At 37.7% G+C, this 144179-nt stretch overlaps 8 protein-coding genes, 2 long non-coding RNA genes and 1 pseudogene across 10 annotated transcripts; 7 read left to right on the top strand and 4 right to left on the bottom strand.

Annotated features, from left to right (window-relative positions):
- LOC103434939 (exonuclease 1-like) overlaps positions 1-1901 on the bottom strand; it is a 9802-nt pseudogene extending 7901 nt beyond the window's left edge.
- Positions 1902-31841: 29940 nt separating this feature from the next.
- Positions 31842-34314, top strand: LOC103434942 (bidirectional sugar transporter SWEET2a-like). Its single transcript, XM_008373321.4, has 6 exons — positions 31842-31986; positions 32949-32985; positions 33075-33291; positions 33394-33549; positions 33641-33760; positions 33872-34314. Exons 1-6 carry the CDS (start codon positions 31926-31928, stop codon positions 33977-33979), a joined length of 699 nt encoding a protein of 232 aa, XP_008371543.1. The 5' UTR covers positions 31842-31925; the 3' UTR covers positions 33980-34314.
- A 28830-nt stretch (positions 34315-63144) lies between these two features.
- LOC103434945 (bidirectional sugar transporter SWEET2a-like) lies at positions 63145-65295 on the top strand. The gene is made up of 6 exons (XM_008373324.4): positions 63145-63411; positions 63927-63963; positions 64089-64305; positions 64392-64550; positions 64643-64762; positions 64964-65295. Exons 1-6 carry the CDS (start codon positions 63351-63353, stop codon positions 65087-65089), a joined length of 720 nt encoding a protein of 239 aa, XP_008371546.2. The 5' UTR covers positions 63145-63350; the 3' UTR covers positions 65090-65295.
- A 3672-nt stretch (positions 65296-68967) lies between these two features.
- On the top strand, positions 68968-70916 carry LOC103434946 (bidirectional sugar transporter SWEET2a-like). The gene is made up of 6 exons (XM_008373328.4): positions 68968-69151; positions 69593-69629; positions 69718-69934; positions 70027-70185; positions 70275-70394; positions 70489-70916. Exons 1-6 carry the CDS (start codon positions 69091-69093, stop codon positions 70600-70602), a joined length of 708 nt encoding a protein of 235 aa, XP_008371550.3. The 5' UTR covers positions 68968-69090; the 3' UTR covers positions 70603-70916.
- Positions 70917-79955: 9039 nt separating this feature from the next.
- Positions 79956-81360, top strand: LOC103434943 (large ribosomal subunit protein eL42-like). The gene is made up of 4 exons (XM_008373322.4): positions 79956-80110; positions 80709-80888; positions 80969-81043; positions 81142-81360. Exons 1-4 carry the CDS (start codon positions 80039-80041, stop codon positions 81199-81201), a joined length of 387 nt encoding a protein of 128 aa, XP_008371544.1. The 5' UTR covers positions 79956-80038; the 3' UTR covers positions 81202-81360.
- A 1453-nt stretch (positions 81361-82813) lies between these two features.
- Positions 82814-87098, top strand: LOC103434947 (transcription factor GTE12). Its single transcript, XM_008373329.4, has 10 exons — positions 82814-83070; positions 83597-84483; positions 84699-84906; positions 84994-85058; positions 85150-85210; positions 85305-85388; positions 85492-85613; positions 85747-85813; positions 86238-86359; positions 86455-87098. The coding sequence occupies exons 2-10, from the start codon at positions 83731-83733 to the stop codon at positions 86701-86703; spliced, it is 1731 nt and encodes a 576-aa protein (XP_008371551.2). The 5' UTR covers positions 82814-83070; positions 83597-83730; the 3' UTR covers positions 86704-87098.
- A 1926-nt stretch (positions 87099-89024) lies between these two features.
- Positions 89025-92059, top strand: LOC103434948 (eukaryotic translation initiation factor 4E-1). The gene is made up of 5 exons (XM_008373330.4): positions 89025-89632; positions 90590-90755; positions 90867-90992; positions 91567-91632; positions 91740-92059. Exons 1-5 carry the CDS (start codon positions 89337-89339, stop codon positions 91788-91790), a joined length of 705 nt encoding a protein of 234 aa, XP_008371552.1. The 5' UTR covers positions 89025-89336; the 3' UTR covers positions 91791-92059.
- Positions 92060-92098: 39 nt separating this feature from the next.
- On the top strand, positions 92099-116983 carry LOC139195802 (uncharacterized). Its single transcript, XR_011580836.1, has 2 exons — positions 92099-92233; positions 116899-116983. It is a non-coding gene; the product is annotated as an uncharacterized lncRNA (long non-coding RNA).
- Positions 101731-104716, bottom strand: LOC103435120 (protopine O-dealkylase-like). Its single transcript, XM_008373510.4, has 4 exons — positions 104432-104716; positions 103818-104062; positions 103299-103626; positions 101731-102342 (listed from the first exon to the last, which is right to left on the bottom strand). The coding sequence occupies exons 1-4, from the start codon at positions 104705-104707 to the stop codon at positions 102097-102099; spliced, it is 1095 nt and encodes a 364-aa protein (XP_008371732.2). The 5' UTR covers positions 104708-104716; the 3' UTR covers positions 101731-102096.
- A 954-nt stretch (positions 116984-117937) lies between the features above and the next one.
- On the bottom strand, positions 117938-121534 carry LOC103419753 (protopine O-dealkylase-like). Its single transcript, XM_008357847.4, has 4 exons — positions 121257-121534; positions 120652-120896; positions 120108-120435; positions 117938-118463 (listed from the first exon to the last, which is right to left on the bottom strand). Exons 1-4 carry the CDS (start codon positions 121530-121532, stop codon positions 118218-118220), a joined length of 1095 nt encoding a protein of 364 aa, XP_008356069.2. The 5' UTR covers positions 121533-121534; the 3' UTR covers positions 117938-118217.
- Positions 121535-141690: 20156 nt separating this feature from the next.
- Positions 141691-143876, bottom strand: LOC103434949 (uncharacterized). The gene is made up of 2 exons (XR_529349.4): positions 143660-143876; positions 141691-141934 (listed from the first exon to the last, which is right to left on the bottom strand). It is a non-coding gene; the product is annotated as an uncharacterized lncRNA (long non-coding RNA).
- Between the last annotated feature and the right edge of the window lie 303 nt (positions 143877-144179).

Here is a 144179-nt window from a genome sequence, read left to right as displayed (position 1 = left end):
CTTATGTAAATCGCACAGGCGATACCTAGAATTTCATTTAGGTAAATGGATCGATATCAACTTCTGCTATACCTTTAGCTATATGTTGTGGTACAGATGTATCTCAGGTTAAGCCACAATTTATGTATTGAAAAGAATAGGAGGAGCAAGGAAGTAACGAAACAATAAAAGAACGTAATGAGATGGTTAACTGAGATTAACAATATAAAGGATATGGTCCTAAGAAGTCGAAATCATCCACAACATCATCAGACATCAGATAAATACACAATATCTTGAGAAACGGAACCATGAACCCGTTGATGCTGGAACGTCAATATTGCTTTCTTGAATGATTCTTCAAATAGGGGAGGAACTGAAGCAGTACTGTACTTCGTGTGCTTAATTACCTGAAATCGGACAGTCATGAGTCGGCAGTTACTTTACAACAAAATTATTCAAATGATGTCGGTCTGTTTTCCAAAATTTATAGAATGCATAAATAATAAACTTCACCTTGTCATAACTTGTGAACTTTTTGATGAGGATGTGAGCTCTTTTTCAGTCCCATTCCAGGCAACGACTTTAAATAGTTACAACCACTCAGAAGACACATCACCAGAAGCATCTGTTTTGTGAATCCAGAAAAAGTCAAGTCCTTGTTCCGATGTAGCATGGAATATTGAAACTCAACACCTTGCCCAAATTTGTCCATTTTAAAGATAATCTGGATTACAGAAAGAATTATCATATCACACAGATAGAAGTTTCTAACAGTAAAGAAAGAAGTGGTCTGTGCTATACAGATAACTAACCCTGGGTCAGCCGAATGGTATAAGATCTGAATCCTCAGTGATAACTGCTGACCTACCTGCTTGCTGACAGCCAAGAACGTCATTTGAGAATCTGCCTCGTAAGGAGCCACCACATGACATGCATACTCTTGCTTGAATACCTTCAAGGAGCAACAATGTCAACAAGAGAGGAGACAAAATTCTTAGAACTAAGGATAAAGTTAAATCCATATGAAGATTTGATACTCTAAAGAGATAGTGATCTTTAACCCAAAAGTACCTACTTTTTCACCTGGATTAGTTCACGTGCAATTAAAGGTGAAATGTCAACATGCAGCTTTTGTGAAGCCAAGAGTAGGCATCCACTGCCACGCAAGTGCCCTCCAAGTCCTTAATGTGGATTGGCGCCGTTATCTATCTCAACAGCGGCTGAAGCCCTTGAATCCCCATCTTCTCCCTTCTCAATGTCGCAGGCTAGCTATGAGTTTTGTTCAAATGACTTCATCTACCAATTGGAGAGTGTGTTAGGAGAAAGAACACGGCGGGTACGGGTGGGTTTGAAAAATCGAAAATCGAAAAAAAAACTGGACTGAAAATCGAACCGAGGCTGAAAAAATGAAACCAAAACTGTTAAACCAAATCGAACCAAATCTGGTTGGTTCGGTTCGATTTCTAGGGTTCAGAAACCAAACCAAAGTGTTGTCAAAACGACGTCGTTTTATAATTAATTATAAATAAATGCTTTTATTACTAGAAACGGCATCGTTTGTTCTCCTTTCAGTTTGAAAGACTTGCGTTTGTATTGGTAACCCAAAACATTGATCCTTTGTAGCCTTTGGACCCTCTCATTCCCAGTTCCCAACCTCCGCCGCTTCGCACACTCTCTCTCAACTCAATCAGTCTTCATCTTCTTCCTTCCCAGCGACTTGCGATCCATCTCACTCTTAGTTAGTTAGTCTCTCACATCTTGCCGATTTGCAAGTGTCGCTGTCTCACTCTCAGTTTCTCACCCCCGTGACCCATGACCCACGACTTCTCTCGTCGAGTCTCGACCCACAATACTTCCTTTGCAAGGTTAGTCTCATGGTAATTTTTCTCATGTTCTACAGATTTTATTTTCAATTTCATGGGTTCTGCAGCTTTTCAATTTCATGAGTTTTGCGATTTTCTTTTACTTTTAGTGGTTTTTGTTGTTCCTATGATAATAATGCTTACTACTATTGTTGTCAATTAGAAGAATCTGATTGAAATGCTATCATTACCGTATCAACTTTCAATTATCAGTCTTTTGACCACAATGTGTTTGCTTACAATGTTGTCATTCCTGAAGTTTTGATCTAAGATGCATGAACGACGCTATAAGTATAATATACTGAGGAGGTGTTTGACAAATAATGTGACACGCCCCGACCCTGATATTCCCCGAATACCAGGATAGACATGTGCTGGCCGACATCCGAGGGTGACAAAAGCCATTAATTGATACAAAAGCTAAGAATAAGAAATAAATAAGAGTTAGAAATTTAAAATACAATGAATTAAAAATTTAGGAACGTGTTCAGAGCATACAACTAACTAGAGTTCTAAAAGAATTAATATAAAATTTAATGAATAACGGATGGGGCTCCTACACCGAGAGGACTCGAATATGCCAAAGCAAAGGCGTTGACGTCGGAATAGTATGCCTCGATTCTAAATCTTGAAAGGGGGCGCAAAACAAGGGTGAGTGGACCAAGTTCATATATATATATATATAATATGAAAACAGTTATGAACATACTAACCCCCAGGTTTATAAATAATGAAAACTACTAGCATAATAAATGATAGGTTTTTTTGAAACTCTAGCATGCCATAAAATATCTCGACAGGTATAACGCGGAAAAACATTATATCAATCATTGCATGTATCATCTCGTAGATCGTCTCGTAAGCGCGGTGTGCTGCTAGTAAGATCACTGAATAAATATAACTTCCGGCCCAATGCCTGCTCTGTGGTCTCTGCACCCGTAGCCAGAGATTACCAATTCCTGGCCCAATGCCTACTCCGTGTCCCTCAGCCCATAGCTAGGGATTATTTCTCCTGGCCTAAATGCCAACACCATATCCTCGCCCCAGGCGGTATAGTGTCCACTAGGTACGCACAAATAGTTACGCCTCCCATAAATAACCACTTCATAGTATAAAGTCATCCATCGTCTATACTATAAAGAGGGGTTTCTAAAACATGTCCTAGCATCCTATCGTCATCCATCAGATAGTCTACAAGTTCATGGTTTTTATAGAAAATACGATATATTAAATATAGCTCAATATAGGCCAACAATTAATTCCTCACCAAAAACACGAGACAAAAATCAACATATTTAATAAACATGCTTATCATAAATCAAATCATAAACTCATAAGGCATGCTATTCATTTATGCAATTAAACTATGAAATCATGTAAATTTTAGAAGGGATCCACTCACAGTACTTAGCCGCAAAAAACTGCGCCACTAGTGAAGACGGAAGCGTCACAATAATTGCCGCTAAGCACATAAAGAGTCCAATAAATAAAACTATATAAAAACAATTGAATTTGGAAAAACGGACATTGGAAACGAATTCAGAACGTCGAATTACCCTAAGAAGGGTCCTGGTTAAAAAAAGACCAGAAGGCCTTAAGCCTAAGGGTTTTGGGTTTCTAGATAAAAAAGTTTGGGTTAAAAAGGGTTAGGACCTATTGGGTTTTGGGTTTGGATAGGCCTAGGAATAAAAATGGTGGTTTGGGCTTAATCCCAAATCCACACACAACACACATACATGCGTGCACAACACACATGTACATATGCATAGCACACATGCACACATGCACACTTACACACACACAACATACCACACACATGCACACACACACGGTAACACGCACACACGTGCATACATATACACATACGCACATGCACAATCATACATACACACACACACAGCACCACACGGCCCGCAAACCTAGAACCCAAGGCCGGGTATTAAGCCCTTAGGACTAAGGAGGAAATTGGGCTTTAAGCCCTTAAATAAAAGGAAAGAGGCCCTAAGGCCCGGGGACCCTTAAAACCCAAAATAAAAAAAATAAAAGAAAACGGGCTGGGCTATAGGGTTTAGTACACGAGCCAAGGCCCCTTAGGTATTTGGGTTTTAAAAAGAAAAGTAACTAAAAATAAAAAGGGAACGGGTTGGGTTTCTGGTGTCTTGGGCTGATCCATGCACGGGCCTAAGGCCCGAGGTTGATGGGTGGCCTAAAAGGCCTGCGAAATACCGGAGGGGAAAACCGGAGTTGCTACAGCTCCGGCGAACGGTTTTCTAGCAAACTAGGGTTCCAAACAAACACTAAAATGAAGAGGGAAAAGAGTAGAGTATTTAGGCACCCTCGTTTCGTCGTGGAACTGCCGTGAGCGAACGGAAAGAGCCCTCGAAGTGCTCGGGTCCGCCGGAAGTTGGTGTGCTTGCCTGTGATGTCTCCAATTCCAAACCTTGGTACGAAAAGGGTTAGAACTCACCCATTTCTACCTAAGTTCAAACTAACACAACAAAAAAAGAAGGAAGAAGGGAGATCCGTGACTTACTAGTCAAGGAGCTCGCGGAAAGCTTTCGGGCTCACGAGCTGCTGCGATAGCAGAGAGAGAGAAAGAGACAGTTCAACGATGATGATGATGACGACCTCGAGCCAAGAATGTAGTTGTAGGTGATGCTTGAGTGATCACTGTGCAGGAGAGGAAGAGACAGAGAGAGACGAGGTTGCAGAGGGAGAAAACGAAGAAGAAGGATGAGGTTACGGGGAGAGCAGAGAAATAAAAGGGGTTGGGGTGTTTCATAATGATTGGTTGTTTATAGTGTCGAGATATGAGGGCTCAAGTGGTACATATTTGTTTGTTGATTTGTAGGTTGCATCTAGATGGATTAGTAGCTCATTTAATTGATATTTATCGAAGTGCGGATTTTTCTGTTCTTTTTTGTTGCTTCCCCCGTCCCTAATATCACTTTTGTATCCAAAGAATGCTTGTTACAATCAATTTTGTTCAAATAACTTTTACATATTTGGTTAAAAGTACCATTTGTAGGTTTGATTCTTAAACATAATTTTTAGGGACATTTTCTTGATCACTGACATATTCTTGGTCTTATTATTGTGTTAGTGGATGTCATATTGTTATGTACAGTTTTATGTTATGTAATTGGTGTATGGGAAAGCTTTATGAATCGTGATTTTTTTTGTTCCCTAATTGAATCTTATTATATGTTTTGTATCTTAATTAAACTCAATGAAGTGTAGAAGACTTGAAGTGTGATGTTTATTTTAAATTTGGACTTTTTGAAGACTTAAACTTTGATGTTTATTTTAAGTTTGGACTTTGGAACACTTGATTGATGATTCTAGTTGACCTTTAAATGTTTATTTTCATTGTTTTTGATTCTAATTGGAATGCTTATATTATGATTATGTTGGAGATATTAAAATTTCATATTTCAATTTTTTTTCATTTTTCAAAAAAAAAAAAAAAAAAAAAAACCAAACCCAGCCCTAATGGTGGGAAACATTTTGGAATAGGTAACAATAGATAGAGATGCCATCTATTTAATTCACATTTTTTAAATTATACGAATATGACGTAATTATTGATGTTATGATTAAATTGTTTAAATATTGATTAACATGTATATTTTTTTATTGGTGACATATACATGATTTGTAAATTTTGTCTAAAAACTTAGTCTACCTAGTAATATCTTCTCATAAATGTTGTGTTTGTCTAAAAACTTAGCCTACCTAGCATTTTTCAATATTACCGGATCACAGAGTAATATAACACATATCATTATACAAGTGTAAAGTCACTTAAAAACATGGTTCTAAAAGATGCTAGGCGCTAGTCGGATTAGGAGGATTTGCATTTTTTAAATAAATTTGTTATATAATATATAAGTGAGTGCATGTTGACACTTAAAAAACCATGCTTGTATATAAAATTTGAAAAATAAAATCAAATGCAAAACATACAAAAATAAATATTTATCATAAAATATGGACATTATATAAACTTTTAGGGTTATTGTTAAGACCATTAAATTTAAGTTATTACTTATTGTTGGGCCTTATTCTTTAAAAAAGATGTTGGGCTTGATATAATTGTCAAAAACTTTTATAATAAAAAACCCTACTAACCCTAACAAAACATTAGCCACATCCTCATTTTTCTCTCAAATCTCATCTGCACTCTCTCTTCTATCCCCTTCTCTTCAACAGATAATCCATTTCAACCTCCATCCTTCTTTGCACGATCTCTCTCCCTGTCTACACAATCTTTCTCCCTCTCTCATTCTCCCTTTCTCAATTTCTCTCTTGCTCTCTCTTTCCCTCCCTCGTCAGATTTCTCGACGAATCTGCGATTACTCGGTGCGATCGGATGTGGAAGGCAACGGGGATAACCGCCTAGACACCGCCTAGGCCGTCTAGGAGCACCCAGGCGGGTGCCTAACAACTCTCCAATTTTGTCAACCGTTTGGCACCCAATTAGGTCGACACCTCACCGCCCAGCCCCTAGGCCGATTTTTAGAACATTGCTTAAAAATAAAACTCCTCATGCTTGTATAATGATATAGAGTATACCACTCATGTTCAGACAGAATAAAAAAGAGTAAATTATAGCTATAGTCCCTTAACTTTAACTCAATTGGAAAAATGGTCCCTCAACTAAAAATCCCCATTGGTTCCTCAACTTTAATTCAACTAGAGAAATGGTCCCTTAACTTTAGTCCAATTGTAGCAATGGTCCATCCAACATAGCTCGTTTTGACAAAATATTTGATGTAGTTGAGAAAAAGGACCATAATTACACACTTTGATGAGTTGAGGGGGTCCTAATTATATAAATGGTTATTCCAACATAACTTGTTTTGACAAAATTTTGACGAAATTGATGAAAATGACTATAGCTACACATTTTGATAAGTTGAGGGACCAATAGTAATGAATTTTTAGTTGAGAAACCATTGCTCCAATTTGATTAAAATTGAGGGACCATTACTACAATTTATTCGAATAAAAAATTGGGTTGTTTAGATATAGGCCCTTGTAACTAATATTGTCTAGACAAAAACCCACCTCATATTAAACATCCAAATAAAATCCAAAATTCAAATAGTCTGCCATGTTGGCAAATAAATGACATATCCTTATAAAATATTTACAACATATGCCACAATGACCTACATATGTCAATAAATATTATTATTACTCACCTTCAATTATACTAGCAATGAGCAATTGAGCTCCTGTTTTAAAACCACGTATTACAAACTATTTACCTATATTTAAAAAATCACTAATTTACCTACATTCTTTTGATACAAACTAATTGACCTACATTCTTTTGATACAAACTATTTACCTATATTTAAAAAAAATCACTAATTTACATACATTCTTTTGTTACAAGCTAATTTATCTGCATTTTTTTAGTACATACTAATTTACCAATCTACTTATTAATTTCCCTATACAAATAATACTGTCATATTATTACTTATAATATCCAAAGTAATCATATACATTTTTTCTTTACAATATCACACCTATGGGGTAGGTAAATTATTTTTACAGAATTTCTATTCTAAGTGGGTACTAACATATAGATAGGTAAATTAGTTTCTATGGAAAGAAAAAAATACAACCATTATTTTGTATAATTTTTTTGACAGCAATTATTTTTGTCCATGTCTCAACGTAAAACACCATAATATTTTTTATATATTATATATTGCATGCTAATAAGGTAAGCTAGTTTCATGATAAAACAATTTTTGGTAAAAAAATTTGAGAAAAAAAAGCCTAAACAAATAATAGGTTAATTGACATTTAATTGCATTGAAAATAATAAAATGAAAAATTTATTATTAATTATAAGTCAAACCTAACCCATGTTACACTCTATGAGGGTATTTTAGGAACACGAGAATTATAAAAACTGACATACCAAGCTTGTTAAGGAAATTTACTTAGTTGGACTCTAGTAAATGGAGTTTATGTCTGAAAAAATAAAAAGGATGTGTTTTAAGTGAGAGAAAATAAGTTTTAAGGAGGAAACTCTCATTTTCAGTAAAAATTTTCTCGTTTGGTACAAGTAAACTGTGGTTTGTTTGGCGGGCAGGAGTTTTGTGTTGGGACATGGGAGGTTTCATTAATTAAAAAAAACATTGGTTTGAAAAAAAAAATTATTATTTCAGTGGTAAGGGTCAGCGTGGTTGACCAAAACAAAAAGGTATGGTCCATCTCTCAGATTTTTGAAAAATTGAATAGCAGCCCAATATTGTAGTCCAGGAAATTAGCCCAATAGTAGCTCAAATCGATACCAGCAGCCAGCTTAGTGCATTATTGAATAAAAAAAATCATTACACTAGTACATAGTGTATCCAACATTTGTACCACTTCTCTAACTTAGGTTCTCATTCTTTTTTTTTCCTATTAATTGAGACCTTATTTCTTTTCATTTTTTTTATCAAGGTCCCTTCACTTTTCTCCATACCATTATTTAAATATTAAATTATTTACAAATCATCATATGTCGATTTATAATTTTAAAAATGAAAAATTTATTAATCATTTCCAAATATATTTTTTTAGTATTTTTTTCATATATTTCAATTTATAATTTGTACCCCATTTTTTAATTTGTATTAATATTCTTTTAAGTTTTAATTTGTACCCATAATTTTTGAATTTAATATGTACTAATTTGTACCCTTTTTTTTTTGTGAAAGTACCCATGCTAATTATATTTATTTATTTTATTGTTTTAAATATATCAATAGTTATTTTTTTAATATATTAATAATTATGTGGGTTACATTATTTTTTTTATATTAAAACTATGTGAAGAATCATATTACTCCAGTATTAATTTTTAAGTAATTGTTATATTGTAAAATATTATTTGAATTAGTTTAAATTTCATAATTTGTGGGACATTGAATGCATAAATGCAGGAGTTAAATTTCTTACATAATGCTAGAGACCTTGATCAAATTATTTAAACAAATAAGGTTTCATTCTAATAATTTAGTTAACTAGGGACTAGAACCAAAATGACCTTATAAAATTGTAAACACGAAATATTCCTGAAACGAAAGAGACAAGAACGTGCACAAAATAATATTTGTATTTGATGATTTTGGGTTACAATCTCTCTCAAATTTGATCATCTGATTCGATCTCCGTAAGGTGTTGATTTGTGGATGTGCGATTGATCCAAGGGCCGTTGGGGCTTGATCTTGGATGAATGGTTGAAAGTTTCTTCAAGGGCCGTTGATGCTTGATCTTGAATAACGGTGATGAACAGATCTTCAAGGGCTTTTGGGCTTGATCTTGAAGAACAGTGATGAACGGATCTTCGAGGGCTTTTGGGCTTGATCTTGAAGAACGGTGATGAATGTATCTTCAAGGGCTTTTGGGCTTGATCTTGAAGAACAGTGATGAATGGATCTTCAAGGGCTTTTGGGCTTGATCTTGAAGAACGGTTGGATGTGTGGATTTGTTGATCCAAATGGCCGTTGGGGCTTGATCTTAAGATGAACGGATGATGAACGATGAACACTTTCTTCAAGGGCCGTCGGGGCTTGATCTTGAATTGGTGGAAGTTCTTCAAAAGGGTCGTCGGGGCTTGATCTTGAAGGTGGATGATTGTTGATCCAAGGGTCGTCGGGGCTTGATCTTGGAAGAACGATGAACGAAGAACGAAGAAGGCTTTCTTGATTCTTCGGGATGAACGGATGATAAACAATGAACACTTTCTTCAAGGGCCGTCGGGGCTTGATTTTGAATTGGTGGAAGTTCTTCAAAGGGGTCGTCGGGGCTTGATCTTGAAGGTGGATGATTGTTGATCCAAGGGCCGTCGGGGCTTGATCTTGGAAGAATGATGAACGAAGAACGAAGAGGGCTTTCTTGATTCTTCGGGATGAACGGATGATAAACGATGAACACTTTCTTCAAGGGCCGTCGGGGCTTGATCTTGAATTGGTGGAAGTTCTTCAAGGGCCTTTGGGGCTTGATCTTGAATTGGTGGAAGTTCTTCAAAGAGGCCGTCGGGGCTTGATCTTGAAGGTGGATGATTGTTGATCCAAGGGCCGTCGGGGCTTGATCTTGGAAGAACGATGAACGAAGAACGAAGAATACTTTCTTGATTCTTCGGGAACCTGGATGCTTGAGAGCTTCGAAGTTTCAGAGCTTCAGAGCTTCAAGGTGTAATATGAATTGGTCCCCTGAAATGAATGAAATTGGCTTCTATTTATAGAATTTTCCAAGGCCTAATTTTGAATATAATATTCCAGATGAAATAAGTCGTTTCTGCCAGGTGTTGACATGTGTCCTGTTTGATGACTTTTCCAATGATTCTCAATTTTTTGTTTAGACACACGCTACGTGTAAAATTTATGTAATACATGAGCGTTGAAACTTTGATTTATCGGTCAATATTTATTTACCGAAATTTCAATGTCTACAAATGCCCCCACTTCAAGGCGCGTCGTATACATGTGCTTGTCATGTGTAGGAAATGTGTTTTGAAGTCCCTTATTGTAGATGTCGATCCAAGGGCCATCGAGGCTTGATCTTGAATTGGGCTGAAGATTTCTTCAAGGGTCGTTGAAGCTTGATCTTGAATTGGGCTTGAGATTTCTTCAAGGGCCGTTGATGCTTGATCTTGAATTGGGTTGAAAATGTCTTCAAGGGCCGTCGAGGCTTGATCTTGAAGGTTAAAATCGGACCACAAGGAGCTTTATGTGGTAGATGATCTTTGGCTTTGGTAGTAGATGAATCGACACGTATTTTGTTGCGCTTATTGACTTTCCACAGCTTTGATCTTGAACTGGGTTGGAGGATTTTCTGGATTCCTCCAATTGTTGACTTTCCACAGGCTTATTCTTGAACTAGGTTGGAGGATTTTCTGGTTTCCTCCAATTGTTGACTTTCCACAGCTTATGCTTGAACTGGATTTGATTCAAGGGTGGTAGACACTTGATCTTGAATCAGACTTGTGATTTCCTCAAGGGCCGTCGAGGCTTGATTTTGAATTTGGCTGGAAGCTTCTTCAAGGGCCGTTGAGGCTTGATTCTTGAAGGTTGACTCGAATACATGGCAAGCAGGCACAAGGTAAAGATGACGACTTGTTGCTTTGTTCAATCTCTCTAATTCACACCTGAGCAGTTTGGTCAACAGTATGATTTTCAAGATTGATGGGCTCTTCTTCCAGTTGGTGACTTGATCTTTAAGGATTTGATTTAAGGATGGTGAATCGGCACATGCAGCCCACAATGCCTAGTAAGTCGACCCAAGAATTTGAGGGTCAAAACGAGTCCACTACCCAGAGTGATTGCAACCCTGATGATATGAGATACTTTTGATTTTGAAGAAGTAGCAGATGAATCGGCACGTGCTTTGTTGTGCTTGTCTCCACATGCTTTAATATATCATTTTCCCTTGCCTTATCTGTTCTTCGGGCAGATGTGGTATCTTCTCTGGAAGCATAAGATGTTGAGATAATGGGTACTTTGAGAGTAGTGCTAGGTAAGCAATCAGGGAAGGGTTCCAAGCAGTCGGTTCTTGATTGGGAGTTTGACACCAAGTGCTGGCTAATTGCTTTTTTCCTCCTTGTCCCGCAGGTAAGAATAAGGACAAAGAAAAGGACAGGGAGAAAGCATGATATGAAATACTCTTGCTTTCGAAGAAGTGGTGGCGATTTGACAGCGTTGCATATCGAGGCTTTGCTCTTCGGTGATGGTGCCGTCGATATGTTGTTGAAGCTTCTCGAGCTATTGGATTCAACTCAGACCCATTATTCTCTCTAATTCTTCAACTCGGACTCCTTCTGCTGAGTTGATTGTGCATGTCGCATTTCCTTATTTGTTCTCCAGGCAGATGTGGCAGCTTCTTGAGTTCCTCAGCTCAGACTCCTTCTGCTGAGTTGACTGTGCAGGCTGCATTCTTCTCTGCTTGTTCCTTCTGCACGTTGTCTCCACATGCTGCAATGTATCATTTTCACTTGCCTTGTCTGTTCTCCAGGCAAATGTGGCATATTCTTTGGAAGTACATCAGCAGCTGAAGACGAGTACTCAAGAGCAATGCCAGGTAAGCAACCAGGCAAAGGTTCCAGGTAGTCGATTCCTTACCCGAGTTTGAGTGGAGGTTCCGGCATATTGCTTTTTTTATCCTTGTCTTTGCAGGTAAGAACAAAGACAAAGGAAAGGACAGGGAGAACGCATGATATGAGATATTATTGCTTTCTACCCTGGTGATATGAGGTACTTTTGCTTTGGTGTCATTTGTTTGCAGAGGTACCCCAAGAAATAAGGAACACTGAGTGACTCGAGAAGCTTCGTTGGGAAGGCATTCTCGAAGATAAAGAAATGTTCTGTATGTCTGCCTTGCTATGGAGGGTGAATGTGGACAGTTATAGGAAGTTCTTTAATACTTGTAGAGGTACTATTCTTTCACTCGTGTCGGCGACCATTGCATGATTGATCAGTATGGCTTCACGTGCTTTCTTCTTTATCAGAAATCTTAAACAAATTGTCCGTAATTTCCGCCAAGCTGAGTGTGCATGTGACAGGTGTTGACGAGGCTGAAAAAGACTGGCGCCTCTTCGATATCTGGGATCGGCGCTTCGACAAATTGCCCGTGATTTCCGCAAAGTTGAGTTTGCGTGTGACGGGTGCTGACGCATCTGGAAAAGCAAGTGCCTCTCCGATTTCTGAGCTTGCCTCTTCGATTTCTGAGCTCCGTCAAGTGCAGAGGTTGCATATGACAAGTGCAGACAAGTCTGGAAAGGAATATTAGCTCGTGGTTTCTGAGCAAGCCCAACTTTTGAGAAAGCTACCACCTCTTCGATTTTTTGAATTAGCCTCTTCGAATTCTGAGCTCGCTTATTCGATCTTTGAGCTCGCTTCTTCGATATCTGAAATCCCGTTGAGTGCTGATTTTTATAGAGGCACGCAGTTCGTTTCAAAGCACATTTGAATTTTCGCTTGTAGAAACTCCTTTCTTGAACTTCTAAAATCTTGATTTGTCCGGCCTCTTCTTTTTTCAACACCTTTGAAAATGTCTGGACCCTCCGACCGTCGTTTTGACTTGAACTTTGGTGAAGAGGCAGTCTCGCCTTCTCCAGACAACATATGGCGCCCATCCTTCATATCCCCTACTGGTCCTCTTACCGTTGGGGATTCGGTGATGAAGAATGACATGACCGCTGCAGTGGTGGCTAGGAACCTTGTCACTCCCAAAGATAACAGACTACTTTCCAAACGGTCTGATGAGTTGGCTGTTAAGGATTCTTTGGCTCTCAGTGTACAGTGTGTAGGTTCTGTGTCTAATATGGCCTAACGTCTATTTGCTCAAACCCGTCAAGTTGAATCATTGGCGGCTGAAGTGATGAGTCTCAAACAAGAGATTAGAGAGCTCAAGCATGAGAATAAACAGTTGCACAGACTCGCACATAACTATGCTACAAATATGAAGAGGAAAATTGACCAGATGCAGGAATCTGATGGTCAGATTTTACTTGATCATCAGAGGTTTGTGGGTTTGTTCCAACAGCATTTGCCTTCGTCTTCTGGGATTGTACCGCGTAATGAAGCTCCAAATGATCAACCTTCGGTGCCTCATCCTCCTAGGGTTCTGCCTAGTACTGAGGCTCTAAATAATCAACCTCCGGCGTCTCTTTTTCTTGGAGCTTCGCCGAGTGATGAGGCGCTACCTGATCATCCTTGAAGATCCCTTCCTGTAAATTTGATTTGACCTTTTTTTTATAGGTATGTATAATGCAAATTTATGTAAAATTTCCAGAAAAAATAAATAAAATGGCCTTTATTTCTCTCAATGTATTTGTTTTTTTTTTTTGCTGTATACATACATATATTATGCGCGTGCGCACACACACACACACACACATATATATATATATATATATTTTTTTTTTTTTAATTATTTTTTTCATGTGGACTGATCCACCATTCCAAAACCCTTTCCCTTTTTTTTGTATGGTGCTAGCCACCAAGGATCCACTTTCTTTTTCTTTTTTTTTTATATTTTTTTTCTTTTCCGTCTGCTTTCGATGCCAGATGCACCATCCATTATATATATATATATATATATATATATTATTATTATTTTTTTGGGTGGTGGTTGACACCATCATTTTTTTTATATTTTTTTAATTTTCGCTTTTGGTGCCGGGTGCACCATGTCTCCTCTTTTCCCTTTTTTTATATTATATTTTTTTTCATGCACACATACATACATACGTACATACATATACATATACATATACATATATATATATATATATAGGGTGCGGGATAGGAGCTTGGAGGAGGAAGAAGGAGGAGCACGGATGAGGTAGGTGTGGAGGACTGCAAGAGCTTCCATTGAGGGTAAGGACAACGATGGAGGTCCTGAAGCTGGAAGAAGTTACTGTTGTCGCTGTTTGTGAATAGAGATATTGGAGAGGAAACATACGTGACCAGGGAAGAAGATGACTTGCTTGCTGCCTGCAGCAGATCCCAGATGGACATCGACGACTGAGTGTTTGGGTTTCCGTGGCTCGAGCTCTGTCCACTGCAACCACTACGTAGAGTGTTGACTGGGGAGAACCAGAAGTGACCCAACCCTTTGGCTTCTCAAAGGCGAGCTGGGAGAGGTACATCGACTATGGTGGAGGAAGCTTGAGTACTGCGGCTGACGGTGCTACCACGGGAGGTGCGAGAGCAGCTGGTCCTGAAGTGAGCGACACCATTGTTATTCATCTAAGAGAGACGGAGAGAGAAGGTGGAAAACAATGGAGAGGTTGCTGTTGTTAATGGAAGCTTGGTAGCAAAGAAGTGTACTGCAGTTGGGTATGGAAGAGTGCCAAAGCAGCTGGAAAAAATGAAGGGGAACTGGAGACGTTGTGGGCAATCTCTACCCCAACCAGATGCGACTCCCCAAGTAGCACAAACATCACCGCCACCGCCACAAAGCTCCGATGACTCGCCCAACCTATCGAGTCAGGACACTCGCGCCATATGGACCCGTGAAGAGGTACATTTCATCAGGGACGTGCCATCCATATCTCCGGTATCGTACTCAGTGAAAGTTGCTCTATTACCATAAGATTGGGTTGTGGAGGAGAACGGACACAACCCATTCTTCAGCTTTGAAATTTCCTTGATAGTTTTAAGCACCAAAGTTGCATGCCGCTCCTGCCACTCAAGCTCACCACCGTCACCAAATCAATCGGAGCACGACGCCGTCTTGGGCTATTTGGCTTGAGGTACTTTGTTTTTCAGAACCACTGCGTTTGTCTCGTAGCTCTTGCCGACTGCCACAACTGCTAATTCTGGCAACAGACTGACATCCATATTCTCACATTCCGGTCAGCCGAAGGGAAACGCGATTGAAGCCTAGAACTCGCATTGATAAAAACCCCTGAAATTTCAACAGCATATATATATATATATATTTTTCGTCGTCGTTCTCTTCTGATATTGGGTTGCGCCGGTGCTGAAGAAAATGGAGGAAGCAGAGTGGTGTTGTCTTGTTTAGTGGGCTCTTCGAGGAAGCTGGGATCCTCGTCCTCACCGTCGATCGGGTGTGCTGAGAAGAATGAGAGAGGGTTAAGAACAAGTGGATGAGGTGGGGGGCATAACAGACCCGAGGGAGGTGACGGACTGGGCTTGGAGGGAGAGGGACGACAAGCTGGAGCTTGGGCCTGGATTTGTGGCTAGGCTCGCTAGCTTTGGAGAGACGAGCCTGGACGGAACGAGAACTTGCAGGAAGTGGGAGGGAATTTGGGCTTGGAGGCTGTCACTTGGGCCTGGATGGCCTCCTTTTGAAAAGCTTGCTACTGATGCATATATATACATATATATATATATATGTATATATATACCATTTATTATATTCTTTTCTTTTAATTAATTATTTATTATTTATTATATATATATTTTTTTTTTTACGTGTTCTCCCTGCATTCATGGATTTCCTTACTGTTTTGACGGATTACCCATGTTCACAATTGGTGGCAGCTTCTTGTGAATTTGTAATTAGCGATGGAGTGGGCAGGATGTGGGTGTAATTGTCCAAAAGACTGCAGCGGAGCTTCGTTGTGTAGTGCCTCTTGATCATAGTTTTCCCTCGGTGGTGCGTTGCCGTGTGGTGCTGTGCAAGAAACTGCAGTGAGGATTTGCTGTGTAGTGCCCTTGATCATAGTTTTCCCTCGGTGGTGCCTCTGCCGTGTGGTGCTGTGCAAGAGACTGCAATGGGGATTTGCTGTGTAGTGCCTTTGATCACAGTTTTCCCTCGGTGGTGCCTTTGCCGTGTGGTGTTGTGCAAGATACTGCAGTGGGGATTTGCTGTGTAGTGCCTTTGATCATAGTTTTCCCCTCGGTGGTGACGTTGTCGTGCATATTGACCTTGCCGCTTGCCGTCGCTGCTTGCTGTTGCTGTTTGAAGCTGATGGGCAGAAGAGGAGAGCTGCTGAGATGGCGGAGTCACTGGAGATTGAGGCAGAATGTAAGGCGTCGAGCTTCATGATCGGCTTGTCGTTTGACGGAGGTTATTAAAGTTCTTCGTCGATTTTGATCATGGTGGCTAGAATGCACTGCTATTGCTGCTTGGAGCTCGTTCCAGTACGTCACTTTTTACCGTGTGGGGTTATGCAAAAGACTGCAGCGAGTTTATGTTGTGTAGTGCCTTTTGTTACAACTTTCCTCGGAGGTGACGTTGCCGTGCACACCGACCATGCCGCTTGCCAACTCATTCCTTTAAAGAAATAAAGTATTCGTATTTTGAATTTGCTCTTTATTCTTTAAAGCGTTCATGTTTTTTTTTTTGTTGATGATGTGACTGTACTTGAAGTTTTGAAGTTTCAAGTTGTCTACGTACCCTCGGTTGATGAGGGATCAAGTCAAGTCATAACGTAGTTCAAATATATATTTTTTTTTGTGCCGTACGCAACTTCAACTCGTGCAGGCAAGGAGTTTTTGGTGCCGTTTACAGTTTCAACTCGTGTAGGCAATGAGCGTTTGTTGCCATGTACAGTTTAGGCTCATGTAGGCGAGGAGCTTTTGTTGTCCCCTTTTATGCTCGTGCGGACAATGAGCTTTGGTTCGTGCAGTTTAGGCTCGTGCAAACAAGGAGCAGGAGTTGTTGCCTTTTTAGGGGTAGTAGCGCTTCAAGAATCTGCCATTGATAGGGCCGATCTTCAAGCCGTCTTCCGCCATGATTAAGTAGGCACCATTGGTGTAGACTTATTGTATTACGTATGGTCCATCCCACTTTGATGTGAACTTGCTCTTTGTCTTGTGAGTTGTGATGATAGGCCTACGTAATGAAATGACGAGATCTCCTATTTGAAAAGAACCAGGGAGAACTTTCTTGTTGAAGGCCTTGGAGAGTCGTGCTTGATAACACTCCAAGTGTTGCTGGGCTTCGAGTCTTTTCTCATCCAACGCTTCCAGCTCTTGAAGGCGCAACTTTACATTCTCTTCATCAGTCAAGCCTTCTTGTATAGTCATCCTTAGCGAGGGGATTTGACTTTCGAGCGGTAGAACAGCTTCCACGCCATATACAAGAGAATAAGGTGTAGCTTGGGTAGGCGTTCAATATGTCGTCCTGTATGCCCAAAGTGCTTTGCCTATTCTTTCATGCCAGTCTTTCTTTGTTCTGCCGATTACCTTCTTCAGGAGGTTGCACAATGTCTTGTTGAATGCTTCTGCGAGACCATTAGCCGGAGCATGATACATGGAAGATTTGTGCTGCTTGAACTTGTATTTCTTACAAAGCTCGTCCACGAGTCGGTTGGAGAATTGTTTTCCGTTGTCAATGACAATGTAGCGAGGCACACTATATCGGTGGATGATATATTCCTTGATGAAACGGATGACAGTTTCATTCTTGACTTCCTTCAGGGGTATGGCTTCAGCCCACTTGGAGAAGTAATATGTTGTAGCCAGGATGTAAGCTTCTCCTGCAGATGACTTTGGTGCAATTGGTCCTACGACGTCCAATCCCCATGTATCGAATGGCCATGAAGTAGTTGTAGGGTGTAATGGTTCAGGCGATTGATGTATGAAGTTGGCGTGAAATTGGCAGGCTTAGCACCTTTTGGCGTGTTCTAGGCAGTCATTTACCATGCTTGGCCAGTAGTAACCCATTCTTTTGAGCTGGAAATGAAGCTTCGGTCCGAACTGATGTGCCCCGCATATTCCTGAGTGTGCTTCTTCCATGGCTTGATTGGCTTCTTCCTCACCTAGGCTTCTTCCTCACATAGAGGAAGCGATGTGCTCGTCGACGTACTTCAGAGCGGTGTTTTGGATCATCTGGAAACATTCCATGCTCCAAGTAGTTGATTAGAGGCTGTCTCCATTCTTTAACGTTGACCGGAAGTATTGAAATAACGTTTGTATCACTTAGTACCATTTCAGTGACAAGCGGGATTACCCATCTTTGGCAGACTGGCACGTTTGCAGCTTCGTCTTCTCCTAATGTCATGCTCGAGGCTAGGCTGGCGAGAGCGTCTGCCATTTGATTCTCTTTTCTTGGCACGTGTTCTAGTGTTACGGCCTCAAACCTTTGTAGCAATTGTGTTGCCAGCCGGAAGTATGGGTGATCGGATCATATTTATATATATTTTTACTTTAAATTCACTCGTCTTTTCTTGGTTAGTTCCTTATATTTTTGAGCTATTTACGTTATTTTTGTGTTTATAGGATTTGTTATGCAAAGAAAATAAAAATAGAACAAGTGAAATTTTATTCGTGAAAAGCAAATTTAAATTACAATATTGCTAACCCATTGTGACGCTAAATGATAAACCAATATTTAAACTATATATTTCATCATTTTATATTTCTTTTCTTGTCTAATTTATTTGGAAGCTTTAAGTATTTATGATACTTTTGATATATTGTGTTTGTAGGAGTAACATGATCGAAAGAACTTATTTTTCTGCTATGTGGGGCTGCTAGAAACTAAATGAAAATAAAAGGAGAGCATCAGGAGGAGAATATAGAGGAAAGCAAGCTGCCTTTGCAGCTGGAGGAAAGCAGGTCAGCGAGGGACAAACAAAAGGGGGAATAATAGCATAGACGAGGAAAAAAGACAAAGGGATCCAAGGAAGTCAGAAGACTTAGGGGACAGCAACTGGCAAAGCAGAGTAATTGAGGAGTCCACGCGGAGGGAATAAAAGAGACCAGCAGAAAAGGAGAGGAGGATAATTGGGGAAGGACGTGAGAAGAAAGGGAAGGCAGCGAGGCTGCCAGAAAAGAAAGAAAAAAAAATATAAAAAAATAAAGGAAGGGCAGCGTGAGAGACGGACAGAAGCACAGAGGCGTGAGAGACGGACAGAAGCACAGAGGCGTGAGAGAGAGGAGCAGAAGGCTGAGGCGCGCAAGTGGGGAGAGGGAGAAAAAGACAAAGCAGAAACCGAGGGGGGAGACAGACGGTGTGAGGAAGGCAGCAAGGCTGCCAGAAGAAAAAAAAGGAAATAAAAAGGACGGGAGGAAAGAGAGGTCAGAGGCTGCGCAGAGCAGAAGCACAGAGGCAGAGAGCAAGCTTCTCCTCTTTCGGTTAAAACTTTCCAACTTATATTTTACTTTTGGTTAAATGTTTTAATAATGTGTAACTAATTTTATTTTGGCTAGAGGTTAATTCAAAGCCATGAATATATTTGTAATATGAATTGATTACCTTCAGTTGTGATTTCTGAGTTGTGATTTAATTTGCTTAACTGCTTGATTGATAACTTATTTTTGTATGTCGATTAAGGATGCATACTTAATTTACATGCATGAATTTGATGCTAGAATATAAGTGAATTTCACCTAATCGTTATGAACTTATATTCACAAGTAGTGAAGGTTGTTATCCACAATCGTGTTAAGTGAATTCTTGGCAAGAGTATCATGCTTTTCATAGTTACGAAAGCCTCGTCAATGCTTATAGTTTTCATAAAGTCTAATGATCTTTGATTGTATCTCTATTGTGCTTTTCACGTAGGGGACTTTTGAAGAATGTTTTGAATTGTTGTATGCGTTTTCCCGTCCAATTCAATAACTTAAGGAAAACTTGAAGATTAAAAAAGTGCTGTTCACGGTTAATCTGAAGTGTTGAGATTCACAACTTATTGAAAGAACAACTGAAAATCAATTTAGGTTGCATATGTGTCATGTGTGGAGAAAAACCCTCTAGCTAGTCCGTCATTTATCCTTTCACCTTAATTTCATGTTTTTGTCAATTCTGTAATTTATTTAAGTTTAATTTACTTCTAGTCAAAACCAAACACCCTTCCATTATTAAATTATATTATTTAGTTAGTTTTCATTGTTGTTAGTCTTTTAATTCAATTTCCGTCCATTTCAGTTCCTAGTATCCAATTTGATTGTTTTTATTATTTTGAGTCATTCTTAGTGTGTTTCGAGTTATTAGAGTTTTTAGCCTAGTTTTGTGTCATTGAGTCTTGTTTAATATTTTTAAATTAATTTAGAATAGATTAGCAATCCCTCCTAATCCCCGGCCTAGAACGATACCATACTTACATCTATACTACAATTGTCACAAAGAGGGTTTAATTTGTGTGCTTATATATTTCGCATCAATGGGACGAGATCATCTTTCCTCAACTCATATTCAGTCAGGAGTTGATTGATTATGAGCTTGGAGTCACCATATATCTCAAGGGCTGTGATTTCCATATTGATTGCCATTTGGAGCTCGATGATCAGTGCTTGGTACTCAGCGACATTGTTGGAGCATAATTCGCTTAGTTGGAATGAATAAGGTAGTATTTGCCTTTGTGACGACATGAATACTACTCCTGCCCCCGCTCCGTCTGCTTGTGCAGATCCGTCGAAGAATATCATCCATGTCGGGAATATGTCGATGTAGAACACCTCCTCGTCAGGCAAGTCGTCTGAGATTTTCCAATCAGCTGGGATTGGATGGTCGGCAAGGAAGTCTGCTAGCGCTTGTCCCTTGACGGCTTTAGTTGGGACGTAGATGATCTCGTATTGATTGAGAAGCAATGCTCATTTAGCTAGTCGCCCTGTCAAAACTGGCTTGGACATGACGTATTTGACTAGGTCAACTTTAGCAACCAAGTGGATGGTGTAAGCATGCATGCAATGTCTGAGCTTCTGGATGGCAAACATCAAGGCAAGGCACATTTTTTCTATTGGGAAGTAGTTCAACTCAGCGCTAGTGAGCGTTCGACTAAGGTAGTAGAGCGCTCATTCTTTCTGGGATTCGTTTTCCTATGCCAAGAGTGCTCTAACTAAACTTTCCTGAGTAGCAATGTACACTATGAGCAGTTTCCTTGGTACAGGTGCCCCCAGGACAAGTGGACTTGATAAATACTTTTTTATGCTTTCAAAAGCGTTGTTGCATGCTTTGTCCCATACGAACGGAACATCTTTCTTCATGAGTCGAATGAACGGTTGACAACGCCCTGCAAGGTTGGAGATGAAACGTCTGATGAAGGCTAGCCGTCCTTGTAGACTTTTCAACTCGTACAGGTTTCTTGGCTCGGGCATGCTTTGAATGGCCTTAATCTTTGATTGATCCACTTCAATGCCATGATGCTTGACAATGAAGCCAATGAACTTTCCAGATGTGACGCCAAATGCACATTTTAACGGGTTCATCTTGAGGTTGTATTTTCGTAACCTTTCGAACACTACTCGCAAATGCTTCAAGTGATTTGATCTTTTCTTTGTCTTGACCACCACATCATCTATATAACATTCTACGTTCTTGTGTAGCATGTCATTGAAGATCTTCTGCATTACGCGTTGATATGTAGCTCCAGCATTCTTCAGACCAAAGGGCATCACCTTGTAGCAGTAGATACCTTTTGGAGTGCGGAAGGTTGTTAGTTCCTCATCTTCAAGAGCCATACGAATTTGATTGTATCCAGAAGAGCCGTCCATGAATGATAGTGCCTCATGGCCAGTTGTCGCGTCCACCATGATTTCAATGATTGGCAAGGGGAAGTCATCATTTGGGCAAGCATCATTGAGGTCTCGGAAGTCTACGCAAACACGTATTTGTCCAAATTTCTTAAGGACTATGACGATGTTGGAGATACACTTGGGGTATTGCACCTTTCGAATGAAGCCTGCTTCAATCAACTTGTCAATCTCGATCTCGATTTGTAGGATGAGCTCGGATCGATAGCGTCTTTGAGTTTGCTTTATTGGTCGCGTTCCAGGCTTGACTACAAGATGATGCACAACAATGATAGGGTCGAGGCCGGGCATTCCCCTGTAGGTCCAAGCAAAGACATCTTTGTACTCTAATAGCAGTTGGTAATACTTCTCTATCTCATCTGCACTTAGTAATGCACTCACAAAGATAGGTTTTGGTTCCTCACTTGTGCCTAAGTTGAGTTCTTTGAGATTGTCAACTGTGGCTTGCCCCTATCTTCGAGTTATGACGGTGCTGCAGTGACATCTTCCTCGAGGATTTCATCTTCTTCACCTTCTTGGATTGTGATGTGGAAGACGTCTTGGGTCTCTTCTTCGGTGTTGACCTCTCGAGCTTGTTGGCATAAAGATTGTCCAGTGTGGATGATGGTGCGCCTTTTCACTTTCAGTGATCCAATTGTGTTAACCTCCAAAATTGCTTGGCGCTTCATTCTTGAAGGAATGAAACTTCGAACGTCATCCTTTTCTGTCAGACGATCGATCTTTTCTACTTCTGGTGTGGTCTTTCTCCTTCTGAAAGGCTCTTTGGCTTCTTCAAGTCTTTCCATAACTGACTGTCGTGGAGGAAAACTAGTCGTATTGCTTTGCTTCTTAGGTTTCGACAACCTTTTGAAAACAGAGCTTCGAGATGCTGACGTGTTAAGCCTTTTGAAGACGGAAGTTCTGTTTTGACCGCCAATGAGTTTAGGTGCCGAAACTCTGGGCCTTGAACGATTTATTCTATCGAATACTGATGTCTGGGGGGTAGGTTGACGCTCATCTTTATCTTGTATAATGCTCATGATTATGTGTTGAGCGTTAGCATTTTTGGCCTTGCTGGAGATCTTCACCGGTGCATTTGGTGTGAAGCCAAGTCCAGCTTTGTTATTGTTAACCCCATAACCATGCTCCTCCAACTTCTTCTGAGTTTTAGTGAGATCACGTTCGTTGTCTTTGACGGTGTTCAAATCCTTCTTTCCCAAATTTGCAGAGGAGGTGAAGTTGTACCCAGCCTTCTACATGAGTTTGTAGGCGTTTGGATCAAAACCTTATTTGGTCCTCTTGGTTGGGAGAAAGCTTGGTTCTACCCCTTTTGGCAGGCCTTTTATGAAGCCTTGTGATGGTCTTGTAACCTTAGTGTCGCCTAGCTGTGTCAGAGGCAAAACTGCATTCGTTTTGAGTAACTTTACATTATCCATGTGCCGATGTGCATTGGCTTTGCTTGTTGCAGTTTCAAACGGGGATTGACCATTCTTTCTTCTTGACGTCGGGATGTATCAGAAAACGGGTATGTTTGGTCCATTTGAGGGCGTCCTACTCCTTATGGTTGTTGCAGGTTTTGCAAGCTCATCGTCGTTTTTGCTTGAAGATGGCATAGCTTCTTCTTCTTGCTTCTTAGGCACGGCTTGCCACTCCTGCTTTTTAGGTGCTGCTTTGCCCATGGATTTGATCTCTTTTGGAAGAGTTTCGGGCACCATGTCTTCATCCATGTAGAACTTGGCGTCTGCAAAATGTGATTCGGCTTCGGTGAATGGCTTGGTGTCGCCATAGATCACCTTCACTCATTCTCGGTAAAATTTTAAGCATCGGTGAAGGGTGGACGGTATTACTCCATTCGCATGGATCCAAGGCCTTCCTAAGAGCAAACCGTAGAAAGTTCTTGCATCAATCACGTGAAATATTGTGCTTGACTTGAGTTCACCAATGGTCATCTCCACTCGGATCATGCCCATCGTTCTTTGTCCTCATTGGTTAAAACCTTGGATTAGTAAACGGCTTAGGGATAATTCATCCACCTTGACGCCGATTGTGGTCATTGTTGACTTTGGCATGATATTTATGGCTGATCCGCTATCCATAAGCATGCGGTTGACTTTGTGCTCCTTTACGTACCCAGAGACGAAGAGAGGACAGTTGTGAGGCTTAGATCCTAGCAGCAAGTCTTCGTCGGTGAAGTAGATTGTGTCCTCAGCGACACAGCATGTGGCACACTCGTGTGGCCGAAGCCTCAAGCCTTCGTTCTTGCTTTCTTGCACTTCGTGGTCGTTTGGACTTGCTAAAACTGCTGCCAGTGCCATTCGTATCTTTTTTGGCAATTGTAGCGCTTCCTTAATGCTAAAGTGTGTTGGCAGACCTTTTTCAGGTGTAAGAGTATTTTCTCCCTCAGTGGCGACAACTTTGCCTTTTGAGGGTTCTTCCATTTCTACTTCGACCATGTGACATGCAGCGATAGTGCAATGTTGGAAGAAGTCATCCGGGAAGTACTTGTGCAAGGAGACGGGAATGCGTGGCTTTTGCTCCACAGGTTCCCCAGCATATATTGGCTTAACAGCTCTTATGTTTCTTTTAGGCTTCCTATTGCTGCGGCGGTGGTGTTTTCTCCCTTGTTCCCCCTTTGGCTTTATAGCTTCCGGTCTCGGTTTCCTCGTCCTCTTATAGGTCACCAATATCCATCCTTTGTCATCGTCAGTAGGTGCATCTTGGTTGCTTACCCCCAGTGACAGTGGTGCAGAAGGTGTAGTGTGGTTTGAGTATTGCCGAGCATGGTCAGGCATTTCTTGAAGAGGCACGGGATCAAAGGATCCGAACACGACCGTAGTGGTGTGCGTTGCAGCTGTGTCTTCTAGGTCGAGCTCAATCCGCCCTTGTTATGCCAACTTCATGATGAGTTCTTTTAGGATGAAACATTTGCCCACATGATGACCCACGATACGATGGTACTTGCAGTACTTGGGATCATTGATGCGATTCATCTCTTCAGGGCATTTGCATTCGGGTAACTCAATCACCTTTTTCTCCAGCAGGTCGTCCAGCATTGCGTCCATGTCGGAGTCTGGAAAAGGGTATACATTTTGCTCCAGTTCCCTCAAGGTGTTTTTGTACCTATCTTGGATATGGGAAGGCTCACTTCTTTTTATCTCTTTTGCTTTGTTATTGAAGAAGATTTTGACGGGTGCGGACGAGGTCTTGATAGGGGTGGTATTGGTGGTAAAAGCTTCATTGATGGGCTTTTTCCCATGATTGTCTGCTCTTGAAGTAAACACCTTATCCCTTTTGAAATCGGTGATTAGCTCATTCTTTCCATGGTGGGCAATCCTCAGCTCCATGTCGTGGGCACGGGTGGCTAATTCTTCAAAAGTTCGTGGTTTGATACCTTGAAGGATGTATTGTAAACCCCATTGCATGCCCTGGATGCACATCTCGATTGAAGAAATCTCGGAGAGCCTATCCTTACAGTTGAGGCTTAGATTACGCCATCGGTTGATGTAGTCCATGACTGGTTCTTCCTTCCTTCCATTGCTTCGTGTTCGTCAGCTCTAGCATGCTCACAGTGCGGCGGGTACTGTAGAAGCAGTTGAGGAATTCCCTTTCCAACTGTTCCCAGCTGTTGATGGACTCGGGCTCCAGGTGCGTGTACCACTCAAAGGCGTTTCCTTTTAACGAACGCACAAACTACTTGGCGAGGTAATCTCCATCCGTCCCTGCATTGTTGCATGTTTCGACGAAATGTGCGACATGTTGCTTCGGGTTTCCATTTCTGTCAAATTGCATAAACTTCGGCGGTTGATAGCCCATCGGCATCTTTAAGGCGTCGATCTTCCTGGAGTAAGGCTTCGAGTACAACGTGGAGGCATGAGAGCTCCCTGCGTACTGTGCCTTGATGGTGTTGGTGATCATCTCTTGCAGCTGCTGGATAGAAAGAGATCCCATGAGTGCTGCTGCTTGGTCTAGCTCCAGCTTCACATCGATTTTCTTCACTGGAGGCTCATCTTCTTTGCTAGCTCCTCTCTTTAGTGGATCATCCTCTGGGTCGGGTTTTTCACCGTCCTGCGCCTTCAGTCGGTTGACTAGTGCTGCAATTTGCAAGTCTTTTTCTTCCACAGTTCGGGTTAGCCTTGCGATTGCTTCATTCATTTGAGCCAGCTGCTCATCAATTGAAGTTACTCCAGTGGTCATGACTTGCATGGTTGAACTGCCGCTTGAATCGGCATCGGAGAGCATGGATTCAGAGTATTTCCTTGGGCTTTCCCCCCTTGGTGCCCTTAGTGAGGCTAAGGTGATCACAGGTTCGTGCCTTTGGTGCTCTTATTCCCTTGGCAGAGTTGATGCAGAGGTGAAAGAGGCGGCAGAAGTAGCTATTGCCTTGCTTCGAGTCGTGATGCCCAAAGTGACACCACTTGTGATGAGGACGCTCTTGTTCTTTGCGTCGATTGCGGGAACAGTTTGAGCCTTCCTTGATGCTATTAATTTTGGAAGTATGCTTTGAATTTCTTGAACGGAGAAAGAAATGAGAGGTAAAGATGTCCCACTGGGCGTGCCAAATTTGTAAACACGAAATATTCCTGAAACGAAAGAGATAAGAACAATGTGCATAAAATAATAATTGTATTTGATGATTTTGGGTTACAATCTCTCTCAAATTTGATCCTCTGATTCGATCTCCGTAAGGTGTTGATTTGTGGATGTGCGATTGATCCAAGGGCCGTCGGGGCTTGATCTTGGATGAATGGTTGAAAGTTTCTTCAAGGGCCATTGAGGCTTGATCTTGAATAACGGTGATGAATAGATCTTCAAGGGCTTTTGGGCTTGATCTTGAAGAACAGTGATTGACGGATCTTCAAGGGCTTTTGGGCTTGATCTTGAAAAACAGTGATGAACGGATCTTCGAGGGCTTTTGGGCTTGATCTTGAAGAACGGTGATGAACGGATCTTCAAGGGCTTTTGGGCTTGATCTTAAAAAACAGTGATGAATGAATTTTCAAGGGCTTTTGGGCTTGATCTTGAAGAACAGTTGGATGTGTGGATTTGTTGATGTTGTTGATCCAAAAGGTCGTTGGGGCTTGATCTTAAGATGAATGGATGATGAACGATGAACACTTTCTTCAAGGGTCGTCGGGGCTTGATCTTGAATTGGTGGCAGTTCTTCAAAGGGGTTGTTGGGGCTTGATCTTGAAGGTGGATGATTGTTGATCCAAGGGCCGTCGGGGCTTGATCTTGGAAGAACGATGTACGAAGAACGAAGAAGGCTTTCTTGATTCTTCGGGATGAACGGATGATAAACGATGAACACTTTCTTCAAGGGCCGTCGGGGCTTGATCTTGAATTGGTGGAAGTTCTTCAAAGGGGCCGTCGGGGCTTGATCTTGAAGGTGGATGATTGTTGATCCAAGGGCCGTCGAGGTTTGATCTTGGAAGAACGATGAACGAAGAATGAAAAGGGCTTTCTTGATTCTTCGGGATGAACGGATGATAAACGATGAACACTTTCTTCAAGGGCCGTCGGGGCCTGATCTTGAATTGGTGGAAGTTCTTCAAGGGCCTTTGGGGCTTGATCTTGAATTGGTGGAAGTTCTTCAAAGGGGCCATCGGGGCTTGATCTTGAAGGTGGATGATTGTCGATCCAAGGGCCGTCGGGGCTTGATCTTGGAAGAACGATGAACGAAGAACGAAGAAGGCTTTCTTGATTCTTCGGGAACCTGGATGCTTGAGAGCTTCGGAGTTTCAGAGCTTCAGAGCTTCAAGGTGTAATATGAATTGGTCCCCTGAAATGAATGAAATTGGCTTCTATTTATAGAATTTTCCAAGGCCTAATTTTGAATATAATATTCCAGATGAAATAAGTCGTTTCTGCCAGGTGTTGACACGTGTCCTGTTTGATGACTTTTCCGATGATTCTTGATTTTTTGTTTAGACACACGCTACGTGTAAAATTTATGTAATACATGAGCGTTGAAACTTTGATTTATCGGTCAATATTTATTTACCGAAATTTCGATGTCTACAAAAATATGATAGAGTTTTTTTGTTCTCGCGCTCATTTTCTCATCTGCATGTTCTGTTTATTTATCCTAGCATATGGGCACACACAAAGTGTGTGAGAAATTTTTTTATTTTTGTTTTTGAAATAGAAGGAGAGAGGAAGAGAGTGATAAAGAATGTGGGAGTGGGATTTTTTTTTTAATTAGAGATATGATAGGATTACATGTAGGTGAGGCTTTGAAAAAAAAACAAAATTTGGTTGTGTGAAATTACATTTTTGCCCCATTTTTCTTATTCATGTTATGTTTTAATTAGCGGGTTAAACTGATAATTTCATAGGATTTTGGTTGACAATGAATATTTTATTAATTAGTAGAGATATCCCGTGACTTTCATTTGTTTATCCAATTTACTGACTAATAATAAATAATAATGTGTTGTGTGAGAAAATGTGTTTGTAAAAATTCACTTTTGTGTTTGTTCAAAAAAAATAATTTGTGGGATTCATTAATATTTAATAGCACTGAAAAACATTCATCATGCACACATCTCTTTTCTTTCATCCTTTTTGGTTTGTGTAATTATCCCCTTAATTATCAATTCTGTCGTTATTTTTCTGTTAATTTCTCACGTGTAATGCACTTGACCAACTTTTAAGAGCATATGCATCAATAAAACGCTAACTTCAGAAGAAGAATTAGTAAATACTTGAAACTCGGATAATTGACTTATGAGAAATAAGTAAAAGCAGTAGTACAAACTTAACATGCAATAAGTTCACAACTCACAAGCATTGCTAAATTTTTGCTTTTATTTTTTATGGAATAAAGTACATACGACAATTGGAATGGAAATTTTTTGAAATGTTATACGAATTTATAAACTTTTATTAATTTGTCATATGAATTAAAATTTTAAGCGATTATCATACTAATTTTTTGAAATCATTACTTTGTCATCTCACCATAACTCTGTTATGTTTTCCATCCAAGATAAGTCATGTGCCTTGCACATAACTTGTGTTCAAGGTTATTTCAACATAATGAATACCATCCAACTTTACCATAGATTTGAGGGCCAATGACTCTATATTTTGGGTCATCTGCAGTCCGAAACACATTGAAGTGATAGGTCGTTCTCCTTTTTCGAACGACAAACCCTCATATCATCGTATACCAGATCAACTCCTTTTTGTATTTTGTTATAGAAATCCTAGATTAATTTTTATCGAAGGGAGAGTGAGGTGTTGAAATGACCGAAATAACCTTGGATACAAGTCATGTGCAAGACACATGAATTTTTTGGATGTAAAACTTAACGTAGTTAGGGTGAGATGACAGATTAATGTTTGGAAAGTTGATATGACAAATTGCTTAAAATTTTAATTCATATGACAAATTAAAAAATGTGTATAAACTTTATATGACATTTCAAAAAAATTTCTAATTTAAAAAGCTTTTGTATTTTAATGGTTTGAAACATGCACATGACCGACAACGTTTACACCTTTAATTGTTATTTTATTTAGCAAATCATTAATGAAAATCATATCTCTTGGCTTAAACAAAGAGTGAAATAAGAACATAGGATCGATGCCAACAAGTAAAACATGCCGAGCCTGGCCAAATGAAACCTGCATCATTGCTTTGTTGTGTCCATCTGTAAGTTCATGTCCTATGTAATGATTCACCTCGTATGCAAGATTCGTTTAATATAATGTGAAATGATAGGTTTTTACAAAAACAAGAAGACTAGCTACTGTTCAAACATTTGCCAGTTGCAAATAATGGGAAGCAATAATTGAAATTATATACATGAAATAATAGATCCTTCTAGTGTATAAAAAAATAAGAAAAAAAATCCGGAGATAGTGGATCCTATGAAATGATTTCGAATCAAGACATGGAGAGATTTTTCAGTGTACAGGAAACATGGCTCGGTACACCAAATGTAATAATACAAGTAGTTGAATACTTAAAAAAAATCAACTATATTTGTACTATGACACTTGATGTACAAGACTGTACTCCCAACACACTAAAAAATTTCTCCAAGACATGATCAAGAACCAGTACACTTGTCCTCCTTTGGACCCTTCATTGAGCTTTAGATTTAAGTGAGAAAGTTTTATGAACATTTTAAGTTCACATGAGAAATTATATGAAATAATAGATGATTTTATGTACGTCATCGGAAAAATTAAAAAAATTAAAAAAAATCCTGAATTGATGGGTACTATAACGATTTCAAATCAAGCCATGATCAATAACGAGCACACTTGTACTCATTTGGATCCTTGATCTTATTATCTTTCACAAAGAATATTTTATGAATGAGAAATGATTTTCACTCTTATCTTTTACATCACTTATTTATATTTTCTGAATCTCTTTTGATTTATTCAATTTTACAATTATAGGAAATGAACGAACAAATGTCATTTTCCAATCTATTTTGATGTATTTTTGTTATAAAAATATGGCTTATTTGTTGAAGATGAAAATGGGTATTACTGGTGAAGTGCCGCTCTTATAGGAAATGGCGACCGTTGCATCAGAGCGGAACCATTGTAGTTCTTTATGAGAGGGGTCGCACAGATAACCTGGTCGACCGCATCTTCCAGCTTTTTCTTTCACTAGCTGGCAACTTTTTCTCTCATATAAAGTATATATGTTTAGGGACCAACTTCAGGAGGAATGAGGTATGAAATATCCATTTTAAGGACTTGATGAAGTGTACATTTGAGAAGAAAATTTGAGAGCGATCACATGTAGTAGTTTGTTGTCCCACTCTATAAAGCCGGCCACAAAAGAACATTTCTGCATATTCCAATATTCTTTCGGATGTTTAATTTAATATGTCAAAGATTCAGAATTAAAATATATAGAATGCATGAGGGCACAGTCACTGCGACGCATACATGTACGTGTACGCAAGTGACAAGCAGCCAACAGGCAACGGTACTGGAAGTTTCCATTGGCTATGAAAATCAATAAAAATCTCGACCAACGATGATTTTGACCTTTCCTAGTTGTATCACTCCCATCTCAATATTATATGTCAAGATATCACTCCCATCTTAGTACTATATGTCGAGAGAATCTTGAGTGAGGTGCCACGTATGTGGTCAGGCTTGTGCTACCACTCAATACTAAGCTGTAAGGCTGCCAGTGCCAGAGGTGGAACAGATGAGTTCTGATGAACCAAAACACAGGTGTTGTGTTTGTGTGTGGCTGCAAGGTGCAAGGAACCAATCATTTTAAGTGACGAAAGTTCTACCAATAGGTGGTGAAAGAACTAATAATTAATTGCAAAGTTAGTTATAATTTGCATTATACTTGGAGAACTATTGGTTTCCAATTTTTATAGGTTCCATTTTATTTTTAGTTTTTATTATTTGATTTAGAGACATAGGAAAAATATAAAGGCGAAAATATGAAAGAATAATGATTACTGATTGAGGGAGGAGGAAGAAATGAAGGAAATTTTTAGGAAAAAAGATTTTAAATTATTTTTAGTTTTTATTTTGTGTATCCTTTCACATAAATCTTTATCACTCTCCTTCCACCATCACTTCTCCACCATTATTTATCCATTCTATCTCTCACACACTTCAATCTCTATCTCTATCTCTATCTGTATTTGTATCACAAATAATAAAACTCAAAACCTAAAAATGGAATTGAAACCAAACACATGCCCTAATTATATTTTCCATAAATTTTCAAGTTTAGCATGCATATAATTCGATATCGTTTGCTTCACAAAAGATTTATATGGAAACATATAGGAATGCAAGATAAATAGATATTTGTTATGAGTTTGATTCACAGCTGTGTTTCCAGTGTTTAGTGTGCCGTTGCTTTTTTTTGGGTGTGCGGTTGCAAAATAGCATATTTATAAACATTTTCTCATTTGTGAAACCACAAACCATATATGACATCACATAAAAATATAAAAAAAGATGGTGGTAAGTGAGACATGCTCGCGGTTCTATATGTAACAACTAACAAGTATATCTATAAATAGCTTCCCCCTTTGGACCATTAATGTACGCAGCCACAATAGAAGAGAGAGACAGAGAGAGCTTCTGCTTGGTGAATACAAGCATTTTCCTGAGCAGTTGTTTTGATAATCGATAGGTCGATATGTTGCCAATTGGATTGTCTTCTGTTTATCTATGGTGCAGTACTGCAGCCGGCATTGCTGGTATACCTTCTTCGTTTTTACAAAATATATATTTCTGTGTGCGCGCGCGTGTGTATGTATTGTGTGCATATATATATGTATATATATTGCTTTAGATACATGTTTCTGCTTCATGAAGCACAACCATGCATGAAATTTTTTGAATGACTTCATATCATCCTGTTGCGGATCAAGAACTTCACCTTGATTTAATTGTTAGTTTAAGGTGAAAATTCACAAGTAGTAAGGCCTTGCTTTATATTCTTGGAATCTATAAAAAAATATTCAAGTTGTCATAATCACATATTCTTGCACAAAAGAAACGTCTGAGATTCGACATATGTATATTATATGGTTTTTATGACGCCTACTTCATCAGACGTGGGGATCAAAATTGAGAAAACCTGGTTATGATAACGTAAGAAACAATGTGAAACTCATCAAAACAATCTGAGACATTTATTTATTAATTGTGCATGTATGTATAATGAATATGATTCAAGGCCCCATGCCTTGATACAATCATATGCCCTCAATTTTACTGTACGGACAAGCTTTCTATGATCGATTAATCTTCAGTTGTACATAGACTTGTCAATGCATTTTATTTTTATTCAAACCTGATCCCGATTTGATGATAATCCATTATGATCCGAAGTCAATAACCCATTACCTTAACAAATCAAGTATGAATTAGAGATAATAGTAATTTGATCCAAGTTAGTATGTATAATTTGTCAATTATTTGTTTTATTACGTATATAAATGTCATTTGAAGGAGGTCTTTTTCTGGTAGAATATAATCATTTTTTCAACTTCTTGTATGAAAATTAAAGTATATTATTGGTAAAAAAAAACCTTTGCCGATCGAAGGAAATATGTATAAAAAGTGTGATCGATGGGGTAGATATGCAAATTTGACTAAAAGAAAAACCGATTAGAAATGCAAGAAACATTCTAACACTCATCTCTGTCAACTGCAGGCAATATCTGTGCAATTTCGTTATATTTGTCCCCAATGTAAGTTGTTTATAAAGTTTATGAGAAAGATAGGAATTCATGAAAATTTTCGCTTCCCACTGACTTTTGAATCCTTTATGTTCTTTCAGGCCAACATTTAAGAGAATTATCACAAACAGGTCAACAGAACAATTCTCAGGATTGCCTTACATATACGGCCTTTTGAATTGCTTGATATGCACATGGTATGGCCTGCCTATAGTGAAGAGTGGTATTATAATGGTGGCTACAGTTAATTCAATCGGAGCTGTTTTCCAGTTAGTCTACTTGATCATTTTCATTATGTACGCCGAAAAATCAATTAAGGTAATCATCTCTCCCAAATTCTACCTGCTCTTCTTAAGATCAAGTCCCCTTTTCAACTCTGCATGACTGACCAATTGTTGTTCTTTAAAATGCTCATTGTAGTTGAGGATATCAGGATTGCTCGGAATAGTTTCTGTTCTTTTTGCAGCCGTCGTCCTTGTGAGCTTAAGACTTTCGGGCCATGAGAGGGAACTGTTCGTAGGATATATATGTGCTTTTTCAGTAGTTTCAGTGTATGCTTCGCCATTGTTTATCATCGTAAGTTCGCATGGAATCATAGTTATATTCTCCCTCAGGTTGCTGTGCAATTTCTTCTCATTGATGTCGTTTCACATATACCTTTTTTCAGAATTTGGTGATCAAAACAAGGAGTGTTGAGTTCATGCCATTTAATCTTTCTCTTGCAACTTTTTTGGTGAGTTTCTCTTTCTGTGCATACGGAGCGTTGCAGGGCGCCCCTTTTGTCTATGTAAGTATTCTTTTTCCTTGAGCGAATTTTAGAAGTTCTATTATCACTCTAAGCAGTAACAACATCACACTTGTATAACTTATTAACTTGTGTTTATTATTTTTCATGCAGATCCCAAACGGTCTTGGAACAATTTTAGGGTTTGTCCAGTTGGTTCTGTACTCATACTACAGCAAAATATCTGGAGATGATGACTCAAGAGAACCATTGCTTGTTTAATTTCGGATGCGTCGTGAACGAACTTACTGGACCAGTTTAAACTCAATGCAGTAAAATCAAAGCCCAAGGTCATAAAATGTTGTAGTGAAGGGTATGGAGTTTCTACGTGATGCAGTATAGAATCTCACTCGTCTATCAACAAAAAAAATCTCAAGAGGGTAATATCAGCCCTAGGTCAACTGTTGAATTATTTCCACAATTAGCACTGTTTATCTTCGCATATCTTCTCTTAATTAGTTGTTGTTATTATTTACTTAATTAGGAAAAGATTGTAACAGTCTAGGGTTGTCACCATCCATAAGCATTAGCCTTAACTCATTAATCAGTTTTCTTTCTGTGCACCGTTCGATCTTGTCAACTTTGTTCATTCTTGCATAATTCACGCTCCCCTTGCATTGGTATAAACTACTAGTAAGTAGGAATTATTGATTAATTATTGAATAACAGTATCAAGTTTGCATATGAATAAGCTCTTTCAACCTATTTTTTCATCTAATATTATAATACCATTAAATAAATTACAATACAAATTTTCAACAATCCTCCACCTGAATTCAAAATTAAGAATTTGAAATACATGTGCAGATCGATGTATAGGAACCTATAAGAGTACTAGAAGAGACTTATCAGATTTATCTCAAGTAGTGTATAAAATGATGTTGAATTATTCCCCACTAGTATAAACTAACAAGACAATACGAATTTTACATCTCTCATCCTAATATATTATATATGCAGTTGTGTTCTCTCAACTAATCCAAAATTCAAGAAAGTTTTAAAAAACTACGAGCTCGTTTGGATGTGCTTTTAAAATAATTAAAAGCGCTTTTAAAGAAAATGTTTTTGGGTTCCAAAAGCACTTTAAAGTGTTTTCTGCAAGAAGCATCAGTTATGTGCTTTTTCTAGGAAGCACTTTAAGTGCTTTTCTAGGATTTACTTGTATTTTTACTAATGATTAGTTCTAAAAAAAAAGTTTCACCAAAAACACATTTGGTCATTTTAAAAGCACATCCAAACTACTGTACGAGTACAAAGCACTTTTGCTATCCTAAAATGAGGCATGTAGTCTGTTAACTTATTGCAACTAGTTTGTCTGTTCAACCTAGAATCTCCAATCAACTTCACTCATTGAGTTGACTTTTTATCATTCCTTTCATGAGTAAACTGTCGGTTTACCCCCTGAACTTTCACCTCACTTTCGATTTCCCCCCTGAACTTTTCCATTGGAAAATTAAGGACTCAAACTAATTTTTTTAGCCAATTTGCCCCCTACCGTTAGTTTTTCATATATTCCATCCATATTTCCGTTAAGTGAGACCATGTGCACAACATGTGAGGGTAGTTAAGTTATTTCACTCTTAAAAATAATTAAAAAACTGAAAATAATAAAAAAAGCAAAACTTTCTCTCTATTTTTTCTCGCTAATTCCTATCCTCGATTTTATTTTTCCCTCTCATTCCTATGCATGAGAAAAGACATATGGTGTTATTGTCTACCATTTTTATTTTCTTTAACAAATTAATAATTTGACAAATGCTAATGGTGCTATTGTCTCCAAAGCAGTGCATTAATATAAGAAACCCTAGTCTTTTTTATGGACATGTTTCTTATATTAATGCACTGCTTTGGAGACAATAACACCATTAGCATTTGTCAAATTATTAATTTGTTAGAGAAAATTAAAATGGTAGTACATGCTTCAAAAAAAAGATTAACTTAGCTACTTATGAAGACAATAACACCGTATGTTATTTCTCATGCATAGGAATGAGAGGGAAAATTAAAATTGAGGATAGGAATTAGCAGGAAAAAATAGAGGGAAAATTATTATTATTATTTATTTTAAGTTTTTAATCATTTTTAAATTGAAATGACTTAACTATCCTCACATGTTATGCACATGGTCTCACTTAACGGAAATATGGATGGAATATATGAAAAACTAACGGTAGGGGGCAAATTGGCTAAAAAAATTAGTTTGAGTCCTTAATTTTCCAATAGAAAAGTTCAGGGGGGAAATCGAAAGTGGGGTGAAAGTTCAGGGGGTAAACCGACAGTTTACCCTTCCTTTCATATATCAACTTACGCTCTAGTTAAATATTTAATAAATAATTAGATCTACTAGTTTGACTAAGGGCAATGCCAATTTCTATTGTCACAACTCAAAGTCAATATGCTAATTAGTATTACGGTCTAGTGATATTCCTCTTCACTTATAAGCGAGAGGTCGATTCGATTTTCGCCAAAGACAAATTTGAACCACATTATTGATGGCTCATTGAGGCTAAGCACACCTCTTTCTCTTTAATGTACATAATATCGTATGTTCCCAAAAAAAAAAAAAAACCTCAAAGTCAGTATCACTGTCACAACTAAAATGTAAGTAGTTGTCATTTCTTTGACCAATCCATGCAAACACAAAATTTTTGCAAAACATAAAGATGGCTAAAAAAATGATGTGCTAGAAAGACTTCATGATGCACAAATTTTGGTCAACTATTCTAAGGTAAAAAACCCACTCGACTTTAAAGTGGAGAGATATTTTATGTACTCAGAACACGGGATAGTACATCATATATTTATTATACAAATGAAGAATTTTTTTTTTTTCAAGTGTTCCTCAGAGCACCAAGCACCAAGCACCAAGAATTCAAAGCTTTTCAGAGGATGTACATCGGGGATTTAGTTGCCTTTCTTATCCGATTAGAAGGAAAATAAAAAAAAAGACTGAGACATTGAGAGATGCCAATAGTTTAAGGGGGAAAAAACAATCGTCATTAATCGATTTTTCCTTTTTTTGTGATATATCAAAACTGCCTTTGGACCTAATGAGTCCGGCCCATTAGGTTCCACCAGCTAATGCTCAATCACGAAAAATGACCCCAAAAAAATTGAAGGTTGATGATTCGATTTGATTTCGGCCTTGATGGGCAACCATTTTCCAAGATGCTTCTTATCTTGGGGGAGGTCATTTTCATATTTTCATGGGACATGTATATATTGGGTCAACAATTTAAAATAAATTGGCTTTCTCATCATATGTCAGTATCATATTAACTAGTTATTACGCATAAAAAATAATCTCATCAACGATTTCTACACACTTGTTTTTTTTTTTTTTTTTTTTTGTCCCCATCTCTTGTTATGTCACTTGATTGTCTATTGCATTATTAAATGCAAATGCTAAGGAGTGCAAAGGTAGAAGCTCACCCCTTATAATTATTTGACAGGTGTTTAACCAAACTTGAAAAGTAGTCGAATTTCACGGTAAGTCTAGAAAAACTTCTGTGACTTAAATAAGTTATTTTATTTCACATCGAGTGCAGAGTTATTTTTCCATCAGACCCAGGATCCGAAGGGTGATAGTTGAAGGAGAAGTTCTTCAGTGTGCTGGGAACAAGGTCCGATACACCTAGTGTCATAATACAATTAGTTAAAAAAAAGTTTTTAAAATTTTTAACCAATTCTATTATTACATTTGCTGTACTTGGACGTGTTTTGGCACATTAAAAAATCTCTTGGGTTGAAGGCTCAGAATTTAGAGAGGTTCATGAACCATGGTCCTTGCCCCATGTTCATATCAAGTACATTTAAATGTGTCTTTCACCGGCGGATCTAGGAAATTTTCATCGGGTGGGCTAGCTTAAAGATTTAATCTTTATAAACAAAGAAACTTGATATTGTATTTTTCAGAGTATGCTCTAGCTTAAGAAAATTTCACAAGGTGAGCCGAGAATTTTCGTTATTAAACAAATACGTGTTAAAATTCAAACAAATCTAAACTTGTACATGTACAAGAAGCGATGAGAACAAGAATGTAACAAAAAGAGATGGTTTGTAAACTGTATTATATAATTTTATATGGTTAAACCAAGAGAATTAAGATTAGTGACTAAATATATAATGGGCTACAATCGAAAATCGATAAAAATTACACGTAAAATTTTAATTTTTTACTGAAAGCTACATGGGCTATAGCCCAGAATAGCCCTTAACATGGCTATGCCATTGTCTTTCGCAAGAAAGAGGGGTAGATTCAACGTCAAATATTGATGAGTGAAGACACATGGCAATATCTTAATGGTTGATGACATGTCAATCTATACGTTTGGGAGTGGATGTAATTGGTTGAGGTTAGTTAGAATCTGGAGGTAGTTGATAAATAGATAAGGAATGGTAGTTTAGTCATTAAGAAGTTGTTGTCATATAAAAAGCCTTGTAAACACTTTATTTCTACTTCAATACAATCAGAGCTTTCTCTTTATATTTCTCAAACATCACTCTTCTTTACTTATATTTTTTGCTTCTTCGAATCATTCTTCATAGCCATGGATTGCTGGAAATACATCTGTTAACATGGTATCAAGATTCGTCGGTCCACTGTGGGTCTGTGAATGTTCTTGGGCTCTGCAATTCTGGGTCTTTTAGGGAGTTTGTGCTGAAGGTTCATCTGGATTTTTTGGGGAGTTCGTGTTGAAGGTTCATCTATTGAAGATTTTTGTAACTGCAGATCTGAGTAATTATTCGTCTTTGTCGATCTCAGGTGATATGTTTCATTTTGAAGTCATGATTTTTACTTTTTTTTTTATGGGTTTCTTGGGGCATGAAGCTGGTATCTTGTTAAATTGTGAAGTTTTTTTGGGGCACAAAGTCATTTTCTTGTTGAATTGTTAAGGCACAGAGTCATTTTCTTGAATTGTGAAGGAAGCTATTTCCTTGATTAGTTTGTTGCGGCACGAAACCATTATCTGCTATAATCTCAGTGGCACGAAGCCATTCTTGTATGTTTTCTGCAATTCTTGGGTGTTAGTTGTAGTTACCTCTGTGTAATACTTCAATTTGTGAAAAAAAAAATGACAGTTCCTGGTGTAAAGATTAAGGGAGTATTGGGGATGTTGACAATTAAACTGAATGATCGAAATTTTTCTAAATGGGCTTTTCAATTCAAGTCAATCCTGAAAGGGTATAAGTTGTTTGATCACTTTGATGGATTTGCTATGTGTCCTCCAAAGTATGTCATTCATATAGAAAATAGGGTTACTACAGAAGTCACAACATCTTTCTTGGAATGGGAATCTTTTGATATGGCATTGTTAAGTTTACTTCTTGCTACATTATCTGATAAAGCAATTGAGCATGTTCTTGGATGCAGAACTGCACATGAAGCTTGGTTTAGCTTACAAGATAAGTATGCATCATGTCCAAGGCTGAAGTCAATACTCTAAAGACCGAGTTTCAAACTTTGTAGAAATAATGAGATTCAATGGATCAGTTCTTGTCAAAACTCAGGAATATTAAAGAACAATTACTTAATGATGGTGAAATTGTTTCAGATAATGACTTTATCTTTGATGTGTTATCTGGGTTACCTCGAGAATATTCTACCATTAGGACAATGATTCTTACCAGGGATACCCCTATCTCCTTGAGAGAATTTTGTGAGTAGTTGTTATGTGCAGAGAGAAAAGTGGAATCTATCTTGAATATTGTGTCTCATAATTTCTCAGGTCTATATATGCAGGGACTATCGCAAGGATTTACTAGTAACTCTAGAGGAGTTCCATTTACAACTGGTGGTGTTGTTTATACCATATTTAAGGCCTCGTATTTAGATCTCGTACAAATACTCAGGGGACTTAAATGTAATTATGTGATAAAGGAATGGGCAAATATGTAATAAGTGAGGAGTCCTTATTTTATAAAAGGACCCCTCACCCTCACAATTAGGGGAGGCCATTTCTGGAGCCTCCTCACATCCCCTAAGCTCTAAGCTCTCTCTCCCTCTTCAACAGAGAAATATAATACAATCAGTGTGGACGTAGCCTAAACCTTGGGGTGAACCACGATACATCTTGTGTCATTTATGTTTCTTGCAGATTCACGGTCGGATTTACGTTGTTCCAAGACCTTCGGTTTTGTGCATCAACATTTAGTGCCGTCTATGGGAATCGATACGAAAACTATGTCGGTTTCTCTCTCAATTTTTCATACCACCACCGTGGATCTGCAAAATCACAAAAAAATAAAAAAAAATTGCCTAGGCCTCATCTTCTTTGGGCCTAACAACTTTCATAACAAATATATATGAAGAAGGAGTTTTGGGCTACCACTTAGAAAGGAAATGCCTCATTCGTCAACTCCCTCGACCAGAGACTTGGGGGACTCCTACCATATGCTACTGCACCTTGATACTTGGAAGTCTCACGACCACTTAGTGACTTGGATTTTTCAAGTCTCCAAACGAGAAGTTTTCCTCACTCGGGAAATTAAGGGAGCACTACCTCAACCTACATGCTTCACTCACAAAGTTTCAACATACAAGCTTCAACAAAAGGAAAAATTCAAAGAACTTAGTGAAGAAGGCCTTGGTGTATTTAACACAATACGTTGAAATGAAGCAAATCTTGTTTATTGATATTCCCGATAAGTTACAAATATGTACATATACATGAATCAAAATAAACAAACAAGAGGGAGCCTTCACAAAGGTTGCTTAGGGGAAGTCTCAGCAGTCGGTAGAGCCCCAGAAAGAGAAAGCACCGGAGGGTGGTTATCCGGAGCCTCAGTACTGGAAAGAACCCCAGAAGGAAGATGCATTGGAGGTTGATCATTTGGAGCTTCATTATGCGGTACAGCCCCAGAAGACGAAGACAATAAATGCATTTGGAACAAACCCACAAACCGCTAATGATCAAGTAAAATCTGACCATTAGATTCCTTCATCTGGTCAAGCTTCCTCTTCATGTTTGTAGCATAGTCATGTGCGAGCCGGTGCAACTGTTTATTCTCATGCTTGAGCCCTCTAATCTCCTATTTGAGACTCATCACTTCAGCAGCTAATGATTCAACTTGGCGGGTTCTAGCAAATAGGCGTTGGGCCATATTAGACACAGAACCTGCACACTGAACACTAAGAGCCAGAGAATCCTTAACAGCCAACTCATCAGACCGTTTGGAAAGTAGTCTATTATCTTTGGGAGTGAGAAGGTTCCTGGCCACCACCGCAGCGGTCATATCATTCTTCATCACAGAATCCCCAACGATAAGAGGACCAGTAGGGGATATGAAGGATGGACGCCATATGTTGTCTGGAGAAGGCGTGGCTGTCTCTTCTCCAATGTTCAAGTCAAAACGACGGTCGGAGGGGCTAGACATTTTCAAAGGTGTTGAAGAGGGAAGAGGTCAGACAAATCAAGATCTTAAAAGTGCAAGAAGGGAGCTTCTACTGGTGGAGATTCAAGTGTGCTGTGGAACTTAATGACAACCTCTATAAAAATCTGCACTTGACGGAGCTTCAGGAATCGAATATGCGTTTGCTTTCTCGAAAGCTGAGCTGCTCAGAGACCACGATGGTCGATCTCAGAAATCGAAGAAGCACCTGCTTTTTCGTCCTCGTCAGCACCTGTCACATGCACATTCAGCTTTGCGAAAATTACGGGCAATCTGTCGAAGATTTCTGGTGAAGTAGAAAGCACATGAATCTTACTGTTCAATCACCACTCTCCACACGCACCATCAACTCCTCGGGTACCACATATAACTTTGCCAAAGATCTCTGACAAAGTTTAGGCACGAGAATTTCGAAGTTCCAGCTACCCTACTATTACCCACAGGGTAAAGGAACAGAACCACTGCTTGACAACTGGAAAGTCCCTATGTGTGTCGACCTCCATGTTCTGTGGCAAGACAGGCTGGCAAGAACGTCCAACCTTTACTCACATTCGAGAAAAGACTCCCAACATAATTACTTTCTCAAAAACCGAAGCGGCACCGCTTTCCGAATCTTGAGAGCCAGATCCCCGACAGGATTGCTTGTTCGAAAACCGAAGAGGCACAACTCTCAAAACTTCGAGAGCCAGATTTCCTTAGATAAAGCTTGTCTGTAATCTTCACACGCAACATCAGCTTTCCAGATACCACATACCACTTTTTCAAAGTACTCTGACAAAGTTAAAACACATGAAGCTGGCAGCTCCCACTACATTGCTGTGACCAAGAAGGGTAAAGGAATAGCATTACTACTTGTTATTGGGAAATCCCTATATACATCGACCTCCCTCCTCAACGGACAGGCAAACCTGCAAAAATGCTCAACCCTTTCTCGCATTCGAGAATGCACCCTCAACATAACTTCTCGAAATACTCAGCTTTATTTCCCCCCGATAATACCTCAGCAAATAAGCCACACCAAGAACAAGAGTATCTCATATCATCAGGGTCGAAAGCAAGAGTATCCCATATCATGCTTTCTCCCTGTCCTTGTCCACACCTGCAGGACAAAGAGAAAGAGAGCAGTCAGTCGGAACCTGAAATCAAACCTCCAATCTGGAACTGACTGTCTGAGACCTTTGCCTGGTTGCTTACTTAGCATTTCTCTCGAGAACTCATCCTCAACTGCTGTCAAGGTCATGAATTCCACCGGCACATACCTCATGACAGTTGATCAGATATTGGCTCTTTACACTGAAGCTGCCAAGCGTGGATGAGTCACTATGAAGGAATGTTCTGAATGATCATTTAAATGCAAAGGTTGCACACCACTTCTGCTATGCAAAAGATTGAAGCAGAAGGTTCAACGGTGAGCTGAAACAGATCACTACAGCACGACACCTTTCCATACCACATTCATTATTCCGTCAACAGCAAAAGTATCCCATATCATCAAGGTCGAACGTACTCTAGATTTGATGGACTTGTTTTGACCCTCAAATTCTTGAGTCGGCCTTATACTCTGAAGGGAACCAGAAAACCCTCCAGCACAGTTCAAGAATAAGCCTGTGGAAAGTTACTTCTTCAAAAGCAAAAGTATCTCATATCATCTCTTCTCCATTTGCTTCTCCTTATCCTGGCAGCTGAATGAGAGACAAGGAGAAGGAGAACAATCAACCGGAAGCCAAAGTCGAACCTCCGATCCTGGGTTGCTTGCTTGGAAGTTTGACTGCTTACCTTGTCTGTCACCTCTTTCGGCAGATCTCCTAGCTCGGCGACTTGGGGGACTCCTACTATAGGGTTTGTATCGCACTTGACCAAGCCCGAAACTACAAGTAAGCTTCAAGTGAAATTGATACATTACCTTGTGTATCTTCATCGGTTAAAGATACCACCCATGGATGGAGGAAAAGTACTTCCAGAGAAGATGCCACATCTACATATGAGACAGATAAGGCACGTGAAAATGATACCACACTTCAGTACTTAGAAGTTTCGTGATTACTCAATGGCTTGGATCTTGCAAGTCCCCAACCGAGGAGCTTCCCTTACTCGGGAACTTAGGGGAGTACTATTTGTACCATACTTGACCAATCCCGAAACTACTGAGCACCGGTCAACGTTATACCATCAAGGACCCAGAAGAGCTTCCCTTCAACCAGGAGGCCAATCACAATGCGACACGTGTCGACATCAGAAGCCAATCACAGCTCGACACGTGTCAACATCAGAAGCCAATCACAACACGACACGTGTCAATGTTAGAACAAAACTAGAAACTCTCCTCTATAAATAGGGATCATTCTCCCACAATAATCTCTAATGTCATTTTGTACTAAACTATTCACTAGAACTCACAAAATGAGAGCTTGAACCTATGTATTTGTGTAAACCCTTCACAATTAATGAGAACTCCTCTACTCCGTGGACGTAGCCGATCTGGGTGAACCACGTACATCTTGTGTTTGCTTCCCTGTCCTTATTCATTTACGTACTTATCTTCACTAGTGATCGAAGCAACCAAGCGAAGGTCACGAACCTGACACTTTCTGTTGTACCAAAGTCCTCGCTGATTTTGTGCATCAACATTTGGCACCGCAAAACAAGTAACACGGCTAGTGAACAGTGCATTTGTGCTCATAACTCTCGGAGGCAATGACTGGGTCAACAACTATTTCGTCCAACCTGTCTCCAAGACCATGCCAGTATTTCGTCCCTGATTTCTCCACTTACCTCACCTCACTCGGAGGCAAAATGAAAGAGAACCAAGCAATGTTACAGAAGATTGAAGTTCTCTTTCTAAATATCAACAGCAAACCAAGCAAACTGCCTTGAAGCGTGAAGGGAGTACCAGCCTTGCTTATTCCTTCTCTAGCCAGAAATTGAGTAGTGGTAGCAGCGACGAAGATGCTGGTGAGCATGAGGAGTTAGAGGAGAAATTTAATTTGCTTGATGGTTGGACAAGAAGAAGGCAACATGAGATCAATCCAGGCAGAGCTTCGTTTGATCAGAGAGATCCTATCAAAACAGTTGAAATCAACACTTCTCGACCTTACTCTTATTCGAGTACCCCGAATTCCAATTCTAGAATCAAAAGATCAGATCAATATAATTATCAGAGCCACCATCTGCAGTATAATTATCAACAGCAAAGAGCTCATCCTCAGTCATATCCAGTTGCCTCTCCTCAATCACCTGTCCCGCCAAACATCTTTCCGGTTCATCCCCCATTCGCATGAATCGCCCACACTCCCCTCATCTCTGCAACAGCAGCTCAACCTTTTAGGGTTTCCAAACTTTCAAAATTCCAATTACAACTACGGCTTCCCCCACTCCAAGTCCCTCCTCCGCGGCTCGCTCGCCGTGGCCCGGCTTGACCCCAACCCCGGTCTGATTCCCGAACCAGAAGACGCAGGAGCTGTGCTGATGGAGTTGTTCGGTAAAGCCGAGAGCTTGCTTTACATGGTGGCCGATGCGGCTATGTTGTCGACGTCGGAGAATTTGACTACTTCGAAATAGAGCAGCGATTGGCTTTCTAGGATTACGAGTTACCTCGAGAGCATTCTCAAGTTTTTGAAAGATGGGTTTTCTGCTGTGCATGTAAAAAGTGGCTTGATCAAGATCAGCTGATTGTATTTATCAAATTTTTGGTCATGCTTCCTGTTTATACCATATTGGGCGTGGCGGGTCGGTGTCCGGGGTTGCCCATGGTGGTCTGCTGCAGCTCACGTGACGTGCTCGACGCCATTAGCTCCGTCGTCGCCAATGTCCTCTATATCTCTTGGCTTCTCTGGACTACGCTTCTCCATTTGACGGAGATGGTTATGGCACGTGATAAAAAAGGAGGACATGAGGGTCCTGCAGATCCGCGGCGAGATGAGCAGGAAGCAGGTGGAGAAGGGGATGCAGCTGTCACTTTGGCTGCAATTATTACCACGAAAATATCAGTTGTCAAGCAGTGGTCACTTTAGAGAAAAGCAAAAGAAAGCAAGTGGGTGGTACATGCAGGAAATGGAAAAGAGAAAGACAAGCAAAAGAAAAAAGCAGAAAGAAAAACAATCAAGTGAGCTGCGGCACAAAAGCAAAAGGAAAAGAGAAGCAGTGGAAAACAGAAACAAAAGCAAAAGGAAAAGTAGAAAAGGAAAAGAGAAACGCAAAAGATCTTCCTATTATTATGATTCCTTATGTTTGCCAGATGAAGAGACAGAGAGAGTGCAGCAGAAAAACACTGCAAAAGCAAGGAATAAACACCCCACCAGAATGATGTAATTTATTCTCCTTATCTTTAGGAAACATCTGTATAAACCTCATCAGAGGGTAAAAAAAAAAAAAAAAAGAAAAAAGGCAAAGCCCAAAATAAATGGGCTGGCATGTTGTGGAGGGCGAAGGCCCATAAGCCTGAAATAGCACCAACCAGGTGATCAAAATTACGCTCAGTACTCCACAATTATTCGGCAACCCACCTTTATTATCACCAATAAGGTGATCAAAAGTACGCCCAGTACTCCAAAATTATTCGGCAACATGCCGCTATTACCACCAACCAGGTGATTAAAAGTACACCCAGTATTCCACAATTATTTGGCAACCTGCCGCTATTACCACCAACCAGGTGATGAAATGTACAACCCGTACTCTTCTTCATGCCATCAACCAGGTGATGAAATGTATAATCCGTACTCTAATATCATTTGGTAACTTGCCACTCATACCACCAACCAGGTGAAGAAGGAACTCATCTTCATGAGCATGAGCACTACTTATATCAATCATACATAAACATTCATGAGCATCACTCATATCAATCATACGTAAACATTCATGAGCATCACTCATGTCAACATTCATGAGCATCACTCATGACAACATCCATGAGCATCACTCATGTCAATCAACATAAACATTCATGAGCATCACTCATGTCAATCAGCTTCAAAAGCTTCATTTACAAAGCTCTAGCTTCAAAAGCTTCATTTACAAAAGCTATAGCTTCAAAAGCTTCATTTATAGAGCTCCAGCTTCAAAGCTTCACTTGCAAAGCTTCACTTACAAAGTTTCAATGCAGGGTATACAAATACCACATCCGAACAACCGCCACTTCGGCCCATACATGGATTCAATTTGAAGTCTCCAGCCAACAGACTCTATTGACCGAAGACTTGGGGGACTACATTATGTACCATATATTGGGCCTCAACTGGGCCTCATAAAAAAATACTTGGGGGACTTAATCCATTACTTATGTATTGAGGAGCGAGCCCTTATTCTATAAAAAGGACTCCCTCACCATCATTAGAGAGCAACGCCGCCAGCTGAGCAACCGTCTCGCCGCGAGCATCAACTCTAGCCCATCATTTATGTATTGAGGAACGAGCCCTTATTCTATAAAAGGGACTCCCTCACCATCATTAGAGAGCATCAACTTTAGCACATTATTCATGTATTGAGGAGCGAGCCCTTATTTTATAAAAGGGACTTCTTCACCACCATTAGAGAGTATCACCGCCTACTGAGCAACCGTCTCGCCGTGAGCATCAACTCTAGCCCATCATTTATGTATTGAGGAACGAGCCCTTATTCTATAAAAGGGACTCCCTCACCATCATTAGAGAGCATTAACTCTAGCCCATCATTCATGTATTGAGGAGCCAGCCCTTATTCTATAAAAGGGACTCCCTTACCTTCAAACGTCGCAAGCCGAGCCAATCAAGGCAACATAAGCCACGAGCCGAGCAGCCTCGCAGCGTGTGCTACTTCTAGTTGAGCGTCATTTCAAATTGAGCACTGCCTCATATCGAGCATCAGTTCAAGACAGCATCTAGTTACTTCGACCCACACATGGACTGAATTTCAAGTTTCCAGCCAAAAGACTCTATTGACTGAAGACTTGGGGGACTACTGTTTATACCATATTTAAGGCCTCGTATTTAGATCTCGTACAAATACTCAGGGGACTTAAATGTAATTATGTGATAAAGGAAGGGGCAAATATGTAATAAGTGAGGAGTCCTTGTTTTATAAAATGACCTCTTACCCTCACAATTAGGGGAGGCCATTTCTGGAGCCTCCTCACATCCCCTAAGCTCTAAGCTCTCTCTCCCTCTTCAACAGAGAAATATAATACAATCAGTGTGGACGTAGCCCAAACCTTGGGGTGAACCACGATACATCTTGTGTCATTTACGTTTCTTGCAGATTCACGGTCGGATTTACGTTGTTCCAAGACCTTCGGTTTTGTGCATCAACAAGTGTCTTAACTCAGATACCAAGTAGATCTTCATCTTTTGGAATGCAATCTGCTAGTATGTCATAGGGCACTGGTTTAAGTAGTGGTTCCTTGCCATTTCCACTTCTTTCAATGCCAGTCTCATCTAATATGCCACTGATGTATCCTCAATTTCCTGATACTCAATTTCTTGGTACTTAATTTTCTGGTAATCAATTTCATCCATCATCATCTTTGTTGGTACCATATTATATTGGGCCTCGTTACATGGGCTTCCAGACATTGAGCTCATGATTCATGTAAAATGGGAGGAGCCCTTAGTCTATAAAAGGGTCTCCTCACCCTCATAATCCTCAGGTTTCATCCTCACATACAAAGTCACAAGGCTCACAAACAAAGAAACTCTCTCAAATTCTCTCTTTCTCTAGAGGACTCCTCCTCACACTTGTAATCCATACATACAGTTACAGAGAAATACAATCAACATCAGTGTGGACGTAGCCCAAACATTGGGGTGAACCACGATACATCTTGTGTTCTTTACTTTCTTGTAGATTCACGGTCGGATTTACGTTGTTCCAAGACCTCTCCGGTTTGGTGCATCAACATTTGGTGCCGTATGTGGGAATCGACACGAAAAGCTATGTCGGTTCTCTTTCATTTTTTTCATCTCATCCACCGTGAATCGGCAGAAACCGAAGAACCAAACATCTGCAGAGTCACTGCAAAACCCATCTCTAAAAAATGCAGAAACAAAACCTCCCCAACGCAACCACCGTATCTGTCTCTTTCTTTATGTTCCGAGCACTGCCCAGCACTTTTAACTGAGCGGAGCTGCAGAGATGTTGCAGTTGCAAGGCCTGCGGGCGTTTTCAGTTGCCGAACCCACCCACGTGGCCCTCCCCTTCTACTCACGTGTCATCCGGTCGTCGCTCCGCCCCCGCCGTCAATCAGCTTCCTTCCCGACGACGCGACCACGTTTCCGATCACTCCCCAACGTCAGGAGCTGCACCGTTCACACATTCAATTTCAAAGCCACCATAAAGCACACACACTCTCTCTGCGTATTTGCACTCATTTAATGAAAAATAAACCTTGAGAGATAACCATGGCATGCTCGAACAACCCTGGCATGCTCGAATCCAATCGAGCTATCATAATGTATGAATGGATCTGAGAGAATCCAACAGCAGGAGGCGACTTTCACCGTAATCGAACCCCGCAAGTCGTAACAAACTTGTCTCCGCCGCTCGAGTCACCCCGTCGAAATCCAGGCTGATTAGTCCGATGAATTTGACCAAGATATTGGCTGCTCTTTTGGTATCTCTCCCAGTTCTCGTCACCTTCTCTCTCGTTCATCGAAACCCGTCTCCCAATCGCATCAAAGGCTTTGCTGACACCAGAATTATCGAAAGACTCATAACAAATGACACTCATCGTCGTCCAGCTCGGCAAGATCACCAAAGAAGAATTAAAGCAGTAAGAAGCCTCTGCTCATGGCTATCAAGGGTGAGATCTATGACGTGTCCCAGACCAGTGGAGTTGGTATACCAACATACAAAAGTGGCAAGCACAGAACAAGATAAGATTCCACTTCTAAAAAATGATGTTTGGAGATGAGAAAAGCTTAGAAGGAAGTGGATTTACAGTCACTGCTCACCCATGTTGTAAACCTGCAAAGCAGAAAGCAAAAGTAAAGAAGAGAATAAAATCTGAGAGATTGGGATTTGACTTAGTAAGACCGCAAGTGGTAGGGGACAAACTGTAAAGAAGAGATTAATGATTAATTGGGTGCACATGCATGACAGCAGCGCAGAGACAGAGACGGAGAGAGATGTGCGGTGGAAAGAGAAAAGGAAAAGTAGAAAAAACTCTCCAGTACGCAGTAGGCGCAGTACGCACCAACAACATGCAATTGTCAACCACTCTTACAAAGGAAATCTCACTGTTGCCAAGTCCCATCACTTTTTTTTTTTTTTGAATGATGTGATTTACTTTTCTTATCTTTTGGAGACATCTGTATAACTCCACCAGAGGATAATAAAAAAAATGTCAGCAAGCCTATAATAGTGGGCTGGAATGTTATGTGGAGAGCAAATGCCCTTATGCCCAAAAGAGCCAGACCTTATGGCTTCAAACTCTAACCTTCATCCCTCTACTTAAGGTTCACCCTCTATTATCACCAACCAGGTGATCAAAAGTACGTCCAGTACTCCAAAATTATTCGACAGTCTGCCGCTATTATCACCAACCAGGTGATCAAAAGTACGTCCAATACTCCAAAATTATTCAGCAGCCTACCGCTATTATCAGCAAATAGGTGATCAAAAGTACGTCCAGTACTCCAAAATTATACATGAGCATCACTCATGTCAATCATACATAAAAATTCATGAGCATCACTCATGTCAACATTCATGAGCATCACTCATGTCAATATCCACGAGCATCACTCATGTCAATCAACATAAACATTCATGAGCATCACTCATGTCAATCAACTTCGAAAGCTTTATTTACAAAGCTCTAGCTTTGAAAGCTTCATTTACAGAGCTCTAGCTTCAAAAGCTCCAGCTTCGAAAGCTTCATTTACAGATCTCCAGCTTCGAAAGCTTCATTTACAAAAGCTCTAGTTTCAAAAGCTTCATTTACAAAAGCTCCAGCTTCAAAGCTTCACTTTCAAAGCTTCACCTATAAAACTTCACTCTCAAAGCTTCAATGCATGGTATACAAAGACCGCCTCCGAACAACTGCCACTTCGGCCTATACATGATTGAATTTGAAGTCTCTAGCCAATAGCTCTATTGACTGAAGACTTAGGGGACTACACTATGTACCATATATTGGACTTCCGCAACTGGGCCTTATGAAAAATACTTGGGGGACTTAGCCCATCATTTATGTATTGAGGAGCGAACCCTTATTCTATAAAAGGACTCCTTCACTTTCATTAGAGAGCACCCATTATTCATGTATTGAGGAGCGAACCCTTATTTTATAAAAGGGATTCCCTCACTTTCATTAAAGAGCATCGCCGACAGCTGAGCAACCGCCTCGCCGCGAACATCATTCCTAACCCATCACTTATGTATTGAGGAGCGAGCCCTTATTCTATAAAAGGGACTCCCTCACAATCATTAGATAGCATCACCGCTTGCTGAGCAACTGCCTCGCTGCGAACATCAACTCTAGCCCATCATTTATGTATTGAAAAGCGAGCCCTTATTTTATAAAAGGGACTCCCTCACTTTCAACGCCACAAGCCGAGCCAACCAAGGCAACATAAGCCACAAGCTGAGTAGCATCGCAACATGTGCTACTTCTAGTTGAGCATCATTTCACATTGAGCACCGCCCCATATCAAGTATCAGTTCTAGACGACATCTAGTTACTTCGGCCCACACATGGACTGAATTTCAAGTCTCTAGCCAAAAGACTCTCTTGACTGAAAACTTGGGGGACTACTGTTGATACCATATTATATTGGGCCTCATTACTTGGGCTTCCAGAGATTGAGCCCATGATTCATGTAAAATGGGATGAGCCCTTAGTCTATAAAAGGGCCTCCTCACCCTCATAATCCTCAGGTTTCATCCTCACATACAAAGCCACAAGGCTCACAAACAGAGAAACTCTCTCAAACTCTCTTTTTCTCTAGGGGACTCCCCCTCACACTTGTAATCCATATATACAGTTATAGAGAAATACGATCAACATCAGTGTGGACGTCGCCCAAACATTGGGGTGAACCACGATACATCTTGTGTTCTTTACTTTCTTGTAGATTCATGGTCGGATTTACGTTGTTCCAAGACCCCTCCAGTTTTGTGCATCAATAATCTTCATTCCCAGGATACCGTGAGTTTCCAAATGCATATGGACTTGTGAGCAATGCTACTGCTCCAAGGCAGTTCTCAAATCAAAATAGTGCTTCAAGATCTTTCAAGCCTAATAACAATGGTAGTGGAAATGGGAATTTTCGATCTTCACAAAGAGGGAACAATTCAAGTAATGGTAGGGGTCAATCTTCTGGTAACAGGCAGAATAATGAGAGTTGGAATTCTTGGTTTGGTAACACTGAAACAAGGTCACACATTGTTCCAGAGTGTCAGATTTGTTTCAAATGAGGGCATACTACTCCAAATTGCTAGAAAATGACTACAAATTCAAGCTCAAATAGTTCAGTTATTGAATGTCAGATATGTGGGAAGAATGGTCATAGTGTATTGGATTGCTATCATAGGAATAATTTTGCTTATCAAGGCAATGTACCATCATAATCTCTAACTGCAATGCAAGGACAAGTTCAGCCAACTTACTTGCCAAATGACTATTGGGTTGTAGACACGAGTGCATCACATCACATGACTTCAGATGTGAACACTCTTCAGCAAGTTAATCCATATGAGGGTACTGATCGAATTATAGTTGGCAATGGAGAAGGTTTGCCAATTCATCACATTGGATTTGCAAAATTACACACATTGCCTCATTCTTTAATTTTGAGAAATGTGTTACATGTTCTTACTATTGCAGTCAGTTTGTTATCTGTCAAACAACTTTGTAAAGATAATTTATGTTGGTTCATATGTGATGAGAATGATTTCTTTGTGCAGGACAAGGTAACCAAGACTGTGATTTACCACGAAATAAGCATGGAGAGTTGTTTAAGATTCCTACCAAGTTGATCATAAATGCTGCAGTAAAGTCTAAGAACAAGCTAACTGGGTTACTCGGACAGAAAGTGAAGCATGAGATTTAGCATCAAATGTGTGGACATCCAACCAATAAAGTCTTACGTACAATGTTGAAGCAATCTCAGATAGATAGTAGTGCTGATGATACACAACATATGTGTTCGTTTTGTATTTCAGGGAAGATGACTATATTACCTTTTGTAGATGAATTTTCTAGATATGTGTGGATATTCACATTGGTTAATAAATCAGAAGTGTTTGATGTTTTTCTCAAGTTTTACAATTTTGTATGTACTCAATTTCATATTGTTATTAAGTGCATTCAAACTGATGGAGGAAGAAAATACATGAGTAAAAGATTTCAGAATTTTCTAGCACAAAAAGGTATAATTCATAAAGTCTCGTCCCTATACTCCTCAGCAAAATGGAATTGCTAAGAGAAAACATAGACATATTGTGGAAACAACTATAATATTCATGACAGTTGCTGGTTTATCTCAAAAGTTGTGGTTTCATGCATGTGCTCACTCTGTTTTTTTTTTTTTTTTATCAACAGGATGCCATGTAAGATTTTAAGTTTAAAATCTCCATATCAGATGATGTTTGGTGATGTTTCTAGACTACAAAAGTTAAAAGTGTTTGGTAGTGCAGTCTATCCATATATTAAACCATACAATGAAAACAAGTTACAACAAAGAGCTGTGTTATGTGTTTTTCTTGGATATGCACATGGATATAAGGGTGTCATATGCTATCATCCACAGTCTAGAAAATTTATCATTTCTAGACATGTCATTCACAATGAAGATGTGTTTCCTTGCAAGTTTAGTTCTGGAGTTTCAAGGGATCAATCTCAGGGTATGTCTTGTACTCAGAAAACTACAAATCACAAATCATTAGCAACATTTGTTCTTCCTGTGCATCCTCGAAATGTTAATCCAATATCAGAAATTATGAATCTGTCTTCTAGTACTGAAGTGCAACTTTCAGATTCTAACTCTACAAATCCAATGGTACAGTCACGATTTCAAGGCTCCAACACTACATTTGATAGTTCTTCATCATCTGAACAATCTGAAACAACTCTCTTAGCTCCAAATATAGCCTCTATGTTACATGTCCTTCATCTTGCACAATTGGAGGTAATTCTTCCTTTTGAAACATCTGATATTGGTAATGTCTCACAATGTGATACTCACACTCACAAGATGCAAACCAGGTTGCAAATTGGTGCTATTTCTAGAAAAGATTACTCTAGCTATATTACATATTTTCCTAAATTTTCTGCTTTGAGACTGGATGATTTAGATACTTGTCAAAATGGTTTCTCTTGTATGGCTCATATTCATGATATTGTTGAACCAACATCATTTTGAAGTGCTACAACAAACAAACACTGACATAATGCAATGCAAGAAGAGTATGATGCACTTAGGAGTCAAGGTACTTGGATTTTAGTTCCTCAACCTACTCACAGGATAGTTATTGGAAGCAAATGGGTTTACAAACTGAAGAAAAATCCCTATGGGTCAATTTAAAGATATAAGGCATGTTTGGTTGCTCAGGGATATACTCAAGAACATGGTTTGGATTATTTTGAGACCTTTAGTCCTGTTGTTCGACACACTACTGTGAGACTCATTATTTCACTTGCTGCACAACACAAATGGGAACTGAGACAACTTGATTTTAAAAATGCATTTTTGCATGGTGACTTAGAAGAAGAGGTATACATGAAACAACCACAAGGGTTTATTGATTCTCAGTATCCAAATCATGTTTGCAAGTTGGTTAAGTCTCTATATGGCCTTAAACAGGCACCTTGAGCATGGAATGCCAATTTCACTGGATATTTACCTACAATGGGGTTCATAACGTCTCAATCTGACACTAGTTTATTTGTGAAGTATGATGAAGTGGATGTTGTTGCATTATTACTATATGTTGATGATATCATTTCAACTGGATCTAATCCAGAAAAGGTTTAAGCAGTCATCACAGAGTTGGGGAATGTGTTTGATCTTAAAGGTATGGGCAAACTATCATATTTCTTGGGACTGCAGATTGAATACATATCAAATTGAGACATTTTTCTCAGTCATGCTAAATATGCCAAAGACTTGCTACATAAGGCAAGAATGGATAATTGTAAATCTGTGAATACACCATGTCAACCTTATACTCAATTTTTTAATTCAGAAGGAACTCCTTTATCTGATACTACATTATATCGGATTTTGGTAGGAGCTCTACAGTATCTTACATTCACACAACCTGATTAGGCATATACTGTTAATGTTGCATGTCAATATATGAATACTCCCACTGAGATGCACTATGATCTAGTCAAAAGGATCATACGCTATGTGCAAGGTACAATGAATATGGTCTCACTTATTCAACCTCAGTAGATACATCATTTATTGCTTTCTCATATTCGGATTGGGCAACTGATCCTAATACTGGAAGATCAGTCACTGGTTTTGTTATGTATCTCGGGCATAATCCAATCTCATGGCAGTCTAAGAATCAAGCTTCGGTCTCTAGAAGTTTAACTGAAGCTGAGTATAAATATCTAGCTCATTGTGTGCTGATATTACATGGATTCAGAATCTGTTAAGAGATTTACATCAGTTCTTACCTAAACCTCCTCTCATACACTGTGATAACCTGTCAGCACTTGCTCTATGTTCCAATCATGTCTTCCACACCAGGATTAAACATCTTGACACCGATTTTCACTTTGTTTGAGAAAAGTTCAGAAGAATGACATACTTGTTCAATATGTACCCACTGAGGAGCAAACAGCTGATATTCAAACCAAAGGATTGCATAGTCCAGTATTTTTCAAACATTGTTGCAATTTTCGGCTTGGATTCCCAACCAAGATTGAGGGGGGGTGATGAGTGAAGACACATGGCAGTATCTTAATGGTTGATGACATATCAATCTATACAGTTGGGAGTGGATGTAATTAGTTGAGGTTAGTTTGAATCTGGAGGTAGTTGTTAAATAGATAAGGATGAGTGGTTTAGTCATTAAGAAGTTGTTGTCATATAAAAAGCCTTGTAAACACTTCATTTTTTATTCAATACAATCAGATCTTTCTCTCTATATTTCTCAAACATCTCTCTTCTTTGCTTATCTTTTTTGCTTTGTCGAATCATTCTTCATTGCCATGGATTGCAAACAGCTGATATTCTAACCAAAGGATTACATAGTCCAGTATTTTTCAAACATTGTTGCAATCATCGGCTTGGATTCCCAGCCAAGATTGATGGGGGATGATGAGTGAAGACACATGGTAATATCTTAATGGTTGATGACATGTCAATCTATACGGTAGTTGTTAAATAGATAAAGAAGGGTAGTTTAGTCATTAAGAAGTTGTCGTCATATAAAAAGCCTTGTAAACACTTCATTTCTAATTCAATACAATCAAAACTGCTGAAGCATAGATTCTTGAAGAACAATCTTGATTGAAATACAATCAGAGTCTTGTAAACACTTCATTTCTCCAATGTATAGCCCTTAACATGGCTACGCCATTGTCTTTAGCAAGAAAGAGGGGTAAATTCAACGTCAAATATAACATCTTCCGATAGCAATGTTTAAAGTCAAAAACTACATTGCTGGTTTCTGCTGGTCGTGGGTCCCTATAGAAGTCGCTGGTCTTGGATCCCTATAGAAGCTAACCAAGCTACTATGAGGATGATGCGTGTGGACAATTGGATTCAATGCAATCCCCCTTAGTTTCTGGGCACGCTTTTCCTTTTTCGCTGTTTTTGCCATGAATGGCTCACGCGTCTGTAGCCTTTTATGTTTGCTTTGGATTCTTGCCTCCCTTGTTTCTCTGGACATATTTTTTAGTGCGTCGAAAGTATAGTTTGGTATATCAAATATATAATACAAGTGGTTGGAAACTTGAAAAAAAATCTCACCACTTATTATGACACTAAATTCACTAATTCAAGTTACATTCACACTACTACAAAATTAACTATAACTGGCGGTTCAAAAATCGACAAAAAATGTATATTACTGTCGGATTTTAAGCAAAATCCGACAGAAAATGAATGCAGTGACGGATATAATAAGCGACAGCATTGCCTGCGTCAGAAAATGAATTTTTCGACAGAAATACTGTCGGTTATATCCGATAGAAATACTGTCGGTTATAACCGACACGATATATATTTATTTATTAAAATTTCTGTCGGAAAAAACCGACAGAAAATAAATAAAATCCGACAAAGAATTTATTATAAAAATAAATAAAATCATTCTTGTCGGATAAAACCGACAGAAAATATATTAATAAGAAAAATATATATATTAATAAGAAAAATATATATATTAATAAGAAAAAATATATATTAATATTAATAGAAAACCGACAGAAATCCTGGTGCAGCTGCTGATGCTGCAGCAGGTTTTGAAGGTCTTGCTGTTGTTGAGGCTCCCGCTGCTTCTAATGGGAGTAATTCTAGAGCTGCTGCTGGGGGTGATTTTGCTAATGTTGGTTCGCTGAAGAATTCAATAATTGATGTAGCTGCTGCTGTTCGGGGTTACTTTGCTGCTGTTGGCTCATAGGACTATGCATCAATTACTGCAGCTGCTGCTGTTGGGCCCATGTCACATTCGGCTGCTACATTTGGCTAGCTTGGTTTTGTGGAGCTGATTTATTTGACTAGAGACCGGGTGCAGACAGCACTGGGGCTTGAAAGTTCAATAACTTGGATGGATTATCTGTACCAAGGTTATTTTGCAGGCCGGTTGGAGGGATCATGGATGGGAAAAATCCAGACTAAGAAGCTGAAAACTGATTATTTTGTTGCATGTTGATCCACTACATCAAACTCAAACCAGGGAAAACCGAGCTTGGGTTTTTCAAATCTAAAAGCGTGAGTGCATGTTTTACCTTTTTTCTTCAAGGATAGCTTATCCACCTTTTGTTGATCATCATCAATGCTTTCAACATTGGACCTAGCAACAAGGAAATGAAGAGATTATTGTGAAGCTATTTTCCAATGTTCCAGTCTTTGTGTCAGTGTTCTGAAATCTGCAATGTCAAGAAATTTTTTGAACCGTTTACCTCGATGTAGGAGAGAGAGATAGAGAGAGAGAGAGAGGGAGAGTGTTACCTTCTTCTTCGCCATATTCGCTAATGAACTTTGGTTGCAAGTGTTCAAACTGGAAGTAAATGAGGTGATGAGAGAAGAGAATGAGAATGAAATGATGAAAGGAGAAAATGGGGAATGGAGAAGCATCGGCGCAAAGAAGAGATTGAGGGGTTATAATGTGGAAATATTCATTACTGTCGGTTAAAACCGACAGAAACTTCTCATTAATGTCAGTTATAACCGACAGAAACAAATGGCGGCAAAAATCCCCCCAAAATTCCCTCTGAAAATTTTAAACTTTCCCCCAAATTTTGTTACGATTTTAAAAAATAAAATAATAATTGTTTGGTTTAATAAATAAATAAATAATATGTATTTAAATAGAATATGTTTTTAAAAATTAAATAAATAATTGTTTGGTTTAATATATAATTTTTACATTTTTGGTTTAATAGATAATAATTCATGCAAAATATGCGATAAAGAAACAAAAAGATAATTATACAATGAAAATGTCTTCACACAAACTAAATATTGTCTAATCAATACTTGAAAAACATAAATAAAAATTTATCACAAATTACTTTTCCCACTTCAAAATTTTGGCAAATTTATGCATTCTACGAAACTAGTTTTCAGGATCTAACCGTCAAACTTGTTTGTAGATACTACAAGATCGCATATGTAAAAAATCGTAAAAAACAAACATTCAGAGATTACGTAACGGAACAAAAGTTTTCGACGGTTACAAACAAAAAATCACAATTTAACGGTTATTTTAGCTCCGATTTTGATGATTTTTTACAGCTTCACTCCTCGACCCTATAAGAATGTAATGAATAAATTCAATCTTTAATTTAAAATATTTACACAAGTGGATACCACAAATCTTATTTTACACTTAATAGAAGTATAATATTAACTCTAAGTGTTTGTTTAATCTACCGTTTTGACGCAATATCCATTCTATGAAACTTTTTTCAACGATCCAACCGGCAAACTTATTTGTACACACTCCGAGATTACATACGTAAAAAATTGTAAAAAAACAAACATTCAGAGATTACATAACGGAACAAAAGTTTTCAACGGTTATAAACGATAAATCACAATTTAACGGTTATTTTAGCTCCGATTTTGATGATTTTTTATAGCTACACTCCTCAACCCTATAAGAATGTAATGAATAAATTTGATCTTTAATTTAAAATATTTACGTTAGTGGATACCACAAAATCTTATTTTATGCTTAATAGAAGTATAATATTAACTCTAAGTGTTTGTTTAATCTACCGTTTTGACGCAATATGCATTCTACAAAACTTTTTTCAACGATCTAACCGTCAAACTTATTTGTACACACTTCAAGATTGCAAACGTAAAAAATCGTAAAAAACAAACATTCAAATATTACGTAACGGAACAAAAGTTTTCAACGATTATAAACAAAAAATCACAATTTAACGGTTATTTTAGCTCCAATTTTGATGATTTTTTACAGCTACACTCCTCGACCCTATAAGAATGTAATGAATAAATTTGATCTTTAATTTAAAATATTTACGTTAGTGGATACCACAAAATCTTATTTTATACTTAATAGAAGCATAATATTAACTCTAAGTGTTTGTTTAATCTACTGTTTTGACGCAATATGCATTATACGAAACTTTTTTCAACAATCCAACCGTCAAACTTATTTGTACACAATCCAAGATTTTATACGTAAAAAATCGTAAAAAAATAAACATTCAGAGATTAGGTAACGGAACAAAAGTTTTCGACGGTTATAAAAGAAAAATCACAATTTAACGGTTATTTTAGCTATGATTTTGATGATTTTTTACAGCTACACTCCTTGACCCTATAAGAATGTAATGAATAAATTTGATCTTCAATTTAAAATATTTACACTAGTGGATACTACAAAATCTTATTTTATACTTAATAGAAGTATAATATTAACTAGTGTTTGTTTAATCTACAGTTTTGATGCAATATGCATTTTATGAAACTTTTTTCAACGATCCAACCGTCAAACTTATTTTTACACACTCTGAGATTGCATACGTAAAAAATTATAAAAAACAAACATTCAGAGATTAGGTAACTAAACAAAAAATTTCGATGGTTATAAACAAAAAATCACAATTTAACGGTTATTTTAGCTTCGATTTTGATGATTTTTTACAGCTACACTCCTCGACCCTATAAGAATGCATTGAACAAATTCGATCTTCAATTTAAAATATTTACACTAGTGGATAATTTTTTATACTTAATGGAAGTATAACATTAACTCTTTAAGTGTTTGTTAAATCTATCAATTTGATAGGTATGCATTCTACGAAACTAGTTTCAACGATTCAACCGTCAAATATGTTTGTATATACTCCGAGATAGCATGTGTAAAAAATCGCAAAAAAAAAAACATTCAGATATTAGGTAATGGGACCGTGAGTGAAAAAAAATATTTACACCATTTGTTTATTTATTTTTAATCAATGTAACATTTTAAAATAATAAAATAGTCAATTTCTATCGGTTATAACCAGCAGAATACTAAAATAATAACCGCCAGAATCTAAAATAATAAAATAGTCAATTTATGTCGGTTATAACCACCACAATTAACTTAGAAACCGCCCGAATATGTAAAAATATTATAAAAAAAAAAGAATTCAAAAATACTGAGGGTTATAATAATTTTATGGCGGTTAAATCCGCTAGGAAAAATCAGCCAGAAATTTATGTTGTATATATCCAACAAAAAGTAACTTTAATCCGACAGTAAATAAATTATATGTCGAAAATCTTTTATCCGTCAGAATAACTTAATAACCGTCAGGATCGTTCGACGCCTGAAGTTAATATTGTAGTAGTGTCACATTGAAAAAATAGTCAGGCTTTGCTCCTTTTTGCATGATATGATGTTTCTTCCAATAATATCTTTATATACTAAAACACAATCCGGGTGGTACTATGGATGACCCGTTCTTGGAGGGAGAAGGTGGGAGTTGATTGTGCCTTGTACTTTCTAGTCTTAGTACGAGATTGTTCACATTCATATTTTTGGATTGTTTCCTACTTTCCATAATGGTTTTATCTTTAGGGATGTGATATTCACATATTTCATTTTACTTCTCACACACCTTTTTAATTTTCGATCGTCGGATCGAACGAATTGAAGAATATCAATGAACAGAAATTATCAAAGGGTGTGTAAGAAATAAAATGGGATGTGTGGATAACACACCCCTTATCTTTACTCCTCAGATTGATGGGACAATTATCAACAAATATTAATAACTTCTTATTAAAAGAATTTTCACCCACGGTATAATAATGAAACATAATGAATTATAACAAGTGTTTATAAACCAAGGTAAATAAGAAGAGGATGAAAGAAAGAAAACGTTAATAAAATTGGTGATTGAGGTTTGCAATATTTATTTAGGTTGTCAGGTTAGCTTTTGAAGCAATGCGAACATTTTAACCTAGTTTTCATTCGAACACTAAAATTATATTATAATATTAAATTTCCGAACCCAACTTGCCAATTAAAATTGACTATGCACTTGAGGTTATGAGTTCGATTACTCACCTCAATATAAAATTTTCAAACGCAAACTTTATATGTGTATTCAATGTGATACATCATCAGTAATAAGTTACCAACTTCATTTGCTTAGGTCATGTACGTACGCATGTATAAAACATTAAAAATCGAAGTGAAGTTGGAAGCTTATCACCGATCATGTAAGAAAAATATCTTCTTGGGATCTCTTCCACCAAATCATGCCAAACAATTAATACGGGTCATTGAAATTTGATCCAACGGCTAAAACATTGAGACTTTTTAAAAGTTATAATAATTTTAGTCGTTAGATCAAATTTTAAGAACCCAGATTAATTGATTGGTGGACTTTGGAAGGATAGATCCGGAAATGATCTCTTTCCGATTTAGTAGAGCAGGTCAAGAAACTGTTAGGTCAAGTGAAAACAATTTAATAATATTCTACACAATCTCCCAAGAAAAAGGGAAAGAAGCACAAAAAAATAAATAAATGTTAAGAAGATTTTCTCAAGTGGAAGTGAACTCTCCATCATGTTCTTAAGTGAGACTGTTCATAAACTTTCTTTCATTTTATAATTTTACTTTAATTAAAGGAGCAGAATAAAGTAGTGTCCGGTATCATTCTTTGCAAATTATTAGAGACGGCAAAGAAAAGCAATTATTGAATTATTAAAGTTAAATGGGTCCTAAAATGATTTTGAATCATGTCAACGTACCATGAAATGAGTCAGGCACTTTCTAGCACAGGCTTTCTGTAACACGTTAAATATGTTTAGAGAAATATTAAGAAAACTGTTTTAAAAGTAAAATTTTCTATAACTATCTCTCATTTAGTGTTTTTTGCATAATTTTTATAATATTAATAAGAAAATTAATGTTAAACTGCAAAGTAACATAATCTATAAAAGATTATATTTAAGAGAGTTTCCCTTAGCATTTATCTATCTTCATTTCTCTATCTTTATTGACCAACTTAGAGAGGACCAAGGAGGTTTTTGAGAGCTCCATTTTTGTTTAGAGAGGACCAAGGAGGTTTTTGAGAGCTCCATTTTTGTTGGGTATATATGATATAGTAATATTGGATGATAAGATTTGATCAAGACCCCATGTGATGATTGATTGTCGTCCTACTCAATTTACCCGACCACAAAAAGAGCACTCTGCACACCCCAACCATTTATCCAGAGTTCAAATCTTTTGCATTTATTTTGTGTGTAGCATCTCTTACCGATTGACATATGTTAATAAATTTAACTCTTTTTTAACTTTATAGTCGTAAAATAATATGTGTCAATTAATCGCAGAGACCATATAAACAAAGTAAAACTTTCTATAACTATCTGTCATCTAGTGTTTTTTGCACAATTTTTATAATATTAACAAGAAAATTGCAAAGTAACATAATATATAAAAGATTCTAGGGGTGTGCTATCCACACACCCCATTTTACTTCTTGCACACCCCTTGATAATTTATGTCCGTTGATCTTCTTCAATTCATCCGATCCGACAGCAGAAAATTAAAAAAGGTGTGTGAGAAGTAAAATGGGATGTGTGGATATCACACCCCAAAATTCTATTTAAGAGAACTTCCCTCAGCATTTCTCTATCTTTATTGACCAACTTAGAGAGGACCAAGGAGGTTTTTGAGAGCTCCTTTTTTGTTGGGTATATATGATATAGTAATATTGGACGATCAGATTTGATCAAGACCCCATGTGATGATTGATTGTCGTCCTACTCAATTTACCTGACCACAAAAAGAGCACTCTGCACACCCCAATCATTTATCGAGAATTCAAATCTTTTGCACTTATTTTATGTGTAGCATCTGTTATTGATTGACACGTGTTAAAAATTTAACTCTTTTTTGACTTTATAGTCATAAACTAACATGTCTCAATTAATCGCAGAGACCCTATAAACAAAGTAGATACAAAAGATTTGATCTCTTCTATCAAATACTCAATTTGATAGGTCACAGATTCAGACCATATAACACCTGTTAAACCTGATGAAAGTTCTATTAAAGAGTAGTGAAAGGACCAATGGCTGCAAATTTTGAATTATTTTACATAATTTGATGGTTGTAAAGTCCTTACTACAACACTAATTACTCGTCTAAGTTTTCCCCTCAACATTATTTTATGATACGAATCAGACAATTTTTAAGAAATTATTTAAAGATCACGGTTGCAAAAAATCAAATCGAAAATTGTTTCATCAATTAATTTTTTTCGTAAAAGTTTTTATTGAATTTGGAGGAAGTATTGTGTTTAGATGACTAGCCTTGTTTACAAGGAAGTTTATATAAACACAATAAAAAATCTCCAAAAGATTTGGTAGTTTGGTAGTAATGAATAACACATGGTTCCATATCTTTTGAGCAAGTATATTAAGAGAAGCCTCCCATACGGACCCTAATGTACAAGGCTACAAAATAGACACAGAGAGAAGAGAGGGAGCTTCTGCTTGCTTGGTGTTTTGAATATATACATACATATTTTCTTATAAGCAGGGTTCTGGTAATTGATAGATCAATGTTGTCAACTGAACTGTCTTCTGTTTATCAAAGTTTCTGCGATGGAGCCGGCGTTCTCGGTAACCTTCCTCATTTCTGCACCATATAATCTCTTTCTTTACGCTTCTTCCATTATATGCTTTAGTTAGATGCAGATTTCTGCTTGTCCTGAAGTGCAGCTATGAATTCTTTTGAATGACTTTATACATATTGTTGTGGATCGATAACTTTGCCCTGATTGAATCTTAGTTTAAGGTGAAGAATTCATATGCTGTATGGTTTTGCTTAGTAATTTTGGAATCTGAATAGAAAATTCATAGATCTTGCAAAACAGAAATGTCTCAGATTGCAGGATATATTTATATGTTGTTTCAGATGCCTTATATGTAGACGTGTCAATGTATCGGATTTTGATCTGAATCCTATGCAGTTAAGAGAGTATCAACTTTTTATCTCAATTTCATCATCAGAATCAGATAACAAGTTGGCTTAACAAATCAATATGGATTACTGCAACCTGAAAAATTCTGCCAATTCACAAACAAGATGGTAGTTGTGCAAGAAACATTCTAACACCCATCTCTGTCAACTGCAGGGAATATCTTTGCCTTTGGGTTGTATCTGTCACCACTGTAAGTTGCTCAACAAAATTTTGCCAAAAATGGAGATTTATGAAATTTTTTGCTTTGCGCATGGAATTATATTCAAGATTTTGTACTTTCCCACTGATTGTTAATCTTTGATGTTCTAATTCCAGGTCAACATTCAATAGAATTATCAGAAACAGGTCAACAGAACAATTTTCTGGAATGCCTTACATATATGGACTTTTGAATTGCTTGATATGTTGCTGGTATGGAATGCCTATAGTGAAGAATGGCATTATACTGGTGGCTACAGTCAATTCAGTTGGGACTGTTTTCCAGTTAGTCTACTTGTGCATTTTCATTTCTTACGCCGAAAGAGCGCTTAAGGTAATGGCACCTGCATTTTTCTTATTAAAATACCTTTTAACTTTGCATTACTGACTATGTGTTGTTCTTTAAAATGTTTATTGCAGATGAAGATGTTGGCATTGTTAATCGCAGTTTTCGTTCTATTTGTGTCCATTGTCGTTGTCAGCTTAAGTCTTTTCGACTACAATGGGAGGCAATTATTTGTTGGATACTTGAGTATTGCTTCACTTATTTTCATGTATGGTTCGCCATTGATTGTCATAGTAAGTTTGTGCCGGATGATCCTTAGTCAGATTGCTATTAGACGGTTGAATTTGTCCTCACTCATGTGGTTTCATACATACCCTTTTTTCAGAATTTGGTGATCAAAACAAAAAGCGTTGAGTTCATGCCATTTAATCTTTCTTTTGCAACTTTCTTAGTGAGTTTCTCCTTCACTGCCTATGGAGTGTTCAAGATGGACCCTTTTCTATATGTAAGTACTATGTTTCCTTCAGTCCAAAATTTCAGCAGCTATATACTCTCAACCATCGTAGCACCTATTTGTCAGTCTCATTTATTGGTCTAAATTGCATCCTAAAACGTAGTTGAATCTCATTCACATCAAGCACCGATCAACCCCATCACACTTGCATTACATAACCATTACGTTTATTTTTTAATATTTTGGATGCAGATGCCAAATGGTATTGGAACAATGTTAGCCCTTGTACAGTTGGTTCTGTACTGCCGCTACAAAAATCCATCTGAAGAAGACGCGGTAGAAGAAGAAGAAGAACCATTGCTAGCTACACATCCGTGACCGAATTTCCTTTGGAGAAATGCTTGACCTTCAGTACAAAATTTACTTGGAGAAATTCATCAATTTCTTCAAACTATACGCCGTTGGATATAAATTGTTACATTGACAGAAGAGTATTCTCAAAGGATGCAAATCCTTTTAATTCTTGGTGTGTAATATGTTACTTAAATATTTACCAAAGTTACTGCCTTTTTTTTCTTTTCAAAGTGACATTTCCTTAGAGCCTAACTGGAAAATGAGGGTTTTCCTGCTGCTTAATAGACAATAGCAGGCATCATGTACAGAGATATATATATTTTTCAAATGGAGAAAGATTAGGTGAGATTAGCTCTTCAGCAATGGTTGTATGCGAGACACCTATCCTCCCTTGAAGGGGTGAAGACCATTACACCCAGGAAGCCCCCACCACGTCCCTCGTACACTAAATTTATTGATAAAAATGAAAGTAAACGAAAAACATGCAGGCGGTGGACTATGCCAAGATCCGCAAGTACAAAAATTGCCAACGAAATGTCACGAGCATGAGCAGAGGTTACGAAATTTAAAATTATAGACCACCAATAATAAGCATAATTATTTGCCCTAAATGAAGTTAAAGCATCTGCAACCTGGTTTCCTTCTCTATAAATATGTGTACACATATATCGCATTCGACCAAGTTGCCAAAATTAGGAAAGTAAATCTTGTGTAACACTGGTACGATAGGTAAGAGAATCTCCAACCGGTTCCGTAAATGAGCTCCCAAATAGAATTTAGGAATTTATTAAGTCAACTGTTTAAATAAATGCATAACGACTATTTTGAAGTTTTTTCGAGGAAACATGCACCAGTATGAATTTAGAATGGTCATGTGAACTCATCACTGATCATGGCGGATGGCTCGTAACGTTTTGTGGTTTGGCATATATTCGTTTGCATCTGCAACTGGCAAATGTTTTGACCGTCTTGTTTCAATGAATATATACATTTCCGCGTGCTTCTTCCATGCCATTCTTAATTCGGTTGATTCCAATTCCTAATCACTCAATAGTTGATGCACACAATGACCTGAAAAGTAGATGAATATATAAATACGCATTATAATATTTTAAGTAATCATGTTTTAAATTATAAGCAAGGCAACCCGATTCTTCACGAGAAAGGGAAGAAAAAAAAAAGCACATAAATAAACAAATCGAAGACAAGACATCAAATACAAAATATATTTTTTTCAATCATTTTCTTTTGTTATATATTTAAAAAGCACGTAATGTGAGAAGCGAACAAATATGAGGAAGAAAAGAAAAAAGAGTTTATAGAAAAATCTAAACGGCTTAGAATCCAAGACAAGTTTACAAATAATATTCTCTTAAAGTGTACTTAAGATACATTTAAAGCATCTCCAATAATATTTCTTATACTTATAAAATGAAGAAATACATGATCACTTTTTTGAACGACAATAACAACTATACTTTTAAGGAGAAATTAAGTTCACATCTTTCTTTTTGTTACTTCATTGATTAAAATCTTATTCATTTTTAATTTTTTATCAAGGTCCTTGGGTATTAATAACATCATTAATTATTTGAATAATAAAATATTTTATTTTTAAATATATTCCTTTAGTGTTAAAAATGTTACAATTAGTATATTTATATTTATGGCTAAATTTTTTATCATGTATCTTTAATTTTAGTTTGTACCTATTTTTAATTTGCAAATATTTTTTAATTTGTACCAATTTTCTTTTCATTTTTAATTTGTACCCATATATTAGTTTGTGCCCATATTTTTTAAAGTAATCAATGATAGAAAAATTACATATGGTATATTTATGTTTTATGCCTAAACTTTTGTATCATATATTTATATTTTTAGTTTGTACCCACTTTTAATTTGCAACATTTTTTTAAAAATTTGCAGTATTTTCTTTTTAGTTTTATTTTGTACCCATGTATTAATTTCTTTTAGGGCCTATATTTTTTTAAAAATTCATTTGTACTCATAATTTTTTAATCTTTTATATGTACCCTAATTTATTTGTAATGTACCCATTCTTCTTTATTAATGTACATATGTGAAATGTACCAATTTTTTTAACACTATGGATACATTCTTTTGCCATTTATTATTTCTTATTTTTACATAGTTTTTATCCATTTATTCAATCAAAATGTTTGAATTCTTTTATTGTAACCTTTTCTAATAGTATTATAATGAGGGATTTTAAATTTATAGGATTATAAATCTCATAAAATATCAAACAATTAATGTCAAAACTATAAAAATATAAATATTAATAGTAATATAATGAGGTGTACAAAGTCAAGGGACTTTGATCAAACTTTGAATACCATTAAGGTTTTAATCAAAGAATGTTAAGAATTAGGGACCGCATCCAAAATATCCCTACTTTTAATTATAGAGATTATGCTTCCTTGGATCTATATATATATATATATATATGTATATATATATGTATATATGTATGTATGTACAATGCCTTTATGGATTTATCAATGTTGATGAGCAAATAATCAAACCAACCACAATGAAAATACCAAAACACCAAGCAAAATCAAGCACAGACAAGAACACAAGTTTCATATGTAGTGGTTTGGTCAATGTCCTTTCTGTTTAGAGTATGAATCTCATATTGGGAAAAGAAATGACCTTGCATGTACTTATAAATAGTTATTTCTTATATTGTCAATTGGTTTATGATCATTGTAAATTAAAAATTCATCAAACATAAGAACGTGTTAAAAGTATGAATCTCATATCCTAACGGTCAATATCGCAACACCTTAAATGAGGGCCAATTTCACAATAAATTGCAAAGCATATTTCTTTAACATGAGGTTTTGGGACCATTGTTACTTGTAATTAGTAACAAAAGTACAGCTAGCTCACTCTTTTTCTCTCAAGTAAATTGAGGTACTAAGTAACATGAGGACGAAGAGGTCTTGACAGGTCCATTTTTGTTTTCATATACATATTTTTCATGTGTGAACACTTAATATGATTTGAGTTGTGTATAAAATTATCAAAATAAAGTTTGATCCAGACATCCATTGTATTGTTCGTTGTCCCAATCAAATTAACCCAAAAAAGCAAAATTGACAATAAAAAACCGGATGGTGTTATCCATACATTCATTTGTATTTTCCACATACTTCTTGTCAATTTCTATCATTTGAACTTCATTCAATTTATTCGACCGGACGACTGAAAATTGAGAATGTGTGAAAAGTAAAAACGAATTTGTGGATAGCACGATCCTAAATAACCTTCTGCGTATTCTAAGATGAGATGTGAATAAAAAAAAAATATATATATATATATATATATATATTTATCACGTGATAATAACCAATATACAACGTATATATAAGTGACTAACAGGTTCCAAATAATTTGCATGGCCCAAAATCTATAAAAATCTCAACCAATTGATGAGTGAAAGTGAGGGATGAACCCACTTGAAGTCTATCTAAGCCACAAAATCGTATGCGGTCTCGCATTTTCCTGGGCAGCCTGTGTCACATATCTATTCAGTTTTATTACGATGATGTAAGGGTTCAACGTTTAAACTTGAATGATATAGCCCTATTGTGTGGTTAAAACCGTCATAAAATCATTGTGCATAACTCATCGTATGTTCAATATATAAATGTATGGATTATAGTTGCATTTGGCTAACTTGGAGTACTCACGGTTCCCAATTTCCCATCATAATACCATAGTTTAAATAATCTAATATCATTGGTTTAACAAAAACTTTCTGTGGCAAGTTAAAGAAGTCTCAAAAAGTTGGTAGTAAATAATAGATGGTGTAAATTATCTGAGGTCCTCTGTAACAAGTATATATATTAAGAAAAATCCTTCTCGTTTGGACCATTAATATACAAAGTTACAAGAGAGAGGGAGAGAGAGCTTCTGTTTGGTGTGGAGTAGCAGTGAGTAAAGTTGAATACATACATTTGTTGAGCAGTTGTTTTGATAATTGACATAGATCGATGTTGCCGACTGGACTGTTTTCTGTTTATTTAGGTTGGAGTACTGCAGCCGGCATTGCAGGTACCCTTCTTTATCTTAGCACCATATCTGCTTCATTACGCTTCTTCCATTTTTTTATCAAAAGCGGGGGAATTGAACTTCGGACCTCGGGTGCAAGGGTAAGTTCATAGTTTTATGTTTTTTTTTAAGGAACAAAACCATGAATTCTGTTGAGTGACTTTATAAGATATTGTTGTGGTGATTGGAGGTTTTTGGAATGTTGATTTATGAAGAAAAGCATATGTTGTTCAAGATGCATGTGAGGTTAGGCTAACCAGGGCAATATGCTCACCCCTTTTACCCGTGTTTGAATCCCCTTCTCTGTAGATAGAGTTAATTTAGAATACCGCCTTGTCAAAAAGATGCATAAGAATCAGTTGGAAATATATGTCTATGCAGTTTTGGAATCTATAAAAAGACTCTCAGATTGCCAGTTTTAACACATATCTTTGTCAATTGCAGGGAATATCTTTGCCTTTGTGTTATTTGTGTCACCAATGTAAGTTATTTAAAAAGTTCACGAAAAAATGGAGATTAATGATATTTTGCTCTTGATTCTGATCATATAGCCATGTTTTGTTTTCCAGACCAACATTTAAGAGAATTGTCAAAACTAAGTCAACAGAACAATTTTCTGGATTGCCTTACATATATGCACTTTTGAACTGCTTGATATGCTCCTGGTATGGCATGCCTGCTGTGAAAACTGGGATTATACTGGTGGCTACAGTCAATTCAATCGGGGCGGTTTTCCAGTTTGTCTACTTAAGCATTTTCATTAGGCACGCCGAAAGAGCGATCAAGGTGATATTCTTCCCCAAATCTACCTGCTCATGTAGACAGCCAATGCCTATTAAAACACTGCATGACTGCGTTCTTGAAATTTCTTTTTGCAGCTGAGGATGATGGGATTGATAGCGGCAGTTATTGTTGTGTTTGCGTTCGTTGTCTTTGTGACCTTGGGACTTTTAGACTACGATGAGAGGCAAACGTTCGTCGGATACCTGAGTGTTGCTTCGCTCATCTCAATGTTTGCTTCGCCGCTGTTTATCATAGTAAGTTTGCGTGTTAAATTTTTCGCTCACAGGTTTTGGACAGCGCAATTTATCCTCACACGTATGGTTTCGCGTGTACCCTTTTTCAGAAATTGGTGATCAAAACAAGGAGTGTCGAGTTCATGCCATTTAATCTTTCTCTCGCGACGTTTTTGATGAGTCTCTCTTTCTCTGCATATGGAGTGCTCAAGGAGGACCCTTTCCTCTATGTAAGTGTTCTGTTTTCTGCAGCAAGATGTTAACATGCCAAACCCGAGTTTCGGAACTTGTGTTGATCCTCTTCAAATTACATTTTGGATGCAGATCCCAAACGGTATTGGAACAATTTTAGGGCTTGTCCAGTTAGCTCTGTACTCCTACTACAGCAACATATCCGAAGATGCCTCAAGAGAGCCATTGATAGTTTCATACGCCTGACGAACATATTGGCATCCTTAATACATTGAGAAGTGAAAGTTTCTTTCAGCTGCCAAGAGGAAAAGATTGCATTCGGGGGTGTGTAGGATCGCCGAAAAGGCATTGATTTTGTCTTTATCATTATATCTAGGTTTTTTTAACCAAAATGGTCTCTGAGATTTGTATAATTCCTCACTTTGGCCTTAATACGATGAGAAGTACTCTAAAAAGTGTTACGGTGAGAGAGCGGTGTATCAGATTTTGTATGAGTTTTACGGGGTGGAAACTAAGTATATAGAAAAAGGTAATGTTCCAACCATTCTTTACTTGGAAAATTTCTCTTTAATTAGTATCTTTTAACTACTAAACATTACAAGATCAACACGAAATGTAACGATCTTCTGAGTCGTTTACTAGCAAACTCATAATTAAAATAAACAAAATAGCATCTCAAATTTGTAGAAAGTTTTGTTTATAACGTTGCTCAGGCTTTGAAGACTAAGGTGATGGGGTGTCAACTGCCTGTTGATAATCTCAGGGGAGGTGGTTTGAAGATCCAAATCATCCGACCACCACTGCACGTACTTTGAAGTCGCGAACATATCCTTGCACATACTTTGCCAAATATTGGATGTGTTGGAAAATGTACGTTCTCCTGAAAACCCTGCTACCATTTTGGAGCAACAACATCTTCTCCACCAACAAAAAAAACTATTAAAGAAAGTAACCAAACTCGAAACCTTCGGGTTCGATTCCATCCAATGTAACAAAAAACAACACAAAAGCTAAGGCCTCTAAATTGTACGTTCCTTTTAATCATACACCAATAAATATAGGGGTGTGACATCCACACACCTCTTTTTACTCCTCACACGTGCCTTATTGATTTCTGTCATTTGATCTTCTTCGATTCAACTCCGCCTATGTCTTACATGGCCGGTCCCAAGCCCGGATAAAGGAGGAGGGGGAGGGCGTCAGGTAGTCGACAGCCGGCACTCCATGATCACGTCGAATCCTTATGAAAATGAATCCAGAACAAAATCGCGCTAAAGCTAGGGCGTCACCCGTAAGTGGCGCGCTGTGTGGCCTGAGCACAGTGATAAGTGAGCAAGGGTCGCTGTATCTCCATCGGCACCCGGATGCAGTGTTAAATGAGCAAGGGGGCCATAGAAACTTCTTTTCGAACGACTCCACTCAAAGTTGTTTGGGAGCATATGCTCCTATCAACTTTACCCGGGACACACAAAAGAAGTACTTTGATCCTATTAGACGGGGGAGGGTGAAGAAGCTAGGACAGAAGGGTAGAGTTCAAGAGAGCAAAATGCGTTTAGGAACGTGGAATATAGGAACCTTAACGGGAAAATCTATGGAAGTAGTGGAAGTTATGGTGAGGAGAAGGATAAATATTATGTGCCTACAAGAAACTAAGTGGGTTGGTAGTAAGGCAAAGGATCTAGAAAACTCAGGGTTTAAACTTTGGTATTCGGGCACAAATAGAACGAGAAACGGTGTTGGCATCATCGTGGACAAGACCTTGGTACAAGATGTTGTAGATGTCAAGAGGGTAGGAGATAGAATCATGGCAATCAAGATTGTAATAGGACAAGAACTTATCAATGTGATTAGTGCGTACGCACCTCAAGTAGGGTTGGATACGAGTTCGAAGGAGAAATTTTGGGAAGATCTTGGAGACTTGGTGCAAGGAATTGCTCAGACGGAGAAGTTATTTATAGGAGGAGATTTAAATGGACACGTGGGCAGGGAGACAGGCAACTATGGAGGTTTTCATGGTGGCCATGGTTTTGGGGAGAGAAACGAGGATGGGGAAGCTATCTTGGATTTTGCAATGGCATATGATCTCTTCTTAGCCAACACCTTCTTTAAGAAGAGAGAAGAACATGTGATCACCTACAAGAGTGGGTCGTCAAAAACACAAATAGATTTTCTTCTAATGAGGAAAGGGGATCGTATAACTTGTAAGGATTGCAAAGTTATACCAGGAGAGAGCGTGACTAATCAACATCGCTTGTTGGTGATGGATGTACATATCAAAAGAGTAAGACAAAAGAACAAGACTTGGAAGTGCCCAAGGACTAGATGGTGGAATCTAAAAGAAGAAAAACAAGCCATTTTCAAAGAGAAGGTAATCACCCAATGTGTGTGGGATAGAGAGGGGGAAGCTAGCCAAATGTGGGATTCCATGGCTAGTTGTATCCGAAAAGTAGCAAAAGAGGTATTAGGAGAGTCCAAGGGCTTTGCCCCACACCAAAAGGAATCTTGGTGGTGGAATGAGGAGGTACAAACAAAGGTGAAGGCTAAGAAGGAATGTTGTAAAGCCTTATACAAGGAGAGGACTGATGAAAATGGTGAAAGGTATAGAAAAGCGAAGCAAGAGGCGAAGAAAGCTGTCAGAGAAGCTAAGTTAGCGGCTTACGACGATATGTATAAACGACTAGATACCAAAGAAGGAGAGTTGGATATCTATAAACTATCTAGAGCAAGGGAAAAGAAGACAAGGGACCTAAACCAAGTGAGGTGCATCAAGGATGAGGATGGAAAGGTTCTTGCTACAGAGAACGCGGTTAAAGACAGATGGAGAGGTTATTTTCATAATCTTTTCAATGAAGGACATGAAATGAGTGCTTCTTTAGGGGAGTTGAGTAACTCAGAAGAGTGTAGAAACTACTCTTTTTATCGTCGAATCCGGAAGGAAGAAGTGGTTGTAGCTTTGAAGAAGATGAAGCATAAAAAAGCAATAGGCCCAGACGATATACCAATCGAAGTGTGGAAACTTTTGGGAGAGACAGGTATAACATGGCTCACTGACCTTTTCAATAGGATTTTGAAAACGAAGAAGATGCCAAATGAGTGGCGAACGAGCACTTTGGTGCCTATCTACAAGAATAAGGGCGACGTACAAAATTGCATGAACTATAGGGGTATTAAGCTAATGAGTCATACAATGAAGCTCTGGGAGAGAGTCATTGAGCATAGATTAAGGCAAGAGACACGGGTTTCGGACAACCAATTCGGGTTCATGCCAGGGCGCTCAACCATGGAGGCAATCTATCTCTTACGAAGACTGATGGAAAGATATAGAGATGGGAAAAAGGATTTACACATGGTCTTTATAGATTTGGAAAAAGCGTATGATAGGGTCCCAAGAGACATTCTTTGGAGGATTTTAGAGAAGAAAGGAGTACGAGTAGCATATATCCAAGCTATAAAGGATATGTATGAAGGAGCAAAGACTGCCGTAAGAACTCATGAAGGACAAACCGAAAGCTTTCCCATAACTGTAGGATTACATCAAGGCTCATCCTTAAGTCCTTACCTTTTTGCGTTGGTAATGGATGAGTTAACACGACATATTCAAGATGATATTCCTTGGTGTATGCTTTTCGCAGACGATATAGTGTTGATAGATGAAACTCAGGAAGGGGTAAATGCAAAGCTTAACCTTTGGAGAGAAGTGTTGGAATCTAAAGGTCTTCGCCTAAGCCGATCAAAGACAGAATATATGGAGTGCAAGTTCAGTGCAAATGGAGGCCAAAACGAGTTAGGGGTGAGGATCGGAGATCAAGAAATACCAAAGAGCGACCGTTTTCGTTACCTAGGATCTATCTTGCAAAAGAACGGAGAATTAGATGGAGATCTCAACCATAGAATACAAGCTGGATGGATGAAGTGGAAGAGTGCATCCGGCGTGTTGTGTGACCGCCGTATGCCACTGAAGCTCAAGGGAAAATTTTATAGGACGGCAATAAGGCCGGCGATGCTGTATGGCACAGAATGTTGGGCGGTGAAACATCAACACGTACACAAAATGGGTGTAGCGGAGATGAGGATGCTTCGTTGGATGTGTGGGCACACGAGAAAGGATAAGATTAGGAATGAGGATATCCGGGGTAAAGTAGGAGTAGCCGAAATTGAAGGAAAGATGAGAGAAAATCGGTTACGGTGGTTTGGACATGTGCAAAGAAGGCCTACTGACGTTCCGATTAGAAGATGCGACTATGGGACAGAGGTTCAGGGCCGAAGGGGTAGAGGAAGACCTAGGAAAACTTTGGAAGAGACTCTAAGAAAAGACTTAGAGTACTTGGATCTAACGAAGGACATGACACAGGATCGAGCACAATGGCGTTCTAAAATTCATATAGCCGATCCCACTCAGTGACGTGGATTTTCCAAGTCTCCAACCGAGAAGTTTTCCTCACTCGGGAAATTAAGGGAACACTACCCCAACCTACATGCTCCACTCAGAAAGCTTCAACATACAAGCTTTAACAAAAGAAAATTCAAAGAACTTAGCGAAGAAGGCTTTGGTGTATTTAACACAATACGTTGAAATGAAGGAAAACTTATTTATTGATATCCCCGATAAGCTACAAATATGTACATATACATGAGTCAAAATAAGCACACAAGAGGGAGCCTTCACAAAGGTTGCTTAGGAGAAGTCTCAGCAGTCGGTAGAGCCCCAGAAAGAGAAGGCACCGGAGGGGGATCATTTGGAGCCTCAGTACTGGACAGAACCCTAGAAGGAGGAGGCATCAGAGGTTGATCATTTGGAGCTTCATTACGCGGTACAGCCCCAGAAGACGAAGGTAATAAATGCCTTTGGAACAAACCCACAAATCTCTGATGATCAAGTAAAACCTGACCATCAGTTTCCTTCATCTGGTCAAGCTTCCTCTTCATGTTTGTAGCATAGTCATGTGCGAGCCGGTGCAACTGTTTATTCTCATGCTTGAGCCCTCTAATCTCCTGTTTGAGACTCATCACTTCAGCCGCCAATGATTCAACTTGGCGGGTTCGAGCAAATAGGCGTTGGGCCATATTAGACACAGAACCTGTACACTGAACACTGAGAGCCAGCGAATCCTTCACAGCTAACTCATCAGACCGTTTGGAAAGTAGTCTGTTATCTTTGGGAGTGAGAAGGTTCCTGGCCACCACCGCAGCGGTCATATCATTCTTCATCACGGAATCCCCAACGGTAAGAGGACCAGTAGGGGAGACGAAGGATGGGCGCCATATGTTGTCTGGAGAAGGCGGGGCTGCCTCTTCAACAAGGTTCAAGTCAAAACGACGGTCGGAGGGGCCAGACATTTTCAAAGGTGTTGAAGAGAGAAGAGGTCGGACAAATCAAGATCTTAAAAGTGCAAGAATGAAGCTTCTACTAGTGGAGATTCAAGTGTGCTTTGGAACTTAATGCCAGCCCCTATAAAAATCTGCACTCGACGAAGCTTCAGAAATCGAAGAGGCGCCTGCTCAGAAATCGAAGAGGCGTTTGCTTTCTCAAAAGCTGGGCTGCTTAGAGATCACGAGGGTTGATCTCAGAAATCGAAGAGGCGTTTGCTTTCTCAAAAGTTGGGCTGCTCAAAGACCACGAAGGCCGATCTCAAAAATCGAAGAGGCGCTCGCTTTCTCAAAAGCTGGGCTCCCCAGAGACCACGAGGGCCGATCTCAGAAATCGAAGAGGCACCTACTTTTCCAGCCTTTTCCAGCCTTGTCAGCACCTGTCACACGCACACTCAGTTTTGCGGAAATTATGGGCATTCTGTCAAAGACTTCTGGGGAAGTAGAAAACACATGAATCTTACTGTTCAATCACCCACTTCCCACACGCAACAATAGCTCATGGGTACCACAGATAACTTTGCCAAAGTTCTCTGCCAAAGTTGAGCACGTGAAGCTTGCAGCTCCCACTACATCGCTCTGACCAAGAAGGGTAAAAGAATAGCAAAGAAACAGCACTAACAAAGTTTAGACCCATAAATTTCGAAGGTCTAGCTACCATATTATTACCCACAAGGGTAAAGGAACAGTACCACTGCTGGATAATTGGAAAGTCCCTGTGTGTCAACCTCTGTGCTTCGTGGCAAGGTAGACTAGCAAACATGCCCAACCTTTACTCACATTCGAGAAAACACTCCCAATAAGATTGCTTGCTCCAAAATCGAAGAGGCACCGTCCTCCGAATCTCGAGAGCCAGACTCCCAACATGACTACTTTCTTAAAAATCGAAGAGAGGGTAAAGGAACAGTACCATTGCTGGATAATTGGAAAGTCCCTGTGTGTCAACCTCTGTGCTTCGTGGCAAGGTAGACTAGCAAACATGCCCAACCTTTACTCACATTCGAGAAAACACTCCCAACAAGATTGCTTGCTCCAAAATCGAAGAGGCACCGCCCTCCGAATCTTGAGAGCCAAACTCCCAACATGATTACTTTCTCAAAAATCGAAGAGACACTGCTCCCCGAATCTCGAGAGCCAGACCCCCAGCATGATTGCTTTCTCAAAAATCGATGAGGCATCGTTCTCCGAATCAATCGAAGAGGCGCTCGCTTTCTCAAAAGCTGGGCTGCTCAGAGACCACGAGGGCCGATCTCAGAAATCGAAGAGGCACCTACTTTTCTAGCCTTGTCAGCACCTGTCACATGCACACTCAGCTTTGCAGAAATTATGGGCATTCTGTCGAAGACTTCTGGTGAAGTAGAAAGCACATGAATCTTACTGTTCAATCACCCACTTCCCACACGCAACAATAGCTCATGGGTACCACAAATAACTTTGCCAAAGTTCTCTGCCAAAGTTGAGCACGTGAAGCTTGCAGCTCCCACTACATCGCTCTGACCAAGAAAGGTAAAAGAATAGCAAAGAAACAGCACTAACAAAAGTTTAGACACATAAATTTTGAAGGTCAACCTCTGTGCTTCGTGGCAAGGTAGACTAGCAAACATGCCCAACCTTTACTCACATTCGAGAAAACACTCCCAATAAGATTGCTTGCTCCAAAATCGAAGAGGCACCGTCCTCCGAATCTCGAGAGCCAGACTCCCAACATGACTACTTTCTCAAAATCGAAGAGAGGGTAAAGGAACAGTACCATTGCTGGATAATTGGAAAGTCCCTGTGTGTCAACCTTTGTGCTTCGTGGCAAGGTAGACTAGCAAACATGCTCAACCTTTACTCACATTCGAGACAACACTTCCAACAAGATTGCTTGCTCCAAAATCGAAGAGGCACCGCCCTCCGAATCTCGAGAGCCAGACTCCCAACATGATTACTTCCTCAAAAATCGAAGAGACACTGCTCTCCGAATCTCGAGAGTCATACCCCCAGCATGATTGCTTTCTCAAAAATCGAAGAGGCATCGTTCTCCGAATCTCGAGAGCCAGATACCACAGACCACTTTTTCAAAGTGCTCTGACAGAGTTAAAACATGTGAAACTGGCAGCTCCCACTACCGTGCTATGACCAAGCAGGGTAAAGGAATAGCATTACTACTTGTTGTTCGGGAGACTCCTATATATGTCGACCTCCATCCCCAACGGACAGGCAGACCTGCAAAAATGCTCAACCCTTCATCATATCTGAGAGGGCACTCCCAACGAAGCCTTTCGAAATATTCAGCTTTCTTTCCCCCCGATAATACCTTTGCAAACAAGCTATACTAGAGCAAGAATATCTCATATCATCAGGGTTAAAAGCAAGAGTATCCCATATCATGCTTTTTCCCTGTCTTTTCTTTTGGCCTTGTTTTTACCTGCAAGACAAGGAGAAAGAGAGCAATCAGTCAGCACTTGGAATCAAGCTTCCAGCCAGGAACTGACTGCCTGGAACCCCTTACCTGATTACTTACCTGGCATTGCTCTCGAGTACTCATCTTCAACATCTTATGTTTCCAGGGAAGATTCCGCATCTGCTTGAGGAACAGATAGGGCAAGTGCGAAGGATACAAGGAAGCATGTGGAGACAAGCGTAACAGCACACGTGCCGATACATTCATTACTCTGTCAAAAGCAAAAGTATCCCATATCAGCAGGGTGGAACGTACTCTAGATTTGATGGACTTGTTTTGACCCTCAAATTCTTCAGTCGGCCTTATACTCTGGAGGAAACCAGAAAACCCTCCAGCTCAGTTCAAGAATAAGCCTGTGGAAAGTTACTTCTTCAAAAGCAAAAGTATCTCATATCATCTCTTCTCATTTTTCTTCTCTTTATCCTTCATGCTGCTGCAAGATGGGGAGAAGGTGAACAATCAGTCGGAGCTCTGATTGCTTACCTTGTCTGTCACCTCTTTCAGCAGACCCCCTAGCTCGGCGACTTGGGGGACTCCTACTACATGGTTTGTATCGCGCTTGACCAAGCCTGAAACTACAAGTAAGCTTCAAGTGAAATTGATACATTACCTTGTGCATCTCCACCAGTTAAAGATACCACCCCTGGATGGAGGAAGAGTACTTCCAGAGAAGATGCCACATCTACCTATGAGACAGATAAGGCAAGTCAAAACGACACCACACTCCGATACTTAGAAGTTTCGTGATTACGAGATCATTCTCCCACAATATTTCCTAATGTCATTTGTACTAAATCATTCACTTGTACTCACTAAATGAGAGCTTGAACCTATGTACTTGTGTAAACCCTTCACAATTAATGAGAACTCTTCTATTCCGTGGACGTAGCCAATCTGGGTGAACCACGTACATCTTGTGTTTGCTTTCCTATCTCTATCCATTTATATACTTATCCACACTAATGACCGGAGCAATCTAGCGAAGATCACAAAAAGCGATCGTTTTCGCTACCTAGGATCTATCTTGCAAGAGAACGGAGAATTAGATGGAGATCTCAACCATAGAATACGAGCTGGATGGAAAGAGTGCATCCGGCGTGTTGTGTGACCGTCGTAGGCCATTGAAGCTCAAGGGAAAATTTTATAGGATGGCAATAAGGCTAGCGATGTTGTATGGCACAGAATGTTGGGTGGTGAAGCATCAACACGTACACAAAATGGGTGTAGCGGAGATGAGGATGCTTCGTGGAATGTGTGGGCACACGAGAAAGGATAAGATTGGGAATGAGGATATCCGAGATAAAGTAAGAGTAGCCGAAATTGTAGGAAAGATGAGAGAAAATCGGCTCCGGTGATTTTGAACATGTGCAAAGAAGGCCGACTGACGCTCCGGTTCGAAGATGTGACTACGGGACAGAGGTTCAGGGCCGAAGGGGTAGAGGAAGACCTAGGACAACTTTGGAAGAGACTCTAAGAAAAGACTTAGAGTACTTGGATCTAACGGAGGACATGACACAAAACCGAGCGCAATGGCGTTCTAGGATTCATATAGCCGACCCCACTTAGTGGGAAAAGGCTTTGTTGTTGTTGTTGTTGTTGTTGTTGATCTTCTTCGATTCAGCTGATCCGACAGTCAAAAATTAAAAAAATATGTGAGAAGTAAAAAGAGATATGTGGATAACACATTTCCAAATATAACTAAAAATTTATCCGAACCTATGGAATAGAAAGGTTTAGGGTTCAGGTTTTGCAAAAGCCCAACTTTGATAAAACACTGAAGGCAGCCCAGCCCGTTTCCAAAATAAGAACACTTGTAGCCGAACAAAAGCCCATCCCATCAAAGTATAAAACCCAACGCATACCGCTCCGATGCCCTCTAGGGTTCTTGTTACAAGCTTCAGCTGCTCATTTCTGTATCGACGCCGCGGCAAATCCACCATGGTATCTCTCTCTCTCTCTCTCTCTCTCTCTTCTTCTTCTTCTTCTTCTCTTCCACAGTATTACGTGCAACTTGGTTCTCTTGGTTTTTTGTTGTGGATCTGTTTATGCAATAATTACTGATAAATTTAATCGTGAATTTGGTTCGAAGGGACTGTAGCAATTTCGTGTTATGTTTCAGCTTAAATATAAGATTAAACAATTTATATTTGGGTTGAAGTTTATGGGTTTAATCTGATTTCGTTGATAGTTTAGGGCTTTGCTGTTGTTTTGCAATTTTGTTCTTATGCTTCATACTTCTATGTCAGATTGCATTAATCCGTTTGGTTAGTAATTCATTTCTCCTGTTTGTTACTGCACCTGGGTTTTCATCTGATTGCTGATTCGTTTTCAATTTTGCTTTGCTGTTTGATTTGTTTGAAACCTCACTAGAACCGGGTTTTAATCAGATTTTAAATCGTTTTCTATTCTGATGTTCTGTTCGATTTCTTTTAGAAGTTTAAAGATTACATATTTTTCTGCTTGATTTGTTTGAAACTTACTGTATCTGGGTTTTGATCAGATTTCATAATCCGTTTTAACCCATGTTGTAATTTTTCAGGTGAACGTTCCCAAGACAAAGAAGACCTACTGCAAGAGCAAGGAGTGCAAGAAGCACACCTTGCACAAGGTCACACAATACAAGAAGGGCAAGGATAGTCTTGCTGCTCAGGGAAAGCGTCGTTACGATCGCAAGCAGTCTGGTTATGGTGGGCAGACAAAACCAGTCTTCCACAAGAAGGTATACAACAGCCTAATTCATCCCTTGTGGTTGTTTGATTTCAAATTTGTTGCATCGTTAACTTTGACGTTGATAAACAGGCAAAGACTACTAAGAAGATTGTGCTGAGGCTCCAATGCCAGGGTTGCAAGCATGTATCCCAGCACCCGATCAAGGTTAGTGATATGGTGCAATTTGCTCCATTTGGTGTCTACCTTAGATTATCGATAATATCTAACGCGTTACGCTAAACTTCGATGCGTTTTTTCTGCAGAGGTGCAAGCACTTTGAAATCGGTGGAGACAAGAAGGGGAAGGGAACATCGCTGTTTTGAATGCATTGTTTTGGCTGTACTGTTATGTTACGAATGTTGTTGAAGCTTCAAAGCAAATATGGATGAATTGTTTCAAGTTTTTGTTAGTTTTACGTTAAACGTCGATGCGTTTGTGACACTAATTTTAACTATCAGTTGAGATTGAGATTAGAGTACCAATGCAGCCTTCGCCTTGATTCCTACTGTTTATGTTTCAATTTGCATTCATGTAGAAGTTGCTCTTCCGTTTTAATTTAATTTGTTAACAGTGAAGGTTTTCTGGTTCGGAATTTGAGATTTTATTGATGTTACGGGCTTACATGGATGGTTGTGTTCCAAATCAATCATGTGACGTCATTTAGAGAAACTTAAAAACATTTGGCGTCGTTGTAAATTGATTGGAACTCAACAGTGTACTCCCTAGTGTGATGTAAGCCAATATTTGTTTTGAAGGGTTTATGTGGTGGGATAGTGGGGTCTTGAGCTTGAGAGTTGTTAACCTTTACTATTTGTTTTTTATCAACGAGAAAAGCAACCAATGCAAAGGGAGGGTTTTTGAGTTCGGCTACCTTCTTGTTTTCCCGACTAAGGGCTGGTTTGGTATTGATGTGCTTTGAAAAAAAGTTGCTGCGAGAATAAGCGGCTGTGCTGTGAGAATAAGCTGCTGTGAAATAAAGCAGCAGAGTGTTTGGTAAACTTTTTTGTAAAAGTGCTTTTGGAAAAAAATGCAGTCTGATAGTAGGTCTTTTCATTAAAGGAGCATTGTAGCTCGATGTGCTTTAAAAAAAAACCAGTTTTCCAAAGCTGCAAATAGCAGCTTCAGCTTTTTCCTTTGATTTCAGCTTATTCTCACAGCAGCTTCCAAAACAAGCCCTTTTTTTCAGTTTACCAAACACCTAAAATCCTCACAGCTTTTTTTCATGGGTGCTTTTTTTTTAAGCACCTCACTTCCAAACTAAGGCTAATATACATGGTCTGGAGCATTTCTGCTCTTCATTACAAACTATGATGTATGCTTATCATACATCTAATCATTTACGTGTCTGTTCACATAATTCAAATTAACTTTCACACTAAATATTATTTTTTCAATTTTGAAAAAAAAAGTTAACAAAACCTAAATGACGTGACACATGACGAATGATTAGATGTATGATGACAATACACTATAATTTATGGTGGTGAACAAAAATACTCCCGACCCACATATGTTGGTCGGTTTTACCTCTGTTAAAGAGATGATACAATATGTGATAAGTGTTTTTTTCTTAATTTTTTTAATTGAATGCTAATAAAATTTAGGGATGTGATATTCACACTCTATTTTACTTTTCACACACCCTTCTAGTTTTCGACCGTCGGATCGGATGAATTGAAGAAAATCAACGGATAGAAATTAACAAGGGGTGTGTAAAAAGTAAAATAGAGTATGTGAATAGCAGATCCCTAAATTTAACAAGGAAATATGAACAACAAATAACATATATAATTATATTGCAAATTCCCAATCCAAGAGAAGAAATGAAACTTTGATTCCAACAGAAACAAGGGAAGTCAAAGGGCAAAACGGTAAATTCACAAAAGGGAAAGGCGAAATCTAATTAATATCGCGCAGAAAGATCCCATGATTCCCATCCAATCAAAGTCGGCGAGTATTTAAAATTTAAAAAATATAAATATAAATCCTCGCTGTATTGGGAGATCGCCCTAACCCCTCACTCTCTCCCTCCCTCCCTTCTTCTTCCCACGCCTCCTCTCACTGTAAAACCCTAGTCCTGCATCCTATCCCCATATCCGCGAGGGGGCTATTCGGCCCTCTCGCTCTCGCCGCGACGCACGATCTCCCGGTTGTTTTGCTCTCTACTTTCGTTTCGATTCGATTCGATTCAGGTGAGTTCTCCTTCGATCCTTGACCTCTGATTTCCCAATTTGTTTTTTTGGCGTTTTTAGTCGTTGTTTTGATCTGGATTTTCTTCCTTGTTACTTTTAGTTTCTGGGTTTTTATTTTTCCGTCGGTGTGATGATTTTGTATGTGGTTTTTTGGCGTTTTATGTTTTTGGGGTTTTAGTAATTACGTTGTATTTGGGGTCAAATTTCGTTATTATGTCAACAGCGTGATTTTTCGTACTCAGATAGTTCGGAAGTCAACAGATTTGAATTGGGTTTGATGCCTGGTTAATTTGTGTAGAAGTTCTGTAAATTACTTTTATTTAGTAATTTGGGTACGACCCTTGATTATAGTTAGTGAATTCCATAAGTTTGAGGACTTCAATTGAAAGTTTATGGAAAAAGGTGGAGGGGTTTATCTAAATACCAAGTGTTCCTGTTTTCTTTAAACTTTTACTGTATACTTATTAACTGTTAAGTAGTGCACTTGTTGTACATTATTAAAATATTCGTCGCTTATTTTCTGCAGAGAGCGGCGATTTTCATGCCTTTATTGTGAGAGGGAACTGGTATTCTTAGCGTTATTGCGTATTAGGAGGCCATACAAATTTGTCTAAGAACTTGAAGTTTGGGTTTTCTTGAGAGTTCACGTAGTTCCTTACGATGATTGCCACGAAAACCATGCTGTCGAGCAACAAGCTGAAGATTAAATTTGCCTGCAAAAGAATTGAAGCTGATCCTGGAAAAAAATTTGAAGCTGATACTAATTACTCTAGGAGTCACTCGTGTGACTATGGGCATCATGCCTCAATCAGGGAGGTCAGCGCAATGGCGAAATCTTCACTTCCAGGTTCTAAGAAGCGTGGATCCTCAGGCGATCTTGAGGGTCAGAAAGAGAAGAAGAGGAAGATTGATCGTAGTGTGAAGGTGCAATGTTTGACGATCCTCAAAACACTGATGAGTAAAAAGGAAAGCTGGCCTTTCAATGAACCAGTTGATCCTGTGAAGCTGGGAATCCCAGATTACTTTCGCATCATCTCTTATCCCATGGATTTGGGCACGGTAAAATCAAAGCTGCAGAAAGATTTGTACTTAAGCGCTGAAGAGTTTGCAGCTGATGTCAGGCTGACTTTTTCTAATGCCATGCTCTATAATCCTCCTGGCAATCCTTTTCATCATCTGGCAGAAAACCTGAATAGTTTTTTTGAGATGAGATGGGGTCTTTTAGATGAGAAGTTGAGTCATGGAAGCTCCAAGGTTGAATCAGGGAATCCATCGAATGGGCAAATTAAGAAAGTAACTTGTGCTAGACAGAATCCATGCAACTCTCCTCCCTTGCAAAATAGTTCGGTGAGCAAGAGGCCTATTTCAGGTGAAGAGAAGGTCAGAGTCCCTGTTGGTGCAACTGATGCTGAGGTAAGTGATAGCCATGAAATTGTGATTTTTTATGTTTACAATAATGCGTACTGGATTGCTTCAAAAACAAATAAAATTTGGAATTTTAAGCCTGTCAGCTAATAGATGGTGGCTTGAATGCTGTATACTCGTTTGTTCTATTATTTAAAAAGCTGACGCTGTTGAAGAGCATTTTCCTTTTCTACCTGAGTAATGTATGTATATTTTGTTGATAGGCAGAGCTTTCTAAAACAGCTCAGAATTCTAATCCCAAATTGTCATCAAAGAACTTAAATAGAAGCACCGATAGTGCCTGTAAACAAGCTTCAGGCTCTATTAATGCAAAGCAGCCATCAAGCCTGGTTTGCTTAAAATGTGGCTCATGTGGCAACGTTGCATGTCAATGCAGGCGTCCTAGTGACTCGACCCATAAGTCCTTTAATGGTTAGATTATTTTTTCATTTGCTGCAACTTTCTTGTTATATAGTATATGGTTGAACAATGGATTTATTTCTCTCTCTTCTGGTTCAGACAAATCTTCTGAAAGGTCAATGGGCAGAGAGCATGGTTTGTCTAATTCTACTGTACCCAGACTGGTATGTATGATGATGCTTCTGTTGCTGTTGACATTTCTCATGAGGACTTTTATGTTTCTTAGCGCTAATTGGAGCTTTTATTCCATTATAGGATTGTCAAACAAAAAGCTTGTCAACATCCCAGACGATCAAATCAGATCCAGAATCTGATGGTGAGATGACGCAGCATATTAAGATATTTAGCCACTTAGTTATTTTTAGTGATCTGATCCAGAATGATGTTATGATGTTGCAAATTATATGAAGGGGCTGTAAGTGCTTTGGATGGTGAAAACATATGTTCCAGTTCTAGGCTTACAACTCCAGTAGTGGATGCTGCTTCTGGAGAAGGTCAGTATCTTCACTAGCAATGCCAAACTTAAGTATGACCGCTGGTTATTTAGCTTGCCATATTTGGACTTACTAATTGGGTGGTCGTACTCATTTCTTTCAGGATGGAGCACTTCTCTTTTTGATGTTGAACTGTCCCCAAAAAGGGCTCTTCGTGCTGCAATGCTAAAGAGTCGCTTTGCAGACACTATTTGGAAAGCTCAACAGCAGAAACTTCTAGATCATGTAAGCTTCAGTTTTTACTTTTAGCAAGATCATGTAAAGCATGTTGGATACTGTGTTAGAACATTTTCACATGATTATTTGATAGCTTTTAGCATTTGGGTTTGCTTATCCAGCGTTTCCTCCTTATATCCAGGGTGATAGAAGTGATCCGCTTAAGATGCAGCAAGAAAGGGCTAGACTGGAGAGGAAGCAGCGTGAAGGTAAATAACTTGTTTTTTGCCGAAAATAATCTAGTTTTGATTTTCTAGCGATGCTACTTTTGTTTCTTCCTATGGTTTATTTCATCATTTTGGGTTGGGAGATTCTTTATTTTATGCAACTGCAGCCAATGGTTATACCATGTTATGTTAGCCTGATGGTATTTTTTCCTTTCTTGTGACTTGCAACGAGAAAGTGCTCGCTTTCGATATGTTTGTTTACAACCCCCCTGACTTTAGCCTTTTGCATTGATTGCTTTCTTTCACCTACTCCTAAGCCTGTCTGTGGAAAACATTTAATATCTCAATTAGTGTTATTGTTAATTCCATAAGATACTACAGTGCATCAGTCACAGACAAAGATCTCCTTGTTAATCCTGTTGCCACCTGCCTATAATTGATGGTCTTAAGCTTACCTTAATTACAGAGAAAGCAAGGATCGAAGCAGAAATAAGAGCTGCTGAAGCTGCCACACGAATGAGGGCTGAGAATGAGTTGAAGCAGCAACGGGAAAGAAAAAGAGAAGAAGCTCGAATTGCACTTGAGAAGGTTTACCTTTGGTTTAAAGTTTTTACGGGTTCTTGCATGAATGTTGTCTCGTTTTTCGCCTTTGTGGTCTGACTTTAATATAATCCCTTATCCAGATGAGGCAAACAGTTGAGATCGAGACAAGCTTGAAGATCCTAGAGGAACTTGGAAGGTTTGCTGGGTTCTCCGTATCCGCTCCTATTCTCAACTTTAATCGTGGGTCTGGGGCTTTCGGGGGGTCACATCCCCAATCACCTTTGGAGCAGCTAGGTTTATTTCTAAAGCCCGAATATTCAGGAGACGACGACGACGACAACGATGAATCAACGCTGTACGGGGATGGGGAGGAAGGAGAGATCGTTTGATCCGCGGTGGTTTCCGTCGGTCTGCTATTATTTGTGTGCGCTCTATTTTTCTCACTCGAGATGTTTCATATTAGTCTGCTGAGAGGGAAAGAGAGACCGATGTAAATAGTCTTCCAGTAGTGGACATGTTGACTGAATACACGTATATAATATATATATATATATATATATATATATATTAGTTCTCTATCTTAAAGAACGAAAATGATATTGTTCTCTCTCTCTCTCTCTCTCTCTCTCTCTCTCTCTCTCTCATGGAATGTTCTTGGGCAGAGTTGTATAATGCTATATAATATGTGGTTCGATGGGCTTAGTGGTTCGGTAGTCCAGACTGAGAAGAATTTCTCTTTTGACTCAACCCTGTTGAGATACGAAAATAAGTGATTCTTGTCCTATATTTTATATACATGCGATTATTTTTAATTTTTAAATTTAGAAGCTAAAAATAATCAAGGTTTTTTAGTTAAAATAGTCTCTGAGTTGACATAATATTTCACTTTGGTTCTGGCATTGAAAATCGATAAAAATTGTTCTGAGTTTGTTCACCGTAAATTATTTTGGTCATTCGTGAAAAATCTGTTAAATTGTGATTATTTTTGTCCAATCAACTCTTTCACTTACTTTTGCATTTGGTAAAGAATTTTCGTGGAAAGACCAAAGTGATTAACGATAGACAAACCTAGAAATCATTTTCATCGATTTTCAATGTCAGAAACCAAAATGAGGATTATACCAGTTTCAATGACTATTGTGAGCATTTATGGGCCATCCCACCACCATTTCCACAATCTGAGCCTTGTAGATTGCCTGATTATCCAACACGTGTTAAGTGCTAAAACTTAGAGGGGTGTATTCAATTGAGAATTTAAAATATTTAAATGAATTTATAAATTCGTGGATTTTTATAGAGTTTAATTGATTTGTAGAGATGTCATGTAAAATTTTGATTCAATTCTCCCGAAATCTTATCGGAGATGTAAGACTTGTGGATGCTTAAAATACACTGAAATCTCTCTAATTCCTCAACATTTTCAATTTTTTTTAAATAAAATTCTAATTAAATACACATAGAAATGTTATAAACTTCTATAAAATCTTAATTGAATACACCTAGATTTCTAAGAATTTTAATAAACTATCTTAAAATCTTAATTGAATACACATTGGTTGTATTCAATTGGAAATTTGAGAGATTTCAATGGATTTATAAATCCATGGATTTTTATGGAATCTAATTGATTTGTAGAGATTATATGTAAAATTTTGATTTAATTCCCTCGAAATCTCATGGGAAGATGTGAGATTTGTGGATGCTTAAATTACACTACAAAATCTCTCAAATTCTCTCAAATTCCTCAACTTTTTCAAATTCTTTAAAATCAAATTCTAATTGAATACACCTGAAATGTTATAAACTTCTTTAAAATTTTAATAGAATAAACCCAGATTTTTTAAAGATTTTAATAAACTATTTAAAAATCTTGATTGAATATACATTAAATTTTAGAGAATCACTTAAAATCCTAATTGAATATCCTTATATTCATTAAGAGAATTAAAATCCCTCAAAATCCTAATTGAATACACCCCTTAGGTCATCTCCAACCGAAGAATGGCCAAATGGCCCATTTTAGCCCTATAGTCTTGCAATAAATTATATTTTAATAAACAGTGCTATGTCATATTTTATATCATCTCCAACCGAGGGGGCCAAAGGGCCATAAGCCAAATAAAATTTATTATTTTAATTAAATTAATATGGTTAATTAAATTAAACTACCGTATTAAAATAAGGTTTTTGTACATGTTTTGAGTACTATTTGTCGCCAAATGAATAAGCTTTCGGATTTCTTATCTTTATATAATCTCTATAATTTTTTGAATATGATTTTGAGTGAAACGTGTTGCTAACGTGAGTAACTCTCTTTTCTTATCTTTATGTAATCTCAATAATTTTGTGGATATTATTTTCAAGCGACACATGTCGCTAAAGTGAGTAACTCTCCAGATTTCTTATCTTTGTTTATTCTTAATAATTTTTCAGATATGATTTCGAGTGTCACGTGGCAAGATGTAATTGGTTGTGCACAATTTTAGATAAGATTCTTATCTACGCGGTACTTCTTATCTTCAGCTTTCAATGTTGTAGGAATGGTGTAGGTATTTATAGGAAAAAAAATTATAATTTTTTTGTTTTTAAAATTTGTCCAATAAAAAAATCAAATTCTAATAGTAACCTAATGGCAGCATGACGTTAGCGAGCTGGCGTTATGCTGACGCCAGATAGGAGTTGACATTCAAATGGGCTGAGCTGATGGCCTGGCTGGCTAGCTAGAAATGGCCAACCTGCTGGCCTGATGTGGGGGGTTTGGGTCCGATGAAATTCACAAACCCTTTAACCTAGCCTTCGATTGAAGGCGATTTTCGTATCATTCTGAACTATTATTTTTAGTTCTGTAATCCTTTATTGGATGGATTGGAGATGGTCCTAGAGTCCCGCGGCGAAACATATAAAAAGGATCAGAGAATTTTCCCGAATGTTATCGAAACGCAAGTGTTTCACATTTCGCACAAGAAACGCCGAGAGAGAAAGAAAAGAGGGAGATCAATAAACTCCTCAGCAAACCCTAACAATGGTGGTCGAAGACGCACCCAAGACTTCAGCTTCCGAAGATCAGGCCAAGACCGAGGCGAACCCTACACCGAGGGAGGACGACGACGAGCCCGAAGAAGGAGAGATCGTCGGCGACCAAGATTCGGCGTCTTCGAAGCCGTCGAAAGGAATAGCGCCGCAGTCACTCCCTCTGGAGCACTCCTGGACCTTCTGGTTCGATAGCCCCGCCGCCAAGTCCGCCAAGTCCAAGCAGGAGGATTGGGGCAGCTCCATCCGCCCGATCTACACCTTCTCTACCGTCGAGGAGTTCTGGAGGTTAATTTCTTTCATTTCCTCTGTTTTTGGGTTCAATTTTGTTTGGTTGGTAGGAAAACTGATAGAAGATTGAATCTTTTGCGTTTGTTATGTGCTTGCTTTAGTTTGTGATAAAACAAATTTGGCGATTTTTTGTAAAGGAAATGGATTTGGTTTCGTATCGATTGTAAACCTAGAAATTGGAAACTATGGAACTAACGGGACTGCTCTGTGATTCAGAGTGATAATTTGCTTCCCCACCGTTAAAGTTTGAGATTTTGGTTTCTTTTGTTTTCCTACATTTTCTTAGTGCCCCCAATGTTTTCGTTTCTTTTCCTATGTTTTCTGTAAATTTGTTACTCGGTTCTGTTTGAGATAAATGTTTTGGGTTGTTTGTGTCGATTTTGGTTGCTTGTGTCTCTTCTGTAGCCTCCTTGATTGATTTAGCAACGATGAATGCTGCCAGAATTAGTGAGATTGTAAAGTAGTTAGCCTAGAAATCTTGTGTTGAATCTGGCGTTGCATTTGTCTCTTGATTTCCTGTTATACTGGGACTTTAGAGGTTCCCCGATTACTCCTGATCTGGATATATAGAGTCATATTTCATCAGGTTCACTCCTAGTTGATTTGGGAATTGAATGTGTCTATTTCTACATCCACGTGTTGATTTCACACAGCGTTGAAATAATTGCTAGAAGCGGTTTACGTAGATCTTTGGGGTGATTCGAAATGTATCAGTGTAGATGTTTGCAATCCAAGTAATGTTATTTAAGCCAGCACGGTAGTATTTCTGTTGTGGGATTTGAGGTAATAAACCGCTTGTATAGCAAACTCTTTGGTTCCTTTTTCATAAGGACATCTAAATCCAAAATATTTTGTAAAAAAACTGTATGGAATGAGAATTACTTGCATGTCTGCCTCTGTTCCTCTTTCTTTATAGGGACTCAAATTTGCTCATAATATTTGTTTTGCATTCAGCATTTACAACAATATACATCATCCGAGCAAGTTGAATGTGGGGACGGATTTCCATTGTTTCAAATACAAAATTGAGCCAAAGTGGGAGGATCCTGTTTGTGCTAATGGAGGAAAGTGGACTGTCACTTATCCTAAAGGGAAATCTGATACCTCTTGGTTGTATACGGTATGGTCTAAACTGAAAGTGGTATTTGAGGGTGAATTGATATGTGTATATTTGTGTGCATGCGTGCGTGCGTGTGTGTGGGCCTCTAATTGTTGTATTTTCTGGTATCAGTTGCTAGCAATAATTGGAGAACAGTTTGATCATGGCGATGAAATCTGTGGAGCAGTTGTCAATGTCAGACCTAGGCAAGAAAAAATATCTCTTTGGACCAAGAATGCAGCAAATGAAGCTGCTCAGGTAATTGCTGATTGACTCCCTATATGTTGTGTATTGCACGAAGGCACATTACATACATAAAAGTTGAAAATTATAAAACTTTTGTATCATTACATTTGATAGAATTTCACACATCACATTTATGGGTTTGTTGCTTTAGCAGAAGGAAAGATTTCCTGTTTATTTATAGCATAGGATTTTTTTTGTTCGTGTTGCTTTAGTCCTCCCGGCTGCAAGGAAGAAAGAAAGAATTATTCGTAAAGTTGATCAATCTATGTTTCTTCCTGTCCCTAAATCTGTCAAGACCCTCGGCAATTCAACTGCTTTCCTCTTTAGTCAAATATAAGGTCTTTTATAAAACAAGAAGGTGGCCACTTGGCTGCTAGGGCCAAATGGTTTATAGGAATCTATTTTGTACATAACTTAAATTTGTTGAGCCGGACTTATAGCCTACTCCAAACACCGAGCGTGGAAACAGGCCCTTTCTTTGAGAATATGACAGTCAAATTACGTGCACTTATTGTATTTATAGCTATGAGTTGCATTCTGGTAAAGAAAGTTGCAATGATGTCTCATAGCCACTTTCTTGCTGCAGCTGAGCATTGGGAAACAATGGAAGGGGTTTCTGGATTACAATGAAACTATTGGATACATATTTCATGTAAGGATGTTGTTTCTTACGTATATTATTCGTTATTCTATTCCGTTTTGTGTCATGTTGGGGGCCTCGTAAATAAGTAACACCCTTTATGCTCTGGTTTTTTGCAGGAGGATGCGATGAGACAGGAGAGAGGTGCCAAGAATAAATACGTAGCCTGATGTGTATAGTACTGTTCTTTGGTAGTCCTCGGTGCTTTCCAAACTGCAACAGCATTCTATACTCGCATGCAGAGTAACTTCTGTCTAACGTTTGCTCTCTTCGGGCTGTTCACGCAAGTTATAATTGTTCACTTCTTGATGCATGTAGCCGTAGCGCATGTATTTGCTGGCGCGGATCGATCTTTGATATGATTTTAATCTTACTTCTCACCAATGTTCAATATGCATTCCATGTGTTGTGTTATTTATAAGAAAAACAAGTGGCATCATGGAATGGGGGCAATTTTGAAGTTGATAGAATAATTTAATCCCACACATCAACCATTTCAATTTTAAAAGTGAATTAGATGTTGCAGGTTGCACGTGCCTTGTAGCTCAATTGGTGACTTAAGAGCATACGCTTATGCACTTGAGCTCTCATGTTTAAATCTTCCTTTTTGTAGGTTACGTATAAGAATCATATTTTGTCATATTTAAGCCTAAAACGTGCACAACCATATTGGGTGACGTGGTGATGTGAGCGCATGTGGATAACATCAGATAATGTACGAGAAGTAGAAGTTTCATCGTCAAACTAATTGGCAATAGGAGAACTAACCCACCCCTTATAAGCACATGCAAATTTCTTTAAATCTCCGATGTGGGATTCACACTGCCAACTCAAATCACACACTCAACTTGCAAGGAAAATAAATCTGAAAATTAACTGTCTACAAGCTCATGATTCTGTACAACCCTAGTTCAGACATTTGATAAGAAATTTATCCCTGAGAAGATATATACTGCACTAATTACCTGTACCTGTATAAATAGAAATACTAGCACCATATCAAACATGATGAAATTTCAAACCCAGGTGTGCAGAAAACACTCATTGAACACATTGCCAAGATAGGGTTAGCGGATATTGCACATGATGTTGGATATTGTACAAAAATACAATAAAGAAACTGAATATTGCAAGTTTGCAACGACGTCGAATATTCACCTCTGGTTTTCCCAGGAGTTGTGGATTTGTTTTTTTAGCTCTTTCATTCTTCTGTTTCTTCGAAACAAGTTGGCAACTTTGGCATCTCCCTTGGCGCTGTAAAAAAATAAGGCCATGCAATATAAACTTGGACATATATAGATGTAACCCACAAAAGGGGATACTCTCAACAGCATGAATTGACATTAATATTTTTATTTACAGGTGGATGAGAAATTATGCAGGTGAGAATAACAAACTGTTTGTACCATACTTGATCAATCCCAAAACTACCAAGCACCGGTTAACGTTATACCGTCAAAGACCCAGAAGAGTTTCCCTCCAATCAGGAGGCCAATCACAAAGCAACACGTTTCAACACCAAGGGACCAATCACAGGGCGACACGTGTCAACATCAAAGGCCAATCACAGCATGACACATGTCAAGGCCAGAACAAAGCTAGAAACTCTCTTATATAAAAGGAGATCATTCTCCCACAATAATCCCTAATGTCATTTGTACTAAATCATTCACTAGTACTCACAAAATGAGAGCTTAAACCTATGTACTTGTGTAAACCCTAATGAGAACTCCTCTACTCCATGGACGTAGCCAATCTGGGTAAACCACGTACATCTTCTGTTTGCTTTCCTGTCTCTATCCATTTACATACTTCTCCACATTAGTGACCGGAGAAATCTAGCGAATGTCACAAACTTAACACTTTCTGTTGTACCAAAGTCCTCACTGATTTTGTGCATCAACATTTGGCGCCATCTGTGGGAACGACAGTTATTCCTACTCTCTTCAGCTTTGTCAAGCTGGTTTCCATCATTCGTACACTCTCTTTTGACCAGGCATCCCTCTCCAACATGGGGAGCAGAGGAAGCCACGGCACACAATATGATACTCATCTTGCACCTAGTGCGAAGCAACGAAAGAAGGAATGAAATAAGCTCGTTCTTCAAGCTAAAGTCGATAAGCTGAAGGCTTAAAACAACAAGATAGCAATAAAGAATGAGTTCCTCCAAGAACAATATGAAAAGCTCTTCGAAACGTTCCACGAAACTAGGCGTACTCAAACACGCAAGCTTGTTGCCCCTGTGGACATCAACCATCATTTGGGTGCCCTTAACACGAAGGGTCACCTTCCTTCGACATAGGTATCCCTGATGAGAAGCGAGCTAATCATCAAAACATTGATCAACATGAGACTTCTCTCAACCCAACTGCTTCGACCCGAAGCAGGAAAAGTTGAGGAAGATCCTCCTTGCAGAAGGGTTGGAAGGATCGAAAGCCCTTTATCGTAACTGCCGAGACTTTCTAAAGCAACGTCAAGAGAATCCCTTCCATATAAGCTCGAAGATCAATTATCCAAGGGTTTCTGAAAAACTCAGTTCCCTCTCACAACCCAGGCCAGCTGCCCATCTAAGGAAGGAACGACAAGTCCTAGAGGAATATGAAGGTACATGGGGCTTGGAGGTATTCCGACAGATTCGCCCTAGAAGTCAGTACGGCGAGTCCAAGGAAAAATCACATTCTCTTGCTCAAACTTTCCTACTTCCGAGAGACGATGGAGACTTACGGAAGAAAATTCCAGTGGTACATGACTTCACTCAGGACCCATTTATCCTACAACTCCTTGAGGAAGTAAACAAGTTGAGGCCGAACATCAGGTCGAGATACCTGACTGGAACCAACCCAGGCCTGGCCCTCTCACAAGGAGGATCCTCGACACCCCCTTTAAGCGAAGATAAAACAAAAGCTTGGTTTACAACTCTATACTGGAATAGAGGACCCGATTGAACACCTTAACCTCTTTGAGTCCACCATGGCATATCAGATGCACACCGACGAAAACCGATGTCTTCTCTTCCCTTCCACCCTCTCTGGCGGAGCTCTAAACTGGTATTATCGTTTTCCACCCGAGACACATCTTCCAGACCGATCACTTACATTCTGCAGATGACTTGTACATTATTCACCAGAAGCCATACGAGTCACTACGATAGTATGCCGGTCGATTCAGCCATGAGTATTCTCGCTGCGCTGAGGCAAATGACAAGACCGCACTCAAAGCCTTCACGGCAGGCCTACGTGATTGTTTCTTCAAGCACATGATAAATGCCAACACTTGGAAGACTTACTCTGAGGTGATGGCACATGCTTATAACCACGCATTCGACGAAGTAAGGACATACTAAGGGAACCCTCATATGGTTAACCCCTATCAACAAGTGGGAAGTGGAAGTCAAGTTCTACTAAGTGAGGAGATATTGGCCATTCAGACACCCACTGCATCATCTTCTGCCTCATTTAGCTACTCGCTAAGTCACCAAATGTATTTGACTCTTGGTAATAGGAATGATTTTTACTCTCAGCAAGCCCATTACAACAAGCGGGATAAAAGTTCGTATCAAGACAATCAAGGGTGAACGTATTATCAACTATTATGACTATGAGGCCAAGCTTCACTCTTTCAAAGTGGAGGACTAGGTACTAAAGGAAATGATATTATAAGAAGGCATACATATTACAAATGTTTTGACTCTCAACCGCTTGAGATCTTTTGTCACACAAGTCATTCGACAAATATTTAAAGAAGAAGAAATTCAGACAACTTCTTCTGAGTCTTTTGCATTCCTAGCACTGGAACACTTGGTCTACACTGACCTACCCCTATACCCCAATTCAGAGCTTCAACATGCGTACTTTGACATAAAGTATATGATATTAAGTGTTACAACCAACATGGTTCACATATCGAAAGCATGGATCCCTTCATGCATAACAAAACATTCATAAGCATCACTCATGTCAATCAACATAAACATCATACATTCTAACACATTCATACATAAACATCATACATTCCAACACATCCACACATAAGGCAACTGTGCTTCGAAAGGGTTCAACATACTTTGTGTCATTCAACACTTGCTACAATGTGCCTCGACACCTTGCCCTTATTCTCACCAACCAAGTGATGAAATGTAAAGAATGAACTCATCTTTATGCCACCAACCAGGTGATGAAATGTACAACCCGTACTCTCATTCATGCCACCAACCAGGTGATGAAATGTACAACTCGTATTCTAATATCATTTGGCAGCTTGCCACTCATGCCACTAACCAGGTGAGGAATGAACTTATCTTCATGCCACTAATCAGGTGATGAAATGTACAACCCATACTTTCCTTCATGTCACCAACCAGGTGATGAAATGTACAACCCGTACTCTAATATCATTTGGGAACTTGCCACTCATGCCACCAACCAGGTGAAGAAAGAACTCATCTTCGTGCCACCAACCAGGTGAAGAAGGAACTCATCTTCGTGCCACCAACCAGGTGATGAAATGTGATGAAAGGTGATGAAGGATCTCACATTCATACCACCAACCAAGTGATGAAAGCAACTCACCATTCATTCCACCAACCAGAAGACGAGTGGTACAACTTGTACATGTGAACTCTTAGCATTCACAAATAATAAAAAAACCCTTAAACTTTACAACTCAACTAGGGGAACACTTATGCCTAACAAGAGTTATAGTCACCAACAAAGTCTTATTACAAGCCAACAACGGCTTCAGTGCATGGTATACGAAGATTAAGCTCTTCAGCCCTCTTACATCTGCTTCAGAGATTTTTCCTCTGCAACAATACAAACACTACAACTCGTAGAAAGCTTCATACACTCTTGATCACAACTGTTCGAAGCAAATTCAATTTATATGGTTCATCCAAACCTTCGACTACTATAAGGTGTGATTTACAGCACAATCTTTTGCTCAATAGTGTGGAAGCAAAATTTGTATATGTTGTCTTTCCCACATTTTCAATAACTTCAACAATTGGAGGGCAACTACAATTGAAGCTTCAAATTGGGAAATTGGGAAATTCAACAACTTCAACAAATGGAGGGCAACTACAATTCTTAAAAGTTTCACACACTCTTGATCAAGATAGTGTGAAGCAAAATCAATTCATGGTACCCAACAAAGCTTCAACCTCAAAGCTTTACCTATAAAGCTTCAACACCAAAACTTCACCACAACAGCTTCAACAAATGGAGGGCAACTACAATTCTAAAAAACTTCACACATTTTTTATCAAGATAGTGTGAAACAAAATCAATTCATAGTACCCAACAAAGTTTCAACCTCAAAGCTTCACCTACAAAATCTTTACTACAAAAGCTTCAACAAATGGAGGGCAACTACAATTCTCAAAAGCTTCACACACTTTTAATCAAGATAGTGTGAGGCAAAATCAATTCATGGTACCCAACAAAAGCTTCAACTCCAAAGCTTCACCTACAAAAGCTTCAACTCCAAAGCTTCACCTACAAAGTTTCACCTACAAAAGTTTCACCTACAAAAGCTTCACCTACAAAAACTTCAACTCCAAAGCTTCACCTACAAAAGTTTCACCTACAAAAGCTTCAACTCCAAAGCTTTACATACAAAGCTTCACCTACAAAGCTTCAACACAAAAGCTTCACCTACAAAGCTTCACCTCCAAAACTTCACCTACAAAAGTTTCAACACAAAAGCTTCACCTACAAAACTTCAACACCAAAGCTTCACCTACAAAACTTCAACTCCAAAGCTTCACCTACAAAACTTCAACTCCAAAGCTTCACCTACAAAGTTTCAACTCCAAAGCTTCACCTACAAAAACTTCAACTTCAAAGCTTCACCTACAAAAGCTTCAACTCCAAAGCTTCACCTACAAAGCTTCACCTACAAAATCTTCACCTACAAAGCTTCACCTACAAAATCTTCACCTACAAAAGCTTCACCTACAAAAGCTTCAACTTCAAAGCTTCACCTACAAAGCTTCACCTACAAAGCTTCAACACAAAAGCTTGACCTACAAAGCTTCAACTACAAATGCCAAAAGCTTCACATTCTTGATCAAGATAGTGTGAAGCAAAATCAATTCATGGTACCCAACAAAACTTCAACCTTAAATCTTCACCTACAAAGCTTTAACACCAAAGTTTCACCTACAAAGCTTCACCTATAAAGGCCTAGGCCTCATCTTCTTTAGGCCTAACAACTTTCATAACAAATATATATGAATGAGGAGTTTTGGGCTACCACTTAGAAAGGAAAATGGTGAAATTTTATTACTTTGGAAACTTGACTACTAGCAAGACACATCCTTTATCAACTCCCTTGACCGAAGACGTGGGGGACTTCTACCATATGCTACTACACCTCGGTATTTGGAAGTTTCACGACTACTCAGTGACTTGAATTTTTCAAGTTTCCAACCGAAAAGTTTTCCTTACTCGGGAAATTAAGGGAGCATTACCTCAACCTACATACTTCACTCATAAAGTTTCAACATACAAGCTTCAACAAAAGAAAAAAAATCAAAGAACTTAGTGAGGGAGACCTTGGTATATTTAACACAATACGTTGAAATGAAGTAAAGCTTATTTATTGATACCTCCGATAAGTTACAAATATGTACATAAACATGAATCAAAATAAACAAACAAGATAGAGCCTTCACAAAGGTTGCTCAGGAGAAGTCTCCGCAGTCGGCAGAGCCCCAGAAAGATGAGGCACCGGAGGGTGATCATTAGGAGTCTCAGTACTAGGCAGAACCCCAGAAGGAGGAGGCACCGAAGGTTGATCATTTGGAGCTTCATTATGCAGTACAGCCCCAGAAGATGAAGGCAATAAATGCCTTTAGAACAAACCCACAAACCTCTGATGATTAAGTAAAATCTGACCATCAGATTCCTGCAGCTGGTCAAGCTTCATCTTCATGTTTGTAGCATAGTTATGTGCTAGCCTATGCAACTGTTTATTCTCATGCTTGAGCCATCTGATCTCCTGTTTGAGAATTATCACTTCAGCCGCCAATGATTCAACTTGACGGGTTCGAGCAAATAAGCGTTAGGTCATATTAGACATAGAACCTGCACAATAAACACTGAGAGCAAGAGAATCCTTAACAGCCAACTCATCAGACCGTTTTGAAAGTAGTCTGTTATCTTTGGGAATGAGAAGGTTCCTAGCCACCACCGCAACAATCATATCATTCTTCATTACAGAGTCCTCAACGGTAAGATGACCAGTAAGGGATAAGAAGGATGGGCGTCATATGTTGTCTTGAGGAGGCATGACTGCCTCTTCATCAAAGTTCAAGTCAAAACGACGATCAGATGGGCCAGACATTTTCAGAAATGATGAAGGAGAAATGAAGTCCAATAAATCTGTGAATTATAAAAATAAGGGGAAAATTCCTACAAGCAATAACTCTCTGAACGTACTTCTTGCACACAATTGGTGCCCTATAAAAGAAAGGGCAACATGACCGTTAGTTCAAAAATCGAAGAGGCACCACTCTTCGGACTTCGAGAAATAGATTTTCCTGAGTAAAATTTGTCGACAATCTCCACACGTAACATCAGCTTCTCAGGTACCACAAATAACTTTGCCAAAGATCTCTGACAAAATTTAGGCACATAAATTTTGAAGGTCCAACTACCCTACTATTACCCACGTGGGTAAAGGAACAGCATCACTGCTTAATAACTGGAAAGTCCCTATGTGTGTCAACCTTCGTGATCAGTGGCAAAGCAGACTGGCAAAAATGCCCAACATTTACTCACATTCGAGAAAACACTCCCAATAGGATTACTTGCTCAAAAATCGAAGAAGCACCGCTCTCTGAATCTCGAGAGCCAGACTCCCAACAGGATTACTTGCTCAAAAATGGAAGAGGCATCGCTCTTCGAATCTCGAGAACCAGACTCCCAACATGATTACTTTCTAAAAAATCTAAGAAGCATCGCTCTCCAAATCTCGAAAGTCAAGACTCCCAACAGGATTGCTTTCTCAAAAATCGAAGAGGCACTGCTCTCCGAATCTCGAAAGCCAGACTCCCAACATGATTGCTTTCTCAAAAATTGAAAAGGCACTGTTCTCCGAATCTCGAGAGCCAGATCCCCGACAAGATTGCTTGTTCGAAAATCGAAGAGGCACCGCTCTCCAAACTTCGAGAGCTAGATTTCCTTGGATAAAGCTTGTATGAAATCTTCACACGCAACATCAGTTTTTTAGATACCACAGACCACTTTTTCAAAGTGCTCTGACAAAGTTAAAACATGTGAATCTTGCAGCTCCCACTATATTGCTATGATCGAGAAGGGTAAAGGAACAACGTTACTACAGGCTGTTAGGACAATTCTTATATATGTCGACATTCATCCTCTATAGCCAGGCAGACCTGCAAATAAAAAAAATGCTCAACTTTTCTTCACATCCGAAAGGGCACTCTTAGCATAGTCTCTCAAAATACTCAACTTCTTTTCCCCCCAATAATACCTCTGCAAACAAGCCACACCAGAGCAAGAACATCTCATATCATCAAGGTTAAAAGCAAGAGTATCCCATATCATGTTTTTCCCTGTCTTTTCCTTTGCCATTGTTCTTACCTGTAAGACAAAGAGAAAGAGAGCAATCAATCAGCACTTGGAATCAAGCTTCCAGTTAGGAACTCCTTGCCTAATTACTTACCTGGCATTGCTCTCGAGTATTTATCTTTAACATCTTATGCTTTTAGAAAAGATACCACATCTGCATGAGGAACAGATAGGGCAAGTGAGAAGAATACAAGGAAGCATGTGGAGACAAGCGCAATATAACACGTGCCGATTCATCTATTACTTTGTCAACAAAAAAAATATCCCATATCATCAAGGTCGAACACACTCTTGATTTGATAGACTTGTTTTGACCTTCAAATTCTTGAGTCAGCATTATACTCTGGAGGAAACTAGAAAACCCTTCAGCCCAGTTCAAGAATAAGCCTGTGGAAAGTTACTTCTTCAAAAGCAAAAATATCTCATATCATCTCTTCTCTATATCCTTTTCTTTGTCCTTGTTGATGTCTACAGAACAAGGAGAAGGAGAACAATCAACTGGAACACGAGATCAAACTTTCGATCTAAGACTGACTGTTGAAACTCTGATTGCTTACTTTGTATGTCACCTCTTTCGACAGATCTCCTCGCTCAGAGACTTGGAAGACTACTACTATAGGGTTTGTATCGCGCTTGACCAAGCCCGAAACTACAAGTAAGCTTCAAGTGAAATTGATACATTACATTACCTTGTGCATCTCCATCGTTTAAAGATACCATCCCTGGATGGAGGAAAAGTATTTCCAGAGAAGATGCCACATCTACTTATGAGACAGATAAGGCAAGTGAAAACGATACCACAAGGACCCAGAAGATGCCACATCTACTTAGGGGAGCATTATTTGTACCATACTTGACCAATCTCGAAACTACCAAGCACCGGTCAACGTTATACCGTCAAGGACCCAGAAGAGTTTTCCTCCAACCAAAAGGCCAATCACAGTGCAACGCGTTTCAATATCAATGGGCCAATCACAAAGCGACACGTGTCAACATCAAAGGTCAATCACAGCATGACATGTGTCAAGGCCAGAACAAAGCTAGAAACTCTCTTTTATAAAAGGAGATCATTCTTCCACAATAATCCCTAATGTCATTTGTACTAAATTATTCACTAGTACTCACAAAAGGAGAGCTTGAACCTATGTATTTGTGTAAACCCTAATGAGAACTCCTCTACTCCGTGGACATAGCCAATCTGGGTGAACCACGTACATCTTGTGTTTGTTTCCCTATCTCCATTCATTTACATACTTATCCACACTAGTGACCGGAGCAATCTAGCGAATGTCACAAACTTAACACTTTCTGTTGTACCAAAATCTTCACTGATTTTGTGCATCAACACAAACTAAGAACACTCTTATGAAATCGTACCAAACTCACCCTAACACGATCGAAAACATGATTCATGTCAAGTTGGAATTCAAAAACTTCTTCAAGAATTATTTCGTTTTGTAAGACATAACTGTGTATAAATAATCAGGGAATTTTATAAGATATAAAACGATATATAACACAATAATCATCACTTTATTAAAACAACCACACATTTTATTTCCTTTCTCACTTTACTATATAGGATACACAACATACCAAATAGAAGCTGGCTTTCTTGCTGCTATATACAAGGAACGCCTTATTTCATAGGAGTATAATTCATTCCCAGTTTCCAGAATCCACACATTTGGAAAAGCATATGCATATACAGTATATATTGATTCATTCCCAGTTTCCAGAATCCACACATTTGGAAAAGCATATGCATATACAGTATATATATATGCACAACTTTAATTATTGTCACACCATATAGTACTATATATCCTGATTAACGGCTCATTGATCGAATAAGCGATCGATCAGTCCTTAATCAAGCATTTTAGATTTTCATTTGCTCCAAGTACGATTTCCCGTCAAGCCTAAGGCGGGAGAAGAAATCGTTGACGTACTTTTCCATCCCAACCCCTTGGAACAGTGGTGGGTTTTCTGGGGTTATCAAGCTTCTGAGTGGCCCAATCTCTGCCTCAAATTTAGGGCTGAAGAACATCGCAACCGACACCCTTTCTTTCTCTGAATTCACCATTGCCCTGTGTTCAATGCTTTTGTAAACTCCGTTGCTCAGCATCTGCAAATGTAATATAAAATTTCCTTAATATTGGTATGTCCCCATATATGCCATGATCTAAGGTATAGTATTACCATATAAATACACATATAATAAAATGAATGAATTGATTTGACTCTTTACATATAAAAGATCATTCCTTCTCCAGTGACAATGTGAAACGATTACTCGTTATCATTGCAAGAACAAGGACTCAAGCTGTGATGTGAAGCCAAGTGTTGTACTAATATGATAGATTCAAGTTTTTAATTTATTGTTAAATGATCGAACTCAACAGTCTCAACCCATTAACATTTAAGTGATACTAGAAAGATCGTTTACTTAAACTATATTTTGTAGATCACATGATGTGGAAGAATAAATCTAATTATCAACCGTCACATCATGTGATCCACAAAATATGATCTAAAAACATAATCTACTTAGCATTTTTCTTAATACTAACCAATTTTCCACAGCGTTGTTTGTTCATTCTTCTTACATTAACCAATTTTCTACAGCGTTGTTTGTTCATCCTACAGCCCAATCCAATAATACTGACAAAGCAATACGCACCGTTTCACTTAAGTAGTATTAGTTGCCTGTCCCGCACACTAATAGTGAGGAATAAATTAGTATTAATTTTCTAATTTATGCCTCAATTTTACTAATGTTGTTTATTATTTATATATTTAGTGTCACCTATTTAATCGTTAAATTTGGTCTAACAATCATTCTTCAGTTAAATCATTGAAATCAAATGCGACAGTTAATTATTGTCCGCACCTAGTGCTTGTACAGTACTGAACAATTTCATTTCAAATATTCCCACATACTAATATATAGAGATTCGAAATCCCACGTTTGCTAACCTAGTAGTCTTTTTCTCTTTCATTTATTATCTTTTTTTTTTCTACTTTATGGTCGAATATAGCCCAGAAAAGAAGTGCGAGGAAAGAAGTATATACAGGACAAACCTCAAAAATGTCCCCGACATTCACCACAAAGGCATCTTTTTGGAAGTTGACAGGCATCCAAGCCCCGTCTTTTTTAATTTGGAGACCGTCAACTCCATTAAGCTGGTTGAGGATGGTGATCCCACATACATCTGAGTGAGGTGAGAGCCCTACAACCAGCTCTGGTTGTGGACATGGAGGATAGTATGTCATCCTCACTGATTGCATCCCGTCTGTATCAAACAACTCCTCTATCTCTCTCATATCTGTCTTCAGAGCTTTCACCATAAACCCAAGAAGTCTCATGGCAAGTTGGTCCAATTCCATAAAGTATGACTCCAAGGTATTCCTAGCATATACCAAGAAAACATGTCAAATTCAATAAAAATTTAGAAAAACTGGGTGCATGTGTGTTTGAATGTGTAAGAGAACAATTGTATACAAGTTTAGGTGCCATTTCATAATCATCTTCATTTAAGTTTTCAGCTTTTGTTTCATTTTGTTATCAAATGGGCTCTTAAGATTTATGAGAGAGAGGACCTGATGGATGAAGGGAGCTCTGCGAAGAGGTACGGCTTTCTTCGATGAATAGGGTTGGTTATCATATAGAACCTATCACCCCAGTCAAGCTTTTGGTCTTTGGTCTTGGCTATGTTTCCATAGCCTTCAACATCACCTGACCTTATTGCATATTTCATTTTCTCTTCCAAGGGAAGCTTAAAGAATACTTCAATCTCATGTTCCAGATTCTCTAACAGCATAGGGTTAACTCCATGGTTCACCAACTGCAAGAAAAAAAAAAAAAAAACAGGACAACATCAAGGTTATGAGTTTTCTCCAACTTTAGTTTGATAAATTATGTAGACATATATATAATAAATTAAAATTCGTTTGCACAATAACAAAAAATTAATCTAGAAATTAGAAATAGAAAGAAAAATAATTAAAGCCCTATAAAACAAGACAATATATCTAACTAGCTATGATAACTATGAAATCTTAATTCCATTTTATTAGTTCATCGGATATTAAATTCATGAAAACCTACTATAGCTTGTCTTGATGAGGAGATATATAATATTTAAGTGGAGTACTAGTGTCTATGTTAAGAAAAAGTATTTAAGTCCAAGAAATTTGAAAGATCAATATTAGACCTGAAAAATGCCCAAATCTTTGCAAGCTGAGTGCAGTTTCTCCAGTTGATTTGCAAAGTCTGAGGTTTCTCCCTTAACTAATTTAGTCATGTCAATGGTAGGGATAGAACGGAAGGTGCCCTTATTATCATCAGAGAGTTCAGATGGAGTTGGTTCTTGTTGCAAACGAACGTAACATTGTGGGACTGAAGTTAAGGGCTCTTTGGCGGTCTCTATGACGCTGAGTAGCGAATTAGAGCTTCCAGAGCCTGCTGGGAGCTGCGATAGTGATGCCATTTCTTATTTCTTATTAATGAGCTCAAGTGTATATACACCACAAAGTTATGGGTGTTTATATAGGCTAAAACGTGTGGGCAAAAACTGCAAATATTGAGGGAGAAAAACCTTGATATCAAATTATTAAAAAACTAGGGCATAGTTGTGTAATTAATGTGTTGTTCCCTTTACTTGGTCCAAATAAGTGGGAGTTTTTCGGCGAATGCTTCTATCTGAAGTTTTCTGCAAGACCGACGTCGTTAATTTACGCCTTTCATGCATGTCGTTATTTTACTACTGATACCTGAAGCAGTACACATATATAGTAACTTTTCCCTGGAGATTTTACCAATTTGGAAAAGTAATTAATAACTAGCTCTTAATCTTGTGATATGAGAAGTCTCAAATTTAAATTTATTATCTCTCTGTTGGTCAGAAAACATATATACATTTGCCAGTTTTTCGATGAGTAAATAGATCGAACTGATGACTTATCGTCAATTGGAGATGAATCAGTGTCTACATCTTTTATGTTATCTATAAAAATTAACCTGAAAAGAAACATCCCATATATATTGCCTGCATATCTGTTGTAAGTTCCCCCGGGAAGTGAGTTCAACCATACAAAATACACATGCATTGTTGTTAACTATTAGTACCCAGATAGATAATCCGTTAAGAATTAAATTCACAGTTGTGAGTCGTTATTAGAAATCAAAATTAGCTTTGGTTTTAAGATTAAGAACCAAACAAAATCCAGGTGTTTATTTTCAGTCTTTATTTTATAATTTATATGTGCGAGTGAATAGAGGAGTTTATTTTCAATGCATATTGCACCCCCATATAATTTGTGGATTGATCTCTGAGCTGATAGATTGAACAGTGATTATCAATCACTGTACATATAATTTAAGGTGGCAGCTGATAGATTGAACAGTGATTGATAATCTCTCCCAGATGCATGTTGCAGGCTTGAGCCTATTTAAATTTAAGGAAAACTAATGAAAAGGGTTTGAAAATTTTGAGTTTTAATGATAAGGACAAAATAAAAGGTAAAGTGAATAGTACCAGGATTGACTTTTTAATGTAAAAATGTGGTTTTTTGTTAAAGTGAACAGTACCGGAAGCTTCTCGTTAAAGTTCCCTTTAATTTATAATATGTATACCATGCATTAACTATATAGGTGACTCTTGACTAAATTAGCATAATGTTTCAATCAATATATATATATATATATATATAGGTTTAGCTATACTGATCAGTAAGTACTAATGAGTCATGAAACAAACTTTATTATCAGTTCTCTCTGCTCTTGGCTCCCTTATCTTTTTGCAATACATCTAGAAAATTAAAACAAAACGCTAAGGAAAAAATCAAATGGTTTATGCTGTGAACATCAAGTTAGATGATTGTATATGTCTAAGTTTAATGAGAATTTGTATTTCTTAGAAATTCAAACATATTCCATTTTCTTATTTTGGAATTTGGATCGGGTGGAAAGGGGAAATTACGCTCAGGCTTAGTGAAAAAAAACCCATATTGTATGAAAGGATGCAAACACAAATTTACTTTATTTATAAAAAAATATTCCAAATGTACTTAAGATCTTCTGATTTTGGATTTATGTAGGTACGTATGTGCATATATACAATGTACTTATAGTAATATACTTATGTACACGTATTTATTTCTCTCCTACCTACTTTCCCACAACTAATTAAACATTACCCTACTCGAAAAAATAATTAGGTGAATGCATGTCCTTGTCCCCGATAAGAATTTAACCCACATGATTACACTGTCATCTCTATATTAAGTAAACTAAATTTGCAAACTATTATTAATACAAAAATAAGTATGTTAATCAATACTTGAACACTAATCCAATCATCTATTTTTATGTCAGTTAGTTTACAAAATTTGGTCTACAAGTTTAGTTTCCTTAGCATTCCACGTGATGTAATAATACGTGTAAATTTTTTCTACATATCATTGTTTAACTGACGCATAATACTACTCTGATACCTATGTTATGTAAGTTTTTCTTTTCTCTTGCGTAAAGGGAGATGTTCAATTTTTTTATGGTAAATTAATATTTCGCCAAATATCTGAGTTTAATAGAAATAACACTTTCATTAAGAGATGACAATCTAATTTTCTATAGTACACAACCCCACAATTTTGTTCTCTTTTTAAACATTGCAAGGTTGCGCAATGGGTGCCCAATGGATGTCATTTTCACCTAAAGCTTGCTACTTACGGAATGAATTATTCAATCCATATAGAACAAAAACGTGCTTAATTATCCCTTTTTTTTGGTATAAATTGATGGAGGCAGATTGTCTGCCCTTCTGTTTGGATGGTCTTCTCATCCCCTCCTATTTTGTGCGGTCACGATTAAGTTATGTTAATATTTTATATTAATTTTTTTATAGAGATAATAAGACAAAATACAATAAAAATATAAAATGTTGACGTAATTTAACCGTGATCGTACAAATAGGAGAGGATGAAAATGGCATCCGGGCAGACAATCTGCTTCCTAAATTCCTGTAATCTGACTTGACCTTTTATGTACTTAAAAAACGTGCTTAATTATCAATTTTTTTCGGTATAAATTGATACCTGTAATCTGACTTGACCTTTTATGTACTAAAAAAAACGTGCTTAATTATCTATGGTTTTCGGTATAAATTGAGGACCTTTTATGTACTAAAAAAAACGTGCTTAATTATCAATTTTTTTGGGTATAAATTGATACCTGTAATCCGACTTGACCTTTTATGTACTATGTAACTGGAAATGGATACACGTTGTCTGACTTATGGAGTATTTATTAGTTGTTTAGTAGTTTAAGAGCACGTTTCTGATTAGGACGAGCCAATTTGTGGTGCAATAATGTCTTGATTCGACGGACATATTCAAGCAATCACTTAATTAAATGAAGGGACAATCGTCATCAGTGATGGAAAATTTTCACCGCGCCGGGCAACAAACTAGAGTTTGGTGCCGTTTCTATATATGTGTCCGCGGTATTAGGCGTTACTGTAGCAGCAGCTCGCAGTTTTGAGTGGTGATATTCATCGCTAAAAGTTTGACACGTATACAACTAAAACAAATTAGCTTCTGCTGTTAACGCCCTGTTACATACTAAAAATTATGTCAAATTATTCTGGTAATGGTCAAGACTCAGATCATTAAGTATTCTCTATTTTTTTATCTGCATTTTGTGTTCATTAATATATAATTTTAACAATAAGAAACCATTGCGACAGACATGGCCACCGCCGCAATTGATTTCAATTTTGTGAGCAACAGCTTGAAGATGGGAGAAAATCTTTCTAATTGAAAATGGTGGTGGCGGAGGGAGTTATTGGAAGCCAACCCGCCGCTTGTAAATCTGGGTGCTGCGTGTTTGTTGCATTAAAAGGTGCTGCCTGTGTAATTATCCACAGATAAAATTCACGAAATTCTAATCTTTTTGTTCTTTTGTCTTGGTTTGGTATCAGAGCCTTTGGGGCTCCACAACTTTTATTGATCTTGTTTCCTACTTAAACAAACAGCCTTCGTTGAGAAACTACTTCATCGTTCTTGATCCTTTTCAATACCAAGCAGTACTAGTGCGCAACCAATTTAACCCTAAACCCTATATTCACTCTCTCGTTCTTATTTGTAATCGCATGGAGTTGCTTGAACCCGGTAGGGTGGTTTGTAATTGTAACTGGGCGTTAACAACAGAAGTTGACGTATTTTAGTTGTGCACGTGTCAAATTTTAGTGGATCAGTAACAGCACTCGGGACTGCTAGCTAGCAGCTGGTGCTAGTGCCGACCCTGAGAGAGTGCAAGAGGTGCACCCGCACAGGATCCTGAAATTTTTAAGGTTAATCCTGGTGGTGGGTTGGGGAGAGAGTTTGGTGGGCCCAACCAAGGTGGTAAATCTGGTTTAGGATTAGGACGAGCCAATTCGTGGGAAGTAGAATTCTCTTTTCTTTTTTTTTTCTCTCATTTCCTCTTCTCTTTTCTGAACAGTCACATTTAAATTACGTCAATATCTTATATTACATTTTTTATAAAAATAGAAAGACAAAATAAAAATCGTGAGAGTAAGAGATGAAAAGAGATAAAAAGAGGAAATGAGAGAATCCTAATTAATTAGTGGTGCAATACTATCTTGATTGGGCAGACCTATTCAAGTGATCACTTAATTAAATGATGGGACAATCGTCATCAGTGATGGAAAATTTTCACCACGCCCACGTTATTATGTGGTACTGTAGCAGCAGCTCGCAGTTTTGAGTGGTGATATTCATCACTAAAATTTTGACACGTGTACAACTAAAACAACTTAGCTTCTGCTGTTAACGTCCAGTTACATACTAAAGACAGTGTTAAATTATTCTGACAATGGTAAAGACTCAGATCGCTAAGGGTTTGTTTGGAATCCTATTTGAAATTTTCTATCATTTTTCAAAACAATTTTCTTTAAGACAAAAAACTTGATTGGTTTGCGATTTAAAAATTTTAAATCCTACAACTTATAAACAAAGAGATCTAAAAAAAGAGGGTCGGAGGAGAGAATGGGAAAGAAAGTAAAAGATGATTAAAGGAAAGAAAAAGAAGAGAAATGATTGGACGAAATGGAGAGGAAGAGGAGTGAGTGAGAGAAAGAACCAAGAGAATGAAGAGAGTGGATTGGAAGAAACGAAAAATGTCAAAAAAAAAAGAAAAAAAAAAGAGGAGAGATAAAGAAGAAAATAGAGATTTGAGTGAGAGAGAGGAGGAGGGGAAAAAAATAAATGAGTTTAAGTTAAAAAACTTTAAAAACTAACTTTTATGTTTTTAAAGAATAAACTATATTTTTTAGGTAGTGTTCAGTTTTTTAAAATAATCATGTCAAACAAGTTTTTAAAGCCTAAAACTTAAAATTATTTTTGAGTTTAAAAAGTTGAATTCAAGTAGAGTACCAAATAGACCTTAAGTATTCTCTGTTTTTTTTAATTTGCAATTTGTGTTCATTTATATATAATAATAACAATAAGAAATCATTGCGACAGAAATGGCCACCGCCGCACTTGATTTCAATTTTGTGAGCAGCGCTTGAAGATGGGAGAAAATCTATCTAATTGAAAATGGAGGTGGCGGAGGAGAGATTTTTCAGTGTAATTGATACACGAGATGGTACAACACGTGTTATTATACAAATTGTAGGATATGAGTGCTAAAAAGTTAATAATTTTAAAAAAAAAATCTCATGACTTTTATTATACTTTTATTATAACACATAGTATATCACTTATATTTCAGTCACAATAAAAAAAATTTCGTGGCGAAGGAAGTTATTGGAAGCTAACCTGCCGCTTGTAAATCTGGGTGCAGCGTGTTTGTTGTATTAAAAGGTGCTGTCTGTGTAATTATCCGCTGATAAAATTCACGAAATTCCTATCTTTTTGTTCTTTTTGTCTTGGTTTGGTATCAGAACCTTTGGGGCTCCACAACTTTTATCGATCTAGTTTCCTGCTTAAACAAACAGCCTTCGTTGAGAAACTAATTCATCGTTCTTGATCCTTTTCAATACCAAGCAGTACTAGTGCGCAACCAATTCAACCATAAACCCTAATTCACTCTCTCGTCCTTATTTGTAATCGCATGGAGTTGCTTGAACCAGGCAGGGTGGTTTGTAATTGTAATTGGGCATTAACGGCAGAAGTTGATGTATTTTAGTTGTACACGTGTCGAATTTCTAGTGGATCGGTAACAACACTCGACGCTGCTAGCTGGCAGTGCTACAGTATCACATAATAATTTATCCGCCTGAAGGCTATGCATGCATGGGTATATATAACTTACATACGTACATGTAGAAATATATGTAGCATGGGATTCTGGGATGCATGATATGGACTCTGTATTGAAAAATCAGCTATTCATGCCCTGTTTTTCAAAACAGCACATATATACATACATATACATGCCATGTTTCTGTTGGGCCATCATACATAAGGGACAACGAACGGGCGGCTTTGATTTCTTCCTTGCACACTCTTCTGGTACAAAGAAAAGGATTGGACTGAAAATTTTGTACATAAAGAAGAGTTCTCTCTTTCTTCATTTAAGTAAGATAGTTTATCGAAAAACATCCGTCCAAATACGCTATTTTGAAAGCCGGTCGCTTGCGGCTATGAACCTTTCCTCACTCTAGAAGCTTTCACCAAAGGCACCATGATTGCTTCCCTTGGAACTTTCAGCCTCGTTTTGCCTTTGTTTTTCTTTTGTCTTTTGAATTGTTATTGTTATTATCTTTATGATCATGAGTAATGTTATACTTATCAAATTTTTTGTACTACGTTTGTATCACATTTTTAGTAGTGGTAAGGTCTATCAACACATGTGGATCATATATATATTAGAAAGATAATACAAATATGACATGAAAAATGTAATAAGATTTGCATTTTTGATATCTAAATAAGTGCTCTTTAAAATGGCCATATTTCAATTTCCCAACACAGACCCTTGTGTTTTTTTTTATAAAAAATAATTAACACACGTTATTTTTAGTCTCGTATACACTCTTTTTTTAATTTTAGCCGTTGATTTTGTTTGACTTATTCAATCTAATGACTAAAAAGAAAGAAGAGTGTGTGAGAAGCTCTAAGTACACTTTTTCCCCACCTTTTATGATTTGTTTACTCAAACTTAGACCACATTAGTTATTTTTTTTGGACTAACGATATTATCTACACTAAAGAGAGGGGGTGGACTCACCCTCATAATGAGCTAGCAATAACATGGTTCAAATTCGTCTATAGTGAGAATTAAACCTAGGATATTCTACTTATAAGTGAAGATTAATACTACTATACCATAGTACTAATTGACAAAACCACTTTAGTTTTAAAGAAAGAATATATTAGTAGACGAAAATGTTCAAGTAGAAATAAAGACACAAAAGTACACATTTTGAATTAAAATTATTATTTTTATGACTTTTTTCTTACAATAATGGAGACATAAGTCGAGTAGAGGTTGACGAGCAATTTGAACCAGGAAAAATGCTAAAGAGATTATTTTAAAGTAAAACTCTTTATAGATTTTGTCACTTTATAATTTTGACACATTATTTTATAATGTTGATACGAGAATTGTGCCACAAAATAGAGATGACAGAGAGTCGATAAATAATCTCACTTTTGAGAGAGTCTCCTTAACATTTATGACATAACTAGTCTTTATATAAATTTATATTATTTTTAGAAAAATGCTAAGTAGACTTTTTTAAAGTTGGACTCTCTCAAAGTGAAACTTTTCTCTATCTTATTTTTTGACATAATATTTTATAATATTAGCATCAAAATTGTGTAAAAATATAAAATGACAAAAAATTTATAAAGGGTTCTACTTCCAAAAAGTCTCTCTAGAATTTCTGTTATTTTTAACACATGTTGGTTGTGAACTAATTGACGACCACAAATTGGGATGGCTCAACTTTTGAATAAGACTACACAAATTTTCAATTAGAAGAATTTTCAATTTTTTACCTTTCTGAAGAGACAGATGTTGAATGACTGAAAGTCACAACTCAGTCACATCTCTTGAAGATAAAGACATGATTGAAAAGAAAAATATTTTCATTGTGTCTGAAATACGAAAAATACAGTACGTATTATTATGTAAGGAGACGGAGTTTTTATTTTTTAAGTTGTGAATTTTTTAATATTATCTTACTACTCATATAATAATACTTGATATACTACTCCATCTTCAAATAATTTGAAAAATCTCTTGGCTGAATGGCTCTAAATACAATAATAGAATTAAAAAAACGAAAAATCTTGTCGAGGCACACATGATGGGGTCCCACATGGTTTTCGATTGGATATTAATAGTAGGCAATTGTTATATGCATTTTAAAAATCTAATTTGCACTCTAAATTTTTTATAATTGAAAATAATATAATTGTGAAGAGTGTAGTATGAAATTTTTATAGTGTTAATAAATGAATTTTTTATAGTGTTAATAACATTTCTAATATATTAATGTAGTTAAAGAACTTGGTTTATAATTATGATGTGGCCGTGGTTAGTAATTATGGGGAATGTTATGCTTAGATCTGTTATCGTAAAGGGCATGCATTCGTAGAATGCACTTTAGTTAATAAGCATAGTGTATGTTACAATTGTTTTTGTTATAAACATAAGAATGTAGTAAATTTTTTTCAAAAAAGAAAAAGAAAAAGAAAAAAGAATGTAGTAAATTTTTTTTATTAAAATTTCATGTACTTGCTGAAAAATTAATTGAAACTGCATTTAAAAGGGTCATCTAACCTGCGTTTGTCTATAAAACAGTTTTATGACATGAAAAAATTTATGTTCTTCTAAACGTAGTTAGAGAGCATTTAGCAAGAGATCTTTGGATTCATATGCATAAAAGAAACATTTACGAATACCAATTATGGAATAGAACTAGTAATGGTTAAACAAATAATAAATCGTGTATCATAAACAACAATTTAGTGCACCTTAATTGTCTGTCCAATTAAAATACGTCACCTTAATCTAAATGTTCACATCTTCCTAGACTTTTTGTATGAATATTCCATGTATAGAAAAGCAAGAATTGACCCCCCTTAACAAGAACTAAGACTAATTTTGTAGAGGTCTGAAGACCTAGTGGTAGCAGAACCACCAATCCATATTGCATCTCGAGCCTGAAAAACAGAACTTTGAATTATTCAACCTCTCGTCCCTGCTGTAATTCCTTACAACTTAAACCATGTCAAGTGGAAAATTGACAGCTTGATCCTGACAATCAAATACGTAATGATTGGACTGAATTTGAATCACTTAAAATTACTGTATTTTTTCTTTCTCCACTTGCTTTGTTACATAGAGCTTCTATACTTAGCGAATTAGCAAACCATTTAGTGTTAGCTCAATTAATTAAGAGCCTTTGCAACCCAGGTTGTAATCAAAAGTATGAAGCTTTGATATTGGAAAGTGAACGTACTACTTATCATTACACAAGAGAATTTGCATAGTTGATCGTATGTACTAAGACCACTTTAGTTTTTTTTTTTTTTGGACTAACGATATTATCTACACTAAAGAGAGCGGGTAGATTTAGCTTAATAATGGACTAGCAATAATATGGTTCAAATTCACTTATGGTGAGAATCGAACCTAATACTTCTTACTTATAAGTGAAAATGAATATCACTAAACCGTAATATTAAGTGACAAAAACATTTTAATTTTAAAGAAAGAATTTATTATTAGACGAAAAAGTTCAAGTACAAATAAAGACAAAAATGTATGTGTTTTGAAATAAAATTATTATTTTTATGACTTTTTTCTTATAATAATGGAGACCTAAGTCGAGTAGGTTGACGAGTAATCATAACTAGGAGAAATACTAAATAAACCATCTCAAAGTAAAACTTTATGTACTCTGTTACTTCATGTTTTTGACACATTATTTTATAATGTTAGCACTAGAATTGTGCCACAAAAATAAGATGACAGATAGTTTATAAAAAGTCTTACTTTTGAGAAAATCTCCTTTGCATTTATGGCAGAACTAGTCTTTAACTCGTGATCTTTGCTCATTGACTAGTTTTAATTTGTGATCTTCATTAAGATATAAATTTGTTATTATTTTTAGATAAATGCTAAGTAGACTTTTTTAAAGTTGGATTCTTTCAAAGTGAAACACTCCGTCACCTTTTTTTTTTGGTATAACATTTTATAATGTTAGCACTAAAATTATGTCAAAAACATAAAATGGCGAAAAATTTATAGCGAGTTCTACTTTGAAATAGTCTATATAGGATTTCTGTTATTTTTGACACATGTTGGTTGTGAACTAATTGACGACCACAAGTTGGGATCGCTCAACTTTTGAATAAGACTACTCAATTTTTCAATTAGAAGAATTTTCAAATTTTGAGCTTTCTGAAGTGACAGATTTTGTTGAATGGCTGAAAGTCACAACTCATTCACATCTCTAGAAGATAAAAGACATGGTTGAATGGAAAAATATTTTCATTGTGTCTGAAATACGGATAATACAGTACGTATTATTATGTAAGGAGACGGAGTTTTTATTTTTTAAGTTGTGAATTTTTTAGCACTATCTCACAACTCGTATAATGACACTTTGTATACTATTCCGTGTTCAAATACTTTGAAAAATCTCTTAGTTGAATGGCTCAAGAATATAATAATAGAATTAAAAAAGGAAAAATCTTGTCGAGGCACACATGATGGGGTCCCACATGGTTTTGGATGGGATATTAATAATAGGAAATTGTTACATGTGTTGCAGTTTTATTGGATTATGAATGTGATTATGTAAATCCTAGTATATCTTGAAATATCTCTTATATTCATATTAGAAGTTGATTACCTATTAAGAGTTGTAATTCTAAAAGGGTAAGAAATTAACATTTCCTACTACTATAAATAAAGGTACAATGCGGTGAAATAGAACACATATCACAATTACACATCTTTCTTCTCTCTCTATGCTGCACTCTCTCCCTCTCTCTATGGCCTCCATGATTGTTCAGTAAATTATGCCTACAACATGTTATCAACACGCTCTTGATGTTGTGCTAAAGATAGTTTATTTTTCCATCAGGGAGTATTACATTTTAATCATTAATTTTTTATGATTAATTCTTTTATTAAATTAATCTACATGCTATTGATTCAATTTAATTTTGGAAGTTTTAACGAAAAGCCCACAGTACTGTTCAGTTTAATGAAAAACCACATTTTTATACTAAAAAGTCAATCATGGTACTATTTACTTTACCCTTTATTTTGTCACTATCGTTAAAACTCAAAGTTTTCAAGTCCTTTTCATTAATTTTCCTTTTAATTTTTCTGTGTTGGACGTCATACAACGCATTGGAGATGCAATTCCGGCTTTCTGAGATGGATATTCTACAAATTCAAGGGTTTTTGTTGTCTTTTGCCAATCAGGTACGTTTAAATAAAGTAAGATATTTGAAACGCTTTTGAAGCATGAAAATATTTTCCATGATGCATGAACCCCCTACATTTATATATTATATATATATATATGTATATATTGTATAGATGTTCATATATTTTGTCAATATATATACTTGTTCATGCAATACGCAATTATAAATCGCTATGTGGAACTTGTGAGTCAAAGAATCGAAAGAAAATAGAAGCACTTTTGGGTTTTTTCAAAAGAAAATTAATGAAAATGGATTGTAAACTTTGAGTTTTAACGATAATAACAAAATAAAGGGTAAAGCGAATAATACCAGGATTGACTTTTTAGTGTAAAAATGTAGTTTTTCGTTAAAGTGAACAGTAACGAGAGCTTTTCGTTAAATTTCTCTTTCTCCAAACCCTAGAATTTGAAAAAAAAAAAAAACAAAATACAAAATTTTGGGGAAAATTGCGATTGAGCCAGTGACACTGACGACTTCTGTCCTGCATCAGCAGCCTCTGTTTGGGCTTGCTGCTCTTGTATTGGACATTGCCTGAGTCTTTCATGCTGGGCTTCATGCCCGCATCTCATCCCAAGATGCCAACGTCGCTGGGCTTCTAGCGCAAAACCAAAGCCAGCATATGCTGGGCTTATCCGGAGCCTCGGCCCACAAACCATTGGCCCGCCTCCAACAGCCTTCTGTGTTGCTGGGCCCCCTCTTCCCCTTGGCCCACTTCCATGATGCAATTGCAGCTTTCTTACTTGCATGGGCTGCCCCGTGCAGCCTGGCCTGAGCCTTTCTTTTTCCGGACAGCAGCAAGCAATTCTTTGCTGGGCTGCCATGATCCTCACGGCCCAAATATGTTTTTAGGGCCCGTTCTACTTCTAACGAATTTGAGATGCCCTTCACCCAAGATATAATTGTTCACTTCTTGATGCATGTAGCCGTAGCGCATGTATTTGCTGGCGCAGATCGATCTTTGATATGATTTTAGTCTTACTTCTCACCAATTGTGCAACATGCATTCCATGTGTTGTGTTATTTATAAGAAAAACAAGTGGCATCATTGAATTGGGGCAATTTTGAAGTTGATAGAATAATTTAATCCCACACATCAACCATTTCAATTTTAAAAGTAAATTAGATGTTGTAGGATGCACGTGTTTTGTAGCTCAATTGGTGACATAAGAGCATACGCTTATGCACTTGAGGTCTCAAGTTTAAATCTCATTTTTTGTAGTTTAGATGAATTTAGTGTAGATTATTTTATCATTTGTAAAAAAAATTATATGTTGTAGGTTACGTATAAGAATCATATTTTGTCATATTTAAGCCTAACATGTGCACAATCATATTGGGTGACGTGAGCGCACGTGGATAACATCTGATAATGTACAAGAAGTAGAGGTTTCACCCTCAAATTAATTGGCAATAGGAGAAGTAACCCACCCCTTATAAGCACATGCAAATTTCTTTAAATCTCCGGCGTGGGATTCACACTACCAACGCAAATCACACACTCAACTTGCAAGGAAAATAAATCTGAAAATTAACTATCTACAAGCTCATGATTCTGTACAACCCAAGTTCAGACATTTGATAAGAAATTTATCCCTGAGAAGATATATATTGCACTAATTACTTGTACCTGTATAGTAGTTGCATCTATATATATGTCCAAGTTTATATTGCATGGCCTTATTTTTTTCACAGCGCGAAGGGAGATGCTAAAGTTGCCAACTTCTATCGAAGAAACAGAAGAATGAAGGAACTAAAAAAACAAATCCACAACTTCTTTCAAAGATGAATATTCGACGTCGTTGCAAACTTGAATGAGTGTTTTCTGCACACCTGGGTTTGAAATTTCGTCATGTTTGATATGGTGCTAGTATTTCAATTTATTTTACTCATGTCCTTAGAATTCATTGTATGTGTCAGATATTCAGAGAGATAAGTCATTGACCTATTCCTAACCGCATTGATATTGTCACACTTAACTATTTTATCACTTAATTATTTTATCACAAAAGGGGATACTCAACACCATGAATTGACATCAATATTTTTATTTACAGGTGGGTGGGAAATTATGCAGGTGAGAATAACAAATTACACTCTTATGAAATCCTACTAAACTCACCCTAACTCTATCGAAAACGCGACTCATGTCAAGTTGGAATTCAAAAACTTTACTTCTTCAAGAATGATTTCTCTTTGTAAGACATAACTGTGTATAAATAAAACTTATCAGGGATTTTTATAAGATATAAAACGATATATAACACAATAATCATCACTTTATTAAAACAACAACACATTTTATTTCCTTTCTCACTTTTACTATATAGGATACACAACATACCAAATAGAAGCTGGCTTTCTTGCTGTACAAAGAACGCCTTATTTCATAGGAGTATGATTCATTCCCAGTTTCCAGATTCCACACATTTGGAATAGCTTATGCATATATATATGCACAACTTTAATTATTGTCACACCATATAGTACTATATATCCTGATTAATGGCTCATCGATCGATCAGTCATTAATCAAGCATTTTAGATTTTCATTTGCTCCAAGTACGATTTCCCGTCAAGCCTACGGCGGGAGAAGAAATCGTTGACGTACTTTTCCATCCCAACCCTTTGGAACAGTGGTGGGTTTTCTGGGGTTATCAAGCTTCTGAGTGGCCCAATCTCTGCCTCAAATTTAGGGTTGAAGAACATCCCAACCGATACCCTTTCTTTCTCTGAACTCACCATTGCCCTGTGTTCAATGCTTTTGTAAACTCCGTTGCTCAGCATCTGCAAATGTAATATAAATTTTCCTTAATATTGGTGTCCCCATATATGCCATGATCTAAGCTATAGTATTACCAGATGAATACACATATAATAACATAAATGAATTAATATTACGGGTACAATGATTTGACTCTTTACATATAAGAAATCATTCCTTGTCCAATGACGATGTGAAACAATTACTCGTTATCATTGAAAGAACATGGACTTAAGTCGTGAAGCCAGGTCTTGTTCTAATATGATAGATTCAAGTTTTTATTTTATTGTTAAATGATCGAACTCAACAGTTTCAACCCATTAACACTGGAGTGATACTAAAAATATCATCTCTTAAATTATATTTTGTAGATCACATGATGTAGAAGAAGGAATCCAACTATCAACCATCACATCATGTGATCCACAAAATATGATCTAAAAACATGATCTCCATAACATTTTTCTTAACACTGACCAATTTTCCGCTGCGTTGTTCGTTCATTCTTCATAACATTAACCAACTTTCCACAGCCTGGTTTGTTCCTTCTACAGCCCAATCCAATAATATTGATAAATCAAGTACGCACCGTTTCATTTAAGTAGTATTACCTGTTGCTAACGTGAGCGTCTGGAGTACTCATGCATCATGCAAAAATCTCAAATTTTCTTTCTGCCCACGCTCACGGGTTTTGCTGCAGCTTATCTAATTTATGCCTCAATTTCACTAATGTTGTTTATTACTTATATATTTAACGTTACATATTTTACCGCTGAATTTAGTGTAACAATCTTTTTTTCATTCAGTTAAATCATTAAACTCAAATGCAACAGTAAATTATTGTCCGCACCCAGTGCTTGTATGTTACTGAACAATTTCGTTTCAAATATTCCCACACTCATATATAGAGATCCGAAATCCGACGTTTGCTAACCTTAGACCTACTCCTCAAATTTTAGATTCTAAATTTATCCCAACTTACTTCAACCTTTGGAGCAAATATGAGTTAAAACTCAAAACTCATTTCTAAGCCAAATTTAGCCTAGGATTCCACCCCGGGTTAGTGGGGCTGACCCACCATATATGTATATTTTTTTTAGTTTTATACTTATAAATTCATTGAATTCAACGGTTAAGATCTAATTTGATGAAATCCAATGGTAAAAAAAAAAATCTAACGATCCAAATTTAAATCCAACAACTAAAGTAATTTAAAAAAAATCTTTTATGTGTTTCATATTTTTTTCATGGTGTTTCACGAGTTTTATGGTGTTGGTTAGTGATTTTTCAATATTTGTCGGAATATAAATATTTTTAGGTAAAAATGTTCATAAAATTAAATTGGGATAGTATACATAATTTTTTTTCTTTTAAAAAAGTTACTTTAAGAACAAACTTAACCTAAATTCATTCTTTAATAATTTGGGCTAAAATTTTAACCCAGAAGGGTCGGAGCAAAAAGTTATATTTGGATTAAAACATAAATTTTTTCTAGATTAAAATCTAAATTTAATGGGCTAAAAATTTTAGGTTATAACTCAAGGGTTAGATATGGTCTTAGTAGTCTTTTTCTCCTTCGTTTATTATCTTTTTTTCTTTTTCTACTTTATGGTCGAATATATAGCCTAGAAAAGAAGTGCGAGGAAAGAAGTATATACAGGACAAACCTCAAAGATGTCCCCGACATTCACCACAAAGGCATCTTTTTGGAAGTTGACGGGCATCCAAGCTCCGTCTTTTTTAATTTGGAGACCGTCAACTCCATTAAGCTGGTTGAGGATGGTGATCCCAGATGCATCTGAGTGAGGTGAGATCCCTACAACCAGCTCTGGTTGTGGACATGGAGGATAGTATGTCATCCTCACTGATTGCATCCCGTCTGTATCAAACAACTCCTCTATCTCTCTCATATCTGTCTTCAGAGCTTTCACCATAAACCCAAGAAGTCTCATGGCAAGTTGGTCCAATTCCATAATGTATGACTCCAAGGTATTCCTAGTATATACCAAGAAAACATGTCAATTTGATAAAAATTTAGAAAAACGGGGTGCATGTGTGTTTGAATGCGTAAGGGAACAATTGTATACAAGTTTAGGGGCCATTTCATAATCATTTTCATTTAAGTTTTCAGCTTTTGTTTCATTTTGTTTTCAAAAATAAAAAACTGAAATGGGTATCAAATGGGCACTTAAGATTTATCAGAGACTGGACCTGATGGATGAAGGGAGCTCTGCGAAGAGGTACGGCTTTCTTCGATGAATAGGGTTGGTTATTATATAGAACCTATCACCCCAGTCAAGCTTTTGGTCTTTGGTCTTGGCTATGTTTCCATAGCCTTCAACATCACCTGACCTTATTGCATATTTCATTTTCTCTTCCAAGGGAAGCTTAAAGAATACTTCAATCTCATGTTCCAGATTCTCTAACAGCATAGGGTTAACTCCATGGTTCACCAACTTCAAGAAAAAAAAAGGACAACATCAAGGTTATGAGTTTTCTCCAACTTTAGTTTGATAAATTATGTAGACATATATATAATAAATTAAAATTCGTTTACACAATAACAAAAATTAATCTAGAAATTAGAAATAGAAAGAAAAAAATTAAAGCCGTATAAAACAAGAAAATATATCTAAGTAGCTATGCTTAACTATGAAATCTTAATTCCAATTTATTAGTTCATCGGATATGAAATTCATGTAAATCTACTATAGCTTGTCTTGATGAGGAGATATATAATATTTAAGTGGAGTACTAGTGTCTATGTTAAGAAAAAGTATTTAAAGTCCAAGAAATTTGAAAGATCAATATTAGACCTGAAAAATGCCCCAGTCTTTGCAAGCTGAGTGCAGTTTCTCCAGTTGATTTGCAAAGTCTGAGGTTTCTCCCTTAACTAATTTCGTCATGTCGATGGTAGGGATAGAACGGAAGGTGCCCTTATTATCATCAGAGAGTTCAGATGGAGTTGGTTCTTGTTCCAAACGAACGTAACATTGTGGGACTGAAGTTAAGGGCTCTTTGGCGGTCTCTATGACGCTGAATAGCGAATTAGAGCTTTCAGAGCCTGCTGGGAGCTGCGATAGTGATGCCATATCTTATTTCTTATTAATGAGCTCAAGTGTATATACACCACAAAGTTATGGGTGTTTATATAGGGTAAAACGTATGGGCAAAAACTGCAAATATTGAGAGAGAAAAACTCTTGATATCAAATTATTAAAAAACCAGGGCATAGTTGTGTAATTAAAGTGTTGTTCCCTTTACTTGGTCCAAATCATTGGGAGTTTTTCGGCGAATGCTTCTATCTGAAGTTTTCTGCAAGACCGACGTTGTTAATTTACGCCTTGCCTGCATATCGGTTACAAGTTCCCCCGGGAAGTGAGTTCAATCATACAAAATACATATGCATTATTGTCAACTATTAGTACCCAGATAGATAATCCGTTAAGAATTAAATTCACAGTTGTGAGTCGTTATTAGAAATCAAAATTAGCTTTGGTTTTTAAGATTAAGAACCAAACAACATCCAAGTGTTTATTTTCAGTCTTTATATTATATGTTCGAGTGAATAGAGGAGTTTATTTTCAATGCATATTCCACCCCCATATAATTCGTGGATTGATCTCGGAGCTATGTAAACTTTTCCGTTAAAATATGTAGGATGAGTTGCGGGAGCATCCTTTAAGGTGGCAGCCGATAGATTGAACAGTGATTGATAATCTGTTTCCATGATGCATGTTGCAGGCTTGAGCACATTTAATTTATAATATGTACAAACAACCTATTATATGCATTAACTATATAGATGAGTCTTTGACTAAATTGGCATAATATTTCTATCAACATACATACATACATATACATATACATATACATATATATATATATATAGGTTTAGCTATAACAGATCAGTTAGTAGGTACTCATGAGTCATGAAACAAATGTTATTACCAGTTTTCTCTGCTCTTGGCTCCCTTATCCCTTTGCAATATATCTAGAAGAATAAAAAAAATCGCTAAGGAAAAATTCAAATGGTCTATTATGCTTTATTGGTAGAACATCAAGTTAAATGATTGTATATGTCTAAGTTTAATGAGAATTTGTATTTCTTAAAAATTCAAACATATTCATTTTCTTATTTTGGAACCGGTCGAAAAAGGAAATTACACTTATGGCGCGTTTACGTAACGATAATAAAAATAGGAGGAATTGAATTGAGGAGGAGTTCGAATGAGGAGAAGTCAGAATCAGATTCATGTTGAAGCTATTTACTTAAATGTTTTGGAATCAGAATAAAATTCCATAAAGCTGTTTACTAATTCAGCAAAATCGGAATATAAACCAGTATGATTACTAAAATGCCCTTGCCCCAAATCAAATATTTTATATACTTTAATGGGTTTATAAAGGATAGTCTTGGAAATAAAAAAAGTAAGTGAGGGCATAAAGAGAACAAAAGTGTCATTCCGATTACCCAAACAATCGGGAATTGGATTACCACATATATCTAGGGAATCCAATTCTACCAATACAAGGAATTGAATTCCAAAATTTGTGTGGGCTCCACTGCTTTTTTGGTTCCTCCATGTTTAGTAAACACCGAAGTATTTCGTAATCGGAATTCAATTTCACATTCTCATTCTGATTACGGATACGTAAACGCTCCATTAGTAAAAAAAAGCCATATTGTATGAAAGGATGCAAACCCAAATGTACTTATTTATAAAATAAAATAAAAAAGGATGTGCTATTCATACACCTCATTTTACTTCTTAAACATCCATTGATAATTTCTATCCGTTGATCTTCTTCAATTCATCAAATCCAATGGCCGAAAATTAAAAAGGTGTGTGAGAAGTAAAATGGGGTTTGTGAATATCACACTCCTAAAATAATATTCCAAATGTACTTAAGATCTTCTGATTCTGGTTTTATGTAGGTACGTAAGTGCATATATACAATGTACTTGTGTACACGTATTTATTTTTCTCCTACCTACTTTCCCGCAACTAATTAAACATTACCCTCCTCGAAAAACAGAATTAGGTGAATGCATGTCCTTGTCCCCGATAAGGATTTGACCACCCGATTACACTGTCATCTCCATAATAGGTAAATCAAATTTGCAAATTAGCATTAATAAAAAAATAAGTATGTTAATGAATACTTAAGTAATAATCTAATTATCAACTTCTTTGTTATTTAGTTTACAAAATTTAGTTTATAAGTTTAGTCTTCTTAGCATTGCATATGATATAATAATACATGTAAATTTTTTCTACATATTATCATTTAATTGACACATAATACTATTCTGTTATTTACGTCATGTAAGTTTTTCTTTGCTCTTGCATAAAGGGAGACGTTCAATTTTTTTATGGTAAATTAATATTTCACCAAGTATCAGAGTTTAATAAAAATAACACTTTCATTCAGAGATGACAATCAAATTTTCTAAAGTAAATAACGCCACAATTTTGTTCTCTTTTTTAAACAATGTAAGGTTGCGTGATGGGTGCCTAATGGATGTCATTTTCACCTACAGCTTGCTACTCACGGAATGAATTATTTAATACTTACAGAACAAAAACGTGCTTAATTATCCATTTTTTTGGGTATAAATTGATACCTGTAATTTGATTTGACCTTTTATATACTATTTAACTGGAAAATGGATACACGTTGTCTGACTGATGGAGTATTTATTAGTTGTTTAGTAGTTTAAGAGCACGTTTCTGATTAGGACGAGCCAATTTGTGGTGCAATAATGTCTTGATTCGACGGACATATTCAAGCAATCACTTAATTAAATGAAGGGACAATCGTCATCAGTGATGGAAAATTTTCACCGCGCCGGGCAACAAACTAGAGTTTGGAGCCGTTTCTATATACGTGTCCACGGTATTAGGCGTTACTGTAGCAGCAGCTCGCAGTTTTGAGTGGTGATATTCGTCGCTAAAAGTTTGACACGTGTACAACTAAAACAAATTAGCTTCTGCTGTTAACGCCCTGTTACATACTAAAAATTATGTCAAATTATTCTGGTAATGGTCAAGACTCAGATCATTAAGTATTCTCTATTTTTTTATCTGCATTTTGTGTTCATTAATATATAATTTTAACAATAAGAAACCATTGCGACAGACATGGCCACCGCCGCAATTGATTTCAATTTTGTGAGCAACAGCTTGAAGATGGGAGAAAATCTTTCTAATTGAAAATGGTGGTGGCGGAGGGAGTTATTGGAAGCCAACCCGCCGCTTGTAAATCTGGGTGCTGCGTGTTTGTTGCATTAAAAGGTGCTGCCTGTGTAATTATCCACAGATAAAATTCACGAAATTCTAATCTTTTTGTTCTTTTGTCTTGGTTTGGTATCAGAGCCTTTGGGGCTCCACAACTTTTATTGATCTTGTTTCCTACTTAAACAAACAGCCTTCGTTGAGAAACTACTTCATCGTTCTTGATCCTTTTCAATACCAAGCAGTACTAGTGCGCAACCAATTTAACCCTAAACCCTATATTCACTCTCTCGTTCTTATTTGTAATCGCATGGAGTTGCTTGAACCCGGTAGGGTGGTTTGTAATTGTAACTGGGCGTTAACAACAGAAGTTGACGTATTTTAGTTGTGCACGTGTCAAATTTTAGTGGATCAGTAACAGCACTCGGGACTGCTAGCTAGCAGCTGGTGCTAGTGCCGACCCTGAGAGAGTGCAAGAGTGCAAGAGTGCATCCGCACAGGGTCCTGAAATTTTTAAGGTTAATCCTGGTGGTGGGTTGGGGAGAGAGTTTGGTGGGCCCAACCAAGGTGGTAAATCTGGTTTAGGATAAGGGTAAAATAAAAGGTAAAATGAATAGTACCAAGATTGACTTTTTAGTGTAAAAATGTGGTTTTTCGTTAAAGTGAATAGTACCACGGGCTATTCGTTAAAACTCCCCTTCTTTTTTGTGCATATTTTTAAGGGAATGTTAACGAAAATCTTCCAGTACTGTCCACTTTAACGAAAAATCATATTTTTATACTAAAAAGTCAATCCTGGTACTATTCATTTTACCTTTTATTTTATTTTTATCGTTAAAACTCATAATTTTCAAGATATTTTTATTAGTTTTCCTTATTTTTAAAGGAAAAAAAAAAGAAAATTCAAAACAGCACCAATTGTTTGGAAACCAGGACCCCATAGATGACTTAAAAATCCATGGCCAATTCAACTAACTATAATATATATGAATATACTTGTGCTAAAATAATTTTATCAAAAAAGAGCCGAAGAACTAATGTGCATCTTCAGTTCGGGATAAATTTTTTCGTAATAACGGTCTTAGTTAAAATTTCGTATGAGGCTTTCAAAATTTCAAGATCGGTCCTGGCTGGTGCTACACCTAATAATTTCTGTGCCGGAAGGCTGTGCATGCATGGGTATATATAACTTACGTACATGTAGAAATATATATAGCATGGGATTCTGGGATGCATGATGGACTCTGTGCTGAAATGTCAAAGTTATCAATGCCCTGTTTATCAAAACAGTATATATATATATAGGAATTGCTTAAGGGAAGGGATCCCCATTTTTTCAAAAAAATGGGGACACGCTCCCCACCGTTGGATTTGAATTAAATGAAATCCTGTGGTTGAGATTCTATGGCCTGTGTTTTAATCTCAACCACACAATTTCATTAAAGTCAATCTAACGGTGGGGAGCGTGTCCCCATTTTTTTTGAAAAAATGGGGATCCCTCCCCTTAAGCTCCCTGTATATATATATATGCCATGTTTCTGTTGGGTCATCATACATGGCACATGCATGTTTCATGTTCTTTGAGAAAAAAAAGATTGTATATAATTTTAGGCTACGTAGAGGTTGATGTGAAGTATCATTACAACTTACATATCGAAACGATCCGATCAAAAGACCCCAAAGATACTTAATTATTACTAAGGATTACGACTGACGTGAGTGACATACATGCTGCTGGGAATTGGAAGGGCAATTAGTCATGTTTTAACCACAAATTAATACAACTGATGCAAGTATGATGGTTTTTTTAACTCAAGTTGGCCAATTTAATCTCTTGGAGAAATTTTTTAGTGTGCCGAGCTGTGTATACCAAGTGTCATAATGCAATAAGTTGGAAATTTTGTTTTCTTCAAATTTTCAACTAATTATATTGCGACACTTTGTGTATTAAACTGTGTTTCTGGAACACTGAAAAAGCTGTCCTTAAAGTAGTTGAAGGGCTAACTGTCTAATGTGCTTTGAGTATTTTATGATGATTAACTAGATAGCTAATTTAGAATTAATTAATACATATTCTTGGAGTGGTTAATATTGATTCCAAGAATTCATGATTAAATAGAATATCCGAAAGTTAGTGGATGGTGACCTTCCAGAGCAAAGAAATGGACTTCATCAATGGCCAAAATATCTATAATCTGATATGCATTTGGTTCTCTATTTATATTCGAAAATCGATTAATTTCGAAGGGGTAGGATTCGTATTCCTTGCTACTAAAGCGTAGTAAATACAAACCAAGAATATTTCTTCAAGCACACTTTGTTGAATTGATTGAACTCTATTATTTGGTTGAATTAGAATCTTTCCATTCTGTTTAATACTGAAGTCTCAGTCTTAACACGTTAGGGTTTCCTATATTAAAAAAAAAAAAAGAAGATTAGGGCTTCCACGTACGTACATTCCTCAATTTGTAGGGCGAGGGGAAAGAAGTAGAAAATGATCAAATAAAGTGATAATTTTATTCTCGGTCGCCGTTGTAAATATGCGGGAAATAAGCACTTCTTAATTTCCAAGATCTTGGAGGACTCAACATGCATGCTTATCAAACAATTGGGGTAATAAACCTGATATTGGACATGGTGGCATGGTCCTAAGACCAATGCATTCCATTCACTCTTCGGAGAAATTTTTCAACGTGGCTGAAATATAGGACAATACGTTATATGAAATTATAGAAGTGAAAGAAAGTTCTTATTTTTTCCCCAAGTATCGCTCTACTTGTAAAAGAACATACGGCGTACGTACCCGTGCTCGGGTATTCTAAAAAATCTCTCCACCCTCAAAAGCCTAAAATGCGGGAGATTTTTCAATGTGTTGAGAATACGGTCTGGTACACTAAGTGTCATAATATAATTAGTTGGATTTTATTTTTTAAGTACCAATTTTATTATTACACTTGATATAACAGATCGTGTTTCCAATATACTGAAAAATTTCTTGTGATATACATAGATCTTAATTTGTTGGTGGATAATGGAAGGTTAATTATTAGAATGGGTTATTAAAATAAAGCCATGATGCGAGAGTAAACTAATCTCTCATCCAAAGATTTCAACTTTACATGGGGAATGTATCAAGGAAGTCGTCAAACCATGTGGATTTGAATGAGGATTTGAAGGACCACTTCCTACGTTGAGATATCTTTCTTTTTCAAGTATCCCGTATTCAAAACTGATGCGGCTCATATGGTTAGAGCATTCCACATCGGTAAGGGATCAAACTATGCAAGAATTTATTAGAAGTTGTGTTATTTTTCATATTGTCAAGTAATTTTATAATAGAACCTCAAATTTCTTCATAGTAAACACAAGATTAGAATCACCCATCATTCCCATCCTCATACATGATAAGCAAACATGCCTTTATATTGACACATGTTTATATAGAGAGATGTTGTGGAAATGATATGTATTTTACACTCTCCCATAAATGAGAATGATACTCATATCTTACATTCTCTTTCATGATAACTAAACATATGCTACGGGCACAATGGACAACAAGGTTGGAATATTTGTTGGGTGGTTAATTAGGACATCCTATATTTAGTGATAAATAGGAGCATGAACGCTTTGTACGTCGTGGCATACTTTTTTTTATTTTTTTTAATTTTTTTTAACACTTTCGGTTGTTTTGGTAGAGGGAGATACAATTGTTATAGCCGATGTTCCTTTAGAAAGGCGAAATCTGAACAACCACTCCTTTGCCTTATTGCCGATGTAATCATAAAAAACTAGTTTTTTTTTTTTGGAATTTTGACCAAGCTTCAGATAAACTATGGTTTTCAGCTAACCTAGCACTAATTATTCGATATATATCTTGTTGGAAGTATTCTTTGGCTATTGAGAAACGAATCAAATTAAATGGTTCTATTTCTCAATCTTTCTGACTTGCTCCTACATAATCAAGGTCGAAAAGATTGAGAGAAATCAGTCATTCACAACCATTGATGAAGGATTCCTTGAAAAGTTCAAAGATTAGTAATCCTTTTAAGAAATCGAATGGATTCAAAAATCAGTCACGGTGTAGCGGTTTAATTCTAGGTTTAAGATTTGGATCGTAACCTTATATCCAAATTAGAGTAGAAAGCTACTTGTGATCTGGTTTCTCTAGATAAGATGGAAACCAATAATGGTCATGCCTCCTCATCCTCAAAGTGGACAACCCTCAAATTCAAGGGATCGGTGCAATTGATTAGAGGTGTCGATCGATTGCTGCCGCCAAGTTCGAAAAAGATTGTCAAGAAGATTTAAGTGCCATTTATTTTGTATGAATATATCGATAGTTACTGGAGACAAGTGTTTGACGTAATGACATTGTTTGTTATATTAAACTTAAGGGCATTACTAGAATTAGTGAGTCACTGTCTGAAATAATACAACTTGTTTGTTTGTTTGTTTTTGTTCAAGAAGTAACACAGTTGGAGACACCAAAGAAATCCTCTAACTTTGGACCTTATCTAAAATCCAGATGCATTGTATTTGTATAAAATAATATTAAAAACAAACGACCGTTTATTCTCAAAGTGAAAATAATATCGCAATGATGTGAAGAAAATTGAGATTTTATTATAAAACTAATTGATAATATGGGAGAGTAGCCGACTTACTTATAAACTCATGCAAGGTTTATTCTTCCATCAATGTGGAATAAATTCTCAACATGCCCCTCACGAGTAACGAATTTTTATATTATAATCTCAATTTATTTATAAGCTCATGCAAACCCATTCTCACATTAATTTGAGATACATTCTCAACACAATGTTCTCAAATAGCACTATAGTATTGTAGCATAGTTTTTGTGCAAGTTATACGAAAATCATCTTGATATGTTATCAACAACATAATATTGTTTAGTTTTGTGAAGTGATATTGCGTAGGTGTGTTATCGACCATATGGTATGTCAGTTAATACTTGGATTCCATCTTTAATGATTCAAAAAATATGATCTAAAAAGAAGGTTTTCAATCATCACCCTGCACATCATATGATTTATAAAATATGGTTCAAAAGATTGTCCTTTAACATCACACTTTTAACTGAGATAAGAGCATCTCCAATGATAGACCCTAGGTCAGGGACGGAGTCAGAAATTTCTTCTAGTGAGGGTAATCGAAAACAACTAAGAAAACCTTATTATAGTATGGTTATATGCAATATGATATTAAGGATGGTTTCAAATGATGATGTATCACAATTCCAATGTTACAAAAATTTCAATATAGTAGTGGAAAGTGGCAAAGTGATGAGAAAAATATAAGTACATGATAGGCAGGAGAGAGTTTTTTTTTCAGTTTGAATGACAGAACAAGAGCACTATTGCTCATATAATATTTGATATGAAGTATAAGTAGAATGAATGTATGTTGGATATTAAATACATATATTTTCTTCAAAGATAACATGTGTATATTATATAATTGTAATCTGCAACTAAACAAACGAATTACTTGAGTGGGGACATCTGCCCCCAGTGAACCTTCATTGGCTCCGTCCATGTCCTATCATCTTTTTGATTGAATAAATTGACTTCGACTTCACTTCTTGTTAGGTCCTTTCCTTTCCGTGAACACCTCAAGAATCTATTCTTTTTTTTAATGAAATGCTTTTTTTCTCAATTTACCGTTAGGCTCGCCATTGGCCTCAACCCTCGCTCGGACGTTGTCCTCGTAGTCAATGAAATCGAAGGCCTTCAGATAAAAAAAAAAGGATGGGATTTGGGTTCCTCTAAAACCCCTGAATAATGCTTTTATTGTCAAACAATATCATATGTTATGTTATTAGACTGTTAATTTGAATGCATAATTTAGATTGACATTAGCTAAATGTCTCTCACATTTGATAGATGGAATTTACCGCAGCATCGAACATCATGCAACGGTTAATCGTGAGAATGAGAGGCTGTCCATAGCCACATTTTATAGCCCGAAACTGGACAGAGATACGGACTTGCGCCGAGCATCATTACCCGGGAGAGACCCGCGGCAGATTTTCTTCAGGGGATATTTTTCACACCAACTAGATCATGCATAGATGTCATCAGGATTCATAACCAAGAAGAAGGCAAGGGCAGCCAGGTCTAAGGGGAGTCTAATCGTCACTACTACTTGCCATAAATGAGAATGATACTCATATCTTACATTTTCTTTCATGATAAGTAAACATATGCTACTGGCACAATGGAAAACAAGGTTGGAATATTTGTTGGGTGGTTAATTAGGACATTCTATGTTTAGTGATAAAGAGGAGCACGAACGGTTTGTACGTCGTGGCATACCTTTTTATAACATTTCCGGTTGTTTTGGAAGAGGGAGACACAATTGTTATAGCTTATGTTCCTTTAGAAAGGCGAAATCTGAACAACCACTCCTTTGCCTTACTGCTGATGTAATCATAAAAAGCTAATTTTTTATGGAATTTTCGACCAAGCTTCAGATAAATAACCTAGCACTAATTCTTCGATATATATCTTGTTGGAAGTATTCTTTGGCTATTGAGAAACGAATCAAATTACATGGTTCTATTTCTCAATCTGTCTGACTTGCTCCTACATAACCAAGGTCGAAAAGATTGAGAGAAATCAGTCATTCACAACCATTGATGAAGGATTCCTTGAAAAGTTCAAGGATTAGTAATCCTTTTAAGAGATCGAATGGATTCAAAAATAAGTCACGGTGTAGCGGTTTAATTCTAGGTTTAAGATTTGGATCGTAACCTTATATCCAAATTAGAGTAGAAAGCTACTTGTGATCTGGTTTCTCTGGATAAGATGGAAACCAATAATGGTCATGCCTCCTCATCCTCAAAGTGGAGGGATCGGTGCAATTGATTGGAGGTGATTGTCAAGAAGATTTAAGTGCCATTTTTTTTGTATGCATATATTGATAATTACCGGAGACAAGTGTTTGACGTAATGACATTGTTTGTTATATTAAACTTAAGGGCATTACTAGAATTTGTTTGTACCATACTTGACCAATCCCGAAACTACTGAGCACCGGTCAACGTTATACCGTCAAGGACCCAGAAGAGTTTCCCTCTAACCAAAAGGCCAATCACAGCATGACACGTGTCGACATCAGAAGTCAATCATAGCGCGACACGTGTCAACATCAGAAGCCAATCACAACACGACACATGTCAATGTCAGAATGAAACTAGAAACTCTCTTCTATAAATAGAGATCATTCTCTCACAATATTTCCTAATGTCATTTGTACTAAATCATTCACTAGTACTCACTAAAAGAGAGCTTGAACCTATGTATTTGTGTAAACCCTTCACAATTAATGAGAACTCCTCTATTCCGTGGACGTAGCCAATATGGGTGAACCACGTATATCTTGTGTTTGTTTCCCTGTCTCTACCCATTTACATACTTATCCACACTAGTGACCGGAACAATCTAGCGAATGTCACAAACTTAACACTTTCTGTTGTACCAAAGTCCTCGTTGATTTTGTGCATCAACATTTGGCGTCGTCTGTGGGAAACGACACTTATTCTCACTCTCTTCAGCTTTGCCAAGCTAGTTTCCACCATTCGTACACTCTTTTTTGACCAGACATCCCTCTCCAACATGGGGAGCGAATGAAGCCACAACACACATAATGACACCCCCCTTGCACCTAGTGCGAAGCAACGAAAGAATGAAGGAAAGAGGGTTGCTCTTCAAGCTAAAGTCGATGAGCTAGAAGCTCAGAACAACAAGATAACAATGAAGAATGAGGTCCTCCAAGAGCAGTATAAGAAGCTCTTTAAGACGTTCCACGAAACTAGGCGTATTTAAACACGAGAGCTCGTTGCCCCTGTGGACATCAACCATCATCTGGGTGCCCCCCCAACACGGAGGGTCACCTCATTTCGACATGGGTATCCCTGATAAGGAGCGAGCTAATCATCAAAACATTGATCAACATGAGACTTCTCTCAACCCAGATGCTTTGGCCCGAAGTAGAAGAAGTGGAGGAAGACACCTCCTTGCAGAAGGGTTGGAAGGATCGAAAGTCATTTATCGTGACTGCCAAGACTTCCTAAAGCAACGTCAAGAGAATCCCCTCCACATATGCTCGAAGATCAATGACCCAAGGGTTTCTGAAAGACTCGGTCCCTTCCCACGATCCAGGCCAGCTGCCAATCTAGGGGGAACGACATGTTCCAGAGGAACATGAAGGTACGGGGGACTTTGAGGTATTCCGACAGACTCGCCTAGAAGTCAGTATGGCGAGTCCAAGAAAAAATCACACGCCCTTACTCAAACTTTCCTACTTCCAAGAGGCGATGAAGACTTACGAAAGAAAATTCTAGTGGTACATGACTCTACTCAGAACCCTTTTGTCCTACAACTCCTTGAGGAAGTAAACAAGTTAAAAGTCGAACGTCAGGCTGAGATACCTGACTGGAACCAACCCAGGTCTGGCCCTCTCACAAAAAGGATCATCGAGACCCCCTTCAAGCGAAGACAAAACAAATGCTTGGTTTACAACTCTATACTGGAAGGAAATACCCAATTGAACACCTTAACCTCTTTGAGTCCACCATGGCATATCAGATGCACACCGACGAAGAGTGGTGTCTTCTCTTCCCCTCCATCCTCTCTGGCGGAGCTCTAAACTGGTATTGTCGTCTTCCACCCGAGACAGTAGACTCATTTGAGGAATTGAGGAAACTGTTTGTCTCTCAACACATATTCCAGACCGATCACTTGCATTCTGCAAATGACTTGTACATTATTCGTCAGAAGCCGGACGAGTCACTACGAGAGTATGCCGGTCGCTTCAGCCATGAGTATTCTCGCTGCATTGAGACAGATGACAAGACCGCCCTCAAGGCCTTCACGGCAGGCCTACGTGATTGTTTCTTCAAGTACATGATCAATGCCAACACTTGGAAGACTTATTCTGAGGTGATGGCACATGCTTACAACCACACATCCACCAAAGCAAGGACATACCAAGGGAACCCTCATATGGTTAACCCTTATCAATAAATGGGAAGTGGAAGTCAAGTTCTACCAAGTAAGGAGATATTGGCCATTCACACACCCATTGCATCATCTCCTGCCTCATTTAGCTACTCACTAAGTCACCAAACGTATCTGTTTCTTGGTAAGATGAGGGATTTTTACTCTCAGCAAGCCCATTACAACAAGAGGGATAAAAGTTCGTATCAAGACAACCAGGGGTGAACGTACCGTCGACGATTATGACTATGGGGCCAAGCGTCACTCTTTCAAAGTGGATGACTAAGTATTGAAGGAAATGCTATTATAAGAAGGAATACACATTACAAATGTTTTGATTCTCAACCACTTGAGATCTTTTGTCACACAAGCCATTCGATAAATATTTAAAGAAGAGGGAATTCAGACAACTTCTTCTAAGTCTTTTGCTTTCCTAGCACTGGAACACTTGGTCTACGCTGACCTACCCTTATACTCTAACTCAGAGCTTCAACATGCATCATTTGACACAAAGTATGTGATACTAAGTGTTACGACCAACATGGTTCACATATCAAAAACATGGATCCCTTCATGCATAGCAAAACATTCATAAACATCACTCATATCAATCAACATAAACCTTATACATTCCAACACATTCATACATAAACATCATACATTCCAACACATTCATACATAAACATCATATATTCCAACACATCCATACATAAGCCAACTGTGCTTCGAAAGGGTTCAACATACTTTGTGTATTCGACACTTGCTACAATGTGCCTCGACACCTTGCCTTTATTCTCACCAACCAGGTGATAAATGTGAAGAAGGAACTCATCTTCGTGCCACCAACCAGGTGATGAAATGTACAACCCATACTCTAATATCATTTGGCAACTTGCCACTCATGCCACCAACTAGGTGAAGAAGGAACTCCTCTTCATGCCACCAACCAGGTGATGAAATGTACAACCCATACTCTCATTCATGCCATCAACCAGGTGATGAAATGTACAACCTGTACTCTAATATCATTTGGCAACTTGCCACTCATGCCACCATCCAAGTGAAAAAGGAACTCATCTTCATGCCACCAACCAGGTGATGAAATGCACAACCCGTATTCTCTTTCATGCCACCAACCAGGTGATGAAATGCACATCCCGTACTTTCTTTCATGCCACCAACCAGGTGATGAAATGTATAACCCATACTCTCTTTCATGCCATCAACCAGGTGATGAAATGTACAACCCGTACTCTAATATCATTTGGAAACTTACCACTCATGCCACCATCCAGGTGAAAAAGGAACTCATCTTCATGCCACCAACCAGGTGATGAAATGCACAACCCGTACTCTCTTTCATACCACCAACCAGGTGATGAAATGTACAACCCGTACTTTTCTTCATGCCACCAACCAGGTGATGAAATGTACAACCCGTACTCTAATATCATTTGGCAACTTGCCATTCATGCCACCAACTAGGTGAAGAAAGAACTCGTCATCGTGCCACCAACCAGGTGATGAAATGTACAACCCATACTCTCATTCATGCCATCAACCAGGTGATGAAATGTACAACCCGTACTCTAATATCATTTGGCAACTTGCCACTCATGCCACCATCCAAGTGAAAAAGGAACTCATCTTCATGCCACCAACCAGGTGATGAAATGCACAACCCGTACTCTCTTTCATGCCACCAACCAGGTGATGAAATGCACATCCCGTACTTTCTTTCATGCCACCAACCAGGTGATGAAATGTATAACCCATACTCTCTTTCATGCCATCAACCAGGTGATGAAATGTACAACCCGTACTCTAATATCATTTGGAAACTTACCACTCATGCCACCATCCAGGTGAAAAAGGAACTCATCTTCATGCCACCAACCAGGTGATGAAATGCACAACCCGTACTCTCTTTCATACCACCAACCAGGTGATGAAATGTACAACCCGTACTTTTCTTCATGCCACCAACCAGGTGATGAAATGTACAACCCGTACTCTAATATCATTTGGCAACTTGCCATTCATGCCACCAACTAGGTGAAGAAAGAACTCGTCATCGTGCCACCAACCAGGTGATGAAAGGTGATGAAGGAACTTCAACACAAAAGCTTCACCCACAATAACTTCACATACAAAAGCTTCACCCATAAAAGCTTCACCCACCACAAAAGCTTCACCCACAAAAAACTTCACCCACCACAAAAGCTTCACCAACAAAAGTTTCACCCACAAAAGCTTCCTACACCACAAAAGTTTCACCCACAAAAGCTTCCCCCACAAAAGCTTCTCCCACCACAAAAGTTTCATCCATAAAAGCTTCATCCATAAAAGCTTCACCAACAAAGGCTTCACCCACCACAAAAGCTTCACCCACAAAAGCTTCACCTACAAAAACTTCACCTACAAAAGCTTCACCTACAAAGCTTCAACACAAAAGATTCACCTACAAAAACTTCACACTATCTTGATCAAGATAGTGTGAAGCAAAATCAATTCATGGTACCCAACAAAGCTTCAACCTCAAAGCTTCACCTACAAAGTTCACCTATAAAGCTTAATATATATATATATATATTTATTTATTTTTTCGGAAATTCGAAATTTCGAAAATTGAAAAAAATTGAAAATAAAATGCCAAGGCCTCCTCTTTTTTAGGCCTAACAACTTTTATAACAAATATATATGAAAGATGAGTTTTGGGCTACCACTTAGAAAGGAAAATTGTGAAGTTTTGTTACTTTGGAAACTTGGCTACTAGCAAGACACCTCATTGGTCAACTCCCTCGATCGAAGACTTGGGGGACTCCTACCATATGCTACTGCATCTTGATACTCGGAAGTTTTACGACCACTCAGTGACTTGGATTTTTTCAAGTCTCCAACCGAGAAGTTTTCCTCACTCAGGAAATTAAGGGAGCATTACCTTAACCTACATGCTTCACTCACAAAACTTCAACATACAAGTTTCAACAAAAGGAAAAATTTAAAGAACTTAGTGAAGAAGGCCTTGGTGTATTTAACACAATACGTTGAAATGAAGCAAAACTTGTTTATTGATATCTCCGATAAGTTACAACTATGTACATATACATGAATCAAAATAAACAAACAAAATGGAGCATTCACAAAGGTTGCTCAGGAGAAGTCTCAGTAGTCGGCAGAGCCCCAGAAAGATGAGGCACCAAAGTGTGATTATTCGGAGCCTCAGTATTAGGCAGAACCCCAAAAGAAGGAGGCATCGAAGGTTGATCATTTGGAGCTTCATTACGCGGTACAACCCCAGAAGACGAATGCAATAAATGCCTTTGGAACAAACCCACAAACCTTTGATGATCAAGTAAAATCTGACCATCAGATTCCTGCATCTAGTTGAGCTTCCTCTTCATGTTTGTAGCATAGTCATGTGCGAGCTTGTGCAATCGTTTATTCTCATGCTTGAGCCCTCTGATCTCATGTTTGAGACTTATCACTTCAGCCACCAATGATTCAACTTGACGGGTTCGAGCAAATAGGCGTTGGGCCATATTAGACACAGAACCTGCACACTGAACACTGAGAGCCAGAGAATCCTTAACAGCCAACTCATCAGATTGTTTGGAAAATAGTCTGTTATCTTTGGGAGTGAGAAGGTTCCTGGCCACCATCGCAGCGGTTATATCATTCTTCATCACAGAGTCCCCAACGGTAAAATGACCAGTAGGGGATAAGAATGATGGGTGCCATATGTTGTCTTGAGAAGGCATGGCTGCCTCTTCACCAAAGTTCAAGTCAAAACGACGGTCAGATGGGCCAGACATTCTCAGAAATGATGAAGGAGAAATGAGGTGCAATAAATCTCTGAAGTAAGGGGAAAATTCCTACAAGTAATAACTCTCTGAATGTATTTCTTGCACACAATTAGTGCTCTTATAAAAGAAAGGGCAACATGGCCATTGGTTCAAAAATCGAAAAGGCACCACTCTTCGGATTTCGAAGAGGCACCACTTTCCACACGCAACATCAGCTCCTCGGGTACCACAGATAACTTTGCCAAAGATATCTGACAAAGTTTAGACACATAAATTTTGAAAGTCCAGCTACCCTACTATTACCCACAAGGGTAAAGGAACAGCACCACTGTTTGATAACTAGAAAGTCCCAATGTGTGTCAACCTCCGTGCTTCGTGGCAAGGCAGACTGGCAAAAATGCCCAACCTTTACTCACATTCAAGAAAACACTCCCAACAAGATTGCTTGCTCAAAAATCGAAGAGGCACCACTATCTGAATCCCGAGAGACAGACTCCCAACAGGATTACATGCTCAAAAATTGAAGAAGCACGGCCCTCCGAATCTCGAGAGCCAGACTTCCAATAGGATTACTTTATCAAAAATCGAAGAGACACTGCTCTCCGAATCTCAAGAGTCAGACTCCAAACAGGATTGCTTTCTCAAAAATTGAAAAGGCAGTGTTATCTGAATCTCGAGAGCCAGATCCTCGACATGATTGCTTGCTCGAAAACCGAAGAGGCACCGCTCTCCGAACTTCGAGAGCCAGATTTCCTTGGATAAAGCTTGTCTGTAATCTTCACACGCAACATCAGCTTTCCAGATACCACAGACCACTTTTTCAAAGTGCTCTAACAAAGTTAAAACACGTGAAGTTTGCAACTCCCACTACATTGATATGACCAAGAAGGGTAAAGGAATAACACTACTACTTGTTGTTAGGGAGACTCATATATATGTCGACCTCCATCCTCCACAGCCAGGCAGACCTGCAAATAAAAAAAATGCTCAACTTTTCTTCACATTCGAGAAGGCACTCTCAGCAGAGTCTCTCGAAGTACTCAGCTTCTTTTCCCCCCGATAATACCTCTGCAAACAAGCCAGACTAGAGCAAGAGTATCTCATATCATCAGGGTTAAAAGCAAGAGTATCACATATCATGCTTTTTCCCTGTCTTTCCTTTGCCCTTGTTCTTACCTGCAAGATAAGAAGAAATAAAGCAATCAGTCAGCACTTGAAATCAAGCTTCCAGTCAGGAACTGACGGCCTGGAACCCCTTACCTGATTACTTACCTGGCATTGCTCTCAAGTACTCATCTTCAACATCTTATGCTTCCAGAGAAGATACCACACATGCTTGAGGAACAAATAGGGCAAGTGAGAAGGATACAAGGAAGCATGTGGAGGCAAGCGTAACAAAACATGTGCCGATACATCCACTACTTTGTCAACAGCAAAAGTATCACATATCATCAGGGTCGAACGTACTCTAGATTTGATGGAGTTGTTTTGACCTTCAAATTCTTGAGTCGGCCTTATACTCTAGAGAAAACCAGAAAACCCTTCAGCCCAGTTCAAGAATAAGCATGTGGAAAGTTACTTCTTCAAAAGCAAAAGTATCTTATATCATTTCTTCTCCATTTGCTTCTTCTTATCCTTGTTGCTGTTTACGACACAAGGAGAAGGAGAACAATCAACCTAAAGCCGAAGTCGAACCTCCAATCCAGGTTGCTTGCTTGGAAGTCTGATTGCTTACCTTGTTTGTTACCTCCTTCGGCAAATCTCCTAGCTCGGTGATTTGGGGGACTCCTACTATAGGGTTTGTATCGCACTTGACCAAGCCCGAAACTACAAGTAAGCTTCAAGTGAAATTGATACATTACCTTGTACATCTTCATCGGTTAAAGATACCACCCCTGGAAGAAGGAAAAGTACTTCCAAAGAAGATGCCACATCTACATATGAGAAAGATAAGGCAAGTGAAAATGATACCACACTTCGGTACTTAGAAGTTTCGTGATTACTCAATGGCTTGGATTTTGCAAGTCCCCAACCGATGAGCTTTCCTCACTCGGGAACTTAGGGGAGCACTGTTTGTACCATACTTGACCAATCCCAAAACTACTGAGCACTGGTCAACGTTATACCATCGATGACCCAGAAGAGTTTCCCTCCAACCAGGAGGCCAATCACAGCGCGACACGTGTCGACATCAGAAGCCAATCATAGCGCGACATATGTCAACATCAGAAGCCAATCACAACACGACACATGTCAATGTCAGAATGAAACTAGAAACTCTCTTCTATAAATAGAGATCATTCTCTCATAATATTTCCTAATGTCATTTGTACTAAATCATTCACTAGACTCACTAAAGGAGAGCTTGAACCTATGTACTTGTGTAAACCCTTCACAATTAATGAGAACTCCTCTACTCCGTGGACGAAGCCAATCTGGGTGAACCACGTATATCTTGTGTTTGCTTCCCTGTCTCTATCCATTTACATATTTATCCACACTAGTGACCGGAGTAATCTAGCAAATGTCACAATCTTAACACTTTCTGTTGTACCAAAGTCCTCACTGATTTTGTGCATCAACAGAATTAGTGAGTCATTTTCTGAAATAATACAACTTGTTTGTTTGTTTGTTTTTGTTCAAGAAGTAACACAATTGGGGGCACCAGAGAAATCTAACTTTGGATCTTGTCTAAAATCCAGGTACATTGTATTTGTATAAAATAATATTAAAAACAAACGACCGTGTACTCTCAAAGTTAGAATAATATCGCAATAATGTGAAACAAAGTTGAGATTTCATTATAAAACTAATTGATAATATAGGAGAGTAACCGGCTTACTTATAAACTCATGCAAGGTTTATTCTCCCATCAATGTGGAATAAATTCTCAATATGCTTCTCATGAGTGACGAATTTTCAGGTCAAACGCGTGGACAACACTGGAGTACGTATAGCCATTGGCTTCACACGTTGGACAACGAACACTGATACCATGAAAAACGTTTGCTAATTGGATTTATAGTAGAACCTCAATTTATTTATAAGCTATTGCAAACCCATTCTCACATTAATTTGAAATACATTCTCAACACAATGTTCTCAAATAGCACTATAGTATTGTAGCATAGTTTTTGTGCAAGTTATGCGAAAATCATCTTGATATGTTATTGACAACCTAATATTGTCTAGTTGTGTGAAGTGATATTGCATAGGTGTGTTGTGGACCACATGGTATGTCGGTTAATACTTGGATTTCATCTTTAATGACTCAAAAAATATGGTCTAAAAAGAAGGTTTCCAACCATCAACTTACACATCATATGATTTATAAAATATGATTCAAAAGATGGTATCACACTTTTAAGTAGGACAAAAACATCTCCAATATTAGACCCTAGGTTCATCTTTTCGATTGAATAAATTGACATCAACTTCGCTTCCTATTAAGTCTTTTCCTTCCCGTGAACACCTCAAGATCTACTCTCTTTTTTTAATGAAATGCTTTTTTTTCCTCAATTTACCGTTAGGCTCGCCATTGGCCTCAACCCTTGCTCGGACGTTGTCCTCGTGGTCAATGAAATCGAAGGCCTTCAGATTAAAACAAGGATGAGATTTGGGTTCCTCTAAAACCCCTGAACAATGCTTTTATTGTCAAATAATATCATATGTTACGTTATTAGGCTGTTAATTTGAATGCATAATTTAGATTGACATTAGCTAGATGTCTCTCACATTTGACAGATTGTGACAGATTGAATTTACCGCAGCATCGAAGATCATGCAACGGTTAATCGGGAGAACGAGAGGCTGTCCATAGCCACATTTTACAGCCCGAAACTGGACAGAGATACGGGACCTGCACCGAGCCTCATTACCCAGAGAGACCCACATTGTTCAAGAGAATAGGTGTTGCAGATTTCTTCAGGGGATCTTTTTCACTCCCACTAGATCATGCATAGATGTCATCAGGATTCATAACCAAGAAGAAGGCAGGGGCAGCCAGGTCTAAGGGGAGTCTAATCGTCACTACTTGCCATAACAAAAACCAAGAAACTATGTAAACTTCTAAAGAGAGCCTTGTCATATCATGCAGGGAGATCAAGTTAAAAATAGACTTCCGTGATATTTCCCTCCACTTGCAAATTGCGATTTAGATATCAAATTATTATGATAAGCCTATAGCCAGAAGTTGCAGCACCAAATCTATTATCCAAAATATGTCAATGTGATAGCACTTTACAACAATTTGTGAATATTAGATTTCTAACTATGCTACACGGACCAATCGGCTTCATTCCCTATGTCAAACCCTTATGTATTACAAATACATAAACCCAACAACAGTACCTTTAACGAGAAAATCTTTCATGTACAATGTTTGAGGGGATCATGTTCCTTCGAGCAGCCATTACTGTCCCTGAACCTAAATTGATCAAACAGAACAAGTGTTAGTAAACGAAAACTAGATACAAATTAGCAGTTATAAATAAGCATTGCTAATCTGAACAAAACCAATAATTACTCCATTTGAAGAACCTAAAAGTGAACTGTTTCGGTAATTTTCCAAATTCTCGTATCTGAATCACTGGATAAATTATGCTTCATCATAAGTTACTTGAAATTAGGAGGTTTAAGCAATGTGTTAAAAACAAGGAGGTTCTGAGAAAGCAATATGACCCTGAAAAACTTATGATTCTCTCTCTTCAAGCCTATTACCTAAAATTTTGTCGGAAATATCAAGTTCTTGGGCATGAAACCATTGTGAGAATGCAATGAACATCAAGCGCTAGGCTTGACCATTGAGTACAGTTCAACTAAATCTGACCCTAGTAGCTTTGGCCAAGGAATAAACTACAAAAGATAACCGAACTAGTTCAAAACATTAATCCCGACGTACTGAGCTTAAATAACCACTTGGAAATACAAAGCAAGACGGAAACTCCTTGACTTCAGCAAAGAAAATTCCTAAACTTAAATTTTACAGAAAGTTTCAACCTAAACTGGTATTAAAGGTGGAAATATTTTCTAAACTGTTACGTCATCATCTTTTCCTCTTTTCTTGTAAAACTTTCCCCTCGATCATGACATATGTTTGCTGCAACAAGGTCCATATGCATGTGCTCCATACCCATAAGTCACTGCCCACTCTAACAATAAGGTACAAATGCATATGCTTTTGTATGACTAAGGTATAAATGAATATGCTTTTATAGAGATATATGCCTAGAGCCTAGAGGTCTCAATTCTTAAAAGACTCAAAATGTACGTGAAAGCTCATTAGAGATTTTCATATTCTGAAATCGAATATTAAAATAAAACAAACCCGCATTGACATCTACTGGCTTTTGCACATGTTTTGCACATTCATTGTACAACAAATCACAATGCCTCTCCCCTCTCTCTCCTGGTCCTAAGGATATCCTCCCCATCTAAGCCGCATGTGAGAGTTATGATATCCGATCCTCTGAAGTAATTCATCTTAATAGTTAAATTTCCCACCTGCTGTTATAACTGTATCGAATTCTTCAGCATAAATCCGTAAAGGAAGTTGAAGTCGTGATTAGGCAAGGTATTTCTAGCATTCAATAGCACAAATACAAGAAACCTTGTAGAAAATGTATACATCACCATCGCGGTAATGTACTAGGAATACAAAACAAACTGGACAAGTTAAAAGAAACCCACATGAACATGATCTTTTTCTCTTAAATTCCTTAAAAGATCCAAAATTTGGATGAAAATCAGCATTGTCAAACAAACCTAACAGTGTAAGGGCTAACAAGGGGCTTGTAGCTCAAGCGATAAGGCGTTTACCCCTTCACCCGAGGTCCTAAGTTCAATTTCCCCTCCCTCAATATTGCTTGTATCAAACAAACAAATCGAAAAACTCTCACACACACACTCTCTCTCTCTCTGAATCAAAGAACCCCACAATGTATGCTGAAAGAAATCTGATCACTAAACTTACAAATCGACAAAATAATCACAACCCATTACTCACAATCACAAATAAAACGAACAAGCATTTGCTGTTTACCAAAACACCTTCAAAAGCCTAACACAAAACAGGGGTTATGAGTTTATCTGTAGCAAACTTACAGCTCAACAAATTAGTTAATTAATTAAATGAGGAAGATAAAGAAGGTACCTTTCTTGAATATGGCAGGTCTCAGGGGACTGCACTGAAAAATGGGGAAGGCCATGGCCACGGTGGGCTTGGAACTGAGAAGCAGAAGACATGTTTGTTAAACCCTAGACTCTCCTCTGTAGAAGAAGTAAAGGGAAAGGGGGAAATGTGGCTTCTTTGAAATAAAAAGGTGGCGTTTTGTGGGTTTTGAGAGAAAATAGGAGAAATTTTTAGTTGTGACAGGAACATGGATGGTACATTGTGTGTTTCTATGTAAGTGATGAAAAATTTTAATTTTTAAGTTATTAACCTTTTAACACATATATCCTACTATTTATATGAAAACACGTGATGTACCATCTCGTGTGACGGTCACATTAAAAAAATCTCAGAGAAAAGAGAGTGACTGGGAGCGGGCTTCCGTTGCACGATTCCATAGGTATATAAGATAAAAGAGTTTTGGGTTTTGCCGGTTTGGCTTTGCTTTCGCTATTGAGTAAGGCTTATTAATTGAATTGCCCTTATTTAGTCTTAATTTATC

This window comes from Malus domestica, chromosome 05 (assembly GCF_042453785.1).
Source record: "Malus domestica chromosome 05, GDT2T_hap1".
In the NCBI taxonomy this organism is placed as follows: Eukaryota; Viridiplantae; Streptophyta; class Magnoliopsida; order Rosales; family Rosaceae; genus Malus; species Malus domestica.
Note: the sequence above shows the minus strand (reverse complement) of the source record. Positions and strands in the feature narration are given on the sequence as shown.

Coding starts and splice junctions, on each gene's coding strand:
- LOC103434946 (XM_008373328.4), top strand. CDS start 69,091: ATGTTGCCGACTGGACTGTTTTCTGTTTATTTAGGTTGGAGTACTGCA. Junction 69,630..69,717: donor GTGTTATTTGTGTCACCAAT/GTAAGTTATTTA, acceptor TTTGTTTTCCAG/ACCAACATTTAAGAGAATTG. Junction 69,935..70,026: donor ACGCCGAAAGAGCGATCAAG/GTGATATTCTTC, acceptor TTCTTTTTGCAG/CTGAGGATGATGGGATTGAT.
- LOC103434945 (XM_008373324.4), top strand. CDS start 63,351: ATGTTGTCAACTGAACTGTCTTCTGTTTATCAAAGTTTCTGCGATGGA. Junction 63,964..64,088: donor GGGTTGTATCTGTCACCACT/GTAAGTTGCTCA, acceptor TTCTAATTCCAG/GTCAACATTCAATAGAATTA. Junction 64,306..64,391: donor ACGCCGAAAGAGCGCTTAAG/GTAATGGCACCT, acceptor TGTTTATTGCAG/ATGAAGATGTTGGCATTGTT.
- LOC103435120 (XM_008373510.4), bottom strand. CDS start 104,707: ATGGCATCACTATCGCAGCTCCCAGCAGGCTCTGGAAGCTCTAATTCG. Junction 103,627..103,817: donor GAGCTCCCTTCATCCATCAG/GTCCTCTCTCTC, acceptor GGTATATGCTAG/GAATACCTTGGAGTCATACT. Junction 102,343..103,298: donor ATGTCGGGGACATTTTTGAG/GTTTGTCCTGTA, acceptor TTACATTTGCAG/ATGCTGAGCAACGGAGTTTA.
- LOC103434948 (XM_008373330.4), top strand. CDS start 89,337: ATGGTGGTCGAAGACGCACCCAAGACTTCAGCTTCCGAAGATCAGGCC. Junction 89,633..90,589: donor ACCGTCGAGGAGTTCTGGAG/GTTAATTTCTTT, acceptor TTTTGCATTCAG/CATTTACAACAATATACATC. Junction 91,633..91,739: donor CTATTGGATACATATTTCAT/GTAAGGATGTTG, acceptor GGTTTTTTGCAG/GAGGATGCGATGAGACAGGA.
- LOC103434942 (XM_008373321.4), top strand. CDS start 31,926: ATGTTGCCAATTGGATTGTCTTCTGTTTATCTATGGTGCAGTACTGCA. Junction 31,987..32,948: donor TACTGCAGCCGGCATTGCTG/GTATACCTTCTT, acceptor TGTCAACTGCAG/GCAATATCTGTGCAATTTCG. Junction 32,986..33,074: donor TCGTTATATTTGTCCCCAAT/GTAAGTTGTTTA, acceptor ATGTTCTTTCAG/GCCAACATTTAAGAGAATTA.
- LOC103434947 (XM_008373329.4), top strand. CDS start 83,731: ATGATTGCCACGAAAACCATGCTGTCGAGCAACAAGCTGAAGATTAAA. Junction 85,211..85,304: donor ATCAGATCCAGAATCTGATG/GTGAGATGACGC, acceptor AATTATATGAAG/GGGCTGTAAGTGCTTTGGAT. Junction 86,360..86,454: donor CTCGAATTGCACTTGAGAAG/GTTTACCTTTGG, acceptor TCCCTTATCCAG/ATGAGGCAAACAGTTGAGAT.
- LOC103434943 (XM_008373322.4), top strand. CDS start 80,039: ATGCCCTCTAGGGTTCTTGTTACAAGCTTCAGCTGCTCATTTCTGTAT. Junction 80,111..80,708: donor GCCGCGGCAAATCCACCATG/GTATCTCTCTCT, acceptor GTAATTTTTCAG/GTGAACGTTCCCAAGACAAA. Junction 80,889..80,968: donor AACCAGTCTTCCACAAGAAG/GTATACAACAGC, acceptor GTTGATAAACAG/GCAAAGACTACTAAGAAGAT.
- LOC103419753 (XM_008357847.4), bottom strand. CDS start 121,532: ATGGCATCACTATCGCAGCTCCCAGCAGGCTCTGAAAGCTCTAATTCG. Junction 120,897..121,256: donor AAGACTGGGGCATTTTTCAG/GTCTAATATTGA, acceptor TTTTTCTTGAAG/TTGGTGAACCATGGAGTTAA. Junction 120,436..120,651: donor GAGCTCCCTTCATCCATCAG/GTCCAGTCTCTG, acceptor GGTATATACTAG/GAATACCTTGGAGTCATACA.